Source organism: Pollachius pollachius, assembly GCF_949987615.1.
Source record: "Pollachius pollachius genome assembly, chromosome: 9".
Lineage (NCBI taxonomy): Eukaryota > Metazoa > Chordata > Actinopteri > Gadiformes > Gadidae > Pollachius > Pollachius pollachius.
This window is the reverse complement of record NC_136942.1, coordinates 12907360-13008731: the sequence shown is the minus strand read 5'-3', so window position 1 is coordinate 13008731 and position 101372 is coordinate 12907360. Positions and strand designations below refer to the sequence as shown.

The window sequence follows — 101372 nt, the reverse complement described above, 5'->3', positions numbered from 1 at the left end:
GTTAATTAATGTCAGAGCTTCAAGGTTATGTTTGAATCGTATCGTGTGCTATGTTTTAGCGGGCTACACGATGATAAGTGAAACAAGAACGGTTTAATATCGCTCAAACATACCACTAGGTGGTAGTATAGTGGTGAAATGACGTTCTTATTTGTTTTACACGGAAGTCTCCTACTATTTACCTATATCTATCGCACTAGTCGGCTGTTTCGTTCCCAAATACTAAATGTGTGATGGTATTATTACAAATATTTACTTACTCCCCGTGGAAAACGCTGCCTGCCAAATATTGACAACTTGTGTATACATAGTTAAGCCTGGCTGAGAGTGGCTTGCTCTAAAATAGCTATTTATTTATTGATGTTGTCGGTGTGTGTGTGTGTGTGACACTTAACATTGATAATGAGACTTCAACTAGCAAGCGACATTTATTTTAGTATGTTAGTTTTATATAGGTAAATAGTAGCCTATCGATAAATGAAATAATATTTTTAGGCATTGTTTCTCTAAAAGGCGATCTAGACGCGCAAGTATTTGCAACTTTGTTTACGCGGGAAAGCTCAGCGCGCCTCTTCTCTACACACGGGAATGCACAAACTCTGCAAATTCGCCGGATCTGAGCGCCCGCGGACTTTGCCATGGTAGGATGGGAGCGCTTATCTTGCAATGCACCCACTATTACGGCAAGTTGTTAACAGATGGAACTTTGTTTTCCATTTATCGTATCTCATGTGCGTTTAGGGTAAAATAAGGGTAAACTGCTAATGTAAAACGGGAGATAAAACGCATTCACGCGCACACACAAGGAGGCACGCACGCACAAGCACATGCAAAGATGTTCCTCAAAGTTATACCCATGATCACTTCTCTTGATTCCTAGATCCTCAATCGTCCCATGCTGGCCCTGCGCCAGGATTGAGTGACTTCATTTTGAGAGGGAGCATTATTTTTCATAAAATATAATTGGTGGATCGACCATGCATAGCCTCAGAAAGGCTAAATACCAACAGCATAAGGCTACAGTTTCAAAATCCAAAAATAATTAGGCTATAAATCAAAGCTCCTAGCACTAGCAGAGTGCTAAACATTTTCGTTATTTATCACCATTTTTGGTGACAGCCTAAGCGATAGTCAAATGTATCTCCGCCACTAACTGTTGTTTTGCTATCTTTCTATAGATACATTAGCTTAAACAGAGGGGGCAAAAAAATACAACTGAGGGGGCAAAGCCCCCTTGTGATGACAGGTCCTGTTCCATGCCATTCCAAGGGCCCAAGGTGACTAAAACTAACAAATCATTTAATTATTCTCCATCCTTGACCAAATTGTGTGTCAAGAATTATCGAGCAACAAATTGTTAATGAACTCCAGTCTTTTGGAAGAGAAACTGGACCTCATGTTTTCTGCTGATGACCATCTCAAATTCCATCCAGATGTGAGGGACACTTGGTCCCTCTCCGTTTGATAGATTTGATGTGTTAGATATGTGTATCGTCTAATTAACTACAGAAAAATATTAAACTAATGGCCAAAATATGGGTTTATGAAATGTAGATGGCATTTGTATGCATGTATGTCTGTGTGGGATTAAGTCTATTAATTCAACTACTAAAGAAATACATCTCCCCCTGTAAGAACTATGATATTTATTATCAGAATTCTGATTCCGATAATAACCCTTTTAGCCTGTCTTATGCAGCTCTGTGTGTTAGCGATGCTATAGCACATGTGCTGACTCTGGTCCACCAGGGAACGGGACATCCATGCTCTTCCCAGACTCGAGGAGGAGAAGAGGGCCGCGCTACTTGATGCATGGAGACGGGGGGCGGGCGGCGGAGAGCCCAGACAGTCAGACTGATGCTCAGATGTTTGTTCAACCCGCCATGGAAAAAGCGTTGCGTGTTTACACAAGCCTTGGTAGCTAGTGGGCCGGGGTAGCCTACTGCACTTATTCAAAACATTGTTTCACAAGAGGACTTCAAAAAAAGTAGTTGCCCATAAATGGACATTGGAGATGACATTATCAAATGCAACACAGTGCGCTCCTCTCACAATGCAGTGGAACGGATCGTAAAACGCCAGCTCAGAGTCTGCTGCCATCCACCTTTCAACGGCCGTGGTTATGTGGAGCTCTGAAGGGCACTTCACGTACCCATGACCTCAGCAGAACACTCTGTCGGAGGGTGTGTTGTTGTGGCGGACCGGCTAATGCCTTGGAGATTATACTTAGTGGAGATGTTCTTCGGTAATAATCAATCACCGTGGCCTAGCTTTTTGACACAAGTCTCTTGTGGGTGTAAACATTTCTCTCACACTATTTCCCGATGGCAGGTGAGCGCCTGGGTTATTTCCCGTCCCTGGCAACAGTTGGCCAACGTCAAAGCGGATCGCTGCTGGAACAGTGTGGCGCAACACCAAACTACGACTGCTGTTACAGATATAAACAGATGTGAACTTATACAGAGCCACCTTATGTATTGTAAGCAACAGGATCTCTGCACTTGGATTTGCTCTGAGTGGGGTAGATGCGATCAAAATATTAGTTCTTACAAACTTTGTATATCTACAGCTGACATTTTTGCAATTCATTATGAATTTATTATTCTATTCTATCCTTGTTTTCCTTTGTTATGTGGAGACAGACATTCAAACAATGAAATAAATCAATGTCTGTCATTCAGCACTTAATTATAACCTTGATGAGTCTTTGGTTTTTATGCAATGCATGGTTTATCTTGAACAATCCACCTTAGACCTAACCATACAGTGCGTCATTTCGCAGGCTGGTCTCTTGACTTCCAAAGTCTGGCAAAGTGACATTTAAAGATGAGAGAGCTACTATTTTGGTCACGGCAAATGTGGGTTTTAACAGTCCCTGAAAAGTATGTTTAATAAGATGGAAAATGAGATCAGACTTGCTGTTGAATCTGAGTGGCAGAGTCACTACAGATGATCATGCTTCCTCACGGTGTCTCTATCTACAAGCAGAACAACGACCACCCCCACAATGTATAAAGGACCATTATATTCATATCTCCCAAGAGAAAACCACAACAAACCCTTGGCTCCTCACCAAGGCGACAATATTGTGCTTCCAATGCATATTTTGACCCATCGCATCTGATGCTCATATGTCTGCAGCTTATTGACAGGAAACGTGGGATGGGCCTGCCAAAGCACTGTCACATACTGCAAACAGACGTGATTAACAATGAGCTATAATATGGGTTTAATATGACATCATGGAATGAGAACGTATTACACCATTATGCTCTTTGATTAATCTGATGAATACTAGAGTATTTGTAGGAATTAGATACGTTTAAAATATATGCCACATCTTGTTTAAATATTAAATCTTGTGTCGTACCTGAAATAAATAAATAAATATATATCAAACTACTACTTGTTTTTAACAGATTTGATGGTCCAATTTAAAGTCGCTTGACTTTCATCCCTGACGCAGTTTTATCATGTCTCCACACCCCTCTCTATTTCCCCACTTCTTTCTCTCTCTGCTTCCCCTCCCTTCCTTCGTACTATCACAGACTCTCACAAACAGAGGTGGGTGTTTTCTTTTTTCTGCATCCTCCCACACTCTCAGCACCCCCTCCCCACCCACCCTCTTCATCTCTCTACGCTCCTGTCCCTCTGTCGCTCCCTATCCATTTCTTATATTGGTCTGCGTACTGCAGACATGATGAGGCGAACAACAGCAGCACTCTGCATATACTGTTTCACTCTTGTGTCCTACCTGCCACAGACCAGGGCAGGCTGGGACGAAGAGCCGGCAGCCCTCCACTGGACAATGGGAGCCGAAGGCCCCTGTGCTGTGACTCTGACCCCCGCGGGCACCTGTGGACAGGACCAGGACACGTGCACCTACTGGGTTCACCTGCCGCCCCTCACTGTTCAGCTCCCCAAACAGCTGAAGGATCTGGACGAGATTGTGCAGGAGATCCAGAGGCTGAAGGACACTGTGGACCAGCTCAGAAGGAGCTGTGGGGATTGTACAGGGAACCTGAATGAGAGAGGAGAGGAGGCAAGACCGAGGGATCGAGAGAGGGGTAAGGATAACCACCCACAGCAGAGCTTGGCGAGAGTTTCAGAGACAAGGAATAGGACAAGGGAAGATTGGGGAATGGACAAGGTGAAAGATTGGGTGTCTGGAAACACAGACCCAGGCTGGGAAAAGGTATTGGAGGACAGAGGCAGAGAGAAAATAGTAGACCAGCGAGAGAAAGATAAAGTCGTTAAGAAAGAGAGAGAGAAAGAAGGAAGTGAGGAAGGAGACAAGGGAATTAAAGGTGTATATAACAGCAGACAGACAGGACAGGCTGTCGACCGGAGTACATTTAGAGAGATAAGCGCCCCAGCTGGCAGCAGAGAGGATGAGGTGAGGGGAAAGATAGTTGGCAAAGAGAAAGACAGAAGAAAAGAGGTAGAAACCGAGAAAGAGGAAGAATCCGTCCAAGGAAAGGAAAAGCTGAAGAATATGAGGAGGGATGATGACAAAGACAGGGAGGAAATGGGGACTGAAGGGAATGGTGGGCATCTGTGGAGCGATCCAAATGAGATGCAGAAAGAAGGAAAGCCTTCGGGCAAGGTCTGGGAGAGGGATGAGGCGCGGCCGAGAGAGGACCGTACCGTGACCAACACACCGCCACACCGCCAAGAGAAAGAAACGGGACGGGAGAGAAACTATGACAAACCAAAGCTAGATGACGTCACTGGGAGGAAGAAGGATGAGTATACAACAATGAGTGGAGGAGAGGGGGCTGGAGAGAAGCTGAAGGAGGAAAAAGAGCATGATAATACAGGGCTGAGAAGACAGAAAGACAGCAAGACACCTAGATCTGAGCTAGTCCCTCAACGTACACCTCAGGCTAAGACACCTAGATCTGGACTAGTCCCTCAACGTAAACCTGAGACTAAAACACCTAAATCTGGACTAGTCCCTCAACGTAAACCTGAGACTTGGACACCTAGATCTGGACTAGTCCCTCAACGTAACCCTGAGACCTGGACACCTAGATCTGGACTAGTCCCTCAACGTAAACCTGAGAATAAGACACTTAGATCTGGACTAGTCCCTCAACGTAAACCTGAGACTTGGACACCTAGATCTGGACTAGTCCCTCAACATAAACCTGAGACTAAGACACCTACATCTGGACTAGTCCCTCAGCGTAAACCTGAGACTAAGACACCTACATCTGGACTAGTCCCTCAACATAAACCTGAGGCTAAGACACCTAGATCTGTACTAGTCCCTCAACGTAAACCTGAGACCTGGACACCTAGATCTGGACTAGTCCCTCAACGTAAACCTGAGACTAAGACACCTACATCTGGACTAGTCCCTCAGCGTAAACCTGAGACTAAGACACCTACATCTGGACTAGTCCCTCAACGTAAACCTGAGACCTGGACACCTACATCTGGACTAGTCCCTCAACGTAAACCTGAGACTAAGACACCTAGATCTGGACTAGTCACTCAACTTAAACCTGAGACCTGGACACCTACATCTGGACTAGTCCCTCAACGTAAACCTGAGACTAAGACACCTAGATCTGGACTAGTCCCTCAACGTAAACCTGAGGCTAAGAGACCTAGATCTGGACTAGTCCCTCAACGTAAACCTGAGGCTAAGACACCTAGATCTGTACTAGTCCCTCAACGTAAACCTGAGACCTGGACACCTACATCTGGACTAGTCCCTCAACGTAAACCTGAGACTAAGACACCTAGATCTGGACTAGTCCCTCAACGTAAACCTGAGACCTGGACACCTACATCTGGACTAGTCCCTCAACGTAAACCTGAGACTAAGACACCTAGATCTGGACTAGTCACTCAACTTAAACCTGAGACCTGGACACCTACATCTGGACTAGTCCCTCAACGTAAACCTGAGACTAAGACACCTAGATCTGGACTAGTCCCTCAACGTAAACCTGAGGCTAAGAGACCTAGATCTGGACTAGTCCCTCAACGTAAACCTGAGGCTAAGACACCTAGATCTGTACTAGTCCCTCAACGTAAACCTGAGACCTGGACACCTACATCTGGACTAGTCCCTCAACGTAAACCTGAGACTAAGACACCTAGATCTGGACTAGTCCCTCAACTTAAACCTGAGACCTGGACACCTACATCTGGACTAGTCCCTCAACGTAAACCTGAGACTAAGACACCTACATCTGGACTAGTCCCTCAACGTAAACCTGAGACTAAGACACCTAGATCTGGACTAGTCCCTCAACGTAAACCTAAGGCTAAGACACCTAGATCTGGACTAGTCCCTCAACGTAAACCTGAGACTAAGACACCTAGATCTGGACTAGTCCCTCAACGTAAACCTGAGACTAAGACACCTACATCTGGACTAGTCCCTCAACGTAAACCTGAGACTAAGACACCTACATCTGGACTAGTCCCTCAACGTAAACCTGAGACCTGGACACCTAGATCTGGACTAGTCCCTCAACGTAAACCTGAGACTAAGACACCTAGATCTGGACTAGTCCCTCAGCGTAAACCTGAGACTAAGACACCTACATCTGGACTAGTCCCTCAACGTAAACCTGAGACCTGGACACCTAGATCTGAAATACGGAATCATGTTACACCTGAAACAAAGACCCCTCGATATGGACTAATAACTCAACATAAACCTGAGACTAGGACACCTGGATCTGGATCAGCGACTCAAGGCCCCGGTCTACTTCACAAGCCAGGGGAGCTTCCTCCCTACAAAACTAAAGCAAACCGGTCCACATCCGAAACAAAACCAGGACTAAGAATCCAGACACCAAGCAAAAAAGGGACGATCCCAGGCACTGAGACTGTCTTGAAGACCAAGGAATGGTTGTTCATGACCACATCGGCAGCTAGCTCAATGAGAAGACCTGGACAGCATATAGCCAATCCCAAGCCAGGGAGTGCAGCCACTTCCACCTTGAAGCCACAGGTTAGCTCCTACAATAGCATTAATTCAGCATTTGAAGTTCTGACACCCTTTTACTCCAGTTTGCCCACTATCTTGAGTTCCAAGACCACCACCACAAGTCCTTTCACTACTACAGTGAAGACCCTCTTAAAATTGAAACCAGATCAGAGGGCCAAAGTATATCAAAAGCCCAAACAACAATCAAAACCTATACAGGGACTTCCAAAAAAAGTATCCTCTGATAATAAGAAAGACAAAATCCCCTTCCCTAAGGAAGAGATGGAAAGGAAACGCACAAGGCCGGCTCCCACTGATCTAGATTCCAACACACTATCTAATTCTGGCAAAAAGTCTACAGTCAACACCAAGCCTGTTCTGGGCTTACAGCCAGCCTCCCGTCCAAAGCCTAAGCCTCCTTCTAAGTATCCAAAAATTTATCAGAATCATTCAACAACTAATTTGACCTCAAACCAAAGGCCAAAATCTGACCACAAAAAAGAAAAACCTGATATTGACCATTCAACAAAGAAAAAACCCCAAAATAACCAAGGAACTAAGCCTAACCAAAGTCCTAAACTAAGCAGTGGACCACAACATAAAAAAGATTTAAAAAGTTCTACACCAAAACATAAGCCTGGAAGTGTATTAGAGTCTGATATTGGTAAAGATATTTCGCCTGATCCGGATGCTAACCCAGATCTAATCCTTTTATCTACCAAAAAGTCTATATATTATTCAGGATCAATTGAACCTGTCACCGAACCAAATCGTCAAATACTAGTTGATGCAGAATATAAACAAGGCCGGTCACCAATAGGCCCCAATCATAATGTTGATCATGTAACAGCACCACCATATCCCAAACCTGATCCAAAAGCCAAGAGAGGGTCGGACAAAGTCCACAAAGAGAAGCGTCCACACAGACCCAGGACAGATGGAAGTGATGGACATAATCCCAAAATACCAGCAAGGTTAAAACCAAGACCTGTAGTAAAACTTAATCCACACGACACAGGAATGAGTTCTGACAAAGTAAAAAGGATCAGACCCACTGCCATTCCTGTCCGCATTGATGTGGAATTATCCCAAGGCAACATGGAAGTTTCCACCGGGAAAATGCGAACATGCACACAGAGCCCAGAGACCTCCACTAGTCATTATGCACGGGGGGTGACAGTCTCCAATTTCAAATCAATGGCAACTACCCAATCAACTACTAGCCCAAGGCTGAACTACATACCTGAAGATAACGTTCCTCTGATAGCATCTACAGAACCAAACACAACAGCTAACTCAGACACAACAGAACAGCCCGATGTGTCCGCTTATAGATCCATAGAGAATGTCATCCCCACTCCCAGCCCGGGACAAACCAACCCACGACCCGGGACCATTCCCACTCCCAGCCCGGGAGATACCAACCCAGGGTCCAAGACCACCCCCAGCCCGGGAGATACTAACCCAGGGTCCAAGACCACCCCCAGCCCGGGAGATACCAACCCAGGGTCCAAGACCACCCCCAGCCCGGGAGATACCAACCCAGGGTCCAAGACCACCCCCAGCCCGGGAGATACCGACCCAGGGTCCAAGACCAACCCGAGCCCGGGAGATACCGACCCAGGGTCCAAGACCACCCCCAGCCCGGGAGGTACCGACCAAGGGTCCAAGACCACCCCCAGCCCGGGAGATACCGACCCAGGGTCCAAGACCACCCCCAGCCCTGGAGATACCAACCCAGGGTCCAAGACCACCCCCAGCCCAGGAGATATCAACCCAGGGTCCAAGACCACCCCCAGCCTGGGAGATACCAATCCAGGGTCCAAGACCACCCCCAGCCCGGGAGATACCAACCCAGGGTCCAAGACCACCCCCAGCCCAGGAGATATCAACCCAGGGTCCAAGACCACCCCAAGCCTGGGAGATACCAATCCAGGGTCCAAGACCACCCCCAGCCCGGGAGATACCAACCCAGGGTCCAAGACCACCCCCAGCCTGGGAGATACCAACCCAGGGTCCAAGACCACCCCTAACCCAGGACATTCCATCTCATGGCCTTGGACCAGCCCTACAATCATCATCAACCTAGGACACAATATCCCAGGACGAATCACCACCCTAAGCCCAGGATACAATAACCCAGGTGACAGTTACACAGGTGATAGTAACCCAGCTCAAAGTAAACAAGAGACAATTAACCCAGGCTACACTAACCCAGGCCACATCAACCAAGGTCACAGTAACGCAGCTGACATTACACCAGGCCACATTAACCCAGGCCACACTAAAACAGGTGGCATTAACCCAGGCCACACTAAAACAGGTGGCATTAACCCAGGCCACACTAACACAGGTGGCATTAACCCAGGCCACACTAACACAGGTGGCATTAACCCAGGCCACAGTAACACAGGTGATAGAAACCCAGGCCACACTAACACAGGTGATAGAAACCCAGGCCACACTAACACAGGTGGCATTAACCCAGGCCACACTAACACAGGTGGCATTAACCCAGGCCACACTAACACAGGTGGCATTAACCCAGGCCACACTAACACAGGTGGCATTAACCCAGGCCACACTAACACAGGTGGCATTAACCCAGGCCACACTAACACAGGTGATAGAAACCCAGGCCACACTAACACAGGTGACAGAAACCAAGTCACTATCGGAGGAAACCAAGTCACTAACCCAGACCTCCGTAACCCAGACACCCCTCAACCTCTGCCCCGGCCTGCCCTCCCGCCCAGTCCAGGACGCACTAACCCAGAGCTCACCCTCACCCCCAATCTGTCAACTACTCCCAGTACACGTGAATTGCGGGTCAAAATCAACCAGGTGGTGGCGTTCCCCAATGCCAGCCAGCATGTAAAGCCCCAGAATGAGCTCATGGAAACGACTCCTCCAAAGGTCAGCCTCAAGCAGGGAGGGAAAAAACCCCACTCAACAGATGGCCGGCACCCGATGTTCCCATCATCAAAGCGTATGTATAATTAACAAGAATATAATCCTAGTGAAGATGGTTTTAACTGCAACACTTATTTTTGTCAGTATGTAATGTGGTTTTGTACAAGATGGAATAGTAGCTTGCATAGGAAACAGTTGAAATCATGAAATCATGTTAATCAGCCTAACTGTTAATAAGATAATGACCTAGACACTGATGACCATATATATATACACACATACATATTTGTGAGTGCCAATTGAACATACTGATATATTTCATAAGTAATATCAAAATATGATACAACATCAGAAACTATAACAATTAAATTATTGTCCAATTATCCCTTTGGATAATTGGACAATAATCTAGAAAAGAAGAAAAGTTATTGTTACATGTTTCATGTTTATTATAATTAACGATAATAACAATAATGATGATAAAAAAAATGTCTGTATTCATCATTTTCTGTAGATATTAATTCCTATAAAATCGAACCACTTAATGATGGAGATTTTTTAATTTGCCCATGTGTTTACCACATCTCTGAGCAGCAGGAGAAACGTGCAGGAATCCAACCGTGCTCTGGCTGACTCAGACTAAACAGCTGTAAGGCGTCCTTTAATCGGGCCCTTCTCAGTCCAGTTTCGAGCTTGCAGCCAACGACAAACAAAGCAACAACCCATAGTTGCTCAGGCCAAGCAAACCAGTTCATTGGACGTTTTACGACCCAGGGTAGCTTTGGGCTTTTAATGTATAAAGGAATTTTGACCCTTTGTAGACCTACTATTTCTCCTCTCATTTCTCCTCTCCCTCTCTCTCTCTCTCTCTCTCTCTCTCTCTCTCTCTCTCTCTCTCTCTCTCTCTCTCTCTCTCTCTCTCTCTCGCTCTCTCTCTCTCCCTTCTCCCTTCATGGATCGTGGTAAATAATTTTGGAGTGATTTGTGTTTCTGACCTATAGTACCCAGGGCACCCAGGGACTGTTCCGACCATCTCAACAGAGGGGATCAAACAACCGGCCTCCACCCGGTGACCCCTGACCCCAGGTTGAGCTCCTTCCCCGTGTTGTGCGACATGGATCACCAAGGTGGAGGTTGGACGGTCATTCAACGACGCCGGGACGGCAGCGTGAGCTTCAACCGGACGTGGGTCGAGTACAGCGAGGGATTCGGGGAAATGAAGGGAGGAGAGTTTTGGCTGGGCAACGAGAAGATCCACTTGTTGACGCGGGCCAGGGACATGGTTCTCCGAGTGGAGCTGGAGGACTTCGAAGGGTTGAGAGAACACGCCGAGTACGGGAAATTCAGGGTGGCGAGCGAGAGGCAGCGCTACCGCCTGACCGTAGGGGGTTATTCGGGGTCCGCGGGCGATGCCCTTAGGTTCAGCAACAACTACGACCACCACAACAAGGCGTTCACCACCCCAGACAGAGACAATGACCGGTACCCGTCTGGGAACTGCGGAGCGTACTACAGCTCAGGGTGGTGGTTTGATGCCTGCATGGCAGCCAACCTCAACGGAAGATATTATGGAGGAAAGTATAAAGGGGTCAGAGATGGGATTTTTTGGGGGACATGGCATAACATTTCAACAGAGTATTATCTGACTAATGATAGGCAGTCTTTTAAAACGGTAACAATGATGATTAGACCCAAAGGGCCGGCATTGTGAAATGGGCCTAATCGTTTTATAAGAGATTAGAAGTACGACCTTTCTACCACAAATTTCTTCAACAAGCTACGGCTATATTAGGTGATTAAAAGGGCCTATATTATACACCTACATTTTTCATCCAACACAGTCGATACAATGCTTCCCCCTCCTGGCATGATAGGGTATTTCAAAGGTTTAAGTGCACTGTATAACGAGTATAAACTGAATTTTGTAAGTATTTAGGCTACTTTATTTTTCTCATGGATTAAATATTATTTTCATTTTAATGTTATGTAAAGAAATGGATTCGGGGGTTGATTTTTGCAATGGAGAATTGAATTGAAAATGACAATTTGTCAGTAAATACGGACGGACGCAAACCTCAGGTTATTCTCTGAGGATAAGTAAGACTGCTGAATTGAATTACTGGAATGTTTTGATGTATTAAATGATTTATGAATGATGATTTATGGCCTACACTTTTTATACATTTATTTTATTATGATATAAATAAAACTATAGTAGTCCATGAGTTTTTCGTCTATTTATTTATTGCTTCAACGCAGTGGAAACTAAACTATCTGAAATCAACCGCATATTCAATGCTTTATTTGTTTTAATAACTGCAGCAGCTTCTTGTCAATCGTATGGACTCCGTTTCCCAGCACTCTTTGCGTTTCGGGGACCGGAAAAACATGCATTCCATTCAAGATTACCAAACAGTTAAAGATCTAAACATGGGCATATGCTTGTTTTAACTTTGAGATGCCTTTTTTAACTTGAGATGCGTTGATATGCATTCGCTTGTTTAAGGCTTGTTTGATTGATTAAGATATAATTTGTGGTATAGAAGAAGGGTGTACGTAATATTTCATGTGGTGGTCTGCCCTTGGCAATCACGATGTCTTGGTCCATAGCAGGTCGGTGTGTTGGAAGGGAGTTCATAACGGCATGCCAAAAGACAATCTCACTTTCAATTGTAAATTCAGGTCTTCCGACCTCGTTCAGAACCCTATCCACTTCTCCATGTACGTTTAGCGACAGCACCGCTAAAGGGGAAAGGCAGGTCCTGGGGAAATGGGATTTTGTCGTAGACCCATATTGTACGGTGCTCTCCCGTTTGGGTTGCAGTGTCGCAGTGAGATCGCTGGATCCACATGACTTTCCTCAAGCGAATCAAGCCTTTATTGTAGTTTACGGATCCAGCATCGATCAATCTAGGAAGCTTGATCTGTTTAAGGTGCACTACGATGGTCAAAATAAAGAATTATCCATCCTGGCCGACAGGGTCACCAGTGATATCACCGTGGAGCTGACAACGTCTGTCAAAAGTAGTAAGTTGGCGGCTTCAATCAATTTAAAGAACATCATAACGTGTTTATTTTTGTAAATAATATTTTCAATGGCTTTATTCCGATTTGTTTGTGCCTGTCAGATCTCAACATCGTCACTCACGGAGGAGGCGCTGTCCACATTCAAAACATGGAGTGTGACGTATGTAAGGTACAGACGGGGCAAGGAAGCTGCACTCTACAGTCGGTCAAGGTAACTCTTTCTCAACCAGGTATATTCATTGTAACCCTGAGTAATGAAAATACGTGTATGTAGACTGGAAAGATGAGATTGATTGGCTTTATTGAGTTGTTCTGCATGCTGGCGTGCATGAACATTGGGCTTTCAGTTGTGTTGCCTCTCTCCCAGGGACATGAGGTCGAAGTGCAGTCAGATGGAGGGCATGTTACTGGTATCGGCACTATCCACGGCAACGTAAACATCACAACATCTGGAGACGGCGTATGTCCACAGTAACTTATGCAAATATTTCGTTTTTCTCTTTCACACACTTAAGTGTTAAGTGTTGTTTAATATGCTAAATGTTTGTATATCTAATGGCAGTTTCCAACTATATACAATTTATCATACAATAAATGCTGTATACACACACACACACACACACACACACACAAACACACACACACTTTATGTGCAAATGTCCATTTTGTTCGAGTTCAGTTTGGATGTCCAGTGGGAATCCCAGCAGCACATGATGTACAACAGTGTGTGTGTGTTCCTTTTGCAGGTGGTGGATGTGAAGAAGCTCCAGGGAACGGTGATGCACGTGTCCACGGAACGCGGCCCTCTGAAGGTCAAAGCCATCTACGCAGAGTCCACATCTGTCTCGTCCTCCTCTGGGGCAGTGGAACTGGGACATGTACACGGTGAGGCCGAGAGAACAACAACCGTCCCTCGGTCTCTGAAGTGGACATAGTAAAGAGCACTGCATCCTTATGTCGTATTTCAAGTCAAGCTACACAAAAATGCCGTTAACAAGACAAAATAGGGAAATTATTGAAATTATTTTAAAATTAAAAATACTTTTTCTTGATAATGTTGAACAAATATAAGAGGAACATGAACCCATGCACATCTTGAACTTTGAAAAATCTTGATGTTTGATATTGTACTTGGCCACATATAGTTCTGTTATCTCAGAATAACAATGTTTGTCCCTTTGGCCAGAGAAGGATTTGGGAGGCCTTGAGAGCGTTGAGTAATCGCTCTGCAATGTTGTTTTCCCTCCAAGATAGACAAGCCTAGCCACGCATGTCATCTTTTATTTTCCTTTCAGTGACAAGCACAGGTGTTTATTATCAGTGGAATTTACCTGCCTCCTGTTTACAAGAGCACTCAGTCAATGAGATTTTTTATGCTTTTGTCATCTCGTCTATCTTAGGTGAAGCGACCGTGAAGAGTGTTTCTGGGGACGTGATCATAAGTGAGTCTGGGTCTCCCTTCGCATTGCAATGTCAAATCAATACTTCCGTCTATTTAATGCAAAATACAAATGCTGTATGTACTTGTTTGTTTTTGCATTGACAGATGGTTCAAGTGGTTCCCTGGATGTGTGGTCCGACAGCGGGAACATTGATGCGTACGTTGGGGAGAGTGGCAGTGCTAAAGTCTTCAGCCAATCAGGTGAAACGTGGAAGTCAAAGCATCACATTTTCCTCTGTTGCCTTTTAGATCTTTAATCATCTCGATCCACCGACGTTGACTCACTCTTCCTCTTCCTCCCTCTCGATGTTGTGCGGATCAGGGGCCGTATGTGTCCGTGTCCCCTCCTCTCTGAGAGCGCGGGCGGACCTTGTTGGAGCCTCAGTGGAGGTCAGCCCAGAGGTCACTCTGCAGGAAGCCAGCCGCAGGGTCACCGGGGGTCAAACCCAGGTCACAGGTGAGGCGTCTGCTAAACCTGCCATGCAGGTGGGCTACAAAATGCTACTATGCAATTTTTGGCACTTATTATCACAATACTACAATATGACAGTACTCTATCATATTGTTTTTATTACAAATATTATGATTCTGAAACATTGTTTTTACATAGTTATCCGCTGGCTCAGCAAACACAAAAGCATTACATGGTAGACACAATGGTTCTGTCCAATACCATCGTCATGTGCCCTATGCACTACAGGTACGACTGGTCGCTATTAAGACGTTTTTGTTTCAGGGTATGTGAACGGTAACCCCGGGACGGAGCAGAGCATTACAGCTGAAGCAGGACACGGTGTGGTCACCCTGAAGACACAGAGTTGGTTCCAGTCCCTCCGGCTGCAGGGCAGCTAAAGTTAGAGCCTCGTAAGGGGGCTGCCCCACAGCCAAGAGGACCTCTATTCCTATGCAGTCTGGCAGCAGACACCAACTCAATCATCAGCATCCTGGTCATTGATTGGTCCATTGCTGAGGTATTTAATAAACCTGGGGTGGAGTTGGGAGTCCTAAAGAAGTCCAACTGTGGAGTGCCGAGTTGTGGCGTCGGCTTATGAACATTGGTTTACAATGATGGACTTGATGGAATTTGTGTGTTTGTGTGTGAGGAAATGATAGTCAAGAAATGACTTAAGAATTTATTGTAATGTGTAACTATTGAAATAATAAAGAATAAACATACTGTCGCTGAAACATTTTATATAAGTATTATCACAATGTAAAGCAAATGTTGACAATATTCCATCACTTTGAAATGTAACAGTGCAGTCTTAGGAAAAGAAATTGAGACTAACAAAAACAACATTCTGGTTTCTATAGTGTAGCACTTAAAAGCAGTTTTGCTTATGTGTTTATTTGTATGTACTCCAATGAATCTTCCCCTTTTTCGGTTATATCTTCATTGTATCTTCAAAAGCGTAGATGGAATAAAAAATAAAATGCTCAAATGTAACTTGTGGGGTTTGACCATAATAACATGGGGGGGTACCAGACCTCCACAACACAGGGCCTCCTCAATGTGACCCAGTGGACACGCCCTGCTGCAGGCACAGCATAACGGATATCTGAAGTGGAGCATGATTCTATCTCAGGTCAGTTTGCTGCTCTCGTCATCCACCGTCTCCTCCGCTGGTTCCCCCTGCCTGCCAGTGACATCACTCTGGCTGGGGCTTTTGATTGGCTCCAGCATCTGGCCCATGTTGTTGTATCCGAACCAGAGGGGCGGGTCATCAGCGCTGTTTACCCAGCACTGCACACGTGGCTTCAGCCTCAGGGCCGCTGTCCTACACACACACACATTATTTTTCTTCTTCTGTAACTCCAGTGTACCTTAGGTGTGTGTATGTAGGCATAGGCCTACATACAAACACACATTATTTTTCTTCTTCAGTAGCTCCAGTGTACCTTAGGTGTGTGTGTGTGTGTGTGTGTGTGTGTGTAGGCCCAGGCCTACAGGTGCTCTCTCACTTGGAGACGCCACAGCAGTAGGCCAGGCTGATGCTGACCAGCGGTGGACAGGAGCGCTCCAGCAGACGGACACTCCGGTCGCCCAGCCGCACACAACCGCTGACGTCCAGCTCCCGCAGGTAATGCAGGCCAGCCGTCAGGTACTGCACCGCCACGTCGGTCATCTGCCAAGACGGTGGCGTAGAGAGGGGGAGAGGTGGATATTGCACATCCGCTTTTACCTTTTTGTAGTACTTTGGTACTTTTCCTTTGTTTCATTTTAAACTGCTCTGGAAATGTAAATGTTTATTTCCCCCTGCTAATAAAGTTAGATTGCATTGAATTGAGAAATATTTAGAGAGGCCGATGGAGTGGGAGAGGGAGGGAGATGTAGATTCGAGACGTGGAGCGTATTGAACGCAGGAAGCACAGACAAGCACTCATGTATGATGAGAAACAGATGTGTGTGTGTGTGTGCAGCATGTGTTGTGTGTGTGTGTGTGCAGCATACCTTGGGGCAGCCAGCCATGCGCAGGCTGACCAGTGCTCGACAGTAGAGGGAGAGGGCCTTGAGGGCGCGGTCGGACAGACCCACACAGTGAGAGACGTCCAGGTGCCCCAGGTCTCTCAGACGCTTCAGCAGCTTCTGCACGCGCACGGAGACAGCATAAAGTGTATCTTACATACTATTCCAATATTAACAGAACAGGAAAGGAGTGGAGAGCACCAATATTATGAAGGGAAAAAAATATGAATCAATAAAAAACAAGCCACACACATGATTGAAACAATGAAAAAGCAAGACACACAAATGAATACATCAATACAAAACACACAAATAAACAAGCAAATCTGAATTGAACAGAACCGTGAACCAGAGCTGAGGGGCCGTACCTCAACGCCCACGTCTGTGATGTGGACACACTGCGAGAGCACCAGCCTCTTTAGGCAGACGCCTTCCAGAGCCCCCAGCCCCTAAACATCCAGACAGGGTTTCACAGACACGTCCCCACCATGGTACCACCACTGCAGCAGAACGTTAGTGGAGGTTCAGGAGGAGGTCAGACTAGTAGGGATTACCTGGTCCTGGACGCTGCAGCCACTGAGGTCCAGGGAGCTGAGCTTGCTACCGGTCAGACCCTCCAAGCTGCTGTCAGTCAGACTGCTGCAGTGACTCAGGTTGAGGTGGGACAGTTTCAACATCCTGAAGGATCAACCGCGCATGCACACACACACACAAACACAAACACAAACACAAACACAAACACACAGACACAGACACACACCCACCACATCACATCACATAGATGCTCAACGAATGAAGCCCAAAGGGGCATGCCCCGGCAGGGAGGTATGAGTGTGAGTGGCAGTGTCTGTGGAATGTGTGAGTGAGTCCAGGTCTACCTCTGGGCGATCCTCGTGACTGAGATGTCCCGGATTCTAATGCAGTGACTCAGGTTCAGCTCTCTCAGTTTGGCTGCAGAGGAGCCCTCTGTCAGGAATCGCACACCGACATCACTCACCCTGTCACAGAGCAGCAGACATGTTCGTTCAGAACCACTGGCATGTGCCCAGTGCACTAAACTGTATTACTCATTGTATGTAACAGAGATTTTGTGATATGGTGTCACTGTATGCACAAAATATATCTAACATATATACAAAGAGATTTTGTGATATGGTGTCACTGTGTACACCAAATGAGCGGTATTACGTCCAACTTTGTGTTTGTTTTGTCAGTTCAATAAGAGAGCCAAACCCCACCTTTAAATACCGCTGTTTCTCATTCTGTTGCAGGGCTGACGGTTCAATTCAGTTTCAATAAGCAAAGGACAGGTGGGGTGCATAGATGCTAAATAAGCAGGTAGCCAGGTAACCATATCAGCCACTAAGAAGTTATGCATCCAATAAGAGAGAGAGTAATCTAATGCAGAGTTGGGGTTTGGTTGTCCTTTAATCCCTCTGTCATTGCTTTTGATTGGTTTCCCTGTCATTGGCTTCTGTGAGTGCTAATTGGTTAATTAGTTAATTGGTTATTGGTTGTGTTGCGTGCGGTGATGGAGGTCGCCACCTCCATCTCAGCAATGTCCTATATCTGTTTGATTTGAGGTTGAGTTGTTTATTTTTTAATAACACATGCATTATCCTTTTGATTCACTTTTGCGTGCGTATTTAAGTTCTTGGGAGCAGAGGTGGGAGAGTACAATTGCGGTTGTAACCCCTAGGCGGTCATCACACATGCACGCACACAGTATTAAGAACATCGATTGTGTGAAACGAATGTAGCTGCAATTCAATGCACACACACACTTGTTGCAATGTGAGATGTCTAGGTAGTTCAGGTTCTTCAGGGTGGCTACAGACTCCAGGCATGCGTCGGTCATCCTGGGGCACTCGGCTGCATGCAGCCTGCGCAGCCCGGGAGAGCTGCGACACAGGGCCTTCCAGCTGCTGTCCGTGACGCGGCCGTTTCCTGCAACCAAACTCACAGAGAGGTAAGAGGGAACCAGAGAGGAGGGATAATAACCTTTGTAAGGTCGGTGAGTGCGATAATAGGAGATGTAGATTAGAGTTAAGGTTAGAGTTAGAGTTCAGCACTTTAATTGGTTAAAAATGGCAACGCTATCGATTGGCTGAGCGATTGATGGCTTTGCCAATTTAGACTTCAAACCACTCCCAGGCTTGTTCCTGTTCGGGAAGTCCATCTTCCCTGTCAATCAAATGCGTGCACACAATGTTATCATAACTCTAATGCAGGCCTGCTCCTCAATGGCAGAGAAACAGGAGGGAGGGAGCGTATTCTTTGTTCCTCAAAATCTCTCACTCTTTGAAACGATCAAATCAGGCCTGCAGCCTCTCAACATACAGTCTCATTGGATGGGACCATAGCCTCACCCTCCGTGCTGAATGCCTTGAGTTTGGAGACTTCTGCAATGGCCTTGAAGGCGGCGTCAGACAGATGAGGCGTGTCCAAGAGGGAGAGGGCGCAGAGAGAAGAACACCGCGCGATCAGACCCTGTTGAGGAAGACCAGATCTGAGCTGTGTTCTGTTATCTACTGGGCTAGGAGAACTATTGCTTTCTGGGATCTACTGCTCTCTTTCATCTACTGCAATCGTGGTTCTACTGCGTTTTGAGGCTTGATTACCAGACCCTCCTGAAGATCTGTTGTGTTCTGTGAGGCTGTGAGATAACCCTCTCTGTTATGTGCAGGTTAAGATTCTTAAGATAAATATTGGTAAAGAAAGGATTTGGTGTTGTTGATGCCGTGGTAAAGATCTGGAGGAAAGCAATGGATCATGATGGGATTAACCCCGGAAAGGTGCTAAAGATCTTGTTTACCGACAGCTGCTTCTAGAGAATAACTTTTCTAATCCCTTATGCACCTGTGATACAGCACCCAGACATGACATTCACTATTAATTTTCAAGGGCTGGGATTTTCAGGCAACCCACACAATGATTTGGTTTTGCACTTTACATGTGCATGTTCAGTCTCCAATTTCAAACAGTGCGGTTTCTTTGTTTTTTTTCTACTTGCATCCCCCTTCTCATACCAAAAGCAGTCAAGCATAGGGCATGGCTCCGTGCCAGGTCTGCTTAAGAGTCCCGGACATGGGCTAGCCAGGTGATGCTGGTTCACACCCATTGGCAAACATATGTGTTTCCAAGGTCCTTATTTCATTGTGTAATATGGAAAGTCCTACTTTCAAAATCACTGTGAAACATTGCCAAGAGTGAACGTACTTACCACAACACATCTATCAGACAGAGTGGCCATATCATTGATCACAATTTCTTTGAGTGATGGGCATCCTGTTGAGATGTATCTGAAACCATCCACTGTCATCTAAGACAAACAAAACATGATTTCAGAATATGTCTGTCTCCGGTCTGGAATGTATAGGATGCAGACTGTTAAGAGTTCCCCGCCTGAATTTATTTAACCGTAAATCCATAGCATCTGGAAACAGACTGAGTATAAAGTGGCACATGTGATGGGACGTGCTCTTGGTGTGTGTAGGTGGGGTAAGTGCCGGGTTGTAATCTAATACAGCCTCCCTTTCAAAAAAATTCTAGCATTTTCTCTCTCTCTCTCTCTCTCTCTCTCTCTCTCTCTCTCTCTCTCTCTCTCTCTCTCTCTCTCTATTCTCCTCATACGCATACAGTTTTCCAGCAATTTGAGGCAGAGTTAGGAGTGAGAACATGAGGTTAGAAGACAGCTAACAGGAGACGGGAGACTTCATTCACATCAAGAAGACTTGGATGTTGTAATCAGGCTCTACAGAGTGAAGCAGAGCAGAGAGAGGAGATTTATCAGCAGCACGGACACCGGACCTGTGTGCAGCCAGACAGGTTGAGGTGGACCAGGTCGTGGCAGCCCTTCCCTGTGGTAAGATACTTTAAGCCTTTATCTGTGAAGTGCTGGCAATAGGCCAGACTGAGGTACTGGAGGCTCAGACTGCTTCTGTCAAAAATAACAGACATTTGAAGGGTAACAGATTATGATAAAGACGAATGGACACAAAGACAATATATAAACTCCTAATTATTCTCCTATCAAACATGTGTTTGAAAATGATTAGAATTTATTAGATTTTTTTTTTCTTTGACAGACCCATTTGAGTTCAATGGTAATCTTTGTAAACAAATTTCTTTCGTAATTTCCTACGTCTTTATGTTATTAGAAAATGTGCTTTTTTTGGCAGAACCACTTTAGTTCAATGGTAATCTTTGTAAACAAATACTTTTCGTAAATACCTATATCCTGAAATGGTCATTTCCCTTTCTGGGATTCAATACACACAATCATACCAAGTTTTAACATAACCGTCTTTCCTTGTTCTCTGACTCACTATGAACTCCCATTAAAACATACTCATAGCATCTTGCCAATCTGGCACTGGACTGTATTTCTCCAGCAGAACAGAAATAGTACAAGTTCTGGGAAAGAGACGGCATGGGGCCAAGGCAAAGGGGGGCTCAGTACAAGAGCCTGGAGGCTACAGTAGTAGAGAGGCAGACGGCGATGCTAGTCTTAACCTGCAGACACCGCGTACCTTGAGAGTGCCCGCAGGGCCTCATTCGTCACCGATGTGCAGGAGAGGTTGAGGTAGAGGAGGCTGGGACAGGCCTCCACGAGGCTCTGCACCATCATATCCTGAGGAGGAACAATGCAGTTGACAAAAAAAACATCCAGCATATGGTCGTGTGATGGGATAAGTGTGTCCCTGGAACAAGTACAACAACATGTTTTTCTTTCTATAAGACCATTCAAAGAATGATTGAGAAGGATTATCCCACACAAAAACATGAAGGATGTGTGGTGTTGATGCCATCTTTCACCGACACTGAACATTTGAGTAACTTAATAAAGAGGGAGTCTGATTCAAATTAAGTGATGCACATCCTACCATGTGTTCAGCAAATACAAAGCACAACCCAGCTCAGCAAATACAGCACATCAAGGGAAGGTGTGTGTGTGTGTGTGGGTGGCATTTAACTTACAGTGATATTAAAGCACTCTGACAGATTGACTTCCTGGAGGTTTCTGCATTTATCTGATGCAGAGAGCGAGTGAGGGGTGAAGCAAATAAATAAATAAAATCAGAATTGTGAACTAAATGTAATTAGCTGCCATGGTCCTTTAAAACACAACCATTCCCCCCTCAGACTGTCTGTCCTTTCTAGATGTCGAGCTTGGTTAGTTTCGATGTATTCTATGTATATTGCAGAGGAAGGATCAAATGTTGTCTTTAATGCAAGACAAGTCAGTATGCAAGATATTTCCCCCTGATCCCCATATGGAGCGCATAGTTTAAAGCTTCATCTGAGAGGTCGTACCACATATTTAATACTGTGCCGCAGGCCCTCAAGCAACACAACAGCTGTACCTAAATAACAATAAGATACTGGACGTGCAGATCCCCATCTGCTTCTGTGTTGCAGTCTGTACTTCAGCTTGGACAGTCATTCCAAAGAACCCCCCATCTCTCCAAGTGCTCCCCATCTGGAGAGGCCGCTCCAGGGCCCAGTATGCACCTTAGCCCCTCTATCCTCTGGGCCGTGATGGTCCTGCTCTTGTTCTCGATGGCTGAGATGAGAAGAGCCGGACGGGGCAAAGGACTCAAAGGAGTGAGGAATGGCTTGGCACGGGACAGGTGTGAATCATCCACTTGTTCATCCTTCTGCATATTTAGTTGACACATAGATTGCAACATTAAGTGTACACAATCAATGTTTGTGCGTGAGCGACAAACTCACAGCACTGATCTTGAACCACCATGGTAGGTGGCGAGGCAACAGGCGCCATGGCAGATCCGGCACCGTCCGGTTACTTCCCCCGAACTGCACAGAGTCCCTGCAATCCAGGGACATCTTTCTGGACTGCCAGGAGCGCGGTCTGATCTCAATCCCTAGCTCCAGAAGCTGGTCCAAGGAGCCCAAACATCTTCTTCTGGCCCGCAACCGGATAAGTATCCTACGCGATGGGGCCTTTGCCGGCTTTGAGGGCCTCAAGAGTCTGGACCTGCAGCAGAACCAGATCTCCGTGGTGGAGGAAGGGGCCTTCCAGGGCCTGTGGCGCCTCAAGACGCTGCTCCTGCAGCACAACAAGCTGGCCATGGTGGGCGAGGAGGCCCTGATCCCCATGCCCAACCTGCAGTACCTGCGTCTCTACGACAACCCCTGGAACTGTGGCTGCACGCTAGAAAGCCTCGTACAGACCCTGCAAGTCCCGAGCAACCGTCACCTAGCCAACCACGCCAGGCGAGTCACTGCACACAAATTATGGTCACCGATTTAGAAGATGCATTCACCGTGGCACAGGTCATGGAGGGGCAGTTGGAGGTTCAACAGTACAGAGAAATGTCTTGAAGGAGCAGGTAGGGGTTAGACAGTGATTACATGTACAGGTCCTCAGGGAGAAGGTAGGGGTTAGACAGTGATTACAGATACAGGTTTTCAAGAAGCAGGTATGGGTTAGACAGTGATTACATATACAGGTCCTCAGGGAGAAGGTAGGGGTTAGACAGTGATTACAGATACAGGTTTTTAAGAAACAGGTAGGGGTTAGACAGTGATTACATATACAGGTCCTTAGGAAGAAGGTAGGGGTTGGACAGTTATTACAGAGACAGGTCCTTAAGAGTAGGTAGGGGTTAGACAGTGATTACAGAGACAGGTCCTTAAGAAGCAGGTAGGGGTTAGACAGTGATTACAGAGACAGGTCCTTAAGAAGCAGGTAGGGGTTAGACAGTGATTACAGAGACAGGTCCTTAAGAAGCAGGTAGGGGTTAGACAGTGATTACAGATACAGGTCTTGAAGGAGCAGATAGGGGTTAGACAGTGAATACAGACGGGTCATTAGGGAGAAGGTAGGGGTTAGACATCTTGCTTACATGTATACTGGGGACTCTGGTAAACCAACCCAGAATCTTATGTCGGCATTTCAAAGATTTATTATTTGCATAAATTATTTTGGATCTCGTGGGTCATATCCTGGGGAAAGTTTATTTGACATTTATATGAAATAACCCATGGCCTGAAACCAATTTTCTTCTGGCAGGTGTACAGAGCCGCTCAGGTTGAAAGGCAAGAAGCTGAAGCAGGTTGATACTGAGTTTCTGTGCCAGGACTCGGACCAGGGCCCACAGGACGATCAGACGCACCCCTCTGAGCCTGGAAAACCCAGCGGGATCCGCAGCAAGCCGGATGCCACCGTCTCCTGCCACGCCTACCTCTACCCAGAGCCCCGGCTGGACTGCAGTCGGAGAGGTGCTTTGACAGACTGATTCCTCACCACCTTTCATTGGTTTTTGCTCTTTGTATTTTCACAGATACAGAAGATGTTTTGGTTTTGGGTGAATGGGCCACGTGTTTGTTATGCAACAGAAAGATTAGGAGAAACATTTCCAAGAAGTAATATGGTCTTGATCATCAAGCTCGCACATTAAAGCTGAGAACAGTCTTTTGAGGTCGGACATTCTCTCCCTTGCATTCCCAAGGAACCAGGGTGGTACCATCAGAAACAAGCAGCTTGGATCTCTCTTGAGAGTCACAAACACATTTTATCATCTCAACTCACTGCCAAAGTTGCACAGCACAGATGGTGGAACAATATTTCCCCAGCAAATACCACAATGGCCCCGTAGAATACCGAACGCCTGAGCAAACAATCATGATGCAACGGTTGGGCGTATTGCATAACATACAATACAGAATGACTCTGTCCCTCCCTTCTCAGGTTTGACCGAGGTTCCAAGTGGTATTCCGGATGATATCGTTCATATGGACCTGTCTCATAATTCCATTCGTCAGCTACGAGCCAGAGATTTCCATGATGCCCGGAGTTTGAGGACATTGAACCTCAAGAACAATGACCTGGAGCACATGGAAAAGGGTAAACACTTTTTATTCTAAATATCTAAACCTGATTTAAACAGAAGGGAAAGAAGGGATGGTGAAACATAGTTCCAAAAGACCTCTGAAATATAGCTGTCCAGTTTAGAATATCATTAGCTGTAGAGGAGCAATGACTTAAAGCAACACACCAGGGTCGTATTATAAACATAGTAGACATTTTGAAGGGGAAACAGAAGAGGAATGTTGGCCAGTGGACAGAGACCCGTGGTTTTCTGGAGAATAATACTCGGACGGTCGGAATATGGAATGACGTCCAAGAAAGAAACAGGGAACATTAATGAAAACTAAACTAATCCAGCACACATTTCAGCCTTCTGGGAAAGGAATATTCCTTGATTGATAATAACCATAAAACCATTAGCTGTCTGTCCCTTTATCTGTCTCTCTGTCTCTCTCTGTTTTCTATCCCAGGCTCTCTGTCAGGCCTGCTCCATCTTCATGAGATGGATCTGTCCGACAACAACTTGCACTTTGTTCAGCATGGCGTCCTGGAAGACCTTTACTTCCTGTCCCTGCTGAAGCTGGGAGGAAACCCCTGGGTGTGCGACTACAGGTGGGCTATTCTCATCTCTACAATAAATAATCTAATCAGTGGTAAAAACCTTCCAGGTTCAGAAAGTGAGAAAATCGCTGCCAAGTTTTTAATCCAGCATTGCAATAAACCATTATGTGGGCTTTATAGTCACTGTGATGCACCATTGCTGAAGTGGGCGGACAGTCCACACACGACCATGGCATTTATGGTCACTGTTGGCCGTAACATGGCTGTGGACACGCATGTTTGCAACTTTCAGAGAGGCAAAATATGGGACTAATTGCCTTAGGAACCCTGTACCCTTTGATGACCTTATTGGTTCACGCAGTTCACTCAGGGCGACAATAAATAAGGTTTAATGTTTATCCGAGTCTGCTGTTTGGCAACAGACCCACGGTCGGGAAAAAATACCAGGAGGACTTTTATATTCTGGACATGGAAGGGAAGTCACCACAGTCCGGTTTTGTGAGCTGAGTCTGTTACCTAAAATACATACTGAACAAGGTACTCTTTTCAGCATCCATTACATGGTGTACTGGCTGAGTCTGCACCCTGGGGTGAGGATGTCTGGCCTGCAATGCCGTTCCCCTGTGCAGCACATGGGGGAGCGGGTGGAGAAGTACGTGGACTCCTATTACCGCGCGTGCCCAAAGGAGGCGCAGCGCAGCCAGAAGGAGCAGGAGGAGCAGGAGGACACGGACCCTGAGCTGTGGGAGGGCCTCCTTGAGGTGCAGGGGACTCTGGAGGAGAACCTGGAGCCCAGCCACCTCCGAGGGCCCCAGAAGTACCAGATCATCAGACTGTCCTGACTCCACTGAACATCCAACCTTCACCATCTATATTAACCCCCCTCACACAAGCAATACAATCAGTCTGTATCAGATGGAGAGACCGACCTTTAGAATGATCTATAGTTGATGATCCTTAGAACTTCATTGCAAATATACAAATGAAAATTGTACTTTTTGACTATTAGATAGTTGCTTGATAACATAGATATTTACAATTTGCTGGGATGAAACACTTGGATATAGGGACTACACATGAAACCGGTGCATCTGTTGCACAGAATACTCACTGATGCATGTCAAGCTAAGCCAGGTAAGGGACGTGCAGCCGCGTAGGTTGAGGTTGGTGACAAAAGGCCGGTACTTCCGTAGAATCTCCTTGACCGTCAGGTCAGTGATCCAGTCTTTTTCTACAGAGAAGTTTACCTGCCAGAGTCAAGAGACATTAGGAGAAATCCTCAACACTTGTGTAGTCTGTATGTGTTCCTGTGGTTCAGTGTCATGGGTAAGGACCGCATACAGAGATGAAAGGGAAAATGTAGGCCTACCCGACTCCACAGATGTCCCGACTGTGTGATGGCTCTCCACGTACTGCACACTAGCTCACATTTCAGTAGGTCTCGCACCTCTAAGTACTGGAAGATCTGAAAGCACACAGACCTACTCATGGATTTGATCTATTCCTCACTGAACAGTATTCTGTTTCTTTAGTAACCAACGCGATAAAATTAGCTTATTATCTTTAAGCTTTATTATCATTAAAAAAATACTTCCAGCAATCAATTATTTGATGTGCATTTTGGGACTTGTGTAAAATTACAACTGTACCCGAACTTCTCTCTTGAAGTGAACAATGCTGTTTGATATACGGATTGATTTGAGTCTTTGTGGTACAGCTGTGCCTTTTGGACATATCTGGTACTTATCAGTTAACCCATGAAAAAGACTAAATTACTTCTTTCTTTTTTTTAAAACACGTTTTAAAATCCCATGTTTTAAAATCCTGTGTACTTTATAAGTTATAGAGCATATATCCCTTGTTTATTAAGAAAAGTTATTGAGAGAAAACGTGCTACGGCATGTTTACAAGATTCCATAGCACTTAAGACGTATGTGTTGTTATGACTATTATAATTGTAAACATACTTGTTGTGACGCATGAAGATACACGGCAGATCAGTCACATGTTGAACTTAATGATTATTTACATATCAGTGCACACAAAAACTCAAAAATGTAAACAGCAGAAGTAAGTAAACTACGACTACTATACTATAAAGAAAAAAACGAGTAGGGTCCTGGAGCTGAACATGTGGTATTAACTAAAGAAAGAGCTTTCCGTAAACATACAACCAAGGAATGGCAATGTCAGATATGATATATATGGCCATAATGAGATGGGAATGGCTTTAATCAGCAGTCCTGGAACTGAAACAGTGTTTACAGCGCACTGTAGCCTTATGCAACACACATGACCTCATCGCTGACTGCCTGTAGAGAACGGGAGACATCCTGGGCTCCTGTACAGTCGGAACCCACGTTACTTTAAAGACAACATGAAAATGTACTTGTTCAGGCTAGTTTTTTAACCAAACATTTCAAAATAAAAACTAGGGGGGAAATAAAGAAGGTTGTACTATTTCGTTTTTTACTCAAATCGAACTTGCTGACCTCTTAAGAACTGTTTATGTGATCACGACACAGAGTGTATGATTGGGAATTACATTGCAGCCAATGAAAACACAGCGACGCGATGAAAAGAAAGCATAAGGCAGGGCCCACTGACCTCTATAAAACACTGACTGACCAGATCATATTCATCCCTCACATTGTCTTTTACAAGTATGTCACATTCCAGATGCCAGATAGGCTCTGAAAATAACCTATATATTTGTGTTTTTAGCTTGATCTTTATTATTTTTAACTCGGCATATAGTTTCCTGCAAAAAGATGGTTGTCAGTGTGATACCTTATTGGAGAGCTTCCTGGGGAGAACGGAGACACCGTCACATCCCTCTCCAGCCTGGTCGCTCATCTCTAGCAAACCCTTATCCAGTCTCTGGGGGTACACCCACAGAGCAGCAGATTAGAACACACACACACACACACACACACACACACACACACACACACACACACACACACACACACACACACACACACACACACAACCCTCAAACCTCCAAGTATTCCTTGGTCCTCTTTGATTCCTTCACAGCAAAGCTCCATAGGGTTATTATGCGTTTAAAGCGGATGCCATTGAACACTTTCTGAAGCTTCTCAAAGACAGCTGAAAACAACAGAAATCCATACTTAAATCAGATCATATTACATGTTATGAATGTCCTACCTGCCTTATAGCCTTAGGATACATTCAAAAAATCAAAATATGCAGGTCACGATAAAATCTTCAGGTAAAACTTGCTGTATCAACTGAAACTACAAAAGATTCCTAATGTGTAGTTCATTTTAGTGGACAAGACACCTAAATGAGATGTAGTCACCATTCCACGGTTGTGCCTAGTACCTCTACGTCTAGTCCGGTCACATACCTGCTTGGACGCTCTTTCTGAATCCTAACCAGCTCATCCAACTTGTGAGTGCTAGGCACTGCCGTTTCCTCCCATAGTGCTCTGCAGCCAACCTCATCTTCTGGTGAAGCTCATAGGCCTTCCTCTTCCTTTGTGTGATGTACTTCACCCATTGTCTGCACACACACACACAAGCACACACACACACACACACACACACACACAATCACACACACACACACACACACACACACACACACACACACAATCACTTCTCATTCATTATTCACTCGTCAGGATCCACAGAGAACACAAGGGGAGTTGAAACAGGACACTGGGGGCTAGCCATTGAGGGGGAAAGTGAGTCATATAGAATGAAAGCTCACCAGTTTATGCAGTCGTTTTATTTTCTTTGGATCTTATTCTGGTACTAAGGTGGCCTTTTTTCTAGAGGACTTCACTAGGCCTTGTTGATTTGTATTAGCTTCTTCATGACCATCTCTAAACATCACGAGGGTATCCAAGGTGTAGAACTCTGAACATACTGTCTAGCTAGGCTTACACAGTACTCTCCTCGCCCCATCTACGCTTGAAAAGTTCAGGCTGTGACTCACAACTACAACAGCTGTCTACAATTAACTAATGAAAGCGGTTGAATTAAATATCGAAATTGTTTCCCTTTCTCCTTGCTCTTGCATAAGGACGATTGGGTGAGTTAAGGAAGCATTAGGCGGAAGAAGTGAGGGAACAGGTGAGTGTGTGGAAGTGGAATAAATGGGATCAACATTCGGCCCAAGGCACCGGAAACAGTTTTTTCCCCAGAGAAGCATAAAAGGCTCTTGTATGCTTAGATTAAATGTTTGGCTGATGACAAGATATATGCTGCCCTCATTTCAACCAGTGAATTTTCTGTTCAAAGATTAATCTGTTGATTACAATGAATTCAAACCTCTGAATCTATGCTTCCTTAACCCTTCAGATAAATAGCGAGCCACTCCTGTTATGTTTCACAATAGCCAGCCAAACAGGGCTATATATCCAACAGACATAATATGAATTAAAATGCTAAAGACCAAGCAAAGGCTACAGAATGCAACCTGATGTATATGAATAAGCCCGGTATAGGCTAGTTCTTCCAGGCCCAAAGCTACAGTCTTAAGTCCCCACGTCTTCCAACAGAATATGTCTTCAACTTCAACTGAAACATAAAGACAAATGACTTATGTTAATGAGTATATGCTACTTAACAGACAAAGAAGTTATCTTTCCATCCCAGCTGTATGACCCAAACAAGTAAGCTGGCCTATCAGATCAGATACGGCACCTGTTGCCAAGGAGACGCAGAATGCAGTTCGGTTGTCCCCTCTCCAAGTGCCTGTATCTAACAGGTAAGATTATACCATTCCATGTTGGATTTGGTTTGGCCACCCACAAGCTCTTATAAGGTGTACTACACAAAGCAGTAAGTTCCAACCTCCATCCATGTGGCAGACGTCAACTGTCAACATTTGTTGTTCCACAAATGAATGGGCTATGGAAATGAGCTGAGTTTATTTTGGAGCCAAAAAATTAATGAAATATTAAACAACCAAAGTAATAAATACCTTTGAAATACATTTGCTTGCAGTAATCAAAACCTACCTGAAGCAATACCTTGTTAGATGTCTTCGGTAACAGGAGTAGGCTTTCTCTAACAGATACGTGGGCAGCTGAGAAGATAAGGTGCTTTTGTTAAACTCAGTATTCTTCATCTGGTCAGTACTGGATTTCAAATGGATTCCAAGATGGGCTGAAGGAATGGAAATCACACAGTAGGCCTACCGAGTCTTCGGCCTCCTTGAAGATGGAATGCACCCTGCCACGTGTCAATGAGGTTTTTGCTATTTGGTTTTCTGCATCATGAGCAAATGTGTACCTTGAAACACATGGTTTTACAATTGACATCAGCTGGAAGTAGTCTCTAAGATAACTTATTCAGATGGTCTAGAGACACATAAGGTGCTGAGATACAGTATGTGTCATATTTAAACCAAATTGGAAGAGAATGCAGATAATATAAACAATTATCCGATCTTCAACACAAATGCTATAGAAGAATAGAGTTGCCAAAGTGTGCCATATTAATGTTAACACTCACATATTTCACTCGTATGATACTACAGGGACAGGCTGCTCATGCCCACTACTCTAAAAATAAGAATTACGAATATTATGAATACAATTAATACTATTACAATTAATAGAAATAAGCTAACTTTGGTTAATGGCAAAACATTGCAATAAAATACAGTTCTTGCAGTGTACTCCAACTTTTCCATAGATATGAAGTAGACTAGCAGGATTGATTTTACAAAACAGTTTTCTTTCAATAGAAAACTATAATGAAATGCGACAGATATGTGGGAGGGAAATGACTCGGAAATGGTTATATAACTGGAAAGAGAGTATGCCCACTTTGGCTCCACGTGTATTTCTGGAAGACTTTTCAGCCCTCAGGCCTTGAAGATCAAATTCAGAGATCAAGTTCAAGAATGGCAGATTAAGTTTGTTCTAATTTAAAGTAACTCTTACGTGAGTATAGGGTATTATGATGTCTGTTTTAAATAAAGCGCCCTTCATTATTTGAGTATTTATTAATAATTTGCATGCGAAAGAGCGCCACCGTGTGTCAATCGCTTAGAACAACAATGCAAACCCCGAGCCGTTACCAACCAGTCAATGTCGTGGAGATTATGATGTCCTTGAAGGGCAACAAGTTTATTTTCCAGAAACTGAATTGGATCATTTGGACTTGACAAACATGAAGCCGTCAACAGGGCCTGTTGACAAGAAAGTGTATGCGGAAGTAAGGCCTACATGATAATCGATTTTACGCACAACAGCAGTAGTCTATTATGCATCTGACACAAATGCATTGTGATATAGATTAACATACCTGATAAATTTGCGGCAGAGAGTGTTTTAGCACGTATTGTTTAACTTTCGCGTTTTGTACGGGATCCATGGCGTGCCTTCGTATGAAGCTCCTTTCTCACGGGAAATCTTTCTAGGTTTGACGTTGCTAGGTGACCATCACACCAAATCTAAAGTAATCTAATCTAATCTAAAATAATGTTGGACAATGATCTGTCACTGAGTGAAGCAAAAAAAATAAACGACACAAAACCAATGCGGATAAATGTTATCCAATAAATGAATACATTTATAAATAAATATAGTTTTGGGTGTAGGCCTATTCATATTTAATGACAGGGAAAATGTATTTGTATGTAGGTAAAAACAATCTGTGGTCCGTCCAAGACGCCTATGGCTGCCTCGGAAACCACGTGAAAATTTCATAAACTTTTATCAAAACTGCAAAATTTGAAAAAAAAAAATTGTGTGTGGTCAATGTGTTTGAACGGATTTAAAGTGACTCCAATTTCTCCGTGCTTCACTCCCCCCCCCCCCCCCCCCTTTCTTATGTCTATACTGCTCTTCTCAGTTCTGCTTCTTTCTGTTTTTATATCTGTTCTGTTTATTCTCTTCTGTCCCAACTACTATATATTCTCCTCTCTGTCATGGTTACATTTGTAGGCTTAGTTTAGGCTTTTTCTTCTTTCTTTTTTTTACAAATAATTCTAGCGTGTTTTGCCATTATCTTTTTGGCATTCTTCTTCTCTTACTGATCTGTCTCTCACTATTCTGTCTGACCTGTTTTATGTTGGAGGATTGCTTAGACCTTATTGATTACATCATATTATGTTGCTTTAAGATACTTTACTCAGGGTTTTAATGAATGCATGTCATTATGAAAATATAGCAAGAGTAATAATGATAACAAATAAAACAAAATGGAAGAAAAAGAAACACAGCCAAGGTCTGCTTTATAGGCTAAGGCCTTTTTTACTTCTTTTTTTTAAATCACATGCTTTTAATTTCTGTAGTTGTACGATTCATTTGTTAAAGATGTGCATTTTAAAATGTGACTTCTTAAGCCAAATAATTGTATCAATGTAAACAAATATTAATTAAAGAATTTAATTTAGGGAAACCAACTCTCAGCCTGGCCAGTCTCTTTGTTGGCAACTAGTGTTCACATGTAAAGTTAATTAGCTAGTTAGCCATCATAGCCTCAGGCCAGCTTGAGTCCTGCATTCTGCTACTTCAAATAAGCGAAATGCTGCATACTGTATCAACATTGATGCTCTAGTTAATGAAAGCTTCTGAGCAATTGCTTATCTTTGACTTAACCTTTTACTTCCCTGACACAGTACGCTGTCTGGTTTATGCATAGATAGCTAACTTCATAGTTAGGCGACAGCCATCGCCAAGGTTTAAGAATCGCCGTGCGCTGCTGCTAAGCGATCATTTAAATAGTCCCCTGACTTCACAGCAGGGTATTTGTTCGAGCCGTCGCAGCAGGTGATGAGATAGTCGTCATCAGGTTGTACAAAGAAAGCCAGAGATTGACGAGTACTGGAGTCACCAGCAGGGGGAAGCAGAACCCGGTGGATCTGAAAGACGAGTTATCAAACGTTTTTAAACAGGCTTGAAATTTATATATATATACAGGGTGCGATTTGCCGGTGGGGATGGTGGGGATTATCCCCCCCTCTGGTTTACACGTCCTACCCTCTGCTGAATTATTTTTATCCTCGGTGGGGATAAAAATTATCCCCCCCACCCAAAGTATTTTCACCATTACATCGTAATAATTAACAACCAAAATACACAGGGTCCGTCTTCATTTTGAAACATTTTAAAATGTTTCTCAAAATTATCCCCCCCTCTGGTTTTTTCACAAGACAGAATAATGTACCCAAAGCATTACAGTCAATACATATCTTGTATAAAATGACAAAGGCTAAATTTGGCAAATGTCTCAAAGTTGTCAAAAGTAGGCCTAACTGAAGAAATGGGGCTTGTGTGGATTTGTTGTGCAATACATACATATAGATGCCGTGGTTTCATTAAGATGTCGAGCAGCTGCTCGCCAACCAACAAAATGAAAATGGTGAATTCAACTGTGAATTGTAAATGTTAAAAAAAGATACTCACAGCTGAGATGAAGCGGTCGCTGGTCCACCGCTGCATCAAATCAGCGATATTGATCAGGACCGTTCCTGGTATGCAGGGTGCTGGGATGTACTCACCTGAGGTACTGAGCACCTGGAGGAAAACGGATCAAGGCTGAAAAACAAAGTTTACCCCCCTGAAAAGCACACATGGTTTTTGGCCACTTTTTTTATGGAATTCTAGTTTCCTGTCTGACAGTGTCGAATAGTTGATGAAATATATCCGTAAGTGGTGTCCTTGTGAATGTGTGTAGGAGCCAACGGATGTGCCTGTGGGTGTCTGTGACTTTGAGCCCTCCCAAGTATTTTACGTCAATCATGGGTTTGCTTTATAGCACAAGTCATACAGATCTTGTTGATCAGCTGGCCCAGTGCAGGGGTGTGTGTGTGTACCTGCAGGCCTCCAGCCTGGCCCTGGAAGACCAGGGTGATGCTGCCGTAGTCGGAGTGCTCCCCACAGCGCAGCTGGCCCTCCTTCACCAGCTCACTGTTGACTGGTGGGTAATATAGAGAGCGCAGGGTGGTCCCGTTCTGCTCACCTGCAGCAGTACACAACAAGACTGCTCATCCATCCCACCCATCGTACACCATTTTTGTTTGGGAAATCTAGGAACACGCTGTAATTATTTTTCCTTGTGTGTGTGTGTGTGTGTGTGTGTGTGTGTGTGTGTGTGTGTGTTTGTGTGTGTGTGCCTACCGCCACTTAACTACAAACATTTTTTTATAACATTTTTAATCGTGGATACCTTTATGATTCTGCCTGTGCATTTTAAGTTGACTTTTACAGAATCTGAGAGCTATGGTAGCTGAGGGCTGCCAATGTGTAGCAGTATCTTATCTGAAGCGCTTGGTATGCAGTTTACTAAATAAACTAGTGATTGACGTAGCTTAGACAGACATCCTCTCTGTCCCCGCTCTGATGCTCAACAGTATTATGGGCTTACCTGAGAAAGGAAAAGTCTTTGGAAGCATTGCTTAAAACGCCAAAACAGTTGGCAGTAGTTAGTGCTTATTACCACATTAACCAATGTTAATGAATGGTTCATTCATGTACCCTTTGGTAAACGGGTGACTTTCTTGTGGTGGTGCTAAACTTTCCGGTGGAGAATGTTTGCTAAAAACATTGGAAAACTTTTTTTATTTTGAAATCTGTATTTGACTGTTATTACTTGATACACAATGTTACGTCAATGCAGAGGACATACCTCCTATGTGGCGGTGAGCATGGAGGAAAACCTCTGGCTCCAGACCCAGACTGATGGCCATCACCCTCAGCACACGCAGAGACAGCTCCCGACACCGCTGGTAGAAAGAGAGCTGTCTGTCCTTGAACGCAGGCGAGGGCCAATGCTAGGAGGGAAGAGGAGAGTCAACACCATTAGACAGGACTTCTGGATATTGATATTAACGTATTGTTTGGGGCCTTCCTGTCACTCTGTAGATGTAAAAGGTGCTTACTATATCATTATGGAAGGACATCGAGTTGAACGCTTCTTTTAAATCTCCCGGGCGACGTGGATTCAAGCTGATGTCATACTTGTATGTTAGAACATTCGTAATAACAAAACCCAATACGAGTTAACAAAACACAGTCCAGTAGGCTTGAGTTCTAGCAATTATCCCCACCTTTCAGCCTCGGAAAAGACCCAGCCATGGTTATGAAAATTAGCAAAACTCCCTCTGCGGAAAGGAACCTTCATCTCCACTGGATGGAGAAAAAACGTCTTGGAGATGTCCATAACTTGTTCAACCTTAAAACACCAAAAGCCATACATTTAGTGAGGGAGTTGATGTGGATAAAAACCCACACTTTAACACTTCATCAATATACAAGAGGTCGAGAAGGACATTGTTTGAAAGATAAAGACTTTATTATCACTTGCACAGATGTAATACCAAAGCCTCATTGTTCCTTCATACAGCAATATATAAAACTGCAATGTCAATTCAAATACATGAAGAATATTTAGTTTTGATCAGAGGCACTCCCTTAAATTTTCACATCCACACCAACAACAATGGCCATCTATATTTTAGAAAACAATGAGACACTCAAAATTAATGTACTTTTAAAAGTAATATGCATAAATCTGCTGCACTTTGAGAGCAAAATTAAGATGCTAGATCTATGACGAACTTAATGGTCTTGTAAACAATGTTGTTCTCCAGTCTACAGTTTAATCAAACAAAATGTCATTATCAATCCGAGGGAACTGTTTACAAATCCGTTCGCACGGATTTACACACCAATGTGTAGATACGGCGTATGTAGATACGGAGCCTCTCTCACATGGTGGGAGGTCACAAGATAAGAGATGGTAACGATTGCATATTAAAGATGGTTTCACAATGTTTTACCTTGGATAGTTAAGATATTTTGTCTAATAATCAAAACTTCTATGCAGAATATGAATAGGATTTTCACTTCCGGAACCCCACTGTTGCGCTCCATCAGCACCCCGTTAAACTATTCCCCGAGGCTCGCGCTTACCTCTTCTTGTGTGATCCCAGTGTTCTTCAGATATACAAAACCGATTTCTGTAAATGAGGATTTTAATTGCCTGCCCAAGTCGAGAAGGTGCTCGTCTAAAACACTATTTTCTCCCAGGTTGCACGGACTAAAATCTATAACTGGTATGTTCATTTTGGATTCGTCGAGTTTCTACGAAATATTAAAATGAAATGGGTTCAACAGCTGGTTTATTTCATGTAGTCGACGCCTTCTAGGCTTATCCAGTGCGCGCACTCGCGGTCACTGACATCCTCCAATAACATCCAGCTGCAGCCCCTAAGCCGGCCCTGAGGTCTGGCAGATCCATTTGTGTTCGGCTTTTTTCGACGCTTTTCGTCACAGTCGCCCCCTAGCTGCTCTAGTCGAGTTTTTCAACCTACATTTTTCTAGGCAAATTTCAATAAACATAATTAATAAATTATGATAAATCTTATTGAGAGAGAGAGAGAGAGGAGGGGGGAGAGAGAGAGAGAGACAGAAAGAGAGAGAGAGAGAGAGAGAGAGAGAGAGAGAGAGAGAGAGAGAGAGAGAGAGAGAGAATCCTTTTATTATGAGATTTTATTAGGTCCCATTTCCTGTCCAATTAGACACCTGTGAGCTCCACTGAACCACGTGATTTGTATTGACCTATAGGAAAATGTGTACTTATCAACAACTAAATCAATTTACACACGTGGAAGGTCCAAACTATCAAACAGTGGACAAGGTAACATAAATAATTAGGCTTTATAGATTTTCTCAAATCACGAATGGAAGGATTGGGCTAACAAGTAGTAGGCCTATCGTTTAAATCGTGAATTATGTTTGACTTGAACAAAGAGTGGTCCATCTCCTTTGCCGGGTGTGGGTTCATGGGGATTTATTATGTTGGGGCCGCCAGTTGTATTGTCGAACGATTTCCTCAGTTCTTTCAAAAGGCGTCCAAAATCTACGGGGCGTCTGCAGGTGCTTTGATGGCAATGATTCTTACCATCGGAACCCCCCTAGGTGAGTGATTTTCTTTCCTTGCCGGATAAGTTCAGTGACGACATTTTAACGTGAATGCATTCTGGCACTACATAGGCGATCTTATACGGGCTATAATTCATTCTCATTGCAGTTTATTAAATTATTATTATTATTATTATTATTATTATTATTATTATTATTATTATTATTATTATTATTTATCAGTTAAATGAGGTGAGGAAGCTTTCCCTTTCAATATATTTAGTTCACAACACCGCCCCCATCAGTTAAGAGAAAGACAAACATGTTCAATTTCGAAGGCAAATGTTTTAACATTATAGTGGCATTATTTACACGGCGTTTCATGCAATACACCAACGATTACGCAACTAATAAGAATACATATATAAATCAATACTTTGTTTCATTAACTGTTTGAATTAATTTCATAATTGTTAATAAAAGGTGATTTTTGTAGATGGTGGATAAAATGTGGATATAATTAATCACAAAGACTATATGGGTTTTTCCCAAATGTGTTAAGAGCCCCGATGATGTAGGCAACAGCCCTGATGACATGACCAAAAGCCTCAATATTTTGAGCTAAAATATCTCTATGTATCTAGAATTTCAGAAAGGTATTGACAGAAAATAAAATGAAAGAAGAATTGCTGACCTAAAATATAAAATAAAAGAAGAATTGCTGACCTAGCAACAGGGTTTTTAGGACCTCTTGACCTGTTTCAATTTCATACGTAGGACACAATCATTTTATTTTAAATGTGACAGTGATGCAACAAAAGTGTATAAATTAGCAACAATGGAAAATGTTCACTTATTCCCAAGAAGATTATTTATGCGATAGTTTAAATAGTCCCCTGCCGTAACAGCGGGGTACTTGGTCGATCCGTCGCAGCAGGCGATGAGGAAGTCGTCGTCTGGCGCTACAAAGAAAGCCAGAGATTGACGTGTACTGGAGTCACCGCCAGGGGGAAGCAAAACGCGGTGGATCTGAAAGACGCGTTATCAAACAGTTTTTTAAAAAGGCTTGAAAAGGAAAATATATCAATGAAACATACCATATGACAGAATAATTTACCAAATACATGCCAGTCAATACATACATGCTTGAGGTCAAAAGTAGGTCTAATTGAAAGAAATGGGGCTTGTGTGGATTTGTTTGGCACTCTTCTTTTTTTTATGACAAATATAGCAGACATCTTCCAGATTAATCTTGTATAACGCGACACTGTTGTCTCTTGCAAAACTCTGGTTTTGACTTTCAAAGGAATTTTTAAAAGGACAAAAAAATTCTGTTGGATGTGAAAGTGTAAACTTATTTTGTAAACTTTTATAGTCCAATGGTTCTTTGAAAGAAAAGTAATCTAAATTTGCCATATAGATGCCGTGGTTTTATATAGGTGGCGTGCAGCTGCTCGCCAACCAGAATAATGAAAACTGGGAATTCAAACAAAACTGGGAATTTTAAATGTTAAAGACAAACTCACAGCTGAGATGAAGCGGTCGCTGGTCCACCGCTGCATCAAATCAGCGATATTGATCAGGACCGTTCCTGGTATGCAGGGTGCTGGGATGTACTCACCGGAAGGACTGAGAACCTGTAGGAAAATGGATCATGGCTGAAAACTATAAACTTTTTGTTTATAGTAATTAATTTAAGACGAGGCCGAGAAGTCTAGATATGAAATTCTATTTTTTCAATTACAGCTTTTCATATCTTCTCTGACAATGTTGAATTGATGATGGATGTCTGTGACTTTGAGCCCTCTAAATTATTTTACGTCAATCATGGGTTTGCTTCGTAACACAAATAATACACACCTTGTTAATCAGCTGGCCCAGTGCAGGGGTGTGTGTATGTGTAGATGTATGTGTTTGTGTACAATTTTTGCTTGTTTCCTTCAGTTTTCCTTTTGTTACAACCCAGTCTCACGGAAATACGTGACACTGTCACGACACGTCATTTAATCTATTCATTCGTGATCTGGGACACGTAATTTCATTTTTTTCGTGCCAAAAGCACAAATTCAAACTCATTCTAAAAAGAAGAGATGAAGCAGCTACCTTTTTTTTTTCCATCGTGGTTTGCCTACAGAGCAGCGCACCTGCATTAAATATATCCGTAAATTGTCACAATTTCTCAGAATCAAAGGTGAAAGTAGAAACGGGTGGCCAAAAGCTGTCATATTGTTAGAAATGTGTGCTTTTTGGCACAAACATTTTTAAATTACGTGTCCCAGATCACGAATGAATAGATTAAATGACGTGACGTGTCACGTATTTCCGTGAGACTGGGTTGTTTGTTTACAGTGGCGATTTTGCCCTTGGCTATTTGACAAAACTGTTAGATGGGCATTACCGCATTCGGGTGGTGAGTTGAAGGATGGGGTACCTGCAGGCCTCCAGCCTGGCCCTGGAAGACCAGGGTGATGCTGCCGTAGTCGGAGTGCTCCCCACAGCGCAGCTGGCCCTCCTTCACCAGCTCACTGTTGACTGGTGGGTAATATAGAGAGCGCAGGGTGGTCCCGTTCTGCTCACCTGCAGCAGTACACAACAAGACTGCTCATCCAGCCCACCCATCGTACACCATTTTTGTTTGGGAAATCTAGGAACCCTCGCTGTAGTTATTTCTTCAGTTTCTGGATACCTGAATATGAATGGGCCTATGTTTTTGAGCAGACTTCTACAGAAGCCATGAACTATGGAAGCTTAAGGCTGCCAATGTGCAGCAGTATCTTATCTGAAGCAGTTCATATGTAGTTCATTAAATAAACTAGTGACGGACATCCAGAACGGGGACAACCTCTGTCCCCGTTCTGAAGCTCAGCAGTATTATGGGCTTACCTGAGCTAGCTACAGAAATTTCTTTGGAAGCCAAAACAAAACGGTCATCAGAAGTCAAACTGATTTTGATAACGTTATTCTTGACATTCATGTAAAGGAAAGTGTGTTGGATTTGTAGATATGCTATGCTGAGCAGAGATGGTCTTCTGGGACAAGAAGCAAACTGAGAAAGCATTTTCAATGATATCAGATATCAGATATGCTATGCTGATCAGAGATGGAAGCATTATCATTGATTGTAAGTATAGAGATTCCAAAATAACTTTCAGTCTGAGTTTTGTGTAGAAGAATGTCATCTCAAATAAAGTAGTAGTACGGGGTTTGTACATCCGAATGCATGATTTGTTGAGAGTAGTTAGGAGTTGTAGTAATCTAAAAAATGAATTTAATAAACATAAATACACAGTATCCTAGGCTAATCAAAACTTGTTTTTCCACATCTCGCATGACAAACACTGTGGGATTTCAAACACAACTCTGTCACCACATAAACTAAACAATGACCAAAACATGGATGAGCAGCACCCAAAAACAGCGCCCCATGAGGCTGTTTAAAAGTACTAGCACCTGTTTGATTCCAATTCAAGCAGCGGCTTTACCCGCTGGCTGAGGTTTAAAGACGAGACCGATGAAGGAGTAATTATTGCAGAGATCTCAATCAGATCTGAAGCGGAAACATTTGTCGCTTTTGTCAGTGCCATAAAAGTCCCTATTTGTGGCAAAAACAAGTAACAGATGCCCTGTTCATTTGTAACCTCGCTACTCCAGTCTTAACCTCACACGCTCACATTGGAATACTTCAATTATTATTTTGACATCTCACCTCCTATGTGGCGGTGAGCATTGAGGAAAACCTCTGGCTCCAGACCCAAACTGATGGCCATCACCCTCAGCACACGCAGAGACAGCTCCCGACACCGCTGGTAGAAAGAGAGCTGTCTGTCCTTGAACACAGGCGAGGGCCAATGCTAGGAGGGTAGAGGAGAGTCAACACCATTAGTCAGGACTTCCGGATATTGACACCAATGTATTGTTTGAGGCCTTCCTATGACTTTGTAGATGTAAGGTGCTTACTATATCATTACAGAAAGTCTCCACGTTGAATGCCTCTTTTAAATCTCCCGGAAGATCTGGATTCAAGCTGTCATAATTGTATGTTAGAACATTCGTAATACAATTATTAACGAAACACAGTCCGGTAGGCTTGAGTTGTAGTAAGTATCCCCACCTTTCAGTCTCTGAAGAGACCCAGCCATGGTAACGACAATTAGAAAAAGTCTCACTGCGGAAAGGAAACTTCAACTCCACTGGTTGGAGAAAAAACGTCTTGGAGATATCCATAGCTTGTTCAACCTTAAAACACAAAAAGCCATGCATTTAGTGAGGCCACCCATCCGACGTTGAAGTTGTTTCCTAATTCGTAAATGCTGATTTCACTTTAGAAATACAATCTGGGATCATGGGGGGTCGTGGTATTTATTCTATGACATGTATTAACAAGCAAGATTTTTTTCTTTACCATATTAGTTAGGTAACGTTAACTTTAACAATAGCTATAACGATAGCTGATAGTGATAACCATTTAATTTATTTACGTAATAAACATACAACGATCAGACAAACAAAAATAAAATAATCCGAGGCCTAACATGCAACCATCCGAGGCCTCGGATGGGAGTTGCCCTGCGGCTCTCTAAGAGCTCCTCAAGGAGAAGTCCAATGCATTGTCAAAAGCGAGGACTTCTTATGCTGTGGCATACAGGGCTCAGGATGCTGAGAACAGCTCTACTCCCCAATACAACACAATAGTATAGGTTAAACAGAAGGTAGTAAACTATCGATGACCTCCTCAGGTTGTCATAAAGGGGGACATAGCCGTGCCTTATCAATTAGGGCCTTTGACCCTTGACCCTTGTGATGGTAAAATCGTTGTTACCCTTTAGTCATCTAAAGCTTTATTTCCTATTTCTTGTATTGTCTAGCCACCCTACCTTTCCTCAGTGTCATCCAAATGTTAACCTTTGTGCTTGGGTCAGCCACCCTACCTTTCCTCAGTGTCATCCAAATGTTAACCTTTGTGCTTGAGTCAGCCACCCTACCATTGCAGATGTGTCATCTAAATGTTAACCTTTGTGCTTGGGTGAACCGGTCACAGGAGAGGGCATCCCCTCACGCGTTCTTCTGGATTTGGGCTTTAAGAAGCTGTTCTATACAGTGTTTAAACCAGTGTTTCTATCAAGCACCCGTATTGGCCTCAGGGATGTTCAAATGTATTCATGAAATGGAGCTTGATGATTTTGTCAGGCATGTGTTTGAGCGGTACATTTCATTTGTTTTTGGAATGAATTAAAAAACATGCATAGTATGACTTTGAGCTGTAAAAAAAACGGTTCTATAAAATGTCATTTATTTACATGCCTTTTTTTTAATTGTGTCTGTGATTATGGGAAATTATTATAATTACACAACAATAATAAGTAGCAAGGCAAGGAGACAGTAAATTACTCAGGGTATGGTCAACATTAACCCAGCAATAGATTTATTTCACTCCACATTTCAATCACGAACAACCCAGCATTCTGAAATAACCTAGTGTTTGAGTAACATTTAACCCAGCAGTAGAGTTCATTACACTCTAGGCTGAGTCAAATAAACCACCCATCATTCTGGGTCAAATGGTAAAACGCAGTACTTAATTATTTTGGATTCTACCTTTTTTGCTTTTGCAAATCAGAAAAGGCTCCTTGAAAGGAAAACAGATTTCTTCCAGATTAATCTTGATGTAAAGGCTAGACATCTGGCGATTTTTAACACTCTTAAATTGCTTAGAATCACACACTTTATCAATGATATTACAAATAAACAGCTTTTAATTTCGAGCTGTGGCGCGCTTTTCCTGCTGATATTTAGGGATCGACTACAAAGTGAATGCAGCAATATGTAAATTACAGGTCGAAGAATATTTAAAACGATTATATTGTGATCAGATACACTACTTTCTTTTATTTATTTTTTCACAGCCACACAAATAATAAAAAAAATAATCTATATTTACAATATTTATATATTAATATTTACAATAACACATACAGAATAACCTATTGAGCAAACCCTTTTCTTGTCATAGAGAACTCTGTTTCCGCCAGACTTGTTTTTTTAAAAACAAGACTAACAGACTCATACACTCAGTTTATGAAGTTAAAAATCACTTTAAGATTATAAATAGTAGCCTATCCGACTTTCATTTATTTTTTTGTCTATATCCCCTATATACATGTTTTGAGATAATTTCTAATGTATGTGATGTGATAATGTTGCATATTTTTGCTTTCTCTTCAATAGTTCCCTCAATTTATATGAAATATCCGTGACAAAGTTTGTGATGCTCAGCAAACTATATCCTGAGGCTCGCGCTTACCTCTTCTGGTGTAATCCCAGTGTTCTTCAGATAAACAAAACCAATTTCTGTAAATGAGGATTTTAATTGCCTGCCCAAGTCAACAAGGTGCTCGTCTAAAACACTATTTTCTCCCAGGTTGTACAGACTAAAATCGATAACTGGTATGTTCATTTTGAGTCGAGTTTCTGCAAGCTATTCAACTGAGGGTTAGGACCCAACTGCTGATCTACCTCCTGAGAAGGGGTGCAGAGCCAATGGGAGGAGCTTGCCTAGTCCAGCTCTGCCTCTAGGTCCAGCTGCACCCCCGGCTGAGGTCCAGCCCCGCCCCAACTCAAACTTGTTAGCGCATGTTCAAGTAGCATCTATGAAGCCACGGTTCCGTTCTACCTAACCATAGCCCTAACCTTAACCTATAACGCTAACCCCTAAACCTACCAATAACCCTACCCTGACCCCTAAACCTAACCATAAACCTACCCTGACCCCTAAACCTAACCTTAACCCTTACCCCTTAACCTAAACATAACCATAACCCTTACCTCTTAACCTAAACATAACCATAACCCTTACCCCTTAACCTTACCATAACCCTGACCCCTAAACCTAACCATAACCCTTACCCCTTTAGCTAACCATAACCCTTAACCTAACCATAACCCTTAACCTAACCATGACCTTACCCCTTAACCTAAACCTAACCATAACCCTTACCCCTTAACCTAACCATAACCCTTACCCCTTAACCTAACCATAACCCTTACCCCTTAACCTTACCATAACCCTACCCTGACCCCTAAACCTAACCCTAACCCTTACCCCTTAACCTAACCAAAACCCTCTCCCTTAACCTAACCATAACCCTTACCCCTAAACCTAACCATAACCCTTACCCCTAAACCTAACCATAACCCTTACCCCTTAACCTAACCATTACCCTGACCCCTAAATCTAACCATAACCCTTACCCCTTAACCTAACCATAACCCTTACCCCTTAACCTAACCATAACCCTTGCCCTTAACCTTACCATAACCCTCTCCCTTAACCTAACCATAACCCTTACCGCTTAACCTAACCATAACCCTGACCTCTAAACCTAACCTTAACCCTTGTTCCTTAACCTAACCATAACCCTTACCTCTTCACCTTACCATAACCCTGACCTCTAAACCTAACCATAACCCTTGTTCCTTAACCTAACCATAACCCTGACCCCTTAACCTAACCATAGCCGTTAGTGGATTGATCGGCCAGCATAAAACCTCATCAGCTGGACTCGGTCCAGAGAGGTGCACCAAGCTCCACTTGACCATGACCCCCCTTTTCAGGCCACAGATCTGTTAGCCAATAGAGCTCGTAAGTCCGCCCCTTCCGGTAGACCCCCATGGGACCTATGAGATCGTAAAATATGAATGGGTTTCGATGGAGAGAAAGTAATTATTTTCTGGTCAAAGCCTTTATATGCCCTGGATTACACATATGTTTGTCGATTTAAATGATAATTTTTCATGTCAAGAGTTTGACCCTTTATTGTGCAATTGTTCAGTTAAAGGCTGTAGAGACAACACAATGAGAAAGACTACAGGTCTCATATGTGACGTCACGCTCCCTGCGGCTGGCGTGGACAAGACCGTCAATCTCCCCATCGGCGTAACTGAAACTCTCCACATGCCCTGACTTATAATGGTTTTCACCTCTTTCGATGCTTTTATCCTCCCCTTGGAAAAAACCTAACATTATCAAACTTCTTCACGAAAATGTTTAGTTTTCTTTGCATGAAAAATTATCATTTAAATCCACAAAAAACATATGTGTAATCCGGGGCAGATAAAGACTGGGACCAGAAAATAATTACTTTCTCTCCATTGAAACCCATTCATATTACGATCTCATAGGTCCCATGGGCTCTACCGTAAGGGGCGTGACTCGCCACTCTATCAAACTTCTTCGCAAATTTATTTTTTGTTTTCTTTGCATGAAAATTGTTCATTTAAATCCACAAATATGTGTAATCCAGGGCTTTTCTAGACTGGAATCAGAAAATAATTACTTTCTCTCCATTGAAACCCATATTTACGATCTCATAGGTCCCATGGGGGTCTACCGGAATTGGCGGACTTACGAGCTCTTTTGGGTTAATCGTAGGATCAGGAAGAATTAGGTGTGCCACTTTTACTACAGCAAAGTCACGAAAAAGCAATATACAAACCTTTACTACAAGAGTTACTTTTCAAAGCAAGTAGGCTACTGTTGTTGTGAATGAGCGATGAAATGCGCCAGATGGCTTGACCTAATTTAGTCTTGTCCTATGTCCTTTTCACCAAAATTTCGTATACATTCATTTAATTCAATAATATTTGAGTTTTACTTTGTAATCGAAGTGTAAAATAGTGACGTAAGCCTACAGCGCCATGATTTCATATTATTTAAAAAAAGCTCATGATATTCAGTTGCATGTCTGCCACAAACCACTGCTGCATAACTGCCTCCCTCAAGTTCCCTTTTGTGTTGGGCTCCACAGAGAAGAGCTGTTTGGACCTGATGTCCATGACCCGGGATGCCAGGAAACATAAACTGGGCCCCTTGCACCCGGCGTTCAACCTGCAGCAGCTGGTGCGTGACTCCCTGATGGCGACCCTGCCCGCTGACGCCCACCTGCGTGCCTCGGGGAGGCTCTGTGTGTCTCTCACCCGCGTGTCCGACGGGAAGAACGTCATCGTCTCAGAGTTCGACACCAGAGAAGAACTCATCCAGGTACACCCACCAGACGATGCCATCTGGCTTGGTTTATAGTTACACGTGGACTATCTCCTCCTAATGGAGAATATCAATGCGTCTTTTCATTTTGTGACTCAGGCGGTGTTATGCAGTTGTTTCATCCCCTTCTACTGCGGGCTCATCCCACCCACGTATCGGGGAGTGGTGAGAAGGCAGGAATTGATAGCAGTCGTGCTAAATGCTCATTGGCTCCTGCATACGTGTCTTTCTCCTGGTGTGTTGATCCCTGGGTTGTGATCCTCAGCGCTATGTGGACGGAGCCGTCAGCGACAACCTGCCCAACTGTCACCTGAGGAACACCGTCACCTTCTCCGCCTTCGCTGGCGAGAGCGACGTGTGCCCCCGCTCGGCCTTCAGGCTCCACGAGGTGCGCTTCAACAACGTCAGCATCCACGTCAACTCACAGAACTGCTACCGGGTCGCCAGCAGCTTCTTCCCCCCCCAGCCGGAGGTCAGACTCCCCCCCCCCCCCCCCCCCCACACACACACACACACACACACCCTCTCCTACCGTTCCCTTCCCTATCAGAGGGTTTGGAACATGTGATCTGATGGTGCAGAATATACCAAATACTTGGCACTAAAAAGATGTACATTTTGGAGGATATGTGGTGTGTCAGGAGGATCCACTCCTCACAGTGCTTCTGAATCAGCTGTTCCTGTGATCTGATGTCCCGTTAAAAATATGGTCAAGAGGCCATCTTGGTACTTGCTACTACATCCTGAGAATCCTTTTATTATTTTGACGCATGTCATCCGGCTCTCCTTCTCTAAAGGGTCACCCCAATGCAACCCGCTTGAGGTAGAGAACCGGGATCAATGTGTCTTTTGTTTTGCAGGGCATGGCTGAGATCTGCGACAATGGATACTTGGACGCCCTGCGCTTCCTTCAAGACAATGGTAGCTCTCAAGCTGACTTCGAATTGCTCAATTACCTTGAGTCATGTTTAGGTGTGATTGAGTAAGGGATTTTGGTGTGTTTTTTGTGTTTGGTAGAAAACTGATGGCAGCCAAGACGGTAGAACCTATTGTGCCAGTCCTGCAGCGTTCCTTTTGATGCTCATGACCAAACATCATTCCCCATTGCAGGCCTGGTCCCCAGCGAGGCTCCTCTGGCTGGTCTGGCAGTCAGCACACCGTGTTGTGTTCTGGGGAACCCCTCCACCCAGGAGACCGGTGCCAGTGAGGGGCCAGAGCTGAGCCCCCGTAAGGAGGGCCACTCGTGGCTGAGGCCGCAGCTCATAGAGAACCTGCCTCTGGACATCAAGCTGGGTAAGATGGGGGGGTCTGCGAATACCGTTTGTTTTGTTCCAAGCCTGTGGAAATGAAAGGAGCTCCACAGCAGTTGATTCAGAAGCACTTTGAGTTGATCCTCCTGACGCACAGCATATCCTCCAAAATATACGTGTATCTTTTTAGTGTTAAGTATTTGGTATATTTTGAACCCTACAGAGTCGGGTTCAGGAATCTCTACAAGAGGATCATTACTTCAGCAGTGGACAATTGATTTATAACAAGTATGGATGTGAGAAATACAGCAGCAGTTTTTATTTTGCAGAGCAGTTTTGGTTGCCTACAATGCCTAAATACATGCTACAAAATTAATTCAAATTCAGAATGTAATCATTTGAGTTTTCAATTAGCAGTGGTGAAGTTCATCTTATATTCTGTCAAACATCCAAATATTGGCATGAATATACACCATCTTGATGTAACCCAGAGTAGAAATCTGATGGTAAGCAAAGTTTGTCATTTTGCTGCCAAATTTGTTGGGAAACATCATTGCTATTGCACAATGAAATGCCATGCCAAAGCTATCGCTCTATTTGGCAATGAATAGATATGCTTTAGCATTCATTCATTGTTCTGTTATTGCTTTGCGCAGAATCTTTTCAACCTAAACAAGATTGTGGGTTTAAAAACAAGATGGGGAATGTACAATGTTACCGATTGTAATCCCTTTACCTTGAACATTGTGTGTGTCACAGCACTGTGTGAGGGGTGTAGGGAGAAGCATGCCCGTGGCAGTATGTTGTCCCAGGTGAGGGAGCAGGTGCATGGCAATATGGCCACCTACCTTCGCATCCCCTACGCTCTGCCTATGGACTCGGCCCGCATGCTGGTCAACAGGTAGGCCCGTTCCTGGTGCACACTGCTGGTTCATGATGCCTTGTCGGTTTGTCTCCCCAGCACACGCTCGCTCTCGTATGGGAAGACGAACGGCAATGACACAGCCAAGCACCATGTAAAGAAATCACTAAACCAAGGTGTTAGAGTGGGGGTCAGAGACAGGGCTTTGGCAGGGCGAAGGTGTCCTCAATAGCAGTGCGGGGGAAGGGACAGTTCTCTGGAAGGGAGGGGGGTGAGGGCAGGGAAAAGGTGACATCAACTCACGGTGAGGGTCAAAGTCAAGGCTCTGGCTGAGGAGGGGATAATAACAGAATGAGGCAAACCATATCTAACGGTTCAGCAGTTTAGACTTTATTACATACCTCTTCACCTGCCACCATATAGAGAATCACTTCCAAACCTGTTTGCCATTTCCCCACAAGGCAGAAACCGAGCAACAATCGCACAGCCGTCACACCAAGGTGGCAGATACGATGTCGGCCGAGTCAAAATCGAAGTCAGTAGGCACAAAATTAGGAAATGAGGAGCATGAAAGGGGACATATTATAACACCAGGTGTGAGTGTGATTAGCCTTAGAAGCCGTTTCGAAAATCTGCCCCGTATGACTTCACTAGTGATGTCATACGGGGCAGAATTTCGAAACAGCTTGTGAGGCTAATCACACTCAATATGTCCCCTCTAATTAGCGTTAAAGCAAAATGAACGCCTTAGGGTTCCCAGATTCATGGTGAGCGTTAACGCGTAAACGAATGCACTGCTGCTTAAATGAAAGTCTGTTGCAGAGTCGCGGACTGGATCCCAGAGCTGCCCCGGGGCACGGGCTGGCTGTATGGGAAGGCAGGGCACCGCCACAGCCCAGCAGAGAGCGAGGAGCCGGGAGACCCCCTCATGTATGTCTTTATCCTTTGACCTTATACCTGTTGCAAAGCAGTTGCATCATTTTTATTCTCTTGTCGGTGTGGATGTTGCCTAGCCTGACATCGCCAGACCATTTAACCTTTGACCATTATTCCGGAACAGGTCAGCTCCATGTCCATTTCAACTAGCGTAGACCAGCACAATAAATCATAACTGACCAAAATTTGATAAACGGTTGTGATCTGCCCGACGCAGGCCAGTATACTGGAAATCTGTGGACTGGAGGGGGAATATACAAGAGCAAATAAAATAAAAGCTCACAGATTCGTCTGATTCCCAGGCTAGGTGATGCCGCCATGGAACGCCATTTGTGCCCTGGAGAAAATAAGATAAATCAAATATCTAATCTTTAAAAAACTATAAATTGGTTAAATTTAATGTTTAAATTTATGGAATAAATGTTTGGATTGATTCATTTTTTTGTCTTGTAGAATGTTTCACTAAATATTTATCCATTTATCAATTGTTGCTATTCTATTATCCTTTTATCACATTGACGATTCTCAATATGTAAATGCGGCCTGTCAATCAAACATCAGCAGGGTTGGACATAGACAAGAGCAGTCGATCAGTAGACCATACACCATGACCAGCAGAGTCGACTGTCTTTGCACTTGCACATGCTCTCGGTAGTGGCTTCTGCAGCATGTTCAGTATCAACCCAGCGAGCACGTTCGCTCCTGGGTAGTGCCCTACCCGGTGGTTCAGGAGCATAAACCATCTACTGCTTTGGTCTATGTCCAACATAATTTATCCAAACATTTATTGATTTAGAAAAAAAAGGTTAAGTGCATCTAAAACATTTTACACAATCAATAAATGTAAACATTTATTCTATCAATTTAGACATTTATTCTATTTAATTTTATCAATTAAAACATCTATTCAATTGATATATTTGACTTGATTAAACTTAATTCTTACATGCTTTCCATAGCGTGTAATAGAAAGATGTGGACTTTATAAAGGGGAGCTTGGACTTTATAAAAAATTATCTGTGTGTACGTGGCAGTATTTACATTGGATTATGAAATCAATGTCTAACAAGCATAATGGGCGTACACATGACTTGATACCAAGATAGATTATAAGAAGCCTGGAGGACGCCATGCTGCAGTGCTTACACATTCCAGTGGCTAATTTTACTGGTCACTCGCATGGAATGTGTCAATGTCCACCTTCGTCCCCCGAGATACCTCTACACGGAGGAGCCTATATGGACATGCAATTAATCTTGATAGTAAACAGTATATTCTTACTCATCAGTTAAAAGATTCAACTCCATGACCTGAAGGAATAGGATTATGTAGATTATCGTTCATGAAAATGAAACAGTTAAACAAGTGGTCAATAGATTCTTACGAGATACAAAATGAATAGCTGTAGCTGATTTACAGCTGTGCACTCTAAATAAGGATGTTGGTGGTTAAGATCTATCCTTTCCCGACAACATCTAAGGATGACTGTTGACCTGATAAAAATGATCTGTGTATCCTAGACTGTGAAAGATTAACTACATACCATACTATTAAAAGTCTCCCTAATCTAAGAGATAAACGTATCGCTTCAACATTTGACGAGGTGTCAAATGGTAAACTCCCAAATATGTTGTGTTTACTTGGGGAGGAATCCCTTTAGAGACGGGTTGATGCCTGCCAGGGGCAGATGGCATAAAGGAACATTGGCCATTATCTGATTGGGTTGTCACCATTGTAGTGCCCTTTACCAGCCAACCAACAGCCCCGCTTTAGCGCTACTACCCAATCAGACGATGGCCAGCAGCCTTCTGTGCCCCCCCCCAGTGGGATCCAGCCTCCCACTCAGAGGTCTTCCCTCTCCTTCCTCCAGGGACACACCTCCCCCCAGGGACACCATTTGGCCCTCCGAACTGATCGCCCTCAACCACAGTGGGGAAGAGTTTGTTTGCTCTTTGACCCCGGAGGCCACTCCCATTCCCGCCCATGACAACACCTTCAGCTGGGACATCCCGGCAGAGCTCCACCAGCTCTCCCTGACCCCCCCGCCGACACCCCCCCTCGGCCCGGCAGACCACCAGGACGCCGGGTGGGGCTCAGGCCTGGGCCGCGCCGTGGGCTGGCTCCGACAGATGGGGTCTGAGAAGGGGTCGGCCCCCAAGCAGTCAGACATGGGGGGTGGGACCCCGCACCCGGAACCAGAGGATATGAATAAATAAATAATGTGTGAATAAATTCTTATTTTTAAAGTTCTTATTTTAGTCCAAATGGTCCTGTGGTCCTTTTTGTCTAATTATTATTTAAATCACACATCAAATACTTTCTTGTAGTCATTATTTCCAGAATGTCTCTAGTGTCCAGAAAGGCAGATATTACTGACTTTATGATAAAAATGATAAAAATAAAAAAGAGTTTGCTTTTTAAAGATCTACAAAGATCTATAAAATGTATTTTTTCAAACTCATTTAACCTCTGCTGTTTATTTACACTCCATTCCTTATCTTGTCAATATAGGCTTTCCAGTTAACATTAACAGACGGTCCTTTTATGGTTTAAGATGAGTAAATCAAAACAGGCAGGGAGACACCTGTAGATAAGATGCAGCTCAAGCCATAAAGAGATGCCATGTGTGGGTCTCCTTATGTGCACATAGTATCCGACCTGATCTGGACCCATGGTGTCTATTTTGAGCTCTGACTCATGAGCCTCGTATGTTGTGCAATATCACGCTGGTGTTTTTAAACCTCTGTGAAGGGCATATGAGGCAAAGGATGCCTGTTACACTATTGGATAGGAAGTTTTGGGTGGTTTAAAACGTTTCATTTGCCTGGAATTTTCTGTGGAGTTTATGTTACAGGATGGTCGACCACTTAGACAAGATGTTTAAGGGAGAGGAGTGGAATATTTCTTTTGCTGGCTGTGGCTTCAGTAGTCTCTATTACCTGGGAGCCTTGAGCTGTATTCTGGAGCACGCGCCGCATCTGGTTCGCCGTGCGTCGAAGATCGGTGGCGCGTCTTCGGGTTGTTTAGTCGCAGCCAGTCTCGTAGTTGGAATACCCATTGGTGAGTTTCTGTGTGTCTGTGTGTTTGTGTGTGTGGCCTATAATTTTAGTTATTTATAAATGGAAAAGGATGGAAGGATTACATCACCGGTAAATTGTCTTTTTAAAATGAAATTAAATGCAATGGATGTTGCTGCAAATAGATTTTAATAGTATTAAAAATTAAATCAAACGATATTTTAAATAGTTGTGATTTATTGAGCAGATTCAATTTCTACAATATAACTTGGTTAAATACGATAAATACATATAAATGGTGAAATATGATTATTTTTGATGTCAAGGTTCAACCTCTTACGTTTGGGACCCTTTCTATGTACATGTATGCATGTGTATTTTTGTCATGTATGTCATGTATGTATATGTTTCTCCTTAAACCCTTTTGGCTCAAGGAGCACCTGATGCATCGGTTGAGAAACAATTGTTTGGAACAAAAATTGTTTTGACACAAATGCAGAGCAGGACAGAAGTATTAGGTACAAAGTCCAGTAGATCGTTAAGTTCATAGTCCTGTTCCCTCAATAACACTGCGCGCGTTTGTGTGTGTGTGTGTGTGTGCGCGCGCAGAGACCTGCTGTGAGTATGTGATGTCCATGGCTCTAGCGGCGCGGAGGCACCAGCTAAGCGTCCTCCACCCGGCGTTCAGCCTGCTGCGGGGGGTGCAGGACTCCCTGCTCCGCTACCTGCCCCATGATGCCCATCTGTGGGCCTCCGGGAGGCTCTGCGTGTCCCTCACCAGGCTCTCAGACGGAGAGAACCTTCTGGTCACAGAGTTTGACAACAGGGAGGAACTCATTCAGGTGGCATTTATAGTCACTTTTTTACTTTTTGTGGGGACACTTGGAGGAAGATTATTCAGAATGCTGAGGCCACCTCTGTCATCAGTGAACTTTAACCTTAACTTCTCTCTCCCAACGCTGGCCATACTTTGCAGGTTCTCCTGTGCAGTTGCTTCTTCCCCGTGTATTGTGGCGTGACCCCTCCATCGTACCGTGGAGCGGTAAGCCGTTCCCTCCCGCACCATGCATAATAAATCAACCCTTTTCACAGAGGTGCATTCGTAGGACAAAAACAGGTGTTACCCATAACACTGAATAGGGGCCTGCTGCTGTGATGTATCCGGGCATTAGCGAAACACTTATCTTCGCTAGTTTCATCCACTAGCCGTGCCCTGGTACATCAAGAGAGTCGTCCCAACATCAGTGTTATGAGCGACACCTGTGTTTGCGCTACGATGCATGTACCCTAAGAAAAGGGGTAGATTCCTCGAATCCCAAGTGGACGGCATCGACTTTGTCCCTTGTGATCTGTGGGCCCCCAGCGCTACATGGACGGGGCCCTGAGCAACAACATGCCGCTGCACGACCAGAGGAACACCATCACCGTGTCCCCCTTCTGCGGGGAGGCGGACATCTGCCCCCGGGAGGGCGGCCTGGACCTGGCCGTGCATCATGGTAACCTGGGCATCCGGGTCAGCCAGCTCAACGTGAAGCGTATCTACAGGTCCTTCTTCCCCCCGGAGCCGGCGGTGGGTGACGGTCAGCCCCATGCTTTAACGTGTCTGTACGCTCTGAAACTTTCACATGACGGACGTCAAAGTCATGTACAAGACAAATATAGTATAAGTAGAAAGGATACAATTTGTTAAAATGAATAAAATAAGTAATATTTAAAATTAATATGTTCTAAATAGTGCAATAATTCTGAATAGTGCAAGGTAGGCAGAACAAATGTCCACATGGAGTCCACTACCTGTACGCTTTTTGATTTCTGCTTTCCGTTTCTTGGTCCTCCAGTCTTGGTCAAAACTATGTAAAAGTTCTCTGTAAAAGTGGATGTTATGATGGAGTAAAGACAATTTGCCGTAGTACCATTACGTCTTCAGTGAAACACACAGTGTGTATTGTGTATTCTACTGAGGGCCTTATGGCATTTTTGTTATAATTAGCATGATGGGAATAAACACTGTTTGTACTTTACAGGAGTTGGCAGAGATGAGTCACAATGGCTACATGGATGCTCTTCATTTCTTGAGAAGAAATGGTGAGATCCTCCTCATCGCTGAACTTGGTTCATCGTGCTTGTTCGTAAGGAACATGGAAATATAATATAATCCAATGAAGCACCGAACCTGTCCTCACAGATCTCCTTGGAGCGGAATACTTATCTTCATCTATGCCGATGGCGAAACCCCCAAACAAACCAGTGTGTTGTGCTGGACAGACACAAGAAAAGGACAACCGCGTGTCAAAGGTGTCGCAGCTGGAGGCCCACTGGTGGCTGGAGCAGAACGCTGCCCAAAGCCTGCCAGCAAGCATCCAAAAGGGTAAGGACTCAAAGCAGTTGTAATTATCCCCCCCTCCCCCATTTAGACAGACATCAGATGTACCTTAATTTCAGGAAATTCACTTTTTCATATTTTTTGTCCAATCATGCCATTTTCATATTTTTTCACCAGAAATAATAAATGCTCTTTTGAAAAATTGACCAGAAATGTTTACAAATAGGGTACTTTTTGCCTACTTCATGCACTTTCAGCCATACTTTGTCAACTTCACATACTTGATTATTGGGCCCAGGGTATGTGGGGTGGACAAAGGTCATTTATTCAAAGTTGACTGAAAAGTACATATTAGGTTCCTGTAGTCAAAGGGACCATCATATTCAACAGTCTGCTCCCAATTTCATTAGCACTTGGGTGTCCACTTGTTATGCCATAGGCACTGCAGAAAGGTACAGAACCGTAATGTTGCTTTGAGTGGCAAAAGTCTCCACTACTGAGATGAATTCAGAACTCTTCATCACTAAGATACATTCAGAACTCTTCATCAATAACATACATTCAGAACTCTCCATCACTAAGATACATTTATAACTCTTCATCACTAAAAAGATACATTCAGAACTCTTCATCACTACAATACAGTCAGAACTCTTCATCACTAAGATACAGTCAGAACTCTTCATCACTAAGAAACATTCAGAACTCTTCAAAAGATACATATAGATTATTTTGAATGCAAGAAAGGTACTGTGGATGTCTAGGTGTTCGTTGACTTACTGTATTGCTGTTGCTTACCTATATTTCAGGAAAGCCAAACCATCATTATGCCAATGGATAAATATTGGAGTATCCTCATGAAGAAAGTTTGTTACATTTATGGATAATGGTTTTGAAAAAAAAAAAAAAATAGGATGAGAAATATTCTATATATTATTCTCAATCTCATTAACATGTTCAAAATGTATTCAGATTGTGTAGTGGCTAGAGTATTTGACCCATTGCCAAAAGGTACTAGGTTTAATCTCAATGTCTTCCTGTAGGCCTCCTATACCTAGAGCATGATGCCAAACCCCTACCAGCTTCTAATAATGATGAATTCACTAAATTGCCATAGATGAAAGTCTCCTAAATAACTACTTCCCCTTTCCCATCAAATACATCAATAACAGCTCTGCTCAGAAACCATGCCGTTCACACACGAGGTCCAGTGTTTGAAGCCATGTATAATGTTATGTATGGCTGGGTGTGTGCGTTCCAGTGCTGTGTAAGGCGTGTAGAGAGAGCCATTATGCTGGCAGTCAGGGGTTGGCGCACCCTCTGGTCAGACTGTTGTGCTTCCTGCTGATGCCCTTCACTTGGTCGGTGGAGCTGATTGTCTCACTGATCAGGTATCTCCCTCAATCGCACACACTTCAATCACACACACAAACACGATTTGAGTCCATTATTTTGTATACACTTACACCTTGTTATAATCTTTTCATGAAGATTTTTTTAAATGTAAAACAATAGAGGTGGAATACTGAGAGGCACCTATAAATGTTAGGAATTCTCACAAATCCACCCAAAGATGTCATTGAATAGTAATTATTGAATGTGGTTTGTGTGGCAGTGTGATGATGTTAGGCTGGAAATTGATGTGCAGTCCGATGATGTCGTCTGGAAAGAAAACACCAAAAGATCTGGGGCCACAGGGGCATGCATGGCAGACGGTACGTCCGAACCTCTCCAACCGGTCCGGTATCTGACCAATATGGAAGGAGTCTCCGTATGCATCTCTCGGACATATTTTAAGATATCCATTAATGTCACTTTTGGATCTCTTAAGTAAAATATCAAATGTATGAAAATGTCTGTTTAGTTTTGCTCCAGATCAGAGCCGCATCAACCCCCTTACCCTGGAGCTGAGGATATTGGGTCGCACTGACAGGAGGAAAGAAACTTCAATACCTGCACCCTCTCCAAGAACTTCAACACCTTTTCCCTACTGGACCAAGCACCTTGAAAGTAAAACACTCTAATCAACTAAACTTTGCAGAATTCAGCCTTGGCTAACTGTAATAGGGCCCATGCATCATTTCAAATATAATGTACTGCGCTAACCACATGTTGTGGATAATATAAATGTGGAGACAACTTCAGCCACATTTTCCAGGGGTTCCATTAGTTATTTAAATGTATGATTGAGATGCACTGATGAATATGGGTTCATTCATCTATGGTTGGTTGCTTAAAGCCTATCCACAACCCTGTGGATTTTGGGCAAGTCATTTTAACAATATATTTTATACAATATCTTGTTTTACTTGTAATTACTATTTACAGAAACAAGAATATCATTTCAACTTTTTCCAAATAAAACCATTCGGATTGCATGAGTGTAAATACAAATATCAAGGCTTACATCAAAGTGTAGAAAAACATCATTCAGATATTTTAATGCACATTTTGATATACTTTGTGAATGACAATTTCTAAACCGATTTAAAAAACAAACATTAAAATAGCACCAAATTGAGTTGATAACGGGCCATAGAAATTCTGCAAGTGAAATCACAACCATGATGTCTGTCCTTGGACTTCCCATTCAGCGTATACTCAATGACAAACCAGTTCTAGCTCTACCACTCCTTTGCTGCCATCTAAAGGTTAGGCAGCTATAGTAAAACACAGGTCCGCCTACACCAGTTTATGCTTTGCTGTTACCTTAATGTATAAAATATATACAACGATTATTTGACAGTGTACCCCGGCTCATTGATATTACCTTTAACATCTAAATGGCAGCAGATAAGTAGTAGTTGGTCTTCGTAGGCCTCACCACACAACGCCAGCAGGCTCATACAAATTCCCGCTGGGCTATTTCCAGTCATTCAATTGTAAAAAGTTCTAATAAGAAGGCATTTCTACTGCCTATACAGTAGACATGATCGGCCACACCTACTGCATCACAGTGCAGTAATGTACAGTACAATAAAATAAAACCGATTCAACTTGTGACCTTCAAGCATCAATTCATAGTCCCTGATTTCACACTTAAAAAAAAGAAAAAAAGAAAACTGACTCATGAACAAAGTGTGTACACAGGACACAACTGCAGACGGTGTTCTGCAAAAACTCGTGTCATAAATGTGTCAAACTCGTGTCAAAAATGTGTCATTAATGTGTGTGTATTCTGCTAAGTCACTAATAGAAAAAGGAGAAAAATGGGAGGATGAGGTCTTCAGGCTGAGGCGGGCCTGGACCATTCTGTGTGTTTGTTTCCTGCGTCCACACAGAGGAAGGCCCTGGTCCCTAAGCTGTTGGCTCTGTCGTGGGGGCAGTCGTCGTCGCCGCCTCTGCTGCTTCTGCTGCTGCTGCTGCTGATGCGGCTGCAGCAGCAGTCGCTGCCGCCGCTGCCGCCCCCCCGATGTCAGGGATCTGATCGGCAAACGACTGGGTCATCCACTGTCCATCTGGGAGCTGGCCTTCTGCCCCGCCCGCCGCTTGGGAGGTGGTGGCCTTCTCTGCAGCTTCTGGACAATGGATGGAGACACACCTGCATTGTGAGACACCTCTCTTTTTCCCCACGTCATGTTCTCATTCATCTGCTCAAACTATACCTCGTATGAAAGCTGATGCACTCACTCTGAATGACCTTAACACGATCAAGAAACAACTTTTTAGTTACTACCACAAAATATGACTTTGCTGTTTTGTTTTTGATCACATAAAACCACCATAATAAGATAATCCTGTATACTGGCACACTTGGAATACTAAAACGGTATTTACAATCATTTATTGTAGATAAGAGGGTTTCACCAAGGAATTAGTGTGCCTTGGAAATGGTGTCTTTCTATTCTCATTGCCCTGACCTTTCAATAGAAATTGTATTGTACTTTTTGCATTTGTCTGCATTGCATTTGTTTGACTAAACCTACCTCTATATTTGCTGTATTTCCCATTATTGGCAACAAGCCTTGAACCAGCTACTGGTTTTCATTATATTGCTTTAAGTACTACATGCCCTTTTACCACTGTACTGGTGGTTTATGTTTTGAAAATGAGTTTCAAATGACTGAAATGTTAGTCTACCAAGTAAAGATTACAATACAATCAAATAAGCTCATTGGTCAGTTATTTTCAGTATGTAGTATAAGATGGCAATTTTTTAACTGTCTTTATCCAGGAATGACAAATACATAAACAAAGCAAGCATACCAATTTCAACCAATCATTTATACTCCAAGGAAAGTCCACAAGACAAGTTAGCCATTACACAGTGGTTAAATGGTTTGCTGACATTGAGTGAAGACAAAAAGCACATAGATGTTTTGTGTGATTAAATGTGGCATTCCGGCTAACTAGTTATTAACCTAACAGTATGATTAATATGTTGGGTTGTGCGTTTGTTAAAGTGTGTGACTATTGAATGAAGATGGAAGGGTTCCTGAAAACGCTGGTGTTCGTGGGCCAAGAATGTCATGCGACACCTCTGGACACCCCAAAATGTAGGCTTAGGGATGAAAGTGTTCTAGTTTAAAATCTAATTGAAACTAATTTCAATAAACACCAACGTCGGGGTCCAACGTTCCCGGGGCTACAGTTGCGTACGGCATCGTTCAACGTCACCTGTGTTTTCAGCCGCTGAGAAGTTGCAGTGACCGTTGGTCTGGGGCTCGCCCGGGGGGGGTGGGCCTCCTTCAGGTCCTCCTTCAACGTATGCTCCCCCGTAGGCATCCTCGTAGCCGGGGTCGTACGCCTCCTCCTTTATGGCCATCCTCTTGGCATCCTCTGGGGACGCAGAAAACAAGGGACATGAAGGCGCTGCGAAGGGATCTGCTGTGCCCATCTACGCTGGACCGAGCCGAAAATAGTTGACAGATTGTGCGTACATTTTCACAGGGGAACTACACATCAGGTTGGATTGATACATTTGTATGTGGCTATCCCATGACCCATCTCGTCCCTAGGGTGTTACCCAGCTGCCCCACTAAAAAAAAGGACGGGCACGACATGCAGAAACACAGGAGAAAGCGCTTTCTTTTTCTTACCCTTAGCCAGTCCCAGATCAAAGCTGTATTTGACCTCCTCGATTTCTTTCGACTTCTGGATTCCCTTCAGCTCGTCCCTCAGCTCCCTCAGCTTAATGTAGAAGTGGACTTTGTCCTGGGCACGGGGGAACTGGGCACAGCGAGCACTGGACGAAGGCATCAGATACAGGGCCTAGGCAGGAGAGACAGGAAGTCATGTGGGTCCGCAGAACTCAAGTATGCAAGGCTGTGTAATGGCTCCTATCTGCCCAGCAGCCATCTTGGTACTGTCTTTGTTCAAAGATGAGTTGGGGGGAAACATTCAGATACCCCACCCAGCTGGCGTATAGAAACAAGATGGCGCGTACAGTTGGTGGACAATATTATCCATCTCGCCCTGCCCGTGTTTACGAAAGCTGGGATGTAGAGGTTTCTGTAGTTTACCCATATTTTGGCGGCAACTCCTCTTGTGAGCACTTGCAAACTATTTAAAAGTAGTATGATAGGGCTACCAAACATTTTTTAGGGCCCAAAATATTTAGACCTTGAAATAATTACAATAGGGTCCCCAATATCCCATTGTGCTCACCACATCACAGTCAGGAATCTTGTGAGGCTGCAAACCAAACGTGAGTGTCTTTGGTTTCTTGCCGAACATCTCTCTGCAGAACATTTCATATATGCCTGTGGGGAAGATGCATTGTGGTTCTTTAGATGATGCATACAAAGCGTCCATTGGGAATGTATTTTGAGACTGCTATAGAATACTTTTACTTACATTTTCCGTTAAAAACTGCAATGAGAGGCTTGTACTTCATTAATTTCTGTGTGAGAATTTTGCCTCCTTCGCGTAACTCTGTGCTGTTTTCCCGCAAAAAAAGAATAAACGGGTGTTAAAATCTCTGTTCAAAACAAAATGGTCACATTATCATCACTTTTACAACCAAAACAGTGACCTGACGACATGGCCATTAGATGTAAGATCATTTTACAATTGATGACATATGGGACTGGGTTATATGGGTGTTCTGAACTAGTAAGGATCCATCCTCGATGTTTGTAGCAGTCCCGCTGGTACCTGGAGAGATCTTTGCTCCCAGGTGTGGCTCTGGCCACCATGTTGGTGAAGCCGATCTTGTACTTAGTGGGCAGTATTGTGTCGGCCGTGTGGTTGAGCAGCTCATCTGTGAATCCAGACAGGAACAGGCATTTCCCTGCAAGGATTCACGCACCTCATCACTACTCACTCCACGCAATTCCAAATGTACAGGTGGGCACATCATCAAAATGTGGTCTGCACTCTAATTGAGAAGTATGTAGGCCAAATCCAATACAATTGTTCTAGCAGAATAGGGAAATGCTACTGGACATCGTGAACTAAATATACATTATAGAAGGGCTTCTCAAACAGAGAGAAACACCTGAGAACTTACAAAAGTGGTTTCCGGGACCGGGGAACCAGCGTCCAATAAAGGCAGCCAATAAACCCGGGTTTATGCCAATCTGAAAGGAGAGAACACAAGCCTCAATGGTTAAGGGCCACTTGAACTGGTTGAGAACAACACGCTAAATATTAAGTCAGCCAGGCGAGTGGACGGAGATGCTCACAATAACGTAGTCCAGGTTGTAGTCGAGCAGGTCCGGCAGGGTTTTTGTCATGACCTCTTCCTCGCTCATTCCCTTGAAACGGTCCCTTTTCCTCTTGACCTTCTTGAAGCTATCGTCTATTTTCTCCTGCTTGCCGTCCGCCTCGCCCTCCTTTGCCTTCTTGGACTTGGGACCCGGCTTGGCCTTAGGGGCGGCGGGGTCCTTGGGGGCTTTTGGAACTTTGGGCGCCTTGGGGGGCTTAGGAGGCTTGGGCGCCTTCGGGATTTTGGGGGGTTTAGGCTCCTTGGGCTCCTTGGGTTGTGCTGGTCGGCCTCTCTTTTTGGCTGGAGCTACGAAGCAAGACCAAAGAGGTTTTTTAAAACACTACACGACCTTTCCAAATCTGGACCTAGCATGCCATGTTCCATTTACTGATCACGATTCCTGTCGTAGTCGCAAGCATCGGACACACACATCAAGACCAGGTTCTGACATGGCGTCACGCTACAAGATACGGAGGCAACAGCGTATGACTTACTGCTTAGAGCTTGGAATCGTGCTGTGTCTGTCTAGCACTAGACACTGCTGGTTTGTCAAGTTAACCAACAAATTCAAATGCAATTTAAAAAGGATTGCTAAAACCTTTTGCTTATTTTTTAAAAGGCAAATTTTATAGGCAAGTGTTTTAGAATGACCAGGACTAGTTTAAATGTTTGATTAAACTAGGATCATTAAAATCCATGCATTGAAAGAACTCACTTTCCTCCATTACTAATGCAAAAAATCTTCAACAAACAAACATGCAAAGAATGATCTTATTGATGTCTGACATGGCTAATATGTACCATCTGGATAGGGGGACACCACTGATGTTTCGTTTTTGATAAAATAACACTAAACTCCTGTACTGAGCTGATGTGTCCAAACACCATCCTTATGTTGAACACACACACAACAAGAACCCTGCGTAGTATGGTATCCTCAGTACGTTTTGCTGGGTTGGCGGGCTCCTGCTGGCCCATCATGGGTTCTGGGTGAGCAGCCATGTGCGCCGTCGCCTGCTCTCCCGCCGGCACTTCTGGATAGTGAGGGTGGTGGTGCGGACTGAACCCCGAGTACTGGGCCTGGAGCGCCTGAAACTGCTGGGTCGACTGAATCCTGTAGAGCGGGGTATACAACACACAGGCATGAGTAGGTTGGTAGGAGTTACAGCAGTGAGTGAGGCTCAGCGAAAATACTTTCAAACCAGAGAAAAGACACAGCTCCAGGACAGGTGTACCAGGTATCAAAGAATTTGTACGTCAACTTTATTTTGTGCATTTATTCATAACACGGCGCAATGTTTATATATACAGTGGGTATATACATAACTTGGCAATTCAGAAAATAAGGACAAACAGGACAGACATCTTATGCATTCTTATGGGTTAAAGGTTCACACAGAAATCCATTCACAGGACTTTCAATGTATATACGACTCATCTATACTTATGACTTCTTCCTCAACATCTTAAAAGAGACATTTATAAATGCTACAATTGTTCAAACTCCAAGCGATTCAATCTAAAAGGTCTTTCAAGGTTCTGCATCAGGCCCATGACAAACACAAGAAAACACAAGGCACACCTATTAATATCACAAGCCAGAATGCAATTTACCAATGGGATAAATGAAAAAAGGGATGAGGTGCACATGCTTTCCATTTCATTTTAATAACACTGGGCCTCAAAAAGGATTTCTACAAAGAACTGTGTCCTGTGGGGCCACGTTGCGCTGGGAAGGGGACTCACCACTGTTGAAGATATTCCGAGGGGACAGGCAGTGATCCATACAGCTTTTCCTCCATCTTTAGGTTGGTTTGACTTTGTTAAATAAATCAATATTCATGTTGAGGACACAGTTTGATGATGTACAGATGCTTTTGCATAAACAATTCGCCAGTGCATGAAACAGAATGCATGTGCCAAAACAATTAAATCAAGGTGTGCAAAGAAAAAAACGGAGAAAGGGTGGTGGTTAAAGAACACTTTTGGTGGGTATTTCTAAGTGGGTACCTAAAATGTATTGTCCATCCATTCTTTCATCAATGCTAGGCTATAAAGCTAACACCAAACAACGATTTGGGATAGGCTATCATTTAAACGTGCATTCACCTCAGATAAACCAGCGCAAGCATTCCTAACGAATGATCTGGTTACAGAATAACAAAGAAGTATTAAACCAATCTTTGTATGTAACATCCAACTGATTGTGAGTTGAGCACCAACCGGCTGCTAGCCGACGTAGCCAGCAGCTAGTCGGCTATATTAGCGTATTGAGTGAGCGGCTACGCTATTGCTATCCGTGCGGTTTTCATCATTAATCGACATTAAATACCATTATGAAAAAATATAAACATACCTGTTGGAGCTAATGTTGAATTGTAGCCGTCTTTGTATTCAATTGTACAATTTTCATTAATTCCGCACTATTGATTACATTGGAAAAGGTACAGCGACCCAACAAAGACGTGACAGGGTAGCCCGTCAACTTTGACATCGGAGCAATCCAAGTCGGCGATTTAGGGGTACCAAGAAAAAATACTCTCTATTGCAATTGAACAATCATTACAAAGTGCAATTTATGAAATGTAATGTGAAGCATTTTTGTTTTGTAAATGTGTGCATTTACAATGCCACGAGATAAACAAAACGCTTTGCAAATATTGACACGCACATATCCCCGTTTTTATTTCAACATTGGTATATCCTGGGCAGACTTTTAAACTGCGTTTAAAAGGCACCAGGCCGTTTTTCATTGGTTATGAGGCTCTATGTAGCGTTATCGAAACATCAACAAAGCGAATAATGCATACCGGTATATAAATATCTTATATTTTAGGCCCTATATATATATATATATATATATATAGGGCCTAAAATATAAGATATTCAAACCAGTTGTATACCCTGATATGTGGGGTGTATATATATATATATATATATATATATATATATATATATATATATATATATATATATACCCCACATATCAGGGTATACAACTGGTTTGAATAAATAAATTCATTTAGAAATAAAAAGTATGTATTTATACTATTATTACATTGTATATTCAATGCAAGCCATTGAGATAGAAAATAAGGCTGTAAGTCGAATCAAAAAGAGTAAAGTGACTACTGGGCACCCGGGAAAGTGAGTCAGTGGTGAATTATGATTGATGATGCAGTGTGCGATATAAAAAAAAAACAAGTATGTCAATGCTTCCTACACCTTGTATATTTTGAGAAAATGTACAACTAACCTCAATCCCAATCACCGTTTACGCTTTATATGTATGGCCTTTCTTCAAACTGGCATTACACTTGCATTCCACTTTTTTTCCAAAAAATTTCCATTTTCTTTGTATAATTTTGTTTTCAAAAGGCATGTATTTAATAATAAGGGTTAGGCTCACATGCGAGTTCGAGTTAGGTGGGAGAAATTGGGAGCCAGAGAGAGGTCTGGCTCCAATGAAAGCTGCAAACTCAAATATCTGTGGGGGTCTCTGGAAATACAGCAGCATAATATTGTAATCACAAATAAAGCTATTTTCCCTTCCACATACAGAGTAATATTGACGTTAAGTAAGGGATAATAGAACGCCGGTCATTATCGGGAAAATAAGCCCAGACAGGGCGAACCGGACGCCGACGCGAAACGGGGCTTATTGGCGAGTTAATGGTACGGTCCCCCCCCCCGCCCCCCGTCAACAACTTTAAGAGACCTCCACAGAGATGGATTCATATGGATTCAATGGAGTCCGTTATCTATCAATGCTTGCACATGAGCTGGTTCTTCACTTCAACACAGCAATGCTGAACAAATCCAGTTAACATTTTGCCGTAGCAGGGTCTTTTTATAACCTTTTTGCTAAAAGAACCTTCACCAGGGCACCAGTTCTACGTTTTTTCTCATCTACTTGATTTACAACAAAAAGTGATAAAATATATGCCAGTGACAACCTCTATTTTCCAGGGCCACACAACAGACTGGGATGTGCTCAGCAAGTGGTTCATGGTAAAAATATGGAGAGAAGTTCAATTCTATTTACTTTTATGTCTTTGGTACATAGATACATTTCCAAAAAGATCATTCTTTATCTCAGACCAAACAATGTTATAATTAAATGAATGAACAACTATTTCTCAGATATAAATATTTCAAAAACAATTAAGGCAGGACAGTAGACACCGAGGAAGAGTCCTCTGCTGTTGCACTCATAGAAACGAATTGCCTTGCTTTTAAACTTCAGGCAGAAACGTTAATAAATCACATAAAAGTTGAGGTTGAACATTAGAAGGTATTTAATGGCTCCGCAATCACAAATCCGAAATTCCGGAGCACAGTTACACAATTATACATGATACAAATAATAAAATCCCAGTTTTTTCCCCCAAGATATAAAAATAAGTCACCGAAAAAACACACATGCGGTACGAAATGGAATAAATTATAATACTAAAAAACACCAAGAATACAAACTGTTTGTCTGAAAGACGTGGAAGTCCAGGCACTGTTGGCCGCCCCCCCTTGTGTGACACATGCAGACATGACGAATCATCACAGGTATGACCCCCCTATGACCTATTCTCCGTTACATTGGTGTCCTTAAAACGTCTTGCCCTCAACCGGGGGTTGAGGTATGGTGCTGCTATCACAGTTGATATCCGGTATCTGCTCCACAAACGACTGTGGAGTCCACGGGTTACATGTCATGTGACCTGCCGCAATCTCTTTACGGTCAGGTTCTGGAAGGAAGGCGTCACAGAGGCGTTACTGAAGATGTCAAAGGGTTGCATGACCGTTAATCATGGACAGGTTCCTTCCTAGGCTACAAAAGGTGCAGGGGAAAAGTATTGTAACCCAAATAACAACTTTAACTTCTCACAACAGGCAGCAAATAGCTTTAAGGATAACTGATGGACAAATATTAACACATGAAATCATCTTCGTAACAGTGGATACCAAGTTGCCAAAGCTAGTTCTTTGGAAGGAAGAACCATGTGATGCTCATTGGCAGATTTAAAGATAGGGCTGAATGCACTTTGCTTTAGCACCACTCACCTTCCTTTTTGGCATTGGAGATACTGCAGTGGCTGGGGCCTTGCCTCGCCTCCTCACGTCCCCGGTCACAGTTCTCATACTCTGGGTCCACCTGCTCCTCTTTGATTGACATTCTCTTGGCGTCCTCTGCCAGAGCAATCCAATTCGGGAACAAAAGGAAGTTATATTTGGCCAAACTTGTAACGGACCAAATAAGTATCGTTCAAATAATACAAAACACAGCCACATCTAAACACGCATTTAGATGGCTAAAATAATGGGTAATAAACGGTTGTACCCTTTGCCAGCTGTAGATCAAAGGAGTACTCTGTCTCCGTCACTTCAAGGCTTGGCTTGCCCTTGCCCTTGATTTGGTCGCGAAGATCCTTCAGCTTGATGTAGAAATGCACCTTATCCTGAGCCCGGGGAAACTGCGCACAGCGCGGACTCGATGAGGGCATCAGGTAACACACCTATCAATAGAGACACATGTCCATAAGTTAACACATTTCCACCCCAGTGAGACCCTTGGACTGGTCCATCTGTTTCATCTGTCGGCTGTTGCCTATTCACGTACCGTTCCGGTTTCAGGGATTTTGTAGGGCTGTAGGCCAAACTCAAGATTCTTTGCCTTTACCCCAAAAATCTCTTTGCAGAAGATTTCATAAATGCCTGTTAAAAAAATAAAATAAAAAACGTTCTCAGTAAACAGCAGATTACACTCAAAGCCGCTGTGCCTTAAATCATTAGAACATTTGAAGAGTATTCTTACATTTCCCATTAAACGCTGCGATCAGTGGCTTGTATTTCTGGAGCTTGTCAAGTAACTGTCGACCTCCTTCACGAATCTCCTTGCTGTAAAAAAACGAACCATTCAATATTTATCAACAACCTTTATATATCAATAAGTTACTAAAATGGCTGTTTGTCTACGATGGTACCAAATTCCAGCATTACTATTTCTCAAATATGGCATGAAAACAAAAAACTCTGAAATTTCCACACCTATGAAAATCCAACAACAGTTTTTTAACAAAGCCGGAACAATTCAAGCTTGTTCAGCCTAACAAAAACAGTGGCCGTAACATGCCAACGCCTAGTATACTTATTGGTTTACTTGGACAGGTCTTTGCTTCCTGGTGTAGTTCTCTCCACCATGTTGGTAAAGCCGATGCCGTACTTCTCCGGGAGACTCTCATCGTGCATGTAGTTGAGCTGCTCGTCAGACAGACCTGACAGGAACAGACACTTCCCTGGGAACAACATGAGTGTAGAACATAAGTCCATGAAATCTATTCAAACTAACCGCTTAAGCGGTCAAGACAAGAGTATGTACAAATGGGTCTCACGGCCTCTTAACACCACAAGGATTTTAGAAAATGAGTAAAAAGAAGAATGCCTGCATGTTACAAACTTCTAAATGGTAGTGTGCTTTTCCACAACACTTTCTTCTTAGTTTACATTGAACACTTTCCATTCTTTTTGTGAAAACATGGGTGGTCAGCTTTTGCACTTGCACAACTACTTTACTGCAACATACTGGTATGTAAAATTGATTTTACCAAGTACAAATTATCAAAACAATGTAATAAAACTGCATTAGAGGACGTACAGAAGTGGTTTCCTGGATTGGGGTAATGGCGTCCTTTGAAGGCTGACAGCAGTCCCGGGTTGATTCCAATCTAAGGAAAAACAAGGTGTTACCATAGCAGACCTACTGGAAAGTCGAGATTTTCTGTGAACAGGACCTCAGCACTGGTGTGCACAAAGTCCAAGCACCAGAGCCACCTTTTCACCACCATCTGCACCTCCTTGTGTAGTTTAGCTGGAAATAGACCACTCTTTGCTAAATGAAATAAATATATGCATCCGCACAAGATGACTTACTATCAATATGTCAAGATTGTAGGTAATAACATCTGGCAAGGTTTTGGCCATGACCTCAGCCACTGACATGCCGTTGAAGCGGTTGAGGGCTCTCTTGGCCTTTTTAGCGGCCTCCTCCTCACTCATCTCGACCGGCTGCATCTTGCTTTCCTCCGATTGCTGCTTTGGAGGCCGGCCCCGCTTCCTCTTGCCCGGGGGTGCGGCTAGGAGAATTAACAGATGTTCAGAGATGGCAGCAAAGATTGCTTTCTTTGTTTTTATATGAACATTTGTCCAACTATTGAAAATGTGCATAACATGTTGTATCGTTACAATGATTCGTTGACAAGGGAGATAGTGGGGGAGGCTGCTTCTGCCCGCAGGCTTACTCACCTGGTGCTGGATCGACAGGTTGTTGCTGTTGGTGAACCCTCCCTGGCTCCTCCTGATGCCCTGGAAACTCCTGATGCGGACTGGGCTGGAAAGCAGGCTGTTGGCTCTCCCTGAAGTTGTGGTGATAGTCAAGCTCTGCTTGGTGGGAGCCCTGTGGATAGTAGCTTTGGTGCGACAGGAACTCCTGGTGAGATGAAGGGAGTTCCCGGAGGACAGAGAGCTCTGTCATGACGGGCTCCTCCCGTGATCCTTCGGCGTATTGGCCCATGCTATGGTACTGCATCAGGTGTTGGGCCTGTGGGTGCTGCTGGCTGGACTGGTACCTGGGGGAATAGTTGGCGAGCAGAAGAGTAAGACATTAAAACGGGATAATGAGAAACTATCATTGAGTGAATTACCTTTCTGAACCAGAGTAAAATAAATTCAAATGGGTGAAAAGAGGGATGGATCGAAAGATAGGATTTTGAGTGCATGCACACCTTACTGGAAGTGGGAACAAACGGTGACAGGCTACCTACATCCCTTTATGCACCCTCAGCATTGTGATCATTGCACATTTGGAGCTCAAAATACTAACCTGATAAAGATGATCTCTTACAATAGGCAAAATGATGAACAGTATGGCATTTCCATACTTTCGCATGCATTTCCTGTAAAAATGAATCCCCATATTTCCTTCACTCCCTCGAAATAGTTGTTTTGATCAGCTATGAAATTTCCAGAATCAATAAACAAATGAGGATTGTCCCATATGTTGCTCGAAGACAACTCACAACCAGTGATGCCTTCACAAATGATGTTCGATGAGCATATCTATATAAATAATAGTCATGCATGACATGCTATCTTCATGGAAATACAAAATAATGGACGATTTCCGATCTCCAACAGAATTACATTCGGATTCGGCGAGGACAACTCACCACTGTTGGAAATAATCCGTAGGAACCGTCAGTGACGTATACTGTTTTTCTTCCATCTTAATCGTTGATATACTTGAATAAACTAACATTGATTATGCTGACAGATTTGTACGTAAAAGCATAGTGTGGGACATTGATGGGATATGTTGGAAATAACGTTAGACAAAAGGAAGTGTCTGCAAATTCTAACCGCAGTAGTACAAAGACGGCTGGTGGAAGGTATTGTTACTAGCTTCTATCCGCTTTACATGCCTCACAAACTGTCTTCATCGAAAAATACCACTTTCATTTTATGAGTACGGAGGAATAAAAATAAATCAACACGTAAATAACGTACCTGTCATACATTTTTTGTTCTTTTTAATAAGGGACAACGTTCGAGCCCATTCAAAACAAAGACCATTTAAACGTCCAGCATATCGTTTAATGAGCCCGTTGGCGAGTAAAATAAATATATCGCCACCCATAGGCGTGGAGTATTCAAAACTCATACTGATTACAATTTAGAAATACAATTCTTGGATAAAGACAATGATTTAAAATCTCCAATAAAGGTACGGAATAACTTAATAACTCTTTGATAATATAAATACAAATATAAATGAATATTAGGCAAAACATGTATGCTACCTGGGAGAGACACACGGTGGCGACAGAGTGCGTGTGTATTGACATGTAACCACGAATTGATTGGAGAAGAACTGAGCGTTATGGAGTAAAAATTAACCTCGGCGAAAGCATGTAGGATTCCGCCTAAAGTGACATTTGTTTATTTTCTGAAGAAAGCGAGGTAATATTTATTTTGACATAAACATTTTACCCTAGACATTTTGGAAACGTAGCTGTTGGGATGGTAATTAAATGAGCAAGGGAATATTGATGTACTTAAAACGTGTTGGCATGTGCCGGTTTTTGGTCACTCTGTGATTCTGTTCGTACTTATTAACCTACGATATACCTCAAGACCTACCGTTGGATCATATCGATAAGCATGCATTTCATGCTTGAATACAATAACCGTAGATAATACCATGTAAAGCAAGCTGTGAACTGTGAAGTTGGGTTTCTTTTACATAATCTCTGCCATAGTATTTCAATTAAAGGCAAGGCTACAATAATATTGATGTTTTATTATCTCAATGCGTGTATATATATTTTTCTTTTACACTCGCCTGTTTGTAATCAATAGGGAATATACTTACAAGTGATGACCTCTAAGCTACCTTTCCTATCGATATCTATTTACATTGCGTCATGCCATTCTTCCCTCGCAGGTTAAATTCAAACCCCAATAATGCCAGCGGGTGTGTCTTGGCCTCGCTACCTGAGGATGTTTGGGGCCAGTGTCCTTGCTATGTTCGCAGGAGCACAGGCTGTGCACCAATACTACCTTCCTGACCTAGTGAGTATCACAATGTGACCCAGTCACGTATGTATGTATGTATGTATGTATGTATGTGAAAATATTCATGTAGAAGATTCAATATACCGTACACTTCACTTATTGCTAGTTTATAGTCATAATAATGAATAAATCCCTTGAAAAAACATTATGATTCGTCGTCATTATAACCCAAAGGATTCTGGTTTCGAGGAAATAGGTTAATTTGCACGTTGATATAATTGAACACTCTTGGGTAAATGTGGAGTACAGTGTGTTTGTCTGTCATCACCCACCAGAGTATTCCTGAGATCCCACCCAGGCCCGGCGAGTTGAGGACAGAACTGCTTGGCTACAGACTTAAGGAGGAGGCTGCTTCTCTGCAGCAGCAGATGAACTCTGCACAGAAACCTGACTGATCATATGCCCTATGTTCTCAGGGATGGACATGATTCAAGTGGATATATTTGATATTTTATGAATGTGTTGCAGATTTTGTTTTATCCCTCTCAGTTAGACGACCAAAACAGTTAGAGGACCTAGCTGGCTTCGGTGAAATTGCAATTTTGTCACTGCTACCGTACCTTAAGTTAATCATCGTCATTTACTATGAATTAATAAATACATTGTCTGTCTTATACTAACTTGTTTCTTCCTGTGAAAGTGAGTCATACTGTATTTCCTAGGTTGTCTTATTTACAACTTTTGGTAATGGCAGGTTTTGGTACATTCGTGCAAAAGTGGAGACTTAACAAGCTCAAGCATAACATTTTGAGTGATACTTATGTGATACTTTTATCGTATATTAGCGATTTTATTGGACAGCCTGTCCAATAAAACTGTTATACACGAAACAAGTATCACATAAGTATCACTCAAAATTTAAAATATGGAATAAGTATCATTATATTCCGTATTGATGTACCTACCAGAGCAAATTTAAATAGCTCTGATCCCGACCCTTCTACGCAGCCTGTGGCCCAGACTCCAGCCCCCGGGGTATCATAGCAACCACAACAAACAGTAGTAAAGATGGCGACTCCAAGAGCAAAAGAAGCTGCTAAATATCTAGAAAAGCACAAAATTGCCGAACTCATGAACAACCTGACGAGCAGTTTGTTATTTAACAGACCAGGTTAAATCTATTTCCATGTGTTATCTTGTCATCCATGAATTATTGCGTATCCACGAACAATCGATGTAATCAGATAGGCATCTTATTATAGCCATCGTTTGTGGACTGCAGGTGTAAACGTATACATGTGTGACGTAAACATACATTTAAAATGTTTGTTTCGGATAATATTTTCTTTACAGAGGATCCGAAAGATTTTCTCATTGACTACCTCGGGCAGCTGAAGGACTCTAAAGATAACCATACACAGGGGCCCTGTCTTTTTAATGAGTCCAACTTGGACTCCGTATTTGGAATCCTAGACCCAACTAATGAGGGATACGTCTCATATGACCAATACAAGGAAGGTGCGTTGAGATTTAATATATTTGCATCCAATTATATTTGATCACCTGACGAATGCAAGACAGAAATGCAATTCATTTCATGTTTAAAATAACAAGTTTTCTCCGTCTCCATCTAGCATTGATCACTTTAGGGGTAAGCAAAATAAACGAGTGTCCGGAGGGGGGAGATCACGATAGGATATCGCGCGAGACGTTCAAAGTAGAAGCGTAAGTGCACTTCCAGGAAAATATAACCGAGAAATGTATATACCTTCATGTTTTCTGATTGTTTTGTTATATGTGCATCCAGGAGGAAAGGTCTACAGAAGAGCTCAGCAACATACGAAGAATCTTGCAATTAGATGTTGTGTTTTTGGGTAATGTTATGCTGCTCTTTGAAGATGTTGGTTCGGTTCTATGTTAAGTGCAATGCAATTTGACTGCAACTGCAATGTGATATTGTTGTCAAATCAATAATAATAAATGATTAAAGTACGTCATGATAAATTGTTACATTTCTTTCATCTGTCATCTTCCCTTCGAAATCTCTAAACAATTATATTGTGTATATAGGCCTATATATATCGTAAGAGTAGTTTTATATTTCCTGACAATGCTTTGGGTCAGGTATCATGGAAAGATATGAGCTCGTATTATACATCCATGGAGTTGAATCTTGAATGACCACCTTAAGAGGGCGTGGCTACAAAAGAATGTCATGGCGTCCTCCGTTGATTTGACTTTACTGTTTTCTTACTAAAATAAAAATTATACATCATAACCGGCTACCACAAATATTAAGTACAAATAATAACCTGTTCTGCAGATCCAACCATGGGGGCCGTCCACGCAAGGGTAAGACAAATATTAAGAAATTAAAGCATGACCTCGATAAAGCAGACATATGCCAGCAAGATATGTGTGCTATTGTAAAGTCACCTCAGCGATTAACATAAGCATTTCTGTCAATTGTCGATACAATGTCGTAGCGTGCTTTATCCTAAATTATACATTTTGTATACTATGTGCAGATGTAGAGAAAACGACATCACATGTTTTGTCTTGTAGAGCCTTGACCCTCTCCCCATGAAGGGACCCGAGCTGGGTGTTCATGCCGATGACATCGAAACGTCAGATGTTGAGAAGGAAACTAAGCAAGAAGTTCTTGAAAACAAAAATGTAATATCATATGTAACAACTAATTTCATAGATGTAGTAAATACATACAGCAGTAAATACATAAGCATCGTTCTGATATTGTTTAAAACAATAAACAACTCGTATCTTTATCTCTTGCAGGTGGTAGTTCAAAAAGTCCACATAGATGGGCTGGGAAAAACCAAGGAAGACTTCCTGACTTATGAAATTTCCGAGGTGTTTCGAGCAAAGAACCTAATAGACGTGAGCATCCATTGTACCGTGTATGAGTCCGGACCCTTCTCTAAATATCTAGACACATGGTAGAACATGAGCTGATTCAGCTAGATGTTATTATTCCAGGTAATGAAGAGGTCTCATGAAGCCAGACAGAGACTGCTGCGTCTTGGTATCTTCAGAAAAGTGGAAGTTGTCATTGACACCTCACAAGGTATATTGAGACCGACTTGATTTTCTTATAACAATCTTTTTTGTTATTTAGAGTTGTGAAAGTATTTGTGCTTGGATTGAGGCTGCACTGCAAAACTATTGAAGATAGCTGCGTTTATGCTGCAACACATTTTCTCAATGTTTTGATTCCATTCAGGAGTTGATGCCCTTCCCAACGGTTTGGATGTTACGTTTGAGGTGACAGAGCTCAGGCGCATGACAGGCAGTTACAACACCATGGTGGGCAACAATGAAGGAAGCATGGTACGTACAGGAATCACACAAGAACAAAAGTAAGGGAAATATGGTATGGTTTTCTCTGTATGTTTTACACATTTGTATGATCTACACATTACAGGTACTGGGTCTGAAGCTCCCAAATACATTTGGTCGTGCAGAGAAGCTGACGTTCCAGTTCTCTTACGGCACTAAAGAAACGTCCTATGGCCTATCTTTTTTTAAACCTCAAGCAGGGCACTTCGAACGCAAGTAAGTTTGGATATTATCAGAACTTTCTACCTAATTTTGGGGGTTTAAAAACGCAAAAATTAGGCCATGATGGTGTTATAAATTATGTATACATATTCTTTCTTTACATTCAAACAATATTCTGTGAAAGGAAATGATACAGTCAGAGACCATGTGTTTTCTTTGATGATATTTCGGTATTCGGTTAGAGAGATCAAATCAAAATCCTCTCAAATAAGTCTTGATTCCAGGCTCAAAAGTTGTTTCCAGAGGCTCATCCTTTGCAAACGCCCCAAGAGTTGTCCACAGATTATCTGCGAGCTTGCAAGGTGGAGACATTTATATATTTTCCTCGTCTTTACTTTTTATTTTCTTCTTTCCACTTTCAGCGTCTCTGTCAATCTATACAAAGTCACAGGACAGTTTCCATGGAGCTCACTGAGGGAGACCGATCGAGGCGTCTCCACAGAAATTAGTGTAAATTGTTTTGTGAATTTACATCAGCTTTGTGCTTGCGAACATCTCTTAAACTCCTCCAATAATCGATTTCTGTTGTGATTTTGATTGAAATGGTAATGTTGAATGGGAGCTGCTGGAAGAAGTTCAAATTGTAATCGCTATTATTGTGGACCTGTCCTCTTTTTTTCTGGTACCAGTTCCCTGTGTGGAGGACCAACCACACCCTCAAGTGGGAGGGAGTGTGGAGAGAGCTTGGCTGCCTGGCACGGACTGCATCTTTCGCTGTCAGAGAGGAGAGCGGGCACTCCCTCAAGTCGTCACTATCGGCACGTTCTCTCTGTGTTTTGCTGTAGACGTGTGTCAATTCGTACCTGTTAATGTAATGCATGGAGTTTTTTTTTTTTTATCAGTCCTGTTCATTGTTGAGGCCTTGTTCTTAATGATGGTGGAAGGCACCCAACTCTCTTGAAAGGGATAAAGGAAAAACTTAAAACTTAATGTTTTCACTAGCCATGTGTTTAGCCATTATTTTGACAATTACCTCCAGAAGCTGGAGTATTGTAGATGTTATAAATGCATTCTCCTCTCTTCAGCACACAATGGCCATTGATACCAGAAACTCCTCCATCTTGCCGAGAAAAGGAGGTCTCTTCAAGGTTCACCAGGTTGGTGTTCTATTGCAAATGTTTTGATCTAAAAAAAAAGCCCAGTGAATATTGCATACAATGCTCATGTTTCATTTTGATGGTGCAGGAATTGGCAGGTTACTTCGGTGGAGATGCTCGCTTCCTGAAGGAAGACTTTGAGATTCAATTGAACAAAAGTCTTTTCTGGGACTCGGTGAGAAGTAATTTTTATACAAGGATTCTTGAGTGAGAGGTTTTTTTTAAACATTAACTCCTGAGTGACCTTACTAACTATTGCTAACTGACCTAGCAGGTCAGTTTTCCTTTTATTACAATTATTGTATTTAGGTTATTTCTGATAGTTCTGTCTAATACTAGTTTTTAGTAGACCAATGTCGTTAACAGCCCAAGAGGGAGACATTCCACTATATAAATATAAAACAAAATGTACAGTTTTTTTATGTATATATTTTTCTACCACTGCATGTTTTTGCTTATGTCTAGCTTGAAAAGTTTTGATTCTGGTAAAAGCTCCACCCTTAATACATGAAACACACAAGTCTACTGTCTTCTCAGTGGAGTCTTTACCTCTTTCCTCTTCAGGTTCTGTCAACCTCGCTATGGGGTGGCTTGCTGCTTCCCATCGGTGATCAGCCCACAAGCATCGCAGACAGGTAACACTGACAATATCATTCTCAAAGGTATCACAGACCGGTAACTGAGAATACCAGTCCCACAAGTATCACAGATCAGTAAAATGGATGATACAATTTCCAAAAGAATCAGACAGATAAATAACAATACCAGTCTCACAAGTATCCCAGACCAGTAAAACTGATGATACCATTTCAAAAAGAATCACAGACAGGCAACACTTATAACACCAGTCCCACAACCATCAGACAGGTAACTGACAATACCAGTCCCACAAACATCACACACAGATAACTGACAATATCAGTCCCACAAGCATCACAGACAGATAACTGACAATATCAGTCCCACAAGCATCACAGACAGATAACTGACAATATCAGTCCCACAAGCATCAGTGTTAACTGTGATGTTTTATATTTAAGAATTTGAATGATAATCCAAGTGGCCGTGTGATTGTGTTGGATAGGTTCTATCTTGGTGGACCCACGAGTGTCCGAGGTTTCAGCATGTATAGCATGGGCCCACAGAGTAAAGGTAAGCCCATTTTGTATGGGGTTTTATGCCCTTATGGACGGGACAGGGAAAGTGGATTGAAGAAGATGGGAGTGGGAGGGAGAGAAAAGTAAAGAGGTGCAGCATCTGGACAGACCGTGGTCATCCCAAAGAACAGTGCCTATATAGTTTGCCACAAAGCGGCCCAATGATGCCTCTTTTTTGTACGGGTAATGTATAAATGGCTGAAAAGGGAAAGCCATTCATACTTGACATGCTCTGGGCATGTGGGTGCTAGACACTAAAGAGCCAAACAACAACATACTCATCATGTGGTTGAATGATCCTCTTTTGGCTTGACTTAGTTCAGATTATTCAGTGTGTTAAAGAAATGGAAGATTGGAAATAGAGCTTTGAATACCTGAAAGCAACTCTCTTCACCACCGAGTGTGGTTTCAGAGTTTAAAATATATAACAAATATCACAGTTTGAAAATCGACGCCATTCATTGCATAATTGTTGGTGTGTTTACGCAAACTCAATACAATGGAGTTATTTCATGCTGATTTTATATACTTTTGCTAATAGTATTATTGTTTTTATATAGTAGTATATGCATTACTAGCTTAAATACCCTTACAGAAAAATAAGGTATTCACAATGCTGTTTTGATCTTGATTGCAACACTTTTTTTGCAACACTAGGTGACTACCTGGGAGGGGAGGCATACTGGGCTGGGGGTCTCCATCTCTACACGCCCCTCCCCTTCAGACCAGGCAAGGGGGGCTTCGGTGACCTCTTCAGAACACACTTCTTCCTAAATGCCGGGAATCTTTGTAACCTCAACTATGGTGGGTACATTCAGGTCACCCATTTTAGAGATGCAACTAAAGTTATGCAGTACTAGTTTATTACTTATTTTCTAGAACTGAGGTATGACAACAAACGCAGGGCTAATAATTTACACATTCCAGAGCTCAGATTGTAAGTCTTTGTTTCTGGTGATCCAATGTCTTATATTTGAGCAGTTGAGTTTCTTTATTTTTTTTTTATTATCATTTGAATTTGTGCTCAGGTGAAGGCCCCCAAGCCCATCTGAGCAAGCTTGCAGAGTGCATACGCTGGTCGTACGGAGCAGGCATCCTGCTGCGGCTGGGAAACATCGCTCGGCTGGAGCTCAACTACTGCATCCCAATGGGAGTCCAGAGTGGAGACAAGTACGGTGTTAAGATAACTCACCACTAGCTGTAAACATAATCAACATTGCGTGATGTTGTGATGGTGGGATATGAAAGTAGGCCAGAATATGGTTAAACACTAAAAGGGCCCCTGTTTACCACCTGGTGTGAGTGGCCAGGTGTTACAGTCTGGGTATGCTGGTGGATGGATCTATCCATCAACTATCTATCTAACACTATATCTATCTATCAACATTTATCCCCTTGTGATGTCACTAAGTAAAGGGCAGGGCAGATAAGACATAGGTGCCCTTTAATTTAGAACGTTGCATAATGATACATAACCCTTTTGACAATTGATTATAATCCCTGAGTGATCAAGAAGGATTCTCTCTTAATTGAGCGATAGTCATTCTGCTCAATGCACTCTCTAATCTGTTTTTACGCAAATATGTTGTTTCTTGTTTTATACCAGGATCTGTGATGGAGTCCAGTTCGGAGCAGGAATTCGTTTCCTGTGATTTATCATCCTGGCTTTGGAGCGATATTCAAGACTTGCAATACCTTTATTTTATTACATTACAACCTACTTTATCAACTAAGCACGTTTAAGTGGCTATTCTGAAACTCCATTATTGGAATATGGCAAGATGGATTATTCTCCAAATAATGCTCTAATCCGAAACGACAGGGCGAAAATACATTCTGAGATGAATTCCCCTTAATCACTTACTGTACAACTAACAAAGTAAATATGTCTGCGACTTTTTTATCTTAACAAATATTTTTTTTGAATCATGAATTGACAATGGTCAAAATGTATTCAGTCCATTTGTTAGCCAGATACCAAAAACATTTACTTTTTTACTGAACCCATTGCTATTGTTGAAATTTCCATAAAATCCATCCACTACCCACGTTATCAATCCAGATCCAGGTATATTTCTCCCTAAACATTTTCTGCCTTCTCTTGTGTTATGTAAACTTTTCATTAAATGCCTACTTCTGTTCACCTTCCACTGCATACAATGCTGTGTGAGGGCTCATTCCTCCAGTGGAGTGACTTGGTTCACAAGTATTTCACAGACTAAAGTTGTCTTTTTTTCCTGATGTTATGAAAAAACGAATACAATTCAAATAAGATATTAAACAGCTTGTTTGCAGAGTTAGGGATAACAACGGGAGACTTCCAACCATGTGTGCATTTATCAAGGGTCCTATGTAAATCCAACCAAACGTAAAATTAATTAATAAAAATATATATATTTTTCCTAGTTGTGCTTTAGTGGTTAAAGTATAGGCTACATTTTTTTAGCTTTTTATGTTGTGAGTTTGACCATGTTTCTATGGTCATGTGTGATGCAAGGAGAAGGGGAAATTGTTTTACTCTTTGGCAGACATTTGTGTGTTTTTAATCTCTTTATTTGATCTAATCTTGGTTGTTATATTTTTGAATGTATTTCCATAGTACTGACCTCCACACCTGTGGGGGGCAGCAATTCGCCTGACGGCATGCTATGACGCCTTTAGATGTAAAAGAAAATAAAGAAGATTTTCCCCTGGCAAAAACGCTAGCAAACGTTTATGAAACAGAGAGCGGGGCTTCAGTCACATATTTTTGCAATTTTGCTCTCCCAGTAACCGTTTATAAAATTGCATATTTTTTAAAATAGGCTATTTTTTAATTAACGACGACTAGAAGCAGAGACTAAATTGCCCTCATACGGGATATCGGTGAATTCATTGGCGGTCTAATCTAAGCACGCACTCGGACACGCTGATGGCGGTCACTATCGAGGAGCTGTATCGTAACTATGGGATCCTTGCTGACGCTAAGGATAACCTCAGCCAGGTATTTAATAATCCAACCATCTTATTAGTTGAATAATCCAATAACACGTTTATTAGAGGGATGTTTGTCAGGTAAAGTGCTTGGAAAGGATATTCATTATGGTAGACTGTTAGAAATGCTAAGCTAACGATAACATGCTAGCAAACGAGCTTGATATCGACCCCGGTAGTAATCTTGAATCCGTCTATGGACTTCTGGTGTTTCTTTGTGCAATTTATTGACGATTTGTATTTATTTTTCCTGAACTATCCAGATGTATTGATGAGAAGGAATTAAAGAACGTAATAGGTCCCCCAAACTTTAAAACTATCTTTCGCATGAGAAATTCATTCATTAACTAATTTAAGTGTACTTCTTGGGACCTCTGCAGCATAAAGATGCCTACCAGGTGATTCTGGATGGCGTCAAAGGTGGCCCAAAGGAGAAGCGTCTCGCTGCACAGTTCATCCCCAAGTTTTTTAGCAGCTTTCCCGAACTTGCCGATGCTGCCATCAATGCCCAGCTTGACCTGTGTGAAGATGAAGATGTGTCGGTGAGTGTTCTTGGTGTTGCTCGCAGAGTGGTTTATCGTTCTTAAGTTTTCTCTCGATATCTTTTAAATATTGGGGGAAAAAACGTGTCTAATACTAACTAGTAGTCCCAACAATAACAGTCAATATACAACCTTTTGTTTTCAGATAAGGCGACAGGCAATCAAAGAGCTTCCGCGTTTTGCGACCGGGGAGAACATCCTCCGGGTCGCAGACATACTCACCCAACTCCTCCAGACAGGTACTTGGCTAGGTTATGAAGTGAACACAGACACACTCACCCAACTCCTCCAGACAGGTACTGGGATAGGTTATGAAGTGAACACAGACATACTCACCCAACTCCTCCAGACAGGTACTGGGCTAGGTTATGAAGTGAACACAGACACATTCACCTAACTCCTCCAGACATGTACTGGGCTAGGTTATGAAGTGAACACAGACACACTCACCTAACTCCTCCAGACAGGTACTGGGCTAGGTTATGAAGTGAACACAGACACACTCACCCAACTCCTCCAGACAGGTACTGGGATAGGTTATGAAGTGAACACAGACATACTCACCCAACTCCTCCAGACAGGTACTGGGCTAGGTTATGAAGTGAACACAGACACATTCACCTAACTCCTCCAGACATGTACTGGGCTAGGTTATGAAGTGAACACAGACACACTCACCTAACTCCTCCAGACAGGTACTGGGCTAGGTTATGAAGTGAACACAGACACATTCACCTAACTCCTCCAGACAGGTACTGGGCTAGGTTACGAAGTGAACACAGACACACTCACCTAACTCCTTCAGACAGGTACTGGGCTCTGAACACTGTCATGTTTACAATACGATTCTCTGCCACGATTTTTTTTTCTCACGAAATGTAATTTTTATTGCACACATGAACCATGACAAAAAAACGACTGGCAGTGCCAAACAGTTTTTTGGCACCTCTAGCACATTGCGTTTCATATGGCCCTTTATAACTGATTTAAAGTGCAGTATCATAAACAGATTTATTTATTTTGTACAAAAAGCAGCACATTGTCTTATTTGCTGGCCTTTTATAACTACTGAACCAACTCCACACACCTGTAAATGAAGGCTTAAAAAAACAAATTGTAAAAAAAAGATTGAAGTAATTTAAAACTTAAATCCACACAGGGGCGAATCGAGATCGCGATCTTAGACGATTTATCGTGCAGGCCTAATTCTCACCCAACTCCTCCCAGACAGTTACTGGGCTAGGTTATGAAGATAACACCGGCCAACTTACAGCACAGAGACCAGGGCAGCATTCTCCTGAAGTTGAGTCCTGCAGGAACCTGTGTGTTTGTGTTTGTTCAGATGACACTGCAGAGTTCAACCAAGTGAATACGGCCCTTGTATCGATTTTCAAGAGTGACGCCAAGGGTAAGACTTATTCTGTTTGTTTTTTTACCTTTTGCTTTTTGTGTCTTATCTGAACACCTTATCTTGATATGTTTGCTGCTGATAGCGGTGAGTTAATAGGAAAGACGGTGGTTTATATTTCTGCAGACCCGTGAACCAACTGGGAACTAGCGATGGTTAAGATCCATTGGAGACCCATTATATTAAATGTAGAACAAAACCTATAATCAAACCTACCGATGTGTTGTCTACCCAAAACAAGATGCTACCCAGCGCTCGGTAACTCGTCTATTGTGACCTGCTTTACATTGAAGCTCTGCCGGATGGTAACCCACAGAGCACTAACGTGATATGAATGGACTTTTGCTTCACCAAATATTGGTTTGTAAACCATGCGAATATCCAAAGCTTGAACTGATGTATTCGGGACAGCCCTGCCGACCACCATCTGCCATGTTGAATCAAATCACATATCCGACAACTGCCTTTTATGAATTGTACAATTTGAAATGCAATTAGCCTAACCGCATACGTTTTGTGTCAAATGGAAAAGGACCCCACTTGATGGAGTCCAGTGTCTGTACACCACGATTTTAACCGTTCTTATCGCCTTGACGTGTTCTCCAAGGGTGTCCTTGGGCAAATAAAGATGCTCATTTGCAATTTTCCGTGGCCTGTGTCCATAAGGCACACTCGGAGGGCTCTTCTCCCAGATCCTTCAGGGGGAGGACGTGGTTCGGGAGCGAGCCATCAAGTTCCTGTCTCTGAAAATCAAGACACTGCCCGAGGATGTCATGACCAAGGAGGTGGAGGACTACGTCTTTGCAGAGACTAAAAAGGTGTGCCCTTGTTTCCAAATGTAAACCCTTGCCGTCGTTATGTTGTTTTCCCCGTAGTCTTCTTATGTGGCTGTGATGGGATAAAGTACTAAAGTGTGACGTCACGTTCCATAGCAACCGATTTTCGACTGCTGACATGATCAATTCTTTAACAAGGTAATGGGTTCATTTCCAGTGACGGTCGTCCACGTTCGCACCGTTAACGTTGGGTCTGGTGTCCTGTTTCCACCCGTGTCCAGGTGCTGGAGGACGTGACGGGAGAGGAGTTTGTGCTGCTGATGCGCGTGGTGTCGGGTCTGCGTGTACTGCAGACCGTGAGTGGCCGGCAACAGCTGGTGGAGCTGGTGGTGGAACAGGCCTTCCTGGAGCAGGCGCTCAACCCTGCCGACCCAGACACTGTGGACCGTCTCCTGCAGTGTACACGCCAGGCCCTGCCTCTCTTCTCGGTGAGCATCACAATCGATATATCTTTAAAGGTATTATCTAATGGTGGAGCTCAAAGCTCTGGAACAACAACATCTCAGGTGACCTACGGTTAACCCCTTCGGATCCTTTGGCTCGACCTGGTTGTGTCCTTTGAGTCGATCAGAAACCGGAATTGTGTAACCTGCTATTCTTGTGTTTTGTTTTGATAGCTGTTGAGAAGAAAGGCTATCTAGGCACCTAGTGGCAAAGTGATATATTTAGGGTTTTGGTTATTGTCAACGTAGTAGGAGAAGGAGAATTTTTTTCTAACGAATCTATTCCAACACTAAAACAGAGCGGTTTCTTTAATAAATTGTCATTAACTTTTCCAGAAAAATGTCCACTCAACGCGGTTTGTGACCTACTTCTGTGAACATGTCCTGCCCAACCTCAGCAACTTGACCACCCCGGTTGCTGACCTGGACATTCAGCTAGAGGTATGTGCACTCCTCTTCCTACCAAGGCCTTGGCGTGAGCTGCATGTTTTCTTCTCATTAAAAAGTGAATGAAACCTTCAGGTCGTTGGCTTAAGGATGTGCATCTGTATGTGTAGGTTCTGAAGCTGCTGGCTGAGATGAGCCCGTATTGTGGTGACATGGAGAAGTTGGAGTCCAACCTCAACATGTTGTTCACCAAGCTGGTGGTGAGTAGGGCTCTGGGTGTCCCGTTGCATTAACAGATCATAACCCATGTTTCTGACCCTCACTTTTCATTGGGTTTTTAATTTCTTGGAAATAAAGCCCTATTCTTTGGGTCCTGTGTTATTGTCTTGTTGTCCGTGTAGGAGTATATGCCCCTGCCCCCAGACGAGGCAGAGAATGGGGAGAATGCGGTTAGTGAAGAACCCAAGTTGCAGTTCAGCTACGTGGAGTGTCTCCTTTTTGGCTTCCATCAGCTGGGCAAAAAGCTGCCTGACTTCCTGCTGGACAAGGTGGATGCCGAGCAGCTCAAAGACTTCAAGATCAGGTGAGCAGTGTAACTCCTGGACACTGTTTCTTACCATGCTATCTAGGTGACCAGCATTGGTACAATATGTGTTCTATGTGTTCCTATAGCCATGTTTCCAACCAAAGTACCTGGAACGTTTATTCGCAGGAACTACCTTTCATAGAAGTAAAAGGTTCCTTTTAGCACATTCTGTGTTCTCACTACGATTCAAAGACCCGCAAAGGTTAGAGAAATGAAGGTCCTTTTACATTAGGCATGTAACGAAAAACAAGAAATTAGTCTTTCTAACAATTCAATTATTTACGTACGTTTTATGCATGGGCACGAGTAGTAAATTCCAATCTCGAGTGATCGAAAGAATTCGTTGAGGATCAATCAAGTACTCGATTATCTATTTTTAGAATGCAACGCATCTGCAGCAGGATTAGGCCTAATGATGAACGGCAATATTACCAACCAAACATGTAATGCTTATTCTCAATCAAAACAGTCAGCGTTTTCAGAGTATTCATTTATTTTAACTTTCAAAACACATTTTCCTTACAAAAGTAAATAAATATGAGTCTCACAATTTAAATCGCGTCAAACAAAGGCCTGTAACGTAGCCTAACCATTGCAATAATTTAAAGTTGCAAATAAAACGGCAGCAAATGAACTAAAAAAAAAAAAAAAACAATTTAAAGAAATATATGGGGCCTAATTAATCCACCAAGCAATCAAGGCAATATTAACTGAGGCACTAGGCCTGCTTTACACATTTAGAAAAATACACCCTATAAATAATGATTATCCGAAAACCCAAATCAATTCTTGGTGAGAAAAACCAGCATATCGACGTGCTCTGGAGACAGGCGAGAGCGCATTCTGTTCACTATCAGTCCCGCGGCCGAGAACACTCGCTCCGCTGGCACGGAGGTGGCGGGCATAAGCAGGTGCTGCTTTGCCAGAACGCTCAGTTTTCTTGTATCGATCCCTGTTTGACTTCCACCACTCCATGGGGTTTTGCTGTCGACGGATGCATGGCTCACTGAAATAAGCTTCTAGTTCGTTGACATCGCTGTTTTCGAAGGAGTCCTCCCCGAAGAGGGTGTCAAGTGCCTCTGATGCGCTTGTGACGCTGCGGGCTGGTGCTTCACTGCTTTCCCCCCTCCATGTCATCGGGGCCTTGCAATGGAACCCCGTCATGCAGTTCCGATAGCTTCTCTTGGGTACTGAGGCGAAGTGCTGGATCCAAAAACCGAAGGTGTTTGTGTCTCGGGTCAAGCGCTGAAGCAAGGATACACACACACACACACACACACACACACACACACACACACACACACACACACACACACACACACACACACACACACACACACACACACACACACACACACACACACACACACACACACACACTCTCTTAATAAATGTAAAATTGTTTTAGTGGCAACAAACATAACTTTTTAAAGAGCAAAGCAACAATAACAATAAATAGCCAGCGGCTTAATTAATTACCTTGGCTGATATTTTCTTCATGCGGCCTTACACGGGTTCAGAGGGAGCCGGCGACGGTCCTCTTGAAGTCCACTACAAGCTTAGATTCCCCTTCCACTGGCTCAAGATGCTTTTCAAGCAGGCTCTTCGCAACTGGGAGCACCATGGACCGAGACTCATGAGTCTCAGTGCAGAGAGCTGCGGTTGCTAATTTGAGGGACTTCAGTGATGGCAAGATCTCTTCAATGCTCCACATTTCGTCTGCCAGCTCAAGGGTCCTCGCATCGGCCAGCTTCGTCGCTGTCCTGTCCGAATGCGCTGCGGTCACAGCCCATCTCTGCTCGTGCAGTCGCTCCATCATTAAGAATATTGAGTTCCAGCGTGTCCGGCAGTATTGGAAGTGAGAAATCAACCTGCTGCATGCTGCGACCACACGGTTGATGTTCACATTCTTAAAGCCGTCACTAATTGCTAACTAGCGTATGGGCGAAACAGGGAACTGATTTCCACTGGAGCAGCTGTTGGTTTGCCAGAACCATGTTGCGAACCGTGACTTTTGTGTTACACCCCTAATTGTCATGCACACATGCTACGACTTTATCGGAACTCCTCAGTGACAGCTCGGAGATGAGCAGCGATGTTCTCCGCTGTGTGCCTCTCATCCGAGCTGCGAGTCTCTAGCACCGCTGTCTTCAGGTCCCAGTCATCTCCCACATAGTGACAGGTAACTGTAACGTAGGACTGAGTTGTGAGGGCAGTCCACGCGTCAGTCGTTATCGCAACCTTGTCGGCTGTCACCAGGTCGGCCTTTAACTGCTCCCCTTTCTCCGCGTACATTTTCTCCACTCGAGCAATGATGGTGCGCCACGATGGCACCTTGTATTCAGGCACCTATAAAGGCCATGAGGTCACGGAACCCCTTCTCATCCACAAAACGGAGAGGCAGCATCTCTAGTGATCATCGATGTAATCAGCATTGTGATCTTCTCTCCAAGGCCGGGATTACAGCTGCGTCTTGCGGCGGGGAAATAGCCGACACAGTTGGTTGCTGCGGGTCTGCTTTCCCGAACTCACCGTTGTGTTTCAGGAGCATATGTTGCCGCATAGTACTTGTAGTACTCTGGTAGCTCAATTTCGCTTGGCATATTTTACATTTCGCCTTTATGATCTCCTATTTCTGTGAAATATTTCCATGCTGCGCTTTGCTTTAACCACCATCTCTTAACTTTTTTAATTGTAGCGTCCAGTGGCGCCGCACAGAAAATTGATGCATTTGCTTCAGAAAACGTTATTAGATTAAACTTCATTTTGTCTGTGTGTATATGCAAACTCGAGTTTGCCTGTCCACCAACCGAGTTCATTTCTAACAAGGAGTAATCGAGTAATCGATTCCTCACGCCCATCCCTAAAACATTTATACTCATACGCTTGTTTTCCAGTAGTCAAATAGACAGATGTATTTTACCGTCAAGCCCCAGCTAATACAAGAGTATGCGCTGTTCTTTCATCTAAATGTCGTGTATTTTGAGGATTCAAATATCATATTTATGGTGTAGCGAAGGGCAGTTCTTTTCCTATTCGATATCTAAAAGTAAGCTTTCATGACCAATCAGATGTTCAGCACTGCATGCCCCACCCCTAAATTCCTTTACTTTTGGAAACACCCTGTTCCCTGCGATGGAAACACACTAATTTTCACCAAAGATTTCTAGTTCCTGGGCAAAGTTTCTGCTATTGCTAAGTGGAGTGGTTAGTTGTAGATGCAGAGGTTGAAGATAATGATGAAGAGGATGTGTACCAACTCATGAATTGTTTGTATTTCTGTGCTTCTCAAGGTTACAGTACTTTGCCAGAGGCCTGCAGGTTTACATCAGACAGCTACGGGTGGCGCTACAAGGAAAGACGGGAGACTCATTGAAAACTGACGAGGTAAATGACGTTTTGGAGTCTGCGTTCAATGTTGCACTTACGGTCAAACGGTGTCTCTGCTTGTGTGTAATTAGCTCTGGGGACAACTAACCTTTTTCCTTTCCCAATTTAAAACTCTATAGAATAAGATCAAAGTGGTGGCTCTCAAGATTACCAACAACATCAATGTACTGATCAAGGTAAGCCTAATGTAATGTAGCCTAGTCTAATGTAACTTTATGGTACTTTCTCTAAAACCTTTTTTCACTCTTTCAGGATCTGTTCCACAATCCACCATCATACAAGAGCACAGTCACATTGAGCTGGAAGCCGGTGCAGAAAATGGAGACTGCAGCAGCAGCAGCGTAAGTTTAAACAGAATTGTAAAATGCTTGTCTCCTTTTTTTTGGGTTAATATTGTGGAAACATGTCTTTTGAAGTCAATTTGGAAATGACTTAAATGAGAAGAATTTATTGGCACACTTGATGACAACTTAACTAAATTCTGGATGTAAACCATGTTAATGAATTAATAATCAATTGAATTTATATAGCGCTTTTTTTTTCTGGAAACTCAAAGTGCTTACAGTGAAGGGGGGGGGGGGACCTCACCAACCACCACCACCAGACACAATGTTACTTCTCCAACCTGATGTCTTCCCCAATCAAAGTGACCGTTGAGCAATGAGCCTTTTTGGAGTATTATTTGCCTTCTATGTAACCCGCAATCAACCTTATTTGGTGCACTGGTGGGCATTGCTATATAGTGCTTAATTACAACTAGGCCTGAGTATCGTGGTCAATTTTCTGAATCGATTCGATTTCGATTCATAAGGTTCTGAATCGATTAATCACAATTCGATTCGTTTCGATTCAATCTGCTCTTAAATAATGAAAGTGGCTCAACTGTGTTACAAAATACAAACATACTTTATTTTTTCTCTTCATCTCAAACAACAGGTTTTAAGTGCAAACTTGTAAATTGGACAGTTTAAACTTGAGCCGTAAACAAAACTGTCTCAAGTCTCAAAAGTGCAATTTTGAAATTAGAAAGGAATTGCAAGTGAAAGTGTACTTGAACTACAACAGTCCATCCCTGCAAATTGCATTAAGGCATTGTTTATTAAAGTGATAAATAATAATAATAAAATAAATAATAATAATCGATCTCATGCCCTATGAATCGATATTGCAAAATTTAAATGAAATCGATCCAAAATCGATTCAATCGATTTTTTTTACCCAGCCCTAATTACAACCCTTTCCCTCTGTGTTCTTCCACAGACCCAAGCGGCCGTCTGGTGAGGAGATCAGCCCAGGCAGCACGATCAAGAAGCAGCTCCCTGTGCTGCCCCGGCGGGACGCCCGGCAGATCTACAACCCTCCCAGTGGCAAATACAGCGCCACCATCGGCACCTATGGTACGCACACGCAACACTATCACGGCACCCTTGAATCTGACAGCCCTTGAAATCAAGTCGCTACAGGTCGATGTGGCTTTCAATAGGAGGAATAGAGAGTAATATTAATGTGTTGTTCTGCGTCCCGCTCACTGATAGCTCCAGAGACACGCGGAGGCTTCAGAGGTGGCCGGGGACGAGGGTTTGGAACCCGTGGCAACAGAAGCCGAGGCAGGATCTACTAAAGGGGGACCCTGACACCCTCCACACGCTAACACACACTGATTGAACTGCAGAGTGTGGAAGGGAACTGCTGTCATCCTTTTTTAACCAGTCTCTTCACCTGTTCTTTCTGCCTCTTCACATCCACAGGATTTATTTTTTTGTCACATTCTAAATCTCCCTCACAGTAAACTGGCTAGGATTCTTGTACAAACCTGTGGCTTCAACTTAACATGCCACCCTCATGTTCACCATCCCCGTGGTTTACCATCCCCATGGTAGTTCGATGTGGGTTTCATTGAACAAAGGACTGCCACGTTTTATCTGAATTTTAATTGTTTCCTTTTTAGAAAAAATAGATGCAAACCGTCTCTTATTTAATCCTTGTTTTTGTAAGAATTTCAATTAGATTGGCTAGATGTTGGTACTTTGTATGACTTCTTTTTTTTGTGATTACTTTTTTATTTCTACCATAAACTTGTATCGAAGTCTCAAGTGGTCTTTTTTTTGTGTAACAGTTAATGGTTTGGCTAATCCGCTTAGTCCAAAGCAAATGTCTGCTACTGAAACGTCTGATTAATGCACCGTATCTTAAACCTGTAAAGTTAATAAAAAATGATGTAGCCACCAGCCTGTTCCTAACCAGCAAATGTAGCAATTGTGATGCATGGAACTGCGAAAGCACATGGTTTGGATTGGGTTTATTACAATTATGGCTTATTGATATTGTAGGCAAACCAATACCAAGGTGGATACATGGGACACTTTGTGTTGTGGTAGTAGTAATATTGTAAAGACTCTTGAAGGAATGGTCTCTTGGCAGTGTGTTCTGTTAATGTGTTGGTAAGGCTTGGGAGATGTTCCTTAATAACAAAGGGTTAACTTTGTCAAGTATTTATTGGTTGCATCCTTGCTGGGAACCAGATGTATTAATTTTCTACAATTTCTATCCTCCAATGAAGGTGTGCTAGTGTTCTGCATGTTTTTGAATTCAATGACTAGTGCTAAAACAATTTTGGATTAAAGGCAGTTACTGGGTAGACAATTGAGCTTTTGTTGTTTCCCTTTGCAATTTAAATTTATCTTTCTATTATACTAACAAATATAAATTGTCTATCTTTCGTTTAGATGTTTATCAGCAAGCTCCACAAAGCACTGCAAGTTATCCTGGTTTATAAAAGATTATAAATCTGTTCCAGGATTGGGGTATGGAGGTAATCAACTATAATATATGTGTGTGTATATGTATATATATATATATAATCTCTATTGTGACGTCAATGACTAATTCTTCGAAAAGAGCAGAGAAAAACTACCAAAATGACGCTGAGATACCTGACCACAATGACTTGTAGTGAAACAGTTTTGCCGCTAGAGGACGCACAAGACCATCGCTTTCTATTCAAAGCAACCAGGTCTATTTTTATCCCAATCAAACCAGTCACTTGAAGCTTCATGATGTCTTTTGTCTCGTATCGCCGGCTGGTCAGACACACCGATTAATATTGCTTTCTTGACAAGAATCTTAAAGAAAAGTCAAATGTAGCTCAAACTCCTCACACGTCATTATTAACTAGTTGGTCACGAGTAACCCAAACAGCTGTCGTTGCTGGACACGTGGTTAAAGGACCCCTCTCTGAAATTAAACCCTGACGTAAGCCGATGTTGGTTGGGACATAGGGTCGTCTGTTATTAGACTTAGTTAGTCATTGCATTCTTGCATACACACTACCATATACAAAGACTGCAAACCTGTTGGTATTCTATATTAACTTCCATTTCTGGTCGATGGGGGGCTATAAGCGATAGGCTATGCCTTATTGCTCATTGGTTGTGACCAGGTATTTCCCAAACCAGCCACATGCACGCGCACGTTTCTTAAAATAATCAGGTGGTGGAGGAAGAGTGGGTGGCAGCAGCGGCAGAGGATGAGGAATTGACCCGAGAAAAAGAGCAGATTGAGAGAAAGGAGAACGCGAGTGGCGGTGGAACTCTGTAGACTATGAGCCCATGTGATCTATTAATTTCTCTCTCGCGCGCGCTTTCTCTCTCTCTCGCTCCCCCCCCCCCCCCCCCCCCCCCCCCCTCTCTCTCTGTCCCTGTCTCTGTCTCTCTCGCGCTCTCTTTCTTTCTCCCTACATACACAGGGATTTCAGGGATTATTGACAAATGGTTAAAATGACGCTAAGGCATGTCCGCAATTAGCTACGGAACCCCAACTCAAGACTCGGGGTTCTGTAAACACAGTGTCTAAGCCAGTGTAGCAAGACTGTTATGGCGTACAGTAGCCGACTGTTCTCTACGGAGGAACTGTCCCCGGTGCTGAAGCGGGGTATGGTCTCCTGACAGAGGCCAACATGTTTCGTCTCGACGTTTCTCTTGAACAACGGCTTTCAGAGATGTTTAACTTGAAACGGGGAACGCAAACGGAATCTAATTCCAAAGCCCTGGCCCCTGAGTCCAGAATGCTTTGCTTTTATAGAGGGATAGTTAGGCTCTTTTCAACCAGTTTAACCGAAACTGACTCGTCGTATTTTGGAGGACGCTAAGGTTCCACATCACGCTGTGGCTTCTTCCGTTTAGAGGGATTCTTAGAGTAGGCCTACACGTTTGAGAAATAATTTGATCAGTCTTTCACAATAAACTATATATAGCCTACATGGGATCCTATTCATAGGCTCATCTACACCAAAATACAGCTACGTCTTTACCCAAGCTTTCGGGGTTGCCTTATTAGTGGCGTGCTAAATAGCAGTGGGCCTAAAGTCATTATCTATCAGCCTGCAATCTCTCCTGCAATCTGTCGGAGCAGATTGCATTACAAACAGGTCGCTATGTAAAGCACTCTACAGAGAAAATATACAACGTGAAAAGGGAACTTTTCTTGAATTTCATAGAAAAAAAACAGTCCGCCCACTCATGTACAATGCTAGGAATAGTAACAGTACCGCGAGGCCAGGCTAAATATAGCATCCAGTGAGAGTTAGCATGTCAGTTTGGGCGGGAGTGAAGCGGCTGCTGCACGTGAGACCATTTTATGGGTACATAGCTATCAATAAGCCTATCCCTCTGGCTCATTGCTGCTTTATAAGACCTATAACAAGAGAACAATACGTGGCTGAACATAAACAAGTCGTCCCCTAAGTCAGTGGCCTACCTTTCTGCCGATTAACCAAACATCAACCGTCAACAAAACAATTTTTGTCTAAGGAGCTTTGTAAAATATTTACAGACAGAATGTTGCTGATGGATATGAAATGAGATATTTATAAAACCCTTAAAATGTGCGAGGAGGCGGAGGATTTTATTTTTACCAATGCGCCTTTCAGAAATAGAAGGTATCCAAAAAATAGACCTTCTCAATCGAGTACGCCTGTGCAGGAAAGCGTACATTTATTTGTGATGGAAGAAGACGCTAAGCCTCCCGTTATGTAATCTTGCATGAGAATGTCAAGAGAAAGAACGAGTCGGAGGGGGCTGGGGGAGGGGGGACGCTGAGAGCCAACTGTTATTTGGTCTATGCATAGAGCTCCCAAAACTCAGGGAACACCGTGTACTCTGTCTCCTCAGAGACCTTCTATGTTCACATTTTAGCTAGTACCCAAGTAGGACCCCTCATAACCCGACCCTACACCTATACATGCACACACACACACACACGCATACACACACATACGCGCACGCATGCACACACACACACACACACTGAAAACATAGGCATACCCCTGCCCCCATTCACATGATCCATTCACAGACCTTGGCATGCTTTATGTGAATGAGTGAGTGAGAATCGTGAATGAAGGCATGAACGCATGAATGAATAACTGAGGGCAAGCCTGCATTGCTGCTGCATGCTCAGAGAGGGAGCTGTGGTGAAGTGACGGCTGCTACGTGGTTGCGAGGGAGATACCCAGGCAGGAATTTCTGATGAGGTGCTTTTGAGAGCTTTAACGGCCCCAATTTTGCAAAACAGATAGGGATATAAGAGATTGTATACGTGTATATGTGAACACATTTAAATGTGCGAGTTCCCCAAGGGACAGCGAACACAAAGTACATGTAAACAAAAAAAAAAAGGCAACACATAGAGGACTCACAACCGTTCATAAATATTCAGCGGCGGCTCTATTCATGCATGCAGACTCTTGGGGAGTTTATTGTGTGTGTAGCAGAGCTCCCAACGAACCATGTGACTGAGGAGTAGGGGGTGGGCTGGGGGGGGGGGGATGTAAGTAGAGGAGAGTTGGGGGAGGGGTTGTGCTAAAAATAGCTCTATAGCGCTCTGCTTCCATTGACATCATTGAGGCGGGAGAGATGGAAAAATAAACAGGGAGCCGGTATTGGTGGGCTGTGGGGATGGGGGCAGTGTTCCTTAATCTGCACTCACAATTCAAACAAACTTGCCCAGCCATCGCTCTAGGCCTGTATTTACCCTCTTTCATCAGGAGCCGTATAGTAAACAACGGACCAAAACACTGTCCACTTCCTAGAAAGAGAGCTCTGCAGAGACCAGACCCAATGATGGAAAGCCACGAGATGTGGAAAAGGAGGGACGGGGGACATCAAACAAATTAAAAGGACCTGTGTGTATACACACATACACACACACACACACACACACACACACACACACAAACACACACACGCTCACACGAACGCACTCGTGCACACACACACACACACACACACACATAGACCAACATATGTATACTAATGCTGGATCAAATGGAAACGACAGGGTTCGCTGTAGATCCAAGGTAAATATTTTGGAAGGCATTATCAAAATATTGATATGATTAGGTCGCAGGGCAAGATAAGGCTTGCGAATGGGCCAGTATTTTGGTTGCTTTATCTTTCATTTCCATGTAATCAGTTGGAGGAGGTTGTATGGCAAGCTGGAGATTAGGCAGACCGTGGTGTTTATGTTATGATGGAGACACATGGTGACTGTGTTTCCATAGTTGAAATGTCTTAGTCACCTGATATAAGCCCATCTCTCTACCTCATTCTCTCTCTCTCGCTCTCTCTCTCTCTCTCTCTCTCTCTCTCACTCTCTCTCTCTCTCTCTTTTTTCCTCTCTGTCTCTCGCTCCTGTTGATCTATATTTACCCACTGGATACTGTGTCTTTCCGATTATGTCTACTACCATCCTGTTCTGGTCAATAATAATCAATAATAGCTATGATTGATATTCAGTTATCAGTCGGTGTATGTACACATAGAACACAGCTGGTTGATGAGCCTGCTACAAGACCAATAGCATTGCGTGTCTCCCACGTGATGGGCCATGTGTGTTTCTCTACTTATGAGGAGCGTCCTTAAGGACCAGCACCATGGACAGCCCCCTGGCAGTAACCTCTAAGAGACAAAAACCTCCTTTCAATCTGAAACATATGCTGTGGACGCATTACACACTAAGACTTAACTAATGATGAATTGAAAAATAATTTCTAAATTGACATGAAAGGCACCCTGTGTCACTCAAGCTGATAAAGGCTTTCTCTTGGGAGAAGGTACAAAGGCACACTTTCAGATAAAAGGCTCCAGAGGTCATAGGCCACAGGCTCTAGAGGACGTACGCCACATTGAAGATGCTTTTCCCCATTGCACTATGGGTAGCAGTGTTCCCTAAATCTCAGCTCCCTGACCCAGCCCTCTGAATTCATTCACACCATATTTAAAAGTCAGTGTTCCTGAGAGATACCTAATGACGCAATGACGTCAATGCAGGTCGATGGTACACAAGAGTAGTGGACTGGATGGCCTGGGGAGAGAGAGGGAGTAACAAGGAGAGAGAGGGAGAGAGAGGGAGAGACAGGGAGAGAGAGGGAGAGACAGGGAGAGAGAGGGAGAGAGAGGGAGAGACAGGGAGAGAGAGGGAGAGAGGGGGAGAGACAGGGAGAGAGAGGGAGAGAGGGAGAGACAGGGAGAGAGAGGGAGAGAGAGGGAGAGACAGGGAGAGAGAGGGAGAGAGAGGGAGAGACAGGGAGAGAGAGGGAGAGACAGGGAGAGACAGGGAGAGAGAGGGAGAGACAGGGAGAGACAGGGAGAGAGAGGGAGAGAGAGGGAGAGAGAGGGAGGGACAGGGAGAGAGAGGGAGAGACAGGGAGAGAGGGAAAGAGAGGGAGAGAGAGGGAGAGACAGGGAGAGAGAGGGAGGGAGAGAGAGGGAGGGACAGGGAGAGAGAGGGAGAGACAGGGAGAGAGGGAAAGAGAGGGAGAGAGAGGGAGAGACAGAGAGAGAGGGAAAGAGAGGGAGGGAGAGGGAGAGAGAGGGTGAACAATAGACTCAACTCGTGACTCAAGGCAACAAAGTCCCATCTATAACGAAAGTCACGATTTTGACCTACACCGTGTCGTTTGAATGATCAACTCCAGCACAGTGAATCACAACTAGCCTTTGGTACCAGTTGGCTCAGTGGCACGACTTGAGGTACTCGCTGGCTCACGTGGTTCAATGGTACACTCACCCCCGCACCTCCCAAACCCAACTCTGCCCCCACCATTTTTTTTGTCACATTTTAGGCTCCCACGGAGACGGCACAAACACATGCAATGGTGAGACTTGTTCTCGGACTTGACGCTAGAGGCGGAATTTTTTTAGGCTTCTTTTTTGAGTCCTTTGACAACCTTTGCTCTGTCTGTATTCTGTAAAGTCTAGAAAGAGTTGAAATGAAGCAAAGGCAAGTGTGTCATTACGCCGTCAGTCTGCAAAAGCCTCTCAGAGTGGGACACTTTTGTATAGACAATATATGACAATATAGGCTGTGCTATAAACTGTGTGACCTCGCTCTCTCTCCCTCTCTCTCTCTCTCCCTCTCACCCTATCTCTCCTTCTCGCTGTCACCCTATCTCTCTCTTTTCACAGAAAGAGAATGTTAGGGGGACACAACAGGGAAACACAGTGTGTCTGTATTCAGGTCATTATTTACAAATACTGTCGTTTGAAAGGCGGTTGTAGGCATTTAGCCTGTTCAGAACACAGAGACAGCTCGAATTGACTATTGGTATCATTTGTTTAGGCTGTTTGTAACAGGGTTTGTTGAGCTCTCCAGCTGAGTTTGTCGTCACCACGCGGAGCAGCTGGCGTACTGCATCCTTGATCAGGTTTAACATCCAAGTGAAATTGTTGCATGTGGACTGATTTTGGGCTTCTGGTAGCAGGTACTAGGTATTGGCCTAGCCCCTTTATTTCGGCCTAGCCCATTACATTTAGAAGAGAGAGAGAGAGAGAGAGAGAGAGAGAGAGAGAGAGAGAGGGAGAGAGGGAGAGAGAGAGAGAGAGAGAGAGAGACGCACACACACACAGAGAGACAGAGAGTCAGAGAGAGACAGAAGAAGAGACAGAGAGAGGGAGAGATAGAGAGAGACAGAAGGAGAGACAGAGAGAGAGAGAGACAGAGAAAGAGAGAGAGAGTGAGAGAGAGAGACAGCGAGACAGAGCGACAGAAGGAGAGAGGGAGAGAGAGAGATAGAGAGAGAGAAAGAGAGAGAGAGAGAGGGAGAGAGAGAGAGAGAGAGAGAGAGAGAGAGAGAGAGAGAGAGAGAGAGAGAAAGCATTAGAAACTGTTTGTGAGACCAGATCCCCCAGAGGGACCAGGCCTATTTCTCTCCAGAGTAGCAGTGTTGTGGCCAGCGGTGCCCTCCTACGTGCATTCGCCGACAGCCGAGGACATACAGTGGCGTGGATAAAAATAGAATCCAGCGATGCGACGCCCTGTTTTGTCTTCTCAGACCTGACTTTTACATCCAGCTGTCACTCATTGAATGTGAATTACTTACCCTCCGTTGCACCGCCACACACCGCCAACACACAGACACACACACACACACACACACACATACACACACACACACACACACACACACACACACACAAACACACACACATACACAAATACACACATACATACTACTTGGACGGCAAATATCTCTGTGGATATATCATCTACGGATGTGTGTCTCAGTGTACTAGTCTGAAAACGTTGAGAGGGTTTATTTTGGCTTGACAACTGTATGCTTCTCGTGAGTCTTCTCCATGTGTGTTCGCGTCTGGCACGTGGGCTCGGTGAAGTGAATGGAGCGCATTTTGGAATGTTTTCCTTAAGAATGTTTTGCCCGCCAAATACATGGTTCGCGTAGAAAAAGTCCCCTCCACAACAGACACAACATCAGTAAGAGAGGGAGAGATGCACGGTGGAGTGGGGGTGGCTGGTGTAAGGAAACCCGGAGCTTCCAGAATCCAAGTAAGGTTAAATATGTGGGTTGCTGCCATATCACAACGCGTGTACCTCTCTCTATCCCTATTTGACTTTCATATTCCTTTGCAAATTTCATGAGCTCTGATCAGAGTGGAAAAAAAGGCAATTTCTTTAATCACGCGCCATGGGCTGTAAAGTGGGAGAATCTAAACGTGACGTCAATGCTTAGTAACTGACGCAGCCGTCCAGCCGTCTTTCTTGTCAGCAAAGCTTTAATTATTAGGTTTTTACAGTGCTCCGTCGACCAAAAGAAAATAACGCAACAAGCGTCGAGCCAATGTATGCTCGGTCCAATCTCGAGCTATTGCTAATTGGAAAGCCGAAATACGTTCACGAGTTCGGTCGACTAAAGTTGCGATGGCACCGAGAAGGCACGAGAAGAATCTGAAGAGGGCGACAAGACATCAATTATTGTGATCATATTGTCAAGACTACGAGTAACACATTTCAACTGGCGGGAGTTTATAGTATCGTTTACAGATGGCGAGAAGGTGTTAGTGTTATCGGGTGCACACTGGTTTAAAAAAAGAACAAAAAACCCTGCAATGATGCAACGGAGGGAATTGCTTCTCTGCACAGTTGGCGAGGCAAAATTAATTTATATTACATGCACTTCACGTAACGTTTCTCACCGATGCCTTCGTGAATGTGTTTTTTTTCCCCCTCTTACTGTGACCTAAAAATAGAACGAGAGTTTTGATCGTGCGCCAGAAATAGACGGAAATCACTCGTATATAAAGGGAGCCAACGTGGACTCTTAATAACAAACGGAGGACTTCTTTGATGCATTCTTCCCCGATTCAACTTACTACTGTCGTTCATGAATAAAACATTGAGTATCTCCTCTATTTCTATCTCTCTTCTCATTTCAGAACGAAGACCTTCCTCCACTTTGGTGAGTAGCACATTTTGCAGCCTCAGTCTTCTATTTCCTTGCAGTTTGTGTGTGATCGCCTATTGCATGCTCCATAATAGTTCCGTGCCTTGCAGTGTTTGCTCAATTTCTCCAATACTCGTATAGCCGCAAGGATTCACGCAAACACTGCAACTCCTGGCTTCCCTGGCATGTTTAAAGCGACATCGTGCGAAAGCCAGCACCCGTGTACGCCTCGTCCGAGTAGGAATCTCCCTTTTTGGGGGGTAAATCAGCAAGTGTAAAACTCCCTTTGTCTGTGGCGCTGTTGAGCGTCTATATCACCAATGTATTATGTTGTTCCCCTCCCGGCTCAACGGAAAGCTAGGGGAATCCTTTTATGCGGAGCCCTGGAACAAGCCTTCTCCTATATCCAATTGTATCTTTATTGTCTTATTTTTGAAAGAGCCCATATTGAAAGAGACCAGCGTCGGAGGAGGAGGTGGATCAAGGAAAAGAAGAAGAAGGGGAGACAGGGTGTAACGGGAGAGAGGAGTGTTATTGCTGCGGCACAGAGAGCACAGCGCCACGCGCACTGCGCGGGGAAACCCGGGAGCTGTCCAGCAGCCATGCTGCTGAACCAGCTAGAGGGAGCTGTCCAGCACCAGGGTTTAGTGGTCCAGGAACCAGGGATAGAGGTCCAGGAACCAGGGATAGTGGTCCAGGATCAGGGCTAGTGGTCCAGGAACCAGTGTTTAGTGGTCCAGGACCAGGGCTAGTGGTCCAGGAACCAGGGATAGTGGTCCAGGATCCAGTGGTCCAGGACCAGGCTTTAGTGGTCCAGGAACCAGGGTTGAGTGGTCCAGCACCTCTAAAGCTTAATAGAACGTAACGTTTACATATTTGGCTTAAGTAATGCAGTTAGACTTGATCTATTCAATGGGATTTGCCCGGAGACGTGGTGGTGTATGCCCGATCGAGAAAACAGGCACTAAGTAATAGCGAGAGTCGCTATGGCATAGGGTCGCGATACTCCACTCACATTGTTTCTTTCTTTTGCGCTACTATTTCCTATACGACCTCGGTCTGTTCTGAAATCTAAAGGCCATGCACCATTTCGTTTTTTTTTTATTTTTTACAACGAGTCGCCGCGTTTGTGAAATGATAGCCTACTTTGATCGCGCGATCTCTACCGCCTCTCACGTGTGCACGAAATCTGGTCTCGAGTCGACGGCAGAAAAACGTCAACAGACACAAGTGGTGTTTCTGTTAAGACCACTCAACGATAACTAGGCGTTGTTTGGCGTGTAGTGGCGAGGATGGGTTGGGGGGGAGCTGGGGTGGGGTGGGGAAGTGTGTGTGTGTGGGGGGGGGGGGAGGGCGCCTGAGGGGAGGGGGTCGCGTCAAATTCTAGCCTATATTTGGTTATTCTTGCCCAAATGCTGAACGCTGAACGACAAAGGAATTACCTTTTCAGATCCGGTAGGCTACCAGTCTGACACTAGCACGCCTGGGTCAACACAGAGGGGGAAGTTTGCAGATGTATGTTGCGCGACTCAATAGCAGCAAATCACTTGTAACCACTGAACATTTATGTTGCACGAAACTGGCTACTTTGTAGTCTAGGAGTCGAATTATAACTTAACCATGAACGACTGCTGTGGCTGTATTTGTCACGTAAAATCCCGACTGCAAATTCGACCAATGCCCCCTAAAAAGCCACTATTTTCTTCTTCTTCCTCCTCCTCCTCCTTCTTTGGTGAAACGCTTCAATGCGAAGATGAAAGACGACATTCGGTGTAGTAGCATCGTATCATTGAATAGCGGCCGTGTTAATTCGGGGGGAAATCAACACGGATTCTCGAGTCGTGACTGCTAAAGTGAGTAATGCGCGCCAGGCTGGCTGCGTCAGGAGAGGCAGACGATGCGCAGCGCAGACGGTGGGGGAGAGTCGTGACTGACTGGGTCGCAAATGAAAAGACCACCACAATATATATTAAAACCTACCCACGGGGGGGGGGGGGGGGGGGGGGGGGGAAGGGGGTGTGGCTTTCGACTAGACCTTTCGCGGGAAGCTGGGGATATTTATATGGAGAAATAAACAGGGAAAGTGAACCAAAAGGGCTTTAAGGTCTCCGTGTATAAAGTACACGGAGTAAAATGGGGAGAGAGGTGTCTTTAGGTGTTCATGGGACAGCAAGTATCGAAAGATATGAGAAGCAAAGCAAGTACAGTTAAAAGAAAATAACTGAAGGTGAGTTATTACCCATTCATTGCTAAATGGACCCGGATTTACCCTTAAATTAATCATCGATTAAACTAAGACGGTGTGTGCAACGTAAAAGATAGGTTCACCATGTTCTACATGTTTTTAGTATGTGGCAAAGTTTTCAACCGGTTGATTGTAAAGTTGTATTTACCTCAAACGATATGAAGATCCTTATATTGGCAGTCCATTTGAAAGTCTGACGTTCATTCATTCAGTGTTGTTGTGTCATTCCGTGAACGGCTATCGCTGTCCTCACTTAGCCTACTCGATAGTGTGTAGTAGACAGTCTCTATTGATAAGATACATCGATTCGTGTTACAAAGAAACTGCTTTATATTAAGTTATATTCAATGCAACAGCATCTCGTGTCATCCTCTGAATCTACAAAAAAGCATAAAAGACATTTGTGTCTAATCAATGTAAATATATTTCTACTTCATTAATATTTTTATATCCATATACTTTTCTTGGTATAGGACAACATTTATTTAGCAATGTTTTTTCTCTCTTTTTTAAAAAAGGGGGGTCCCTATATGCGCGAAACACTGATTGGTCGATGACGAGTTTTCGCTTGCTCCAATAGGATCCCTCGCTGCTCTCTATTTATTGCGAGCAGTTTACTGCTGGCTCCCTCCTTAGCCAGAGCCATCGAAAGGCAGGAGCCAGCCTATTCTTTAGGGCGACATCTCGGACGAAGGACGCTAAATACAGAGCAATAATAATAATTAAAAAAACAACACCACCAAATCCTTCGCTGGCTGTGATGTACAACTTCAAAATGACCACATTTGCGCACGCGTCCGAGCGTTTGGATCCAATAAAACCTCGGGGATAGAAGGGGGGCGCGGGTGGGGAAGGGGGGGTTGGAGAAGGCAGCTCAGGGAGCGAGAGAGAGAGTGGATCATTCAAACTATCAGGAAGGAGGAGAAGGGATTCAAATCCAGCCAACACAACGGAAAAGCTCTCAGCTAGCAGTAGAGTAGTCCTGCAGTCAGATAACCCGCTCCTTTTCCTCTGTGCTCCTCTCGGTGGCAGTGGGCTTTGGAGGACCACTCGCCTCGGGTTCGCTGGATACAATCACCCCGAGAAACGCCGCGGAGTCCCCCGCGGAAGGCTGTCACTGCTCTGGACGGATACTACTCTCTACCACACGCAATCGGCGGAGCACCATGAGTCGATATGTCCTTCGCGAATCTTTTTGCGGTCTGGGCTTGCTGTTCATAACTAATAAGCTGGGAAGCCCTTACCCCAAAAAGCATTCGCGGAGGGCGCGCGCGCCGTGCCGAGCCGACGTTGGAGGACGG

The 101372-nt window shown here is 43.5% G+C and overlaps 14 protein-coding genes across 18 annotated transcripts; 9 read left to right on the top strand and 5 right to left on the bottom strand.

The window, feature by feature from the left end:
* The first annotated feature begins 9749 nt into the window (after positions 1-9749).
* On the top strand, positions 9750-11805 carry fgl2b (fibrinogen-like 2b). Its single transcript, XM_079743886.1, has 2 exons — positions 9750-9941; positions 10867-11805. Exons 1-2 carry the CDS (start codon positions 9848-9850, stop codon positions 11574-11576), a joined length of 804 nt encoding a protein of 267 aa, XP_079600012.1. The 5' UTR covers positions 9750-9847; the 3' UTR covers positions 11577-11805.
* A 473-nt stretch (positions 11806-12278) lies between these two features.
* fam185a (family with sequence similarity 185 member A) lies at positions 12279-15702 on the top strand. Its single transcript, XM_079743976.1, has 8 exons — positions 12279-12892; positions 12994-13103; positions 13260-13352; positions 13639-13777; positions 14293-14334; positions 14439-14534; positions 14656-14790; positions 15070-15702. Exons 1-8 carry the CDS (start codon positions 12460-12462, stop codon positions 15183-15185), a joined length of 1164 nt encoding a protein of 387 aa, XP_079600102.1. The 5' UTR covers positions 12279-12459; the 3' UTR covers positions 15186-15702.
* A 213-nt stretch (positions 15703-15915) lies between these two features.
* Positions 15916-27064, bottom strand: fbxl13 (F-box and leucine-rich repeat protein 13; the record flags this gene model as incomplete). The annotated part of the gene is made up of 14 exons (XM_079742832.1): positions 26568-27064; positions 26310-26445; positions 21781-21833; positions 21333-21433; positions 20611-20740; positions 20024-20122; positions 19170-19290; positions 18585-18747; positions 17679-17798; positions 17355-17478; positions 17169-17249; positions 16786-16920; positions 16296-16459; positions 15916-16111 (listed from the first exon to the last, which is right to left on the bottom strand). The coding sequence occupies exons 1-14, from the start codon at positions 26685-26687 to the stop codon at positions 15916-15918; spliced, it is 1743 nt and encodes a 580-aa protein (XP_079598958.1). The 5' UTR covers positions 26688-27064.
* On the top strand, positions 22309-26155 carry LOC307080356 (leucine-rich repeat-containing protein 17-like; the record flags this gene model as incomplete). The annotated part of the gene is made up of 6 exons (XM_079743032.1): positions 22309-22433; positions 22564-23040; positions 23840-24048; positions 24518-24673; positions 25108-25249; positions 25749-26155. The coding sequence occupies 6 exons, from the start codon at positions 22309-22311 to the stop codon at positions 26038-26040; spliced, it is 1401 nt and encodes a 466-aa protein (XP_079599158.1). The 3' UTR covers positions 26041-26155.
* Positions 27065-32866: 5802 nt separating the features above from the next.
* On the bottom strand, positions 32867-36251 carry LOC307080461 (uncharacterized protein; the record flags this gene model as incomplete). Its single annotated transcript, XM_079743158.1, has 7 exons — positions 32867-33046; positions 33591-33701; positions 34001-34146; positions 34813-34957; positions 35066-35132; positions 35234-35358; positions 36099-36251. 7 exons carry the CDS (start codon positions 36249-36251, stop codon positions 32867-32869), a joined length of 927 nt encoding a protein of 308 aa, XP_079599284.1.
* Positions 36252-36919: 668 nt separating this feature from the next.
* Positions 36920-51353, top strand: LOC307080193 (patatin-like phospholipase domain-containing protein 2; the record flags this gene model as incomplete). The annotated part of the gene is made up of 9 exons (XM_079742831.1): positions 36920-37106; positions 45854-46086; positions 46189-46254; positions 46355-46561; positions 46950-47010; positions 47200-47382; positions 48099-48240; positions 49024-49131; positions 51008-51353. The coding sequence occupies 9 exons, from the start codon at positions 36920-36922 to the stop codon at positions 51351-51353; spliced, it is 1533 nt and encodes a 510-aa protein (XP_079598957.1).
* Positions 37899-43503, bottom strand: LOC307080118 (uncharacterized protein; the record flags this gene model as incomplete). The annotated part of the gene is made up of 7 exons (XM_079742750.1): positions 37899-38078; positions 38576-38686; positions 39481-39626; positions 40756-40900; positions 41007-41073; positions 41161-41285; positions 43351-43503. The coding sequence occupies 7 exons, from the start codon at positions 43501-43503 to the stop codon at positions 37899-37901; spliced, it is 927 nt and encodes a 308-aa protein (XP_079598876.1).
* A 639-nt stretch (positions 51354-51992) lies between the features above and the next one.
* On the top strand, positions 51993-56407 carry LOC307080487 (patatin-like phospholipase domain-containing protein 4; the record flags this gene model as incomplete). The annotated part of the gene is made up of 9 exons (XM_079743202.1): positions 51993-52197; positions 52764-52996; positions 53131-53196; positions 53518-53724; positions 54179-54239; positions 54340-54522; positions 55739-55868; positions 56093-56192; positions 56342-56407. 9 exons carry the CDS (start codon positions 51993-51995, stop codon positions 56405-56407), a joined length of 1251 nt encoding a protein of 416 aa, XP_079599328.1.
* A 478-nt stretch (positions 56408-56885) lies between these two features.
* tdg.1 (thymine DNA glycosylase, tandem duplicate 1) lies at positions 56886-63610 on the bottom strand. 3 transcript variants are annotated; one of them, XM_079742691.1, is made up of 11 exons: positions 63483-63599; positions 62873-62944; positions 62071-62240; positions 61104-61432; positions 60929-60998; positions 60574-60709; positions 60274-60356; positions 60085-60179; positions 59517-59688; positions 59095-59256; positions 56886-57995 (listed from the first exon to the last, which is right to left on the bottom strand). In XM_079742691.1, the coding sequence occupies exons 2-11, from the start codon at positions 62926-62928 to the stop codon at positions 57775-57777; spliced, it is 1494 nt and encodes a 497-aa protein (XP_079598817.1). In that variant the 5' UTR covers positions 62929-62944; positions 63483-63599; the 3' UTR covers positions 56886-57774. The 3 variants fall into 3 exon arrangements, with proteins under 3 accessions (XP_079598817.1, XP_079598818.1, XP_079598819.1); XM_079742692.1 differs by having other exon boundaries at positions 62873-62928; positions 63483-63590; XM_079742693.1 differs by lacking the exon at positions 62873-62944 and having other exon boundaries at positions 63483-63610.
* A 1796-nt stretch (positions 63611-65406) lies between these two features.
* On the bottom strand, positions 65407-69780 carry tdg.2 (thymine DNA glycosylase, tandem duplicate 2). 3 transcript variants are annotated; one of them, XM_079742695.1, is made up of 10 exons: positions 69683-69780; positions 68423-68745; positions 68051-68253; positions 67776-67845; positions 67281-67416; positions 66936-67018; positions 66741-66835; positions 66462-66636; positions 66185-66310; positions 65407-65868 (listed from the first exon to the last, which is right to left on the bottom strand). In XM_079742695.1, exons 1-10 carry the CDS (start codon positions 69691-69693, stop codon positions 65729-65731), a joined length of 1362 nt encoding a protein of 453 aa, XP_079598821.1. In that variant the 5' UTR covers positions 69694-69780; the 3' UTR covers positions 65407-65728. The 3 variants fall into 3 exon arrangements, with proteins under 3 accessions (XP_079598821.1, XP_079598822.1, XP_079598820.1); XM_079742696.1 differs by having other exon boundaries at positions 69692-69743; XM_079742694.1 differs by lacking the exon at positions 69683-69780 and adding an exon at positions 69346-69620.
* A 260-nt stretch (positions 69781-70040) lies between these two features.
* uqcc6 (ubiquinol-cytochrome c reductase complex assembly factor 6) lies at positions 70041-71357 on the top strand. Its single transcript, XM_079743176.1, has 3 exons — positions 70041-70135; positions 70620-70747; positions 71026-71357. The coding sequence occupies exons 2-3, from the start codon at positions 70640-70642 to the stop codon at positions 71143-71145; spliced, it is 228 nt and encodes a 75-aa protein (XP_079599302.1). The 5' UTR covers positions 70041-70135; positions 70620-70639; the 3' UTR covers positions 71146-71357.
* Positions 71358-71758: 401 nt separating this feature from the next.
* On the top strand, positions 71759-72611 carry efcab10 (EF-hand calcium binding domain 10; the record flags this gene model as incomplete). The annotated part of the gene is made up of 4 exons (XM_079742830.1): positions 71759-71861; positions 72044-72208; positions 72325-72415; positions 72498-72611. 4 exons carry the CDS (start codon positions 71759-71761, stop codon positions 72547-72549), a joined length of 411 nt encoding a protein of 136 aa, XP_079598956.1. The 3' UTR covers positions 72550-72611.
* A 294-nt stretch (positions 72612-72905) lies between these two features.
* On the top strand, positions 72906-79205 carry samm50 (SAMM50 sorting and assembly machinery component). The gene is made up of 15 exons (XM_079744063.1): positions 72906-73042; positions 73256-73366; positions 73487-73588; positions 73688-73775; positions 73932-74038; positions 74133-74263; positions 74632-74719; positions 74899-75027; positions 75295-75366; positions 75455-75541; positions 75931-76001; positions 76451-76518; positions 77181-77327; positions 77552-77693; positions 78130-79205. The coding sequence occupies exons 1-15, from the start codon at positions 73022-73024 to the stop codon at positions 78173-78175; spliced, it is 1410 nt and encodes a 469-aa protein (XP_079600189.1). The 5' UTR covers positions 72906-73021; the 3' UTR covers positions 78176-79205.
* A 2-nt stretch (positions 79206-79207) lies between these two features.
* On the top strand, positions 79208-89733 carry api5 (apoptosis inhibitor 5). Its single transcript, XM_079744062.1, has 14 exons — positions 79208-79506; positions 79877-80038; positions 80184-80277; positions 81381-81446; positions 82113-82264; positions 82504-82710; positions 83062-83166; positions 83283-83372; positions 83514-83695; positions 86992-87085; positions 87208-87264; positions 87341-87429; positions 88349-88485; positions 88624-89733. The coding sequence occupies exons 1-14, from the start codon at positions 79435-79437 to the stop codon at positions 88707-88709; spliced, it is 1593 nt and encodes a 530-aa protein (XP_079600188.1). The 5' UTR covers positions 79208-79434; the 3' UTR covers positions 88710-89733.
* The last annotated feature ends 11639 nt before the right edge of the window (positions 89734-101372 follow it).

What these genes read in the sequence shown, in the direction of transcription:
- tdg.2 (XM_079742694.1), bottom strand. Translation starts at nt 69,434, where the DNA reads ATGTTAGTTTATTCAAGTATATCAACGATTAAGATGGAAGAAAAACAG. An exon ending in ACCTGTCGATCCAGCACCAG is followed by an intron (nt 68,254 to 68,422) that starts GTGAGTAAGCCT and finishes TAATTCTCCTAG; the next exon opens with CCGCACCCCCGGGCAAGAGG. An exon ending in CTCCAATGCCAAAAAGGAAG is followed by an intron (nt 65,869 to 66,184) that starts GTGAGTGGTGCT and finishes CCTTCCTTCCAG; the next exon opens with AACCTGACCGTAAAGAGATT.
- uqcc6 (XM_079743176.1), top strand. Translation starts at nt 70,640, where the DNA reads ATGCCAGCGGGTGTGTCTTGGCCTCGCTACCTGAGGATGTTTGGGGCC. An exon ending in AATACTACCTTCCTGACCTA is followed by an intron (nt 70,748 to 71,025) that starts GTGAGTATCACA and finishes ATCACCCACCAG; the next exon opens with AGTATTCCTGAGATCCCACC.
- fam185a (XM_079743976.1), top strand. Translation starts at nt 12,460, where the DNA reads ATGTCTTGGTCCATAGCAGGTCGGTGTGTTGGAAGGGAGTTCATAACG. An exon ending in GCACTCTACAGTCGGTCAAG is followed by an intron (nt 13,104 to 13,259) that starts GTAACTCTTTCT and finishes CCTCTCTCCCAG; the next exon opens with GGACATGAGGTCGAAGTGCA. An exon ending in TTCTGGGGACGTGATCATAA is followed by an intron (nt 14,335 to 14,438) that starts GTGAGTCTGGGT and finishes TTGCATTGACAG; the next exon opens with ATGGTTCAAGTGGTTCCCTG.
- tdg.1 (XM_079742691.1), bottom strand. Translation starts at nt 62,928, where the DNA reads ATGGAGGAAAAGCTGTATGGATCACTGCCTGTCCCCTCGGAATATCTT. An exon ending in GGGAGCAAAGATCTCTCCAG is followed by an intron (nt 60,357 to 60,573) that starts GTACCAGCGGGA and finishes GCGGGAAAACAG; the next exon opens with CACAGAGTTACGCGAAGGAG. An exon ending in AGATTCCTGACTGTGATGTG is followed by an intron (nt 59,689 to 60,084) that starts GTGAGCACAATG and finishes TCTCCTGCCTAG; the next exon opens with GCCCTGTATCTGATGCCTTC.
- api5 (XM_079744062.1), top strand. Translation starts at nt 79,435, where the DNA reads ATGGCGGTCACTATCGAGGAGCTGTATCGTAACTATGGGATCCTTGCT. An exon ending in ACCTGGACATTCAGCTAGAG is followed by an intron (nt 83,167 to 83,282) that starts GTATGTGCACTC and finishes CTGTATGTGTAG; the next exon opens with GTTCTGAAGCTGCTGGCTGA. An exon ending in ACTCATTGAAAACTGACGAG is followed by an intron (nt 87,086 to 87,207) that starts GTAAATGACGTT and finishes AAAACTCTATAG; the next exon opens with AATAAGATCAAAGTGGTGGC.
- samm50 (XM_079744063.1), top strand. Translation starts at nt 73,022, where the DNA reads ATGGGGGCCGTCCACGCAAGG. An exon ending in AAGTTCTTGAAAACAAAAAT is followed by an intron (nt 73,367 to 73,486) that starts GTAATATCATAT and finishes TATCTCTTGCAG; the next exon opens with GTGGTAGTTCAAAAAGTCCA. An exon ending in CCCACAAGCATCGCAGACAG is followed by an intron (nt 76,002 to 76,450) that starts GTAACACTGACA and finishes TGTGTTGGATAG; the next exon opens with GTTCTATCTTGGTGGACCCA.
- fgl2b (XM_079743886.1), top strand. Translation starts at nt 9,848, where the DNA reads ATGGAAACGACTCCTCCAAAGGTCAGCCTCAAGCAGGGAGGGAAAAAA. An exon ending in GATGTTCCCATCATCAAAGC is followed by an intron (nt 9,942 to 10,866) that starts GTATGTATAATT and finishes TCTGACCTATAG; the next exon opens with TACCCAGGGCACCCAGGGAC.